Consider the following 144179-nt stretch of genomic DNA (forward strand, 5'->3'; position numbering starts at 1 on the left):
TGAGAATCTGAATTGCCACCCTTTTACTACCAAATGAATCCAGATCATGCCCAAGAACCTGTGCACATTGCTGCTGTGGTGGGTGGTAGAGTGAGGAAGGGGGTAGAATTCTATGTCCATTACCCCCAGAGCTGGATGGAAAGACATTTCAGTGGCAGTGTCTCCCCAACACACCCGTATTATCACTCCCTGTGTTTTCCAGTGTTCTTGACCTTTTTCTATCTCAGAAAGGCTCTATTTGCCTGAAGGCATTTCCCAAGGAATATGGGACTAGCTTTTGGGCCCCTCTTTCTATTTGAGATGCTTAATCCAGGGCCCTAATACAAAACATTGGTTTCATGCCATTATCAACATTTCTTCTGGAGCGCGTTCATGCCCACAGTTCTCCTGGAGGCTTGTCCTGATAAGCCAGAGGACCCAACTGTTTTCTGTAATCCCCTCTACATTTAAAATAATTGGTGATATAAATCCTGGTTTTAAGAGATTCAGAAATGATGTAATAAGAAATCTAGTAATGAATAAATACAGTCATTTGAAAACACGGGGAGGGTAAGTTAATGGTTAACCTCTTCTATGCTTATTGGTTTCTTTCCCTATAAGCCTAGACTTAATAATGGGATTCCAGACATTTTTCTGGACTTCACCTACCCCACCCCATGCCCAACCCCAACAAGATTACACTGGGTCCATCACCCTGGACTATTGTTATACAGAGCTTACTTTGTTTTAGTTATTTAGTTATTCAATTGCTTTTTAAAATGTCTGTATTTCCTACTGTACTTGAGATTCCATGTGGGCATACACTTTATAGGCTTATTCATCAATTGTGACTTTAGTGCTTAGCATAGTGCCTTGTGCATAGTCAGAGCTTTAAAAACATTTGTTGAATGAATGAATAAATTATTATTTTCTGAGCGCCTATTATGATGTTATCAACCTCACATTATTTAATCCTAATAGCAGCTGATAGGCTCTGAAAAATTAAAAACTTTGTGCAAATGTGCGTAAGTTTTAAAGGGGAGAACCTGAATCCAAACTCATTTAGAGAAAGAATAACCTGTAGTGGTTAAGAGCACAGGTTGTGAAGTCAGACTGCCTAGATTTGGCAGTTTTAGAGGCTGTCATGAGGAATGAATGTGTTAATGCAGAAAAAGCACTTGGAACAGAGCCTAGCACAGAGCCAGAACTTGGCAGCCATTAGGGATTAATATCATTTATGTCTCTCAACCTGTGTCTTTTCCACTCTACCATGTTGCTTCCTCTCATTAATCAACAAACTTTCTCATGTTCTTAACTGCCCTCCCATTAGCTAAAAAACTAATCAAAATCAATATACTGCTTGTGTACTGTGATTTTAGAAATATCAAAATCTAGAGGCAGAGCCAGAAGATGGAAGGAGCCTGGGTCCCTGAATCACTATGTGGAGGAAAGCCATTCATGAGGAGTATCTGCTTTAGACTGCAATATAAGTGAGAAACGAACTTATATTGGATTACATCTCTAAATTTGTGGGTGTGTTAGTGATACCTGGACTAATCTTTTTGCAGTAAACATTTGGGTGGGTAAACTAGACAACTGTTACTTTGTGGAATTTACAATCACAGCCTCTATTTTTCTTTCCCCTTCCCTATCTCCCTCTCTGTCTTTGTCTCAGTTCCTTTCTTCTGGAATCACACTCAAACAATATTTAAATATTGGAGGGAACAGAGAAAGAAAGCAGGAATTCCTACTTAAGCTTCCAAGTCCGAACAAGCCCTTTACTGGAGTATTAGGGAATTGCATAGATGTGAGTAAAGTGGGATTTTGGTTCCAATTTATCTGTTGTTTCTTATGAGTATGGTTTTCCCAGAAATTTTGTGATGAGGATGTGGTGTCAGGAAAGGATGTTACATTCCTGCATCTCTATTAGTGATATGATCATAAGAGCACCAAAACTCACTTCTCGTCTTTGCCAGAAGAGACTCTACTGTCTTTTCATCAAAAGAGTGAATTTCCCGTATAAAAATTTGTTGCTTTCTGTTTCAATTAACTGCACCTATAAGAATCCTGGTTGTTTGAAAAAATTGTGAGATAATCCTACTTGCAGGGTAAAAACCCTCATTAAAACCTTTGGAGTATAATACCTATTACCTCCAAGCAGTGAAACACAAACATTTTATTATTACCCTGCATTGCATTTATCATTAGAGGAAAAAACTGTTTTCATAAAAACAAAACAAAAGCAATAATAATAATAAAAGCCAGCTTATTTTTGGAATGCTTTTGTTGGACACTATAAAAACCACCCTCAATGCCTTTTTCTCCACCTGTCTAATTTGTTTAGGAATTAACTTGAAGCATTTCCTGTAGAGAAGGCAGGCTTGACCACCCTGCCCACCCTGGCTTAGGTCAGAATCAGATGCTTTTTCGTTGTGCTTCCACAGTACCTTCTGCACGCATGTATTCCACAGAATGCTAGCGAATTACCTGCTTTCCCTCCTATTCACTTGTTAATGCAGAGTCTTACTCATCTTTAAACTTGGAACATGGTAGAAACTCAATAAATATCTGTTACGTGAGTAAATGATCAATAATTTACATCTGCAACCGCCTTTGCTAGGTAGGACACTTTGAATTTGAAGGTACTGTTGTACAAGGACATCCCTCAGCTCCTTGGGAAGTAGCGTACACAGAACCTTCCCTTTAGAGAGGGAAAGCACGTTTCTGGGAGCTTTTCAAATGTTTTATTGAAATCCACTTTTGTTTCCCTTACAAACTCTTTTTTTTTTCATTACTCCATATGCCTCAGTGGACATTTTTCTGGTGGTTCAACATGTTCTTGGCTACAGAAGGCTGAAATACTGCTACAAATTGAGCCTTGTAGGAACTTAAAGGGAGATGTGTCTCATAGGAAACCTGTCCTTCAGCATGCTTTAAGTGAGCCTCAGGCATCTGAAGACATCAGACCTAGACACTAAAATGAAAATAACAAGAAGGAGCTCCTGAGACGGGGATAGGGTGCCTCAGATTTGAATGAGTAGTCAATCGAGTCAAATGAGGGTGCTGACGAGCTGTTTTACGTGGTTCTGGCAAATGTACCCTGCACCCATAATTTTCTCTCAAGGTATCATTAAAATCAAATGATTCCCTTATTTTGGGTATCCATTTACACTGTACTTATTTTGGTCTTTTGTAGTGACTTTTGTGGTTAAATTAAGCAATTCTACTCCAGCCTGTGTAGATAATGTAATGACTTTTTAATCATTTGTTTTCTACTAGCCAAATTGTTTCCATGATCCCATTAGAAATTCTTCTGTAGTGATTCCAATGGATTTATTGAACTACTGGTGACAGCCACACTGATGAACTGCAGGCTGCCTGCTGCTAGATTCAGCCAATAAGTATCAAATACCTTCCATTTTTCCCTGGAACTAAGAAAGAAGCTAATAATTCTGATCGATGGACATAGTTCCTGAGTTTTGCCATAGAAGTCATAAAGAATACCATGTGGGTATGGTAGTTTAAAAACTGCAGTTATTGTTTTGTTCTGATTATAAAGGTAATGCATTATTATAGAAAATTCAGAAATACACAAAATAAAAAAAAAACTATGAAAATTACCTATAATTTCACAACATAAAACCATTTCATATTTGATGGTATTTCCTTATAGTTTTTATCTAGTTATCTTTCTATTGTCTCTGTCTGTCTATCTATCTATCTATCTATCTATCTATCTATCTATCTATCTATCCATCTATCTATCTACCTACCTAGCTACCTTCATGTCTGTCTGTCTGTCTATCTATCATCTCTACTTACCTACCTCTCTATTCAAAATTTGGGCTGTAACTTACATGTGATTTTTTCCCCTTTAATATGTATGATGAGTATTTTTCCATGTCACTGAATATTCTTTGAGGTTATGAGTCTTAATGGTTGTATAGCAGTCCGTTATTTTAATTTGTTCTTTAAATATTTTCCAAACTCCTACTGTGAACCAGCACAGGATTTACTGTGATTTATTTAGCAATTTTCCTGTTGTTTTAACATTGGGGAGCCCTTATAGGCTTTTGAGAAGTGGAGAGACATGATATGGCTTATATTTTTTAAGGATCTCAACAACAGGGAAATTGCTACATAAATCACAGTGAATCCTGTGCTTGGCAACTTGGGGAGCCCTTATAGGCTTTGAAGCAGTGGGGAGACATGATGTGACTTTTATTTTTGAAGGATCTCATTTTGCCAAGTGTGAAAAAGCTTTAGTCCTGGTGATGGCCTTTGAGGTTTACTCTCAAACTTTACCTCTCCCGCTTCATCTCCTTCTCCTCCCCTGCTCAAGCCACTCCAACCACATGGGACTCCCCACTTTTCCTTTGGAAAAGGCCCCTGGGCCTTTTCACCAGCTGTTCTCGATGCCAGAATGCCCAAGAACTCACTGCTCAGTTAGCTCAATGCCTTCAAACCTTTGCTTGTATCACCTTCTTAATGAAGCAAACTGCTCCTCTCTATCTTACCTCTTGCTATTTCTGACCTCTCTCTCTCTGTCTCTTATTCTATTTTTTTGTTTTTATGTTTTTAGAGATAGAGTTTCACTGTATGACCCAGGCTGGAGTGTAATGGTGTAGTCATGGCTCACTGCAGCCTCAAACTCTTGGGCTCAAGGGATCCTCCACCTCAGTCTTCCAAATAGCTGGTACTACAGGCATGCACCACCACACCCAGCTAATTTTTATTTTTATTTTGTAGAGATGGGATCTAACTATGTTGCCGAGGCTAGTCTTGAACTCCTGGCCTCAAGTGATCCTCCTGCCTGGGCCTCCCAAAGTACTGGGATTACATGCATGAGCCACCGTGCCTAGCTGTCTCTCTTAACCTCGTATGCTTATTGTTTTTTTTTTTTTTATGGCGAGAACATTTAAAATTTATTCTTTTAGTGATTTTCGAGGACAACACATTAGCTATAGTCGCCATGTTGTACAATAGGTTACTTGAACTTATTCTTCTTGTGTAAATGAAATTTTCTTTCTCTGTATTTTTCACATCATCTATTACTTTCTCATGTACTATTTACTTTCTTTTTTCAACTTTTATTTTAGATTTGGGGGTACATGTGTAGGTTTGTTACATGGTACATTGCATGATGCTGAGGTTTACAGTATGATCGCACCATCATCCCAGGTACTGAGCATATTAGTTTTTCAACTTTGAGTATTCTTCAGTGTCTAGTGTTCCCATCTTTATCTCTATGTGTACCCAGTGTTAAGTGAGAACATGTGGTATTTGGTTTTCTGTTCTGCATTAGTTCACTTAGGATGATGGCCTCCAGCTGTACTTGTGTTGCTGCAAAGAACATGATTTCATATTTTTTATGGCTGTGTACTACTTCATGGTGTATATGTATCACATTTTCTTTATCCAATCCACCATTGTGGGCACCTAGGTTGATTTCATGTCTTTGCTATTGTAAATAATGCTGCAATGAACATACGTGTACCTGTGTCTTTTTGGTAGAACAATTTCTTTTCCTTTGGGTATATACCCAGTAATGGAATTGCTGGGTCAAATGGTAGTTATATTTTCAGTTCTTTGAGAAATCTCCAAACTGCTTTCCACAGTGGCTGAACTAATTTACATTCCCACAGTGTAACAGCCTTCTCTTTTCTCTGGAGTCCCACCGACATCTGTTATTTTTTGACTTTTTAATAAAAGCCATTCTGTCTGGTGTGAGATGGTATCTCATTGTGGTTTTGATTTGCATTTCTCTGATTATTAGTGATGCTGAGCAACAAACATTTTTCATATGTTTGTTGGCTACTTGTATGTCTTTTTTAAAGAAGCATTTGTTCAAAAGTCCTTTGCCCACTTTTTAATGGGGTTATTTGTTTTTTGTTTGTTGATTTGTTTAAGTTTCTTGTAGATCCTGGATATTGGACCTAAGTTTTCTTCTAGAATTTTTATAGTTTGAGGTCTTACATTTAAGTCTTTCTTCCATTTTGATTGTGTATTGTGATAGGGAAGGATTCAGTTTCATTTTTCTGCATATGGATAGACAGTTATCCCAACATCATTAATTGAATAGGGAGTCCTTTCCCTATTGCTTATTTTTGTTGACTTTGTTGAAGATTAGATGGTTGTAGATGTGTGGCTTCATTTGTAGGTTCTCTATTCTGTTCCATTGGTCTATGTGCTGTTTTTATCCCAGTATCATGCTGTTTTGGTTACTGTAGCCTTATAGTATAGTTTGAGGTTGGGTGGTGTGATGCCTTCAACTTTGTTCCTTTTGCTTAGGATTGCTTTGGCTATTCAGGCTCTTTTCTGAGTCCATATAAATTTAGAATAGTTTTATCTAATTCTGTGAAAAATGACGATAGTTTGAATAGTATTGAATCTGTAGATTGCTTTGGGCAGTCTGGCCATTTTAACAATATTGATTCTTCCAATTCATCAACATGGAATGTTCTCCCATTTGCTTGCATCATCTCTGATTTCTTTTTTTTTTTTTTTTTTTTTTGAGGCGGAGTCTTCACTCTGTCGCCCAGGCTGGAGTACAGTGGCGCGATCTCGGCTCACTGCAAGCTCCGCCTCCCGGGTTCACGACATTCTCCTGCCTCAGCCTCCCAAGTAGCTGGGACTACAGGCGCCCGCCACCACGCCCGGCTAATTTTTTGTATTTTAGTAGAGACGGGGTTTCACCGTGTAGGCCAGGATGGTCTCCATCTCCTGACCTCGTGATCCGCCTGCCTCGGCCTTCCAAAGTGCAGGGATTACAGGCGTGAGCCACCGCGCCGGGCCTCTGATTTCTTTTAGCAGTGTTTGGTAGTTCTCCTTGTAGAGATCATTCACCTCCTTGTATTGTTAGATGTATTCCTAAGTATTTGTGTTTTTTGTGTGTGTGTGTGTGTGTGTGTGTGTGTGTGTCTATTGTAAATGGGATTGCATTCTTAATTTGGCTCTCAGCTTGAACATCATTGGTATATAGAAATGTTTCAGATTTTTGTACACTGATTTTTGTATCCTGAAACTACTGAAGTTGTTTATAAGTTCTCAGATTTTTATGGCAGATTCTTTACTATTTTCTAGGTATAGAAAATCATATTGTCAGTGAAGACAGATAGTTTGACTTCTTTTACTATTTGGATGCCTTTTGTTTCTTTCTCTTGCCTGATTGCTCTAGTTAGCACTTGTAGTACTATGTTGAATAGGAGTGGTGAGAGTGGGCATCCTTCGTCTTGTCCCAGTTCTCAAGGTGAATGCTTCCAGCTTTTGACCATTCAGTATGATGTTGGCTATGAATTCATCATAGATGGCTCTTATCATTTTGAGGTGTATTCTTTTGATGCCTAGTGTGTTGAGGGTTTTTATCATGAAGGGATGTTGGATTTTATTAAAAGTTTTCTCTGCATCTATTGAGATGATCATACGGTTTTTTGTTTTTAATTCTGTTTATGTGGTGAATCACATTTATTGATTTGTGTATGTTGAGCTAAGCTTATATCCCAGGAAAAACGCCTATTTGATTGTGGTGAATTAACTTTTTGATGTGCTGCTGGATTCAGTTTGCTAGTATTTTGTTGAGGATTTGTTCATCTATATTCATCAGTGATGTTGGCCTGTAGTTTTCTTTTTTGTTGTGTTTGCCAGATTTTGATATCAGGATGATGCTGGCTTCATAGAATGAGTTAGGGAGGAGTCCCTTCTCTTCGATTCTTGGGAATAGTTTCAGTGGGATAGGTACCAGCTCTTTGTACATCTGGTTGAATTTGGCTGAGTCCATCCATCCAGGGATTTTTTTTTTTTTTTTTGGTTGGTAGATTTTTTTTATTACTGATTCAATTTTGGAACTCCTTATTGATCTGTTTAGGGTTTCAATTTCTTCCTAGTTCAATCTTGGGAGGTCGTGAATTTCTAGGATTTTATCCATTTCCTCTAGATTTCCTAGTTTGTGTGCATAGAGGTGTCATAAGGATGTTTTATATTTCTGTGGAATTGGTTGCAATGTCACCTTTGTCATTTCTGATTGTGCTTATTTGGAACTTTTCTTTTTTTCCTTGTTAATGTAGCTAGCAGTCTATCAATGTTGTTTATCTTTTCAAAGAACAAATTATTGGGTTTATTGATCCTTTGTATGCATTTCTGTGTCTCAATTTCATTCAGTTCTGCTCTTCTTTTCTTCTGCTAGCTTTGGGATCAGTTTGTTCTTGTATTTCTAGTTCTTCTAGGTGCAATATTAGATTGTTAATTTGAGATCTTTCTAACTTTTTGATGTAGGCATTTAGTGCTGTAAACTTTCCTTTTAACTCTGCTTTTCTGCATCCCAGAGATTTTGGTATTTGTGTTTGTTTTCATTATTTTCAAATAATTTTTTGATTTTTACTTTTATTTTGTTGTTTACCCAAAAGTCATTCAGGAGCAAGCTGCTTAATTTCCATGTAATTGGGTGGTTTTGAGTATTGATTTGTTATTGATTTCTGTTTTCATTCCGCTGTGGTCTGAGAGTACGTTTGGTATGATGTTGATTTTTAAAAAATTGATTAAGACTTACTTTGTGGCTGAGCATGTAGTCAATCTTAGAGTATGTTCCATGTGTGGATGAGAATAATGTATATTCTCTGGTTGTTGGGTGGAGTATTCTGTAGATATCTTTTAGGTCCAACTGGTCAAGTGTAAATATAAGTCCAGAATTTCTTTGTTAGTTTTCTGCCTTGATGATCTGTCTAACACTGTCAGTGGGGTGTTGCAATTCTCCACTATTATTGTGTGACTGTGTAAGTCTTTTCATAGGTCTAGAAGTACTTTCTTTATGAATCTGGGTGATCCATGCTGGGTGCATATATATTTAGGATAGATCAATGTTCTTGTTGAATTGAACCCCTTATCATTATGCAATGCCCTTCTTTGTCTTTTAAAACTTTTGTTGGGCCGGGCGCGGTGGCTCAAGCCTGTAATCCCAGCACTTTGGGAGGCCGAGACGGGCAGATCACAAGGTCAGGAGATCAAGACCATCCTTGCTAACACCGTGAAACCCCGTCTCTACTAAAAAATACAAAAAACTAGCCGGGCGAGGTGGCGGGCGTCTGTAGTCCCAGCTACTCGGGAGGCTGAGGCAGGAGAATGGTATAAACCCGGGAGGTGGAGCTTGCAGTGAGCTGAGATCTGGCCACTGCACTCCAGCCTGGGCGACAGAGCGAGACTCCTTCTCAAAAAAAAAAAAACAAAAATAAAAACAAAAAAAAACAAAAAAAAGAACTTTTGTTAGTGTCAAGTCGGTTTTATAAGAATAGTAACCCCTGTTCTTTTCTTTTTATTTTCTGTTTGCATGATAGATCTTTCTCTATCCCTTTACTTTGAGCCTGTGCGTATAGTTACATGTGAGGTGAGTCTCTTGAAGACAGAAGATGGTTGGCTCTCATTTTTTAAATCCAATTAGCCACTCTCTGTCTTTTAAGTGGAGTGTTTAGACCATTTACATCAAGGTTAATACTGATATGTGAGGTTTTGATCCTGTCATCATGTTATTAGCTGGTCGTTTCGTAGACTCAATTGTGTAGTTGCTTTATAGGGTCTGCAGGTTATGAACTTAAGTGTGTTTTTATGGTGCCAGGTATTGTTCTTTTCTTTCCGTGTTTAGAACTCCTTTAAGGATCTCTTCTAAGGCTGGTCTAGTGGCCATGAATTCCCTTTGCATTTGCTCATCTGTAAAGATTTTATTTCTCCTTCATTTATGAAGCTTTGTTTGGCAGAATATGAAATTATTGGTTGGAATTTCTTCTCTTAAATTTAAAGATGCTGAAAATAGGTCCCTAATCTTATCTGGCTTGTAAGTTTTCTGCTGAAAAGTCTGCTTTTAGCCTAATGGAGTCCCTTTGTAAGTGACCTGACCTCTTTCTCTAGCAGCCTTTAAGATTTTTTTCTTTCACATTGACCTTGGAAACTCTGATGACTATGTGTCTTGGGGATGGTCCTCTTGCACAGTATCTCACAGGGATTCTCTGAATTTCTTGAATTTGCATGTCAACTTCTTTAGTGAGGTTGGAGAAATTTGGGGGGACTAGGTCCACAAATACATTTTTCAAAGTTGCTTGATCTTTTTCCTTCTCTCTTAGGAATGCCAGTGGGTCATAGGTTTTATCTTTTTACATAATCCGATATTTTTCAGAGGTTTTGTTTATTTTTTAAAAATTCTTTTTTCTTTTTTTTTTTTTTTTTCTGACTGGGTTGATTTAAAAGACTGGTCTTTGAGCTCTGAGATTTTTTTCTCATCTTGCTGTAGTCTATTGTTAATGCTTCCAACTGTATTTTGAAATTCTTGTAGTGAATTTTTCAATGTCAGAAGTTCTGTTTCATTCTTTCGTAAAATAGGTATATCATCTTTCAACTCTTGTGTCATTTACTAGTTTCCTTGGATTGGGTTTCACCTCTTTCCTGAAGTTTGTTGAACTTCCTTGCCATCTAGATTGTGAATTCTATTTCTGTCATTCTAGCCACTTCAATCTTGTTAGGATCCATTGCTGGGGAGCTAGTGCAATCATTTGGAGACAAACACTTTGAATTTTTGAATTCCTAGAGTTCTTGTGCTGCTCTTTCTCATCTGAGAGGGCTGGTGTTTCTTTTTTTTTTTTTTTTTTTTTTTTTTGGAGACGGAGTCTTGCTCTGTGCCCCAGGCTGGAGTGCAGTGGCGCGATCTCGGCTCACTGCAAGCTCCGCGTGCCCCGGGTTCACACCATTCTCCTGCCTCAGCCTCCTGAGTAGCTGGGACTACAGGCACCCGCCACCTCGCCCGGCTAATTTTCTTGTATTTTTAGTAGAGACGGGGTTTCACCGTGTTAGCCAGGATGGTCTCGATCTCCTGACCTCGTGATCCGCCTGTCTCGGCCTCCCAAAGTGCTGGGATTACAGGCTTGAGCCACCGCGCCCGGCCAGGGCTGGTGTTTCTTTAGCTTTTGAAGTTGCTGTTGTTTTGGTGGAGTTTTTTGTTTTTATACATATTTTTTCCCTTGAGAATTTGTGGTGTATGTTTTATGTAGCCAACTGGCTTCATTTATGGGTGATTTCAGAGGTCCAGGGCTTGTATGGGTTATTTTGCTGTTCTATTCTTTTTTTTTTTTTTAATGGAGTCTCGCTCTGTCACCTAGGCTGGAGTGCAGTGGCACAATCTCAGCTCACTGCAGCCTCCACTTCCCAGGTTCAAGAGATTCTCCTGCCTTAGCCTCCCGAGTAACTGGGATTACAGGCTCATGCCACCACGCCCGACTAATTTCTGTATTTTTAGTAGAGATGTGGTTTCACCATGTTGGCCAGGATGGTCTCGAACTCTTGACCTCTGGTGATCTACCCACCTCGGCCTCCCAAAGTGTTGGGATTACAGGCGTGAGCCACCGTGCTCAGCCTAACATGGATTCTTTAGTTGTAGCTAGATTCCTGCATTGGGTTTCACATATGAAGTGTGCTGAAGAAATTTTTGTTTGGTGGTCTAATTCAGACTGAGATCCAGTAAATGGCACTTAAGAGTAAGGGCCAGCAGGTAGGCTCTTCCTCATCTTAGCACCTCTTTTGTATTCTCAGCAATGTTCTGGGGAGCACATTTGGGGAGATAGGAGGTCAAGAGATGACCCTCTTGTCAAGTTCATTCCAACAAGGCCTTGAAGAGCCCCCTCGAATGACTGGTGCCACACCCACATTTCCTTAGCCCCAAGGGTGTGGGGCTCTGGTAGGCTGTGTTGCCTCCTCCATTAGGGGCAACCCAAGCCAAAGGTTAGGTCACTAGCAGACCTGCAGTTCCCCAGGGAGCTGGTCCTCTGTGATTGGCATAGGCAGGGTGGGTAGCAGGGTATGTATGGGGGTTGTCTGTTGATGCAGTGCGTCAAGGGCAGAGGATCCCTAGACAAGGCAGTGTTGTCAGGGATATGCAGCTGGTGTGACACCCAAGGCCCTGGGTTTTGTGCTCAGCAGACAGCTATGGGGACAGTACAGCATGTGCTTCCCCAACCAAGTTTCTTCCTGGTGTCTGCCTCCGTAGCAGGCCTGACCAGTTAGTTTTGTCCTAAGCCTTCTGTGCCCAGATTGCTGGTATTCTGGGATGTGGGACTTCACTGGGCAGATGCTGCAGCTGGCAAACAGGGTACATCCTTCCTGGACTGCACTTGTGGAAGGAGGCATGCCCAGCTCCCATGCCAGCATATGAACCCATACTTTATTCTTTTCAGTGTTGTGAGAGTGGGGGCTCCTCCCTCACTTGATCTCAGATCTCAGCTCAATACCCTTGAGCTGTGTGCTCAAACTCTGGGGGGTTGGGTCTGGGCCCATGACTTTGTCCTCTGGCCCCACGGGGTGGTGTACTGTCTCCCAGGCTGCAGGCAAAGCACTCGGGCAAGGCAACGAAGGCTGTGCTGTTTGCACGCTCTTGAAGGGGCAGCCAGGCAGGGGCCTTGGGAAGGGCGAATGGACAGACACACCCCCGTCTTGTGGGAAAGACAGCCCTTCTCCATCCCAGCCCCAAAGTCAACAGAAGCTAGAGTCACTCAGAGCAAGATGGAGAGCTCTGGGGGATGGGCACCTAGGGTTGCCTTTTGCTACAGCTGCTTTTTGAAAACAGAATCATACTCTTTGGAGTCTTCTGCACTTCAGTACTGTGTTTCTGGAATTCACCCATGTGTGATTTCTACAGCTGTGATTTATTGGTTTTTGCTGTATGTTACTTATCCAGTGTCCTGTTGATTGGGTTGTACTTATCTCTGTTATTATAAATAACACTCCTACAAACATTTTGCTCGTGATTCCTAGGGCATTATATGCAAAATCTCTGTAGGGTATATACCTAGGAGTGGAATTGCTGGTTCATAGAGGATGTGTATATTCAGCTTTTCAAGATAATATGTAACTCCTCTTTAAATTGGTTGTATCAGTTTATATTCCTGCCAGCAGTGGATGAGTATTCCCATTGTTTCACATTTTTTTTTTCTTTTTTTTTTTTTTGAGACAGAGTCTCACTCTGTTGCCCAGGCTGGAGTGCAGTGGCGTGATCTCAGCTCACTGCAACCTCCATCTCAGGTTCAAGCCATTCTTGTGCCTCAGCCTCCCAAATATCTAGGATTACAGGTGAGTGCCACCATGGCTGGCTAATTTCTTTTTGTATTTCTAGTGGAGATAGGGTTTTGCCATGTTGGCCAGGCTGGTCTTGAACTCCTGGCCTCAAATGATCCTCCTGCCTCGGCCTCCCAAAGTGCTGGGATTACAGGCATGAGCCATGGTGCCCCGCCCACATTTTTCTAATATTTGGTACTATGGTAAGGTGGCTGGCAAGTGGTATTTCATAATGGTTTGAATTTGCATTTATCTTATTACTAACTTAGGAGGTTGAATATCCTTTCAAATGATTGTTGCTATTTATCTTTCCACTTTCTTTTTTTGGTGGGGACAGAGTCTCGCTATGTCAGCCAGGCTAGAGTGCAATGGTGTGATCTCAGCTCATTGCTACCTCTGCCTCCTGGGTTCAAGCAATTCTCCTGCCTCAGCCTCCCAAGTAGCTGGGATTACAGGCGCCTGCCACCACACCCAGCTAATTTTTGTATTTTTAGTAGAGACAAGGTTTTGCCATGTTGGCCAGGCTGGTCTCGAACTCCCGACCTCGAGGGGGGTGATCCACCCCTCCTCGGCCTCCTGAAGTGCTGGGATTATAGGCGTGAGCCATCGCGCCCGGCCTTCTCTTTCTTTATAAGGAGTAATAACCAGCACTAACACAATCATTTATTGGGTACTACTTTCTGTGTGCCAGTCTCTGCATATCACATGTTATTCCCTTATCAGTCTTATGAAATAGTTACCATGATATTTTGGGGCCCCAGAAAAATTATTATTAGAGTATACATTATAAACTGTATTTCTCCAAATCATGGCCTTCACATCTTTATGACATGTGACTTGAGAACCCAAGCCTAGCCTGTAATACTGCAATTTGACTGTAGGTATCTAATTTCTAAAGTCTATCTTAAGGCTTTTCAGAGATCCAAAAAAATCCCTAGTGGTTATATGAAAGAAACATTTCTAGACTTCATCTCCAAAGCCTTTTCTTTGTTACCTTAGCAGAAAGGCTAAGACCACTGGCATTTTTGCTTGTTTTTAGAGTGATATAAGAAATCACTTACATGTGAAAACACCAACCTAGAGCAAGGTATAAGCTTCTTTTCAGAAGGACTGTCTCTTAGAGGAACTATACATTTTTTTTTTCTCAATGAATGATTTTTTTTTTTTTTTTTTTCTGTTTGACTTCCAAAAAGGAGTTGGCTGGTGATATGAGTCTGGAATTTTAGAAAAGAGGAATGTACTTATTGGTTCTTTTGAATGAATCAATCCAATAAGCATTTATTTTGAGTCTACTTTCTACAACACCCTGAGATATAGAGAGAGATGACAGAACAAGGGGACGTCATGCCCATCTCCTCTATGTTTCCTATTTAGTTGAAAAGTTTCAAACTCTCAAAGATGGGGGGGGGGATTCATTCCTTTTTACTTGTTACAAGTAATTTTTTCCTCATTTGTGTGTACCCCTGGCATATGGGGGTTACACAAAGTTTAGGATAGGGTTCCTGGTTGATTCCCAAATACACAGAAAGTTATCATTTTTAAGAAACATTTTTGACAATGTTCATAGTATATCAGAGCAAAACAAACATCCCAGAGCTTCCTTTCAGCCTTCCTGAGAGAATACCCATAGGGAATATTGTGGGATGGCTCCAAAGAGATATGGAAAGGCGATATGATTCTGCTATGGGCAGCTGGAGCCTCCCTCACCCAATGGAGGAGACCCAGCAAGCCTGGCTGAGAGCTGCATCTTGGGCAGTGGAGAGGTGTAATGTGTTCTGATGCCACTGTTCTGTGTGATGTGTTGTGTTGGGCCAAGTTAGGCTCAGCGAGTCCACTGGGCCACAGGACCCCTAGGTGTCCAGGCTGCAGGTCAAGGGAGGATGAGCAGAAAGTTAATGAAAGGGATGCACAAAAGGATGACTTGTGAGCCACGGAGGTTGGAGCTAAAACTTACCTTTCTTTGTATACCCCTGGGCAGGTCCTCTCCTCAACTGTGCTTGTCTTCCAGCCCAAAACCATGCTATGTCTGATGATTTGCTTTATTAGTAGAATTGAAAATATAACAAAATTTTAGATTTGACTAAAGCACATACATACACACTGCACACTCGTATCCTCTCTTCAACCTTTGCATCACTCACTTACCCTTAGCATATATGGTCTTAGGCTATCATTCACTTAAAAAAAAACTTTATTGAGATATAATTTGCATACCATGAAAACCTCCCATGTTAGGTATAGATTTCAATGATTTTTAGTAAGTCTGCTGAATGATGAAATCATCACCATAATCTAATTCTGAAACATTTTCCATTATCCCCAGATAGATCTCTGATGCTCATTTGCAGTCATTCCCTGCTCCCTCTGCCCCTCCAGCCCCGGGCAACCACCAATCTACTTTCTGTCTCTATAGATTTGCCTTTTCTGCGCATTTTATAAAAATGGAATCATACAAAGTGTGGTCTTTGTGTCTGACTTCTTTCACTTAGCATGAAATTTATCCACGTTGTAGCATGTATCAGCATCTCATTCCTTTTTATTGCTGAACAGTGTTCCATTCCTTGGATATACCATACTGTGTTCATCCAGTCACCAGCTGATGGATATTTGGGTTGTTTCTGCCTTTTGGCTATTATGAATAATGCTGCTATGAACATTCATATGCAAGTCTTTGTGTGTACATATGCCTTGATTTCTCTTGAGTATAAACCTAGGAGTGGAATTGCTGGTTCTTATGGTAAATCTATCTTCTCAAGATCTTATTCACAAACATCCAGTTTCTTAACTTGTTAAGAAGCTGACAAGCTATTTTCCAAAGTGGCTGCATCAGTTTGTATTCCCTGTGATTGACTTAATGGTGTGAGTTCTGTCTCCCTCTGTATGTTGTAGGTTTCTTGAGGACAGCAATGCTACTCAAGTCCTAAATCACCGCATAGGTTTTGGGTCATTGATGATGATGACTGTAGTGGGCTGAATGTGGCTCCAAAGATACATTTGTCCTAATTACTAGGATGTGAGAATATTACATAGCAAAGGATGTAAGTGATTAAAGATCTTGAGAAGAGAGGCTCATCCCAGAATATCCAGGTGGGCCCTAAATGCCTATTGTGTATTTCTTGGACACCATGATATAATGTTTCCTTTATATAAACACAATAGTTGTAAATAACCTCACGTAACAGTAAAATAATTAGGAAGAAGTTCATTTTCAGTATTTTTATTCTTTTTAAAATAAGTAATATAATTTAATTTTTATTCATTTATTCATAATTTAATTTTTACTCATTTGTAATTTATTGATTTTATAATTTGTATTCACATAATTTAATTTTTAATAATTGCTGAGTTTAACAACTGGCTTATTAGTTTCTTAAAAATTTAACAAGATTCTCTCTCACGAACTGATATAAACTAATTCCAGCTCATTTAGATTTATGCATATAAAGAGCATTCAACAAAACCTTGCATACACAAATGGCATGTATTAGCTAATTACTACTGCTACTACTATTAATTATTTTCACTGGTGAGCTCTACAAAGGCTGAAAGTAGACCTATTCTCTTATTATCCTAGCACTAACACTGAGCTAGGGCCATCCTGTTTTGTGCCCAGGGAAGATTAATTACTGTTTGAAGAGACTCAAATTTAAGGGCATGGTCACCCAAGAACAGCACAGATTTGGTAGCAAAATGAAGGCAATGTTAGCTACTCCATCTCTATCAGAGTGCTTGATGTGTTCAGATCATGTTAAGAGCCAATTGTTAGGAATAAAGAGAGGGCCCAGAGAGGGGGCAGGTAAGGCAAATCTTGTTTAAGGTGCATCATTTTGGGGATCTAGAGTAAGAACCATCAGCTTGTGAGAGGAAGTGTTTATGGTTTGTCTCTTTATTCCCATCTGCTGTTCTTACTGGTATGTGTGCTCCCTGTTGTCTTTAGTTGGTGACCTTTTGTTCTCTGATCACCACGTCCATCCCTGATTTAAAAGTTGAGTAATATTTAAGAGGCAACCGGAGATCAGGAATTGACAAAATCACCATAAAAGCATACCAAAGGCAACTGACTTTTAAAAAGTACTTGCCAGGTAATTCACACATGGGCTCCTTAGATGTTGGATGTTACTTAAATGTCTCAAAAATAAAATCATTATAAGGATCCATTTATCCTTTTGTTTAATTCCATAAATTGTAAACTTATACCTAAGTTTGCAGAAATTGTGGTGTTTTCTAATACTCCTATGTGTAAGTAAAGCTAGAATAAAACAGATCAATTCATTTAGGGGAAAGATAAGCAAATTATGTAAAAACAGCTGATTTACTTTATACCAGAAATTCTTTGTGTTATAAGCGACAAGTTTCACTCATCCTTGAATTAGCTTCAAAGAGACAGTGTAAATTCTGGAGAGAAAAAAAGAGTGCATTAAAGACCCAACTTGAGGGACTTCAAACTACTTATCTAGGAGTGTGCTTCCCAAAGCATGCCGTATGGAATTTTATTTCTGGGAAATGCTTCAGGAATAAAATTTCCTAAATTATTCTTTTTAAAATAATTTATTTGTATTCATATAATTTAATTTTTAATAATTGCTGAGTTTAACAACTGGCTCATTAGTTTCCTGAAAATTTAACAAGATTCTCTCTCATGGGCTGATATAAATGAACTCCAGCTCATTTAAATTCATGCATATAAAGAGCATTCAAATAAAGTCAGGGTGAACAGTTTCTTTGATGAAGTAAATTTGAGGGTGCTGCAGACCAGTCCCCTCTGACAGATGATGGCACACAGTCACACAGTAAAGGCTCTAAGAAGTGCTGCTGTAAAGACACCCCTCAACTTAGTGTAATTCCTCATTTTCTAGACATATTTGATCCCAGATTCCTGTTTTCACCTAACTCCTATTAATATTCTGAGCAACTAGTGTTTCCAGGACACAATTTTGGAATCTTCACACGAGGATTGTTACTGCTTCTAAGTGGTTTTGTGATCTTCAGCAAACCCTAGCCCTCAGTTTCTCTGTAGATTTACTGAATCCTTTCACAGAGATGCTGTGAATCGAAATTTCCACAGAGAGTTTCTCTAAAAAGTTTCAAAAACTACTTTTGTGCTGGGCTAACATTCCTTAGCAGAAAGCCAGCTTATGAGTTCTCCTATTACTCCATTCTGCGGAGACTCTCAATAAGGCACATCTGTGGAATGTTGACCTCAGATTGACACACACTTAAAAGCATTGGTGGACACTTGGCAAAGCCAAGGAAGCTACAACTTGCTTCAGTTTTCACCCTGATGGTCTGTTTCAAAGGTCCTTTTCTTTCTCTTCCTCATCCTCTTCTTCTTCTTCTTTTTTTTTTTTTTTTGAGATGTAGTCTCTCTGTCACCCAGGCTGGAGTGCAATGGTGTGATCTCAGCTCCCTGCAAAATCTGCTTCCTGGGTACAAGCAATTCTCCTGCCTCAGCCTCCTGAGTAGCTGGGGTTACAGGCACACGCCACCACGCCCAGCTAATTTTTGTACTTGTAGTAGAGACAGGGTTTCATCATGTTGGTCAGGTTGGTCTCTAACTCCTGACCTCATAATCTGCCTGCCTTGGCCTCCCAAAGTGCTGGGATTACAGACGTGAGCCACTGCACCCATCCCTTCTTTTTCTTCTAAAGGCACAATTGCTGCAGTAATTTTCTGTAGTACATCCTTAGTTGCATCAGTGTAGGTTGTCATGGCATAACCTATGTTCACGTCCTCATTTCAAGGTTGGCTTAAATGTGGAGCCAGACGACTGCAACCTTAAGGCTCACCTCGGCTCATTAACCTGAAGCACCTCCTCGGCCTGGTTTTGGATTAGAAACAAGGTAGTACAGAATCCAAATAAACAAGCCTGGGTGGAATATCCAACCGACAGGAAAGCAAAAACTTGTTCTTTACAATTCCAGTAGAATACTTAGGTTTAGCTCGTGTGACACAGCCAAGGATTCATTTTTCGACAAGATGCCCAGTAGACTTGGTGCCATGGGTGGCTTTGCTTCTGCAGAGGACGCCTTTGTTCTTTCCTCAAAGCATGTTATGTTTTAGGCTCAAATGCAAACTTTGAGCAAATGGTCATCTTCACAGAGTAAAAAAAACAATCACAGATTTTCTTTTTGGTTTTGGGTGTTTTCTTGAAATGAGGCAAGACTAATTTAGGTCTTTGGGACATTTGTTTTGGGGGTTTTTGGAAAATGTCATATGGCTTCTCATTGAATTAAGCTTCCATGTTTGGGGATGAATTTATTTTTTGTCACAAGGCTTAACATCCCAACTCAGCCAGGTTTCTGTGTGTTTCTTCTAATAAAGAACAGCAACTATGACTTGGAATATCCCCAAATTATCTTTTGGATTAAAATAGCTTGTTCACAGAATTCTGAAAAATATCTTTCCCTTGTGAGCTATAAACTTAAAGCTACTAACTCCTTTCCTAAGCAGGAACTGATGTTCAAACAATTTGGACTAAAACATAAAGCAAATAAATACTTGTCCCCTCAATTTGCCATCTACTCTCTTCCCTAATTTTGTGTTTGCAATATTAATTCAGAAGAAATTCAGTAAATGGTCATTGACATAACCGATTCGTTGGCTAATAATTATTTCTTTCTTAAGGCTTGAGTTCTTACAGTCAGCCATGGGGCTGAAGCCAAGAGAAAGGCAAGGGAGGAGGCCAGTGTCTAAGGAGGGGAGGATGTTTTCTATTTTACCCAAACTTCCTCATGCATGGACCTAAGAACTTGCTCCCTGACAGGGCCAGCTTCATGGTGTGGTAACTGTGCAGCTGCACAGATCACTGCTTTGAGAAGGGCCTCATGCTTGTTGCGTGCTCTGTCACCATCTTGAAAATTTTAATACTTTTTGAACAAGGAGCTCTACATTTTCATTTTTACTCTTGGCCCCTCAAATTATGTAGCCTGTTCTTCTCCTGAGTTATAGACGGCTTGGGCTCTCTGCTTTCTTCTCACTCTTCTCTCCCAGTCATGCCCCTGATCCAGGCTCAGGACCTGGACTCTCCATTGCCATGTCGTCTGGAGCAGGAAGCTGAGTACTCACCCTACGGGGAGTCAACTTTCAGTGATCCTTCTGTGGATTTTGTGGATTATTTGTCATCTCATTAGTGTTTTTTTTTTTTTTTGCCATCCCATGGACCTCTAGCTGGTTTGGACTTTCAAGAAAAGTCAGGTAATTTCAAGTCATGCAAGCTGAACATGAGGAGAGAGGCAAATATGTTTCCCAGGAAAAATCCTGCAATGCCAAAGCTTGATGAAAATTACATTTCATTTGTAATTTTTATACTCATCAATGATAAACCAGTAAACAGGTGCAAAATCAATTTACATTTGGAGTTTACATTAGAATTCTAAAAAATCTTGCTGAACACCTGAATACTTTGGTTTATGATGTCTGTTTCCTGTATACAGTTTCTATTTTTTATGTTGAACCATATGGAGGCTCATTTATTCAGTGTGCTTATTAAATTTTTATATTTGCACCACTTGTATAAGCTGCCTAAGAATTTTTGCCACAAAACTCCTTTCTTTAAATAGTCATGTGTGTCTTTTTTAAAATTTTATTTCTTTATTTTTATTGCCTTAGGAAATTCTTTTGAAATGGCAATATTTCTTCTTTACCCGATTTAAACATTGCTCACCTTACTATATTCCCTTCTCTTCTGCTACCTTGGTAGAAATGCTTTTGTGAAACCATACTTTATAGTGAAGATTTGTGCCTTCTTGAAGAATATGAAAAGAAATAGTCCTCTCTGTTATTACTCTGTCCATAATACTGAAAGCATTGTGTATTACATGACACTCTGACTTCTTTACGAGAACCATAGAAGACATTTCTCTGTTCTCAGTGAGATCTGGCTTAAGGCCTACGTTATCTGGGGCCATAACAAGCATATAAATCTAAAATTGTGCCAAAGAGAATAAAATGGCAGATGCCAGAGACTGCGAAATGTGGGTGAGGGGAGAGGGGGAGTGAAGAGAGGTTGGTTATGGGTACAAACATACAGTTAGATAGAAGAAATAAATTCCAATGCTTGACAGCAGACTAGGGTGACTGTATTTAGCAACAATATTGTGTATATTTCAAAGCAACTAGAAGAGAAGACTTGAAATGGTACCAACACATAAAAATAATAAATAATCCAATTATCCTGACTTGATCATTACACATTCTTTGCATGTAACACACACTCACATGTGGCCCATAAATATGTAAATTTTGTGTCTGTCTATCAATCTATCTAGCTATATCTCAATATGGCAATAAGAACAGAAAGAATTTTAGGCCTGGAGACATATAGTCTGGAATAGTGGATGAGAAGCTGAACTCTGTCAGCATTTTCTTCCTCACCTCGTTTTCATGCAGTTCCTCTATAAATAAATTTGAAAGAAATATTTTAAAGATTATCAGCCTGAAGAGATGCCAAAAAAGTAGCATTCCCACAGACCTACACCTCTTGATCTAGCCCGAATAGAAGTACCTCATGCAGTCTAACTTCTCCTGACAACTAGTTTGTTTTCATATTTATGGTCTTCGGGCCTCCTAACCAACCATGGTTTCCTCTTTGAGGAATGAGGTTAGGACAAAAAGTGCATATGAGCTTCTGCACACTTGTGAGAGATAAGCATATGGTCCATCGCTCACAAGTGTGCAGGAACTCATGTATGCCTTTTGTCCAATCCTCCTCCTTCCACCAATTTTATTGTCTACACTATTTCCTTTTGCCTCATTTTTCCTACTTCTTTATCTTGCCAATGGTATACGTCTGACTTAACTCCTTACGACCTTAACTTTTAAATTCTTGTTTAGAGGCGTTTTATGCAGATGCTATCCTCCTTTTCATTCTTTGTCTTCTTCTTCCTTCCCCTCCACGTTCTGTTGTATGGTAACTTCACAACAGAAATGACAATGATTTCATATACCATAAAGTCACAATTATTGGCCTTTCTATTTTTCTATATTTTTCTATATAATATATATTTCTATATATATTTCTATTTTTCTATATTTCTAATTTTTTCTATTCCCTTTAACATTTCTGGCTTTATAATGCATATTTAGTGCAGTTATCCATGTTAATAAATAGTGGTCATATATAGGACAGTGTGCTCAAAAATGTCTAATGAAATGTGCAATTCAAATGGTTCAGAGATGACCAACCAAGATTACTGCAGTTAGCCCCTTTGTTTCAGACTAACTTCCCTACCATTCTATTATTAATCTGTTAGTTAATATAACTAAAGTGCTTAGAACAAAGTAAGTACTATATACCTTAGCTATGATTATTATCCTCTCGCCAAACTTGACTTTCTGCCACCATCTTAATCTTCATTATCACAGATTTGGATTTTTACTTACTTAATAGCTTTAGACAAATGATTTGTTCCCGTAGTGGGATCCCAATGTTGGTTCCCTGGTTCCTAGCCTGCTTTGCCAAGTCTATGTGATCACAGGCTGACAGGCCAGGCTCTCCCAGTTAGAGGAGAGGTTGCTGTGGTCCTGCACTGCATCAAAAGATGCATTCCCTCAGCCAAAGCCTTTCCCTTTATCCCTTCTGGTCATCAAGTCACCTCTCTACATCACACAACTGATAATGCCACACCCTAGTGGAAGAGAATCTGTAGACATTAGACTGTCTATGAAGTTAAGTCCACATTCCCTTGGGAGAATCAGAATAACATAGGCTGGAAAGCTGCTCTCTAGGATTTGTGGAGCTTTGTGTTCTATTGTGTCTGCTGAGAAAAAGGAAGGAGGGAGAGCAGCATAGTGTTACACTTTGGAGTCAGATGACACAGATTCAAACCCCGTCCCTGTCACGTGAGATCTTACTGTCTCCAAGCCTCAGTTTCTGATCTGTAAAAGGGCATAATGATAACTTGCCTCATAGAATTGTAAGATAACCCATGTACTATACTTGGGAACTAATAGGGCTGTTTGTTTTTTTGCTAGGTTCTCTCAAATCATGGTGCCAATAGGCTTTTTAATACATTGGAGCACTTTTCATTTATAACATTCTGACCCTTGAGAAAGTCTTCCACTCAAGGGATATTTAACACATTCTACTTAGTGAGAATGTGAAATATTCTTGAAAGAAATAACAAGCTGAGACCTGACATAAATAGCGTTGCAGGTGGTGACAACAGAGAGCAGTATGGCGTGGCTGGAGTACAGTTAGAGAGCTGGGAGGGAGGGCTGACACTGAAGAGCTAAGGCAGGGGTAGACAAAGGAATAGCTTTGTTTCTTTATGATACTGGAAATATTAACTACCACTAAATTGCAACCAACTTTATTTTCATAAGACAGCATGTGCAAAGATCACCTCCGTGCAACACTCAGAAAACTAAAGCAGCACCTTTATTTTATACATACAAACAGTATAAAATGTTTATTATGTAAGAGCTGTGTTTTGTTTACAATATATTACATTGCTTCAAGCCAATGCAAAAAGTTCATACATTATATTCCCTATTTCATTGTGTTTAGAATATATTATATTGTTTAAATGCCACTACTACAGTGTAATGTTTTTTTTTTTTAATACTGAATCTCTGGAATAATGGTAAGGTCAAAATATACTGTATTGAGAGTTTAAAAGTTAAGAGCGATTTTTTAAAAATGTGACAAACATCTAAATGTCTAAATATCTGACAATAAAATCTGAAATGCTGTAACTTCAACATTATTAATGGCTCCATCCAAATTCTTGTGACTTACACATTTTTGCCCAATTTAACCTTTCGAATGTTCCCCTGCCCCCAGACACCATAAATGCATTGTGATTTTGAAAATATCTGCCAACTACACACTGAAAATCTTAACCTGATCAAATGACATAATATAAAATCTGTCCCAAAGCACTGAAACAAGAAAATCTATACCATCATGCTACAGACGTACTTAGAAAACTTAAAAGGAAGAGTAAATATCAGCTCAGTGATTTATAATGAAGCTAATAAAATTCAGGCCAGTATTCTTAAGTGTAATGAACATTATTTGAACATTCAACACATGAAAGGTTAACAAAGGCTATGAACTTGGTGTAACTTAAAACGTTTCAGATGTCGGAGTTCACCAGATGTAATTGGATTCAGGTGGATCCCGCCGCTCCTCGGCCTTTTTAAGTGAAGGCGTGTGCTGCCTGAGCTGGGCGCCTGCTGGCCTCAGGGCATGTATGAGGCTGGCTCCATACCCTGCAAAATTATTCACAGCTTAAAAGGAAAGAAACTACAAAACCAGGCTCTTCAGATTCATTACTAACCATTCAAATGAAATCCATTTTTGCCTTTTCAACCCAGAGTGAAAAACCACAATGACCACAAAAAGCTACCTGACTGAAGAGATCTCTGTTAAGAGCAACCCATTTTACTAACTCCATGAAACCAGGTTTCTGTTGGATTTCTCATTCTCTATATATTCTCGCCATGCAGAAACTCTTGATGCAAGATCTGGGTGAATGTGACTGGAAGGATAGTCTCCATCCAAGGGCTGGTAAGGATCTAGCACTGAAATTTTGAATGCGGCTACAGATTTGGTCATTGATCCTTTTCACTGCACTGCAAGCCTAACCTAGCTGATATTGATCCAGTTCAATATGAAGACCCTACTCTTCATAAAGATCACATGATTGGGTGTGGCTATTGCACTTATAAGACAGGAATTTTGTAAAAATTAAGGACTTCCATTATACGTGTTAAGGAAAAGGTTAAGATTTGAACTGACTCTTCCTTATCAATGGAGATTTGTGTTTTGGTCAAGGTGGTCATCTATCTGTTTCCACCTGGGTTGTAAATGGAATGTACTGAGTTACACAACTTCAGACCTCCCTTCTTCCTACTTGGGGTGATGCTCGGGGGTAGTGACTCATTTCTCATTTCCTAAAACTGATCCAAGGCAGCAAATTACATTGTAAAAATCTGCCTCCATCTTCTTGTGCATCAAAGTTAAATCAGCATTTATTTGTTCCTTGTGTTTTTATATGCAAACATGCCGTTACGCAGCTACCGAGAACAGAATACTTTTTTCCTGAATGTGTTTCTTTGAATTGTCAATATGTAGTCTAGTAGCTCTTGGAGTGGTCAAAACCTGAGCCACCAATGAACTGGAGTAAATCCCTACCATGCTGCTTGGCCTGTGACCCATGAAGCCCAAACTTCCCTGTTGGTGAGGGTGAGCCTATGCAGGGACGTCTGTCTCCAGTATCCTCCTCCTCACCATGATGCCTGGGTCCCTGGACCTCCCAACGTGTCATCCCACTGGAAGTATGTTCTTAGCAGAACTCTATGCCTCAGAGCTTCCTTGTCACCTCCCTCTAATCAAAATAAACCCCCTTCTTTCAGTTCAATTATTTTAGCTAATGTACAAAATGGCTGGGTGACTTCTCCTGGAAAACACATTTGCATTTGAATCAAGCACCAGGTCATCTTTCTTGGCATGCAATGCTTGGATTTGAAGGAGGCACACTGATGGCAGAAGCTTTCAGCAGCATAATCTCCAAGTGGGGGTGCTATTTGGAGGCTGGCAGACCTGCCAGGAGGGCTCATCTACTACACGAGGGCCCCTAACTTGCCTTCCCTTTAGAAGAATGACTGGGTACATCAGAAGTAACAGTGCCCTTGTTCTCCCCTCTTCATCACTTGTGGGGATCACTGGGACCTGGAAGTGAGTCTTAGAAGACCTTTGTAACTAAGTCCTGGGATGTGTGGTCTGATCTAGGTGTGAGGATTTTTGAAAGTTATTTTGATTCTGAGACAAGCCTCAGGGTTTGTCTCCAGTTGAGGGTGGCATAAGGGCTTCGGTTTACTCTTTTCCAAAATGGCGCTAGAAATATTGAGTCTCCTACAGGTCTTTTAGTCCAAAGAAGATCTCCTTATCAGTATGTCCTAGCAGGGATACCATTCAACCATTCCCACTGTGTGAGAAGCGATTTTCCTGAGGAGCTGCACTGCTTATTAAACTGTGTCCACCTGAAGCCAATTTAATCAACCATCCAGTTAATTCAATGGAGAAAAAGCATCAAATCAATGGCTTAGTGTAGTGATATGGTTCAGCTGTGCCCCCACCCAAATCTCATCTTGAATTGTAATCCCCATAATCCCCATGTGTCAAGGGAGACACCAGGTGGAGGCAACTGAATCATGGGGATGGTTCCCCTATGCTGTTCTCCTGATAGTGAGTGAGTTTTCACGAGATCTGATAGTTTTATAAGTGTTTGGCAAGTTCCTTCTATGGTCATTCTCTCTCCTTCCACCTTATGAAGAAGGTACCTGTCTCCCTTTGCCTTCTGCTATGATTGTAAGTTTCCTGAGGCCTCCCTAGCCATATGGAAGTGTGAGTCAAACCTCTTTCCTTTATAGGTTACTCAGTGTCTGGAAGTTCTTCATAGCAGTGCAAGAACAGACTAATACATGTAACCTAGACCAGACACCAACCTACCTTAAAGTAAACAGATGTACAACTACATCTGTTATAGATACATTATCTATACATTATATTATAGCTACATTAAACTAATACAATATGAACATTGTAAAATATAAGCAAAACTTAGAAAGATGACCATAAGTATATTAAATGTATATTTATATATATAAATCAAATTTAAAATATAAAAAATATTTAAAAACTAGTATATTCTTTTAGCACCCCAGTGGATAATTTCAACACTCACTGGGTTGCATTCACCAACCTTTGGAGACTACTGGTCTAGGAAAACATCTGACATGTGAGTGATTTGTTCAACTTGTATCCATTACTTTGGTGACATAATATGGTAGACACAACCTGGAATTTTGTGAATTTGCTTTTTTTAATTAATTAATTAATTTATTTATTTAATTTTAGAGACAGGGTCTTGCTATGTTGCCCAGGCTGATCTCAAACTCCTGGATTCAAGAAATCCTTTTGCCTCAGTCTCCCAAGTAGCTGGGACTACAGGCATGCGCCACCACTCCCAGCTAGAAATCATGTTTTTGAAGAGTATGGTGTGTGACTGATGTCTTCCTTTTTTCAAACTAAAGTGGACAGTGGGCCCAAGCTTAGGAGACTGAGTTCTAGCTGCCAGAAATGCTGAAACTGTGTTGTTTTGGTAATTTGCTAATTGACTGTCCCTCCACTCCACAAGGCAGGGCCTTTTCTGTCTGTGTACTGGTGTGTCCCCAGTGCTCGGATTCATGCTTAGCACAGGAGAGACCACAATCAATACTGAACGCATTTAGCAAGTTTCATTGTGTGTCTAAAAGAGGCCAGCTGTTTATCTACATAGCTAGCTCATTTTTGGTAGTAAATTTTGAAAAAATGTAACTCCATTATAACATCTCTCCCACAGACAACTTTATAAACCTTTTCTTTCCCTCAAAAGAACTCATTTACTTACTATTACCAATACGATTTAAATATTTTAAGAAGCAAAATGCTTCATGTTTTATAATGATACTTGACAAATCATGAATTATAAAATCAGAGGCAAGGAGATACTGATTCCACATTTGATTTAAAAATCTTAATTTCATATGTCATTTCTTTCATAGTTAACATACTGTATTACCCCAAATCAATCTGTATTACTAATTTAGCCTAGAAAATATTTATGATATTTTACAGATGTGATATTTTACAAAGATGCATTACTCTTTACACACTAAAGCTTAGACTCTAAAGTTTAAAGAGGTGGAGAAGTGTGGAGGAGAAGAGGCAGAGAAGCTGCTTTTAATGAAATGGAAAGCAGGGCTGAGTTATACGTTGACTGTTAGCCTTTGAAGTCAAGAAACAGAAGTGAAAAGGCTGGCTCTTCTTCTGGTCTCCCACTCACTTTTATTTTTATTTTTTTCCTTGTTTACAACTTTTTATTTCTCCCACTCACTTTTATTGCAGTGTCTTCCATGCCAACCTTCTTGACACTGGCATTTGTTGGGTTCATGGCAGGTTCCATGTGCACCACAGCCAGGCTCGCAGACAGCTAGAATCAAAGGAAATAAAAAGAGTATTTCCTGAGCTTTCCTTTTTCAACAGAATTACATAGTTGCTTTCCTTGCAATTCTTTAGAACGTGTTAGTTTTGGCTTCATCCTCTAATTTTTTTTCCTAAGTCAATCTCCAGCCATAAGTTGGTTTTGGACTTTTTGTAAAGTCCTGAGAATGATCTTTAAGCATGATATTTTTCATTTGCAAAAGACGTTCAGTAGGATTTTGAAACTGCTGGATCATGGAAGTTTATTTTCCTTAAGAAAACACCTGGCTGGGCGCTGTGGCTCACGCCTGTAATCCTAACACTTCGGGAGGCCAAGGCAGGTGGATCACGAGGTCAGGAGTTCAGGACCAACCTGGCCAAGATGGTGAAACCCCATCTCTACTGAAAAAATACAAAGATTGGCTGGGTGTGGTGGCAGGCACCTGTAGTCCCAGCTATTCAGGAGGCTGAGGCAGGAGAATCAATTAAATCTGGGAGGCGGAGGTTGCAATGGTCCTAGATTGCGCCACTGCACTCCAGCCTGGGTGACAGAGTGAGACTCCGTCTCAAAAAACAAAACAAAACAAAGAAACCACCTTATAGTTAAAACATTCAGTTGCATGTGTGAGTATCCATTTTTTTACATGCACAGATTTCATACAACGCCTCTGGTCTACATAAGGAAGCATATATGTCAGTGAAGAAAGGTTAACTGTGATGCCCGGGCAACATGTAGTAGGCACAGAAGTATGCAGTGAGAGACTCCTGCTAGTTTAATGACCCCGTAGCCCAGATTGGCAATGTGTATGGGGTACTTACGCTTTGAACAGAGGTCTCCCTGGTAACCTTTGGAACACTTACATTTGCTTTTACCAATGCATTTACCTCCATTTCGACAGGGTTGTGGGCATTTGCCTGAAAAAGAGAAGAATGCAACTAAACAAGGAACCTGGTGCTTCATTCAGAGGTAATTACATTTTTCAGAGGAATTACAAGGCTTTGAGAGGATAAATGCTTTTAAATGGCAATTTTCATTTATTTCAGATCTACTCTGGCTTTTATTTTGTTTGAGTTTTGTTTTTGGAACAGATAGAATAATAGTTTTAACTTACGCTTTTGGATTATAAATGTGTTGCCAAAATGCTGTGTGTGTGTGTATATATATATATGTATATATATATATATTTAAGTAAAGACGGGGTTTCATCCTGTTGGTCAGGTTAGTCTCCATCTCCTGACCTCAAGTGATCTGCCTGCCTTGGCCTCCCAAAGTGCTGGGATTATAAGCACAAGCCACCATGCTCAATCCAATTACTTTTTAATAAACAGAATAATCTTTTAACTGACTCATAAATACTTGCTAAGATATACTTTACTAAAAGTTATGACATAAAGGGCCCTTTAAATAATCTTTTCTCTGGGTATTGGTTTTTGTTTTTTGGTTCTTTTTGAGATGGAATCTTGCTATTTTGCCCAGGCTGGAGTATAGTGGCGGGACCTTGGCTCACTGCATCCTCCGCCTCCTAGGTTCAAGTGATTCTCCTGCCTCATCCTCCAGGGTTGCTGGGAACACAGACATGTGGCACCATGCCCGGCTAATTTTTGTATTTTTAATAGAGACGGGGTTTCACCTTGTTGGCCAAGCTGGTCTCGAACTCCTGACCTCAAGTGATCCTCCTACCTCAACCTCCCAAAATGATGGGATTACAGGCATGAGCCACCATGCGTGGCCAAGTTTTGATTTTTGAATGTCACTTTTTTTGAAAGTGACTCTATACCTGTACCTGATGACAGTCTTTGCCTAGGATTCCCCAGAAAGCAGGACCTGCATGCAGCTAGTTTATTTGGGGAAGTGATTGTAGGAAACAGGAATGGGGGAATGGGAGGGGTGAAACGGGAGGAGGGAAAGGCAACACAAAAGTGTGTTTGTGGGTGGAAAGCAGGAGTATGGGGCCGCTAAGTCGAGGTGCAGTGGCAATGGCTGGCGTGCAAGGCTGGCCAAGAGGCTGTGAGATGTGACACAAAAGGTGCCCAATATCACAGCAGTGCATTTTCCTGGAACGTCCTAGGTCCATAATGATACTTCGTAATTTCCTTTTTCTCTTTGCCCAATGAGTATTACGAATGCTTTTCACAGATCTTTGAATCACAGAATTTTAGAGCTGGAGTAAGGCCCTAGGTGTAAAAATCATGTAATAAATTTCTCACTTCTTTCTCCAGAGGCTATTCTCCCTCTGCAATCTATTTTATTTTTTTTAATTTTTTATTTATTTTATTTATTATTATTATTATTATTATTGAATGCAATCTATTATTTGCTATCCTAAGTCCTAGCTTTTGAAGAAGTGGAAGATAAGGTACTTTTTACCTAGAGCTGAAACCACATCCTATGCCTGGCATAAGATGTTTTGAAGACAGCAAGTAGCCCATAGATTTTGGTAGTGGAGGAGTTTGGATTGCTTTTGTTGTTCTTTTTCTTTTCTTTTTATTCACTTCAGCAGAACACTCATTACAAAGGCTTCTGGGTACATAAGGAGAACTAATGAAAATTTATCCTAAACCAACCCGCCTTTCACTCTCTAAGCCCTTCTTTTTATTGCCAAAGAAAGCTGTGAAGGAAGTCAACCCCTATATATTTTACTGACAAGTACTATTCATGACAAGCAAGAAGTAAATTCTTTATGAAAATCATTCTACTAAAAACATTTTATCTTTTTATTTACCTAAAAGGACTTTCTTCATATATGAGTAGACCAAAGCAGTATTTAGTCATTGTAGAGACAATATAGACATAACAATATTGGGATGTTAGGGTCTCTCACAAACCTGGAGTGCTGTTAGACATTGAGGTTTTTCTGCATAGAGGTGTTCCAGAAACAGTTATTAAAACAAACTTAAAAACAGAATATCACCTCTTCATTGACCAAAAGAGGATCCTCTTTTTTTTTTTTTTTTTTGGCCAGGTTTGAATACAAGAATACCATTTACTGTTTAGTTAAGATCTCAACTCTCACCCAGAAGAAGGAATATCTAACTCCAAATTTCCATTTGCATCAAAGAAATACCTGACTCCAACATATACACAAAATTGGGTCATATCACAGTACTCTGCAATGCACCAGGTTTTTTCAAGCGAGCAAGGTATGGAATGATAATTATATGGCAGAAAACACAGAGTACTCATATGTGAACTACTTGGTGGGTCCGAATTTTCTCCTCCTCTATGAGGGGTGAAGTTGGTAACTGGGATAACACAGAAAATGATTGGTGGAGAGAATCCTTTCATTGACTTCAAGAGGTTTTTTGTTTTCATGGCAACAGGGAAGTGAGGACCCTTAGATTCACCGCAGTCAGGAAGGAGGACATTCTCTCCTGGCTATCACACAACAGAAACGTGACTGCAGGAGATGTTAGACATTTGAAAGCCATTACTAGTTCAAAGACTGTAAGAGCCAAAATTCATGAAGATCTGATTGTTTTAAAATTCAGAATACTGGAAACATCTTTAATATGAACTTCTTTTTCCTGAAAATATTTTGCAACCAAATTCTACCCATTAAATAGTGGAAAACTGATTCAGCCTGAGAGATGGCACATTTTTACTTAAGAGACTAAGCCCTAGCTGGGCATGGTGGCTCACGCCTGTAATCCCAGAACTTTGGAAGGCTGAGGTGAGCAGATCACTGGAGGCCAGGAGTTCAAGACCAGCCTGGCCAATGTGGTGAAATCCTATCTCTGCTAAAAACATAAAAAAATTAGTCAGGCGTGGTGGCAGGCACCTGTAATCCCAGCTACTCGGGAGGCTGTGGCAGGAGAATCGCTTGAACCTGGAAGGCGGAGGTTGCAGAGAGCCAAGATGGTGCCACTGCACTCCAGCCTGGGTGACAGAGCTAGACTCCATCAAGAGAGAGAGAGAGAGAGAGAGAGAGAGAGAGAGAAAGAGACAGAGAGAGAGAGAGAGAGAGAGACAGACTAAGCCCTGCCTGAAGACAAACAGATTTGACTAAGTTTAGGCTGTTGGCATTTTTACTGTAACCAATGGATGAGTCCTTGTAAGAACAATGAAATAAGGTATTGACAAAATAAAGACGTTAGATTTCCTCCACCTATGCAATTGTAGGATAACTTAAATTCATGACAGTTTAATGAAGAAAAAAGATAAAAGGGTTTTTAAGTGCCAACAATTGTTAACTCTGGGTTTTAGGATGGTAGGTGATTTTTAACTGTTTCCTCCAATATTCTAAAAATTTTTAACAGAGAACATTTTATATTGAGAACTTTTATAAGAAGAACCCACTTAGTTATTTTTAAAATCCTTTTCTAATCTTTGCATTAGAAAAGGATTATAAATAATTTGGGTACTCTTTTTAACTGAAGGTTCATTAAAGATTCTTGGGAAATCCATGAGTCTTAGATAACAAGATGAATGTGCATATCATCCATCCAGATACCTCTAACCATAGTTTTGTTAACCTACAAGCACCTCTCACAATCAACTCAGAATGAAGTTTGAAATGGTATCATTCTTCTTCTTTTTTTTTTTTTTTAAGATGGAGTTTTGCTCTTGTCTCCTAGGCTAGAGTGCAGTGGCTCAGCCTTGGCTCACTGCAACCTCTGCCTCCACGGTTCAAGCGATTCTTTTGCCTCAGTCTCCTGAGTAGCTAGGACTACAGGCGCCTGTCACCACACCTGGCTAATTGTTGTGTTCTTAGTAGAGATGGGGTTTTGTCATGTTGGCCAGACTGGTCTCTAACTCCTGACCTCAGGTGATCCGCCTGCCTCAGCCTCTCAAAGTGCTGAGATTATAGGCATGAGCCACTGTGCCCAGGTGAGATGGTATCATTCTTGATAGAGGTCAGGAGAAATGAAAATAAAAGATGACATCAGAATATACATTTCATTAAAAAACAAAACAAAACAAACAAACAAACAAAAAAATACAGCCAGCAATGAGTGCTGGTAAGGATGTGGAGAAACTGGAACCCTCATACACTGCTGGTGGGAATGTAAAATGACGCAACATTTTGGAAATGTTTGGAAAACAGTCTGGTAGTTCCTCAAAAAAGTTGTTACCATGTGACTCAGCAATTCCACCCCCAGGTAAATATTCCGAAGAAATGGAAACGTCCACACAAACATCTCACACACAGATTTTCATAGCAATATTATTCATAATAGCCCCAAAGTGGAAACAACCTAAATGTCCAACAACTGATAAATAAACAAAATGTAGTAAATTCATAAAATGGAATATTATTTGGCAATAAAAAGGAATAATGCACTGATATATGCTACACCATGAGTGAGCATTGAAAACATTAGAATGAACCGAGGTGAAAGAAGCCATACAAGAAATGCCACATCTTGTATGATTCCATTTATGTGAAATGTTAAGAATAAGCAAGTCTAGAGACAGAAAGTAGCTTATTGGTTGCCAGAGTCTGGTGGGAGAGGGGAGAGGGAGTGACTGCTAATAGGTACAGCCTTTCTTTTGGGGATGATAACATGTTCCGGAATTTGATAGAGGTGATGGCTACACAATCTTGTGAATAACCTGAATGGTACATTTTAAAATGTTGAATTTTATATGATTGTGACTTATATCTTAATTAAAAATAAGAATACAGGGATCGGGCGCGGTGGCTCAAGCCTATAATCCCAGCACTTTGGGAGGCCAAGGCGGGCGGATCACAAGGTCAGGAGATGGAGACCATCCTGGCTAACAAGGTGAAACCCCGTCTCTACTAAAAAATACAAAAAACTAGCCTGGCAAGGTGGCGGGCGCCTGTAGTCCCAGCTACTCAGGAGGCTAAGGCAGGAGAATGGTGCAAACCTGGGAGGTGGAGCTTGCAGTGAGCTGAGATCTGGCCACTGCACTCCAGCCTGGGCGACAGAGCAAGACTCTGTCTCAAAAAAAAAAAAAAAAAAAAAGAGAATACATAATTCAACTATACTTTTTTGTTTCTATACCTTTAGAGGCACTTTTCAACTCAAGACCCATTTCCATATTTTCCTGGTAATGTGGTTGCCATGATAGAAACAGGAAATTTCCGCAGAGGTTTTGGATAAAACTTGCAGTAGGGTGAATCAGGAGCTTTCAAAGACCCACATTTTTTGATGCAGTTAGAAAAAAACAAAACCAAAAACCAAGAATACAGAACATTGTCTCTGCCAACAGAAGATTCATAAACCTAAGGACATGAAAGGGCATATTTACATGAAGGAAAATGAGTTTATGAACAAAGATTCATAACCATGAACCAAGTAAGTGTGCAGAGTCTGAACTAAGTACAGGGGAAAATTGAGGGGAGTTAGTTCAGAGATATTTTTATCTGGGAAGGGTAATTAATAAGAATAGAAACCACACCCAGACAATTAATTGCATGCTCTATGGAAACTTTAGAGGTATTTCATTTGAACCCTATAAAAAATGGTTACTTCATCCACTACTCATTAAAGTACAAAAACCCACAAATAAATTAGAGGTTGAAAGTTCAAACAGGAACTTAGTCTTATTCAACTTTCAATCTACAATACACTACTATATACACTACTGTATACACTGTTTGGCTATACCAAACAGTGGTGATTTACAGATACAGCTGGAAATGAAACACAGACCAAGTTTCCCTCAACCAACACATCAAGAAAGGCAGAGACACAGGACCCTTAGTGGACAGGCTGACCTTCCTTTTGCTCTTTCTTGATCATGTGCTTTGGTGCTATCTGTTCTTCTGGATTGTAAGGCAATCTAGGAGGGAGTTATCTCATTTCTGGGTTAAAGAGAAGGCTACATGACTTGCTGAGAGCTACATGGCTGGTCAGTGGCAGAGCCTGGACAAGCAATTGGAATACTGGAATATTGATTCTGAGAACAATGATAAGCTACCACATTTCAACCCTTATGTTTTTAACTTTTGCGTATTGAAGTATGACAAATATGTAGTAAAGGCATAATGTGCACCAATCTTAAGTTTACAGTTCAGATATTTTTATTTACATAAACAGATGTGTGACACTTCACCAATCAAGATACTTAGCATTCCATAAAGTTCCTTTTGCTCCAGCTGTGATTCTTGTTTCCACCGTCATCCATTAGTTTCACCTATTAGCTTGAACTTCAAAAAGATGGGATCATGCAGGAGGTAATTTTTTGTGTCTGGTTACTTTCACTTAGTATCTGTGTGGTTCATTCATGTTGCCGTGTGTGCTATTATTTCATTCTTTTATTATTGCTATGCGCCTTTTTTTCCTCCTTTTTCTTGAGTCTACCTTTTTCTCTTAGATGGGTTGTTAGGCTCAGTCTAGGACATCTGGCAGTGAGCGGCAGGGGAAACAGGTAGGTAGGTAAACAGATCCCAGCTGTCCCAGAGCTCTGATCTACATTTCCAGTCTGAACCTCTGGGTTCCACATAATGAGGAGAGGACAAAATGACTAGCAGAGAACAATGCAACATGCTGAATAATCCAAACCCAGACATAACCGAGTCAGAGATCATTTCTTCTGAGTCCTGTGAGGTGAGCTGTGTCACTCTGCCCCACCTTCAGCCAAAATGCATGGCAGCTGAATCTAGCAAAAAGAAACCACTGGCCTAAGACCTTAGACAATCTATTCATTCTCTCTGGGCTTCCGACTCCTTCTTGATAAAATGAAGGGGTTATAAGCTCTCCCTAAGTCAAAAGAAGGTAGAAAGTTAATACTCACTTATTTCACATTGCTCTCCCTCTAGTCCTGGAGGGCAAATACATTTTCCAGGGTAGAAACAGGTCCCTCCGTTAAAGCAGGTGGTTGAGCAATTTGCTGTTAGAATGAGCAACAGGGGTGTTGCATTAGACGGTAGGTTAAGTCTAACACAAATTTCACTTAAAGTGAGGTACTATTTTTAGGCATCTGCTGCCTGTCCATTTCCTGACTTAAAGAAATAAGCTGCTTTACAAATATAAAAATTGTAACCAATTGCTTGCCTATGTGCAGACTCCAGAACATAATAGGAGACCACACACATCATATACTACCCACCCGTAGCAGTTTCCATCTCAGTGAAGAAAGGCACAGTAAAAAATTAGCTTTTTAAATTTTTTTATACACATCTATGCCCTTAAAAGAAGAAAAATGGTATAAACCTAAGGATGTTTTTTTGTAAACATCATATTGGAGGATAAAGGAAGAGTAAAAAGGAGAAGACTTACTTTGGAATAGATAAAAGAGAAGTCATAAATATCAGGACCTGACAAAGAAAAAAAGCTACTTTCTTTCAGGATAAGATGAACAAAGGTTTATCTTAATGGGATTGTTTAAAAAAATAGACTTTTATGACTTTTGGAGAAAAGAGTAACTGTATTCAGAAAAAGAATGTGGGCCCAGGTGAGATGCCATAGGTAGGAGTGTGGCCACAGCATGGACCAGACGACAATGAAGTTGGCTGTATCATAGTGGGAGCCCAATAACCAGATTATCCAGGTAGTAATCACACTTTGTGATTCATCCTAAACCTTCTCTCACAGTGTCAATTTCTGGAATTTCACTGCTCACTAGCACCTAAAATAGAGGGAGGATGGATAAATGGGGAGAGGAGGAGAGGAAATATCTAAAAATAGACAAGTTGGCTCATTCTATAAAGGAAATTAAAATGAGAGCTTGTATTTTTAGCAATTCCAGTTATATGACCTATTTGTTCTTGTCCCATATAAAATTGGCCAAAATTCGCTATAGATGGACAAAAGCTAAAGTAAGCTTCCAGTAGGAAAATCAGAAAAGAAATCCAAAAGTTCTAAGTGTATGTTTTCTTTGTGGAAAAAAAGTCCACAAAGTAAAATGTTCTATGAATATCATGCTTCTTAGATGATAAATTGTGTTTAAAATCACAAAGATCTCCCAGTTGAAGGCAGTGCTGTACTCACTTTGGAAAATCAAAACTCTTTTTTTTTTTTTTGGTTTGTTTGTTTTTTGAAAGAGACAGGGTCTTGCTCTGTCTCCCAGGCTGGAGTCCAGTGGCACAATCATAGCTCACTGCAGCCTTAAACCCCTGGGCTTAAGGGATCTTCCTGCCTTAGCCTCCCAGATGACTGGGAGTAAAGGTGTACACTACCATGCCTACTTAAGTTTTGAAATTTTTTTGTACAGATGGAGTCTCGCTACATTGCCCACACAGGTCACAAAAAAATCAAGCCTCTTAATGTGGAAGGGAGCTGTAGTATTTTGGTATGGGATTTAGGATTTAGGAGAACCAGCTCTTGGGGCCTCCTCTTTGCTGCAGTATTGCTAAGGCTGGACAGTTGTTTTTGTAAATGTGCCCTGTCTCCTCACTTCTGTTTCTCTTGGAGATAAAAGGGAACGATGAGATCAGTGCCCTGAAAAACTTTGGGATCAGTGCCCACTTGGCCCGTGTCCCATGGGCACTGCCCAATTACTGATGTGTAGAATGCAATGGTAGAATTCGGCAAAGTTGTTATATAACTTGGCCACACTCTTAGTACTTGTATGCTATTGTATTGTCATGAGCAAGTTTCTCTACATTTCTGTTGTTCAATGATTCTTGATTAGAAAAACAAGCAGCTAGAGACATGAAGTATGTTTCTCTGGGGCTCAGGCCCCACTGGCCAATGCTAAACTCCTTAGGTCCTAAAGGTTGTGATGTCCCGAGGGCCAATGAAAGTTATTCTTTAATATTTGTTCAAATAGATAGTACTGAGGTCTAGCTCCACAGTAGTAATTAAATCATTTTCCCAGAGCCTCCACACATTCCTTCCTGGAGAATAAAAGCACCTTTTGTTGAGGCAGAAAAAATTTTTTTTAGTATTCCCAGATCTCCAGTGAGACCAAGTGGAATTTCAACAGACTTTATAAAAGAATAAAGAAGTTACTGGAGTCTGATGAGTAGGAAAATCTTTCATTTGAAAGATAAAATATTATAAAATATAATATGTACTGGAATATAGATAGATATATTACTTTAACAGTGACCATGTGGTGTTTGTGACACCACAGCACTAGAAAAACACTGCAATTGACACTCCATTATGCAAACCACACCAACAATGGCCACACCTACGTAAGAAGGTCTCTTGTGAATATATGAGTTTTTCAACTAAATCTCTGCAGGATTTGTGTTATTTATTAATAGTTTTGAGGCCATAAGAGTTTAATTCTGCTCTAGAATGCCCAGTTTTAAAATAGCAGAGATACTGAATGCTAAATTTAGACAAAAAGATTCACGGTAATGAATTTTACTCACTGGCTGTTAATTCTTATTAGAGTAAATAGTGCTTAATCTTTATGAAAACACATTAAAAAAGGTTATTTAATCCAATACTATAGTTTTAAAAGACCACTTTAAAAAAGGCAGAAATGCTTTCACATATTATCTCAATATAGTTATTATATATAGCTCAGGGGTGAGGGACAGGACGGTCAGTGGCTTAATTCCAAGTCTAGAGATAGAAAAAGCACGGTCCACACAGAGATCAAGTTGCCTGCCCAGGTTCAGAGTCACTTGTGGAAGAATCGAGGGCTGAATTAGGTAGCCTGGGTGGCAACATGGTACAGTGCAGGATATGAATTTGGGTCAACCGACTCAAGTTCCATAAACCTCACTTTGCTTATCTAGGATGAGATGGATAATACTTTACATATCTCAAAAGATGTTCAGAGTAAAATCACATAACTGTATCATCATAAAAGAGTAAACAACCATAAGTTATTCTGACTCATACTGAAGGCTCTTTCCTTTAAAACAACAACAACAACAAAAAACTGCTCATGGCAATCTTATTTGGTACTAACTGAGTGATCACTAAAGAGACACTTTTCAAGAATACAATTTATTATTCCATCTTAACTTATATGTTTATTGACAAAAAACAATGCTCTATTCATACAATTAACATTTTTAACACAAAGATAACTTCATTAAATATACAAATTTCACAGCATAGTCTTTATCTTTTTCCACTTAAAAGATGTGAACTGGGCAAAATAAACAAGTATCTTGTAAAGAGTATGAATCATTCAGCAATTTTAGGGCCAAGTTTGAATATACTTACTAAGAGTAAAATCTGGCTGTGTGGCTGCAGTGTTGAGAAGGAAGAGCCCGATCTCTCTGGGATGTGATTTGTGAGCGGAGTATTGAATCAGGAGTCAGTAAACTTCTAGGTTAGGCAATGTATAGCAGGTTGTTTAATTTTAGCCTTGGAAGTTCACCCACAAAACCGATTTAGGACATACCAAAATTCCATGTGGCGCAGACCAGCTAATTGTTCACAAAAATTTGCACTCCGCTCACATAATATGAGATGTCAGTGAGAGACAGCTGTCCGGCCAGGGGCAACATTTCTTCTGCCTGAATCCAGGTAGGGCCATGAGGCTAATTCCTACCTATGGAATAGGTGTGGAAGTTTTGTGGGTAACTTCTGGGCCAGGGCTTTAAATTTTTTAATTAACTAATTTATTTTTAGCAGTGCTTACTTCAATCCTTCTCTGCCTATTGGCTGGATCTAGAGAGTTCCAAAGCTCTAGGCAGGACCACAGATAGATGGTGCCTGGGCTCCTGAGTCACTTCATGAAGAAGAGCTGCCCTGCCCACTGACCAGGCAAAATGCACTGGAGCATTCTGTGAATGAAAATAAACTTTTGCTATTACGCTACACTAAAATTGGGATTTCAGTTACTACAGCAGCCATCTTTACCCTAAGCCATACACTCTATTTACAGAGCTGCTATGAAGAGTGAGGACATATAAAGTAACTCATTCTAATCAAACATTTTTAAAGTAAAAATAACTTTGTTCTTACAAAGAAACTGTTACCTTTGTCACAGTTCACTCCATAGAATCCAGGTGGGCAGATGCAGAAACCAGGAGTCACACAAAGTCCACCATTCATACACCGTGGGGTGCAAAGGGCTTATAGGGAGAGAGAACCCTGATTAAGGCCAAATGGTATTTTGGAGCAGGACCATTTTGAAATGTCAATAATACAACAGGTCTACATTTTCAAGCTTTGTGGTTGACTCTAAAATGATTACTCTTCAGAGATACAAGTTTGCTATATTAATATTATTTTTGTGGTATAAATTAGGCTATTTTTCAATTTCTCAGCCAATTTCTTAGAGATGACTTTTGGATTGGTTCCATTTGAATACCTGAATAAATTTTCCCCAGAATCATTTTGACTAAGATGTAGTCTTCTTAAAACTGTTAAATATTTTCAGTCTGCCCCATTTCCTTAATCTTCTAGTTCCAAGATAAATGCAAAGAAGAAAAATAAGAAAATATTCTTCTTTCTTACTTATTTTAAAATTATTTTTTAACTATCTCTCACAGGATATTCTTATTTCTTGAAGATGAAAAATATTTTGCTTACTCTAGTCAGATAAGCTCTTAGTATTTAAACATCTTATGATTAATATTCATTTCCATGCTTATCTTTTTGCATATATTTTAAAAAATTAATTTCCCTGAAATTGATGTACTTACTACACAAATTCTTTTCCCCCACTTTTTTGCCTTGTAACATCATAAGTCAGATATATTATTCGTTGTGAATCAAGCTACTTTTAATTGGAATAATTTCAGATCAGTGGTGATACTAGCTTTTTAAACCCAACTTAAGTGGAGGAAAAAACCCTCAAAATTATCATAAGATTATGCCAAAGTACAGTGGCTGTATTTGTGAAGTGGTACGAGTTGGGGGAGATGGCCAGGAATGGCCACAAAAAGTGGAGGCATTGTGCCAAAGTTTTCTGCCCCTGTGACCCGAAAAATAATTTCAGGTGTTAAAAATCCACATGGGGCTCCTGCATGACATTCATGTTCATTAGGAAGGGAGCAAGGGAAGTCGGCTCTGTGTCTTACCTTTCTCACAGTGAGGTCCGTGGAACCCATCAGGACACTCGCAGATACGTCTTTCATTACAAAAGCCTCCATTTCGGCACCCGCCTGGGCACTCAGCTTCACCAGAGAGAAACAAAGCTTATATGGACACCCTTGAAATCATGTTGGGTGAATCACAGCCAGCATGAGACAGTAGTGTTCATTTCTGTTCTAGCCCACCAATTAATCATAATTGATCAAATACCAGTACTTCCAACTCATTCCCTCGATATCACTTGGATTTCACTAAAGCTGCTGCAGAGTAAGATTTTGCCTCTCTTACTTCCAATAGTAGGGGGCTCATGGAAGAAGGTAAAGCAAATTTTATTCTGCCTTCATCTCCTCCTATGGATCTACTGTACCTTGTTAAATTCACACTGCAATTGAATGAATGGTATTGCCTTTCCCCTTTCAGAGGGTAAGATGACTTATAGGCGCATCTTTAGAGCACTGAAAGGCTCCAGAGCTTAAATTCTGAGCTAGAAAAGCTTGTATGCAGATGCGAGAGAAGCCTGGGCCTTTATGTTTAAATGGGCTTCTGGGGTGTGGTGGGGAGGTACTGAGTGAAGCCTTGACCTGGTAGGGATCACTGGCATGAGGTGGCACCCTGTCCTCCATGGATGTGAGCAGCATCAGGCTTTCGTTAAGGGTTATATTACTGTTGCCTTTGACAAGTGGGAAGTGATGGTAATGACAAGCCACCTTGCTGTGAGCAAACAGAGCAAGAAAGGGGGGGAAATTCATGACGACAGGTAAGATATACTGGGACTCCCAACAACTGTGTTGGAGGAGTGGAGAGGGAGGAGGAAAAGGTGTTTTGAAAAGGTTCCTATTCCTAATATTAAAAGTGGGGTCAAAGTTAGAGAAAGTCTATCTTAGTACTGTTGCTAAATCCTGTGCTTATCATCTCCTCCTTCCGTTGCTGTAGTTACACAGCCATCATCCAAAAAACCATGTGTGTGTGTGTATGTGTGTATAGATATAAATATTTGGCCCAAGTCACACCTAAAGCCCTTACAACATGTCTTCTCTTGAATCACCATCAGTGCTTACCTTGCTGACATGTTTTAAAGAAGATAGCATTTTGAGGTGTCTGGAGAATGGTGTTGCCTTCAGAATTCATAACAATCACATTCACTTCAAATGCTGCCACCCCATCCTGTTTTCCAAGACATGGGAAACCAACTTGAACAACTAAAAGAAAAAAAGAGAAAGTATGGGGAAACAGTTAATCTAGTTGATTCTAGTTATACAGAAATCTTGGGAAAAGAGTCAAAGGACAAAGCAAAAATGTTCACATGTTGTGGATTTCCTTGTATCTCCACTGGAGTAGGAACTGTATTTTGAGCATCTGGGCTCCACAGAAGTTGGGCATCATGTGAGGTGAAGAAAGAGTGAATGACTCTCATTAATTTTTACCTCATTAATATGGAATTGGGGATATTCTGTTCATAGTCTAAACTTGTACTATCTTAAATATTTTCCCTGGAAATTAAAGATGGAAAGAAGAATCATAAAGTGGCTAATTATACATCAGTGTAGCATGGGAAGAACAAAAAGACAAACAAAAATAAATAAAAAGTGGTTGATTGGGGGAAGAAACTTTGTGGCATCTTCGTCAACCTCCATATAATCCAAAAAGGGCTAGAAATAAGCATTTCATAATCTCTTAAATAAAGCCCGATGAGCAATACCCCACTGGTTTATGTTTACTATGTGTATGTGACAGTGACAAAATATCTTCTTTGAAAATATTTTATGACTCAGACTAGAGGCCAATCATTGGACTGAGTTAATGAAGTTAATATTTTATCAGGCTGTTTGTTAATAAGAAGTGTCCATATCTCAGGCATCTAGAAGAGAGTTTGATGTGGTGAAATAATCTCATGAATAGGGTTATATCTAATAGTTTATGTTCCTAAAGAGAAGTTTCTCTTTCTTGTGAGTCTACACTCGGCTTGTGCAAGTGTTGACAATGAAGTCACAAAGCAGGGATTGGGAACTGAAGACATTGCTGTACAAAGAGGGAAGGAGGACACCCATTGTGGGATACCCACAAGTCACTGGGCGAAAATGGGGCAAATCAGACACAACCATTTGCTGAGAAGCTGATTATGTATATTTCCAACATCCACTAGGTTATGATAACATATCTACTGGGTAAGACTGATCTAGGAGATCCACCATACTTGTTCTTCCTTGTGAATATAAAGAAATATTGCTAATGGGTATATTTTTTGCTTCATTTTATTTCTGCATGGCAGGTTATGGTTTCTGCCAAGCTTGTGCAGAAACCATATCAAGCTAAGACGAATCTTTTCCTTTTAAGAGTGTCAATAAACTTTCTTCCTAGGTTTATAGGAATAAATGGGCTGGAAACTGGTCTGCCCTTTTCTGTAAAGCATTGCACACAAGCTGGTCATACAGTTTCCTAGTGTGCTTTTGGCAACCCAAAACTCTTCTTACAGCTCTGGCATTGTCAGTGTTCATTGCTATGCCATACTCAAAATTACATGGACTTCCATTTCCAGCTCCCCTGAAACTTGAGATTTTAACATTGCAAATCATTACGATGAAAAAGGAACACGGATATTTTAACAGAAATAAAAAGAAAAAACAAAAAATTTGTGTCTAAAGTTCTAAAGTAAAATTGTCCCTATTGAAAACCTTGGCTTAAGAAAATCCCATATATAAAAATGCCAATTTACAAAACATTTATGAATGGAGATTTCTACTTCAGAAAGTAGCAAAGGAATTGACAGGTAAGTTCCTTAAATTGTTTGTACTTATACTTTGTTCAATTATAAAACTTTACTCTTCTTATGACTCTTTTACATGGACAGGTAGGCCAATAATTGCTTTGAGGCATAAAAAGATAGAAAAACCTGAACGGAGACTTAAAGATAGAACTTTTAGAATCTTCCTCACTGCACGCCATCATCCAAACTTTATTCTTTTCCAGGTATATCTTTTATCTGAACCACATTCAGCCTCTCTTTGCAGCCCACCTGATTCTTTTAAAAAGGCCCTTCAGTTGTATTTTGGCTTCCAGAATCTTGGTATGGAAGAGAAGATGCTTACCAGTAAACTCATTTTCATTTCTGCTTGCCAGCATTATCAAATTTCAAAACATACCTTGGATATTAAATATCAAAAACTGTCTTATTAAGTTTGTAGGAAATTTAGTTAAGAACAATTATTAGTTCTTCCACATCTTCAGATGTGCTAAAAGACCGTTTACAAATCTGGTTAAATTATGACTACATGTTCACAAGCTCCCATTGTCAGTTGTCAGGGATGCTTCTAGAGGGTTTGGAGTGCTCATATAAAAGTGTGTGGTTTGCGGCTGGGTGCAGTGGCTTACCCCTGTAATCCCAGCACTTTGGGAGGCCAAGGTGGGGTGCATCACTTGAGATCAGGAGTTGGAGACCAGCCTGGCCAACATGGTGAAACCTGTGTCTACTAAAAATAAAAAAATCGCCGGTATGTTGGTATATATCCATAATCCCAGCTATTGGGAGGCTGAGGCATGAGAATCACTTGAACCCAGGAGACAGAGGTTGCAGCGAGCCAAGATAGAGCCACTGCACTTCAGCCTGGGCAACAGAGCAAGATTCCATAAAAAAAAAAAAAAAAAAAAGGAAAGAAAGAACAGTGTGTGGTTTGCTAACATAACCTTTAAGTCAATTAAAGTAAGGACATGTTCACAGAGTTCCCAGGCCTGTGGTGATGCTAGAAGATATGGCTTTCCACTATCGCAGGGAACAAAAACGAGGTTGCAAAAGCTAATGAAAGTTTTAAAATAGAAAAACTGCAAGCAATTTTGGCAGATAACTAAAGATGCAGTATCTTCATTTTCTTAGTAAACTAAAAGAAATGATATCCCTAAAAATTATTTTACTAAAGTTATATTCAATTACTGTTATAACTGATATGAAATATTTTCCTTCTTACATTTTTTTAAAGACCTAGTATACTCTAGGCTTACAATTTTTGCTAATTTTATTTGTGCATAATAATTCCAGCCCTCAAATTCAGCTTCAAGTTAAAAATGAACACATTAAAAATCCCATCAGCCCAGGTAGATAAGTTTTACCTGCACATTTCTACCTCTTTGGAAGTAGAAGGCATGTAAGCACAGTTATGATCTGAACCCTACGGCAGAATGATTTGTAAAGAACTAGGAAATAAAGTTTAGAAATTAGGAGGTGCCTAGCTTATAATTTCAATGAATTACTATTTTTTTCACTGAGGATATCTTGTGCCAGATCAGCAATTAACTTTTAATGTAAAAGAATAAATTACAGAAAGATGTGATAAACCAAACCATTACACTTGCCCACTCTTCAATTTTAAAATACAAAGTAAAAATTTTATTTCTTCTTGTGCAAACCCATTTGTCTTCCTTTCTGTTTATATAAACTTTACCTATAAGACCATTTAGGTAATAATATTTATAATTGAACACCTTTTTAAAGTTTTCAAAGAATTTTGCTTTAAAAAACCAAAATCTGACTGTAGTTAGCTGCATCTCCAGTAATTGCCTTTTGTCAACCCTGTGCTCTGCCCAAACTATTTCTCTCAGTTCCCCAAATGTGTGGTGCACGTCCACAATTTCCTGACTGCACACCCAGGTGCTTGGAATGTTCTTGTGTTTTCTGTCCTACTGTCCTCCCACTCAACTTTCAAGGCCAAAATTAAATAGTACTTGCTTTCTTTAGCCTTTCCTAACACCCCTTGCCTGTATAATTACATTTATATATTTTACAAACACCTATATATATTATTTCATTGTGGTGTAATGATTTAATTACAGTTTGCATTCTTTGCTAAGGATGAGAATTCTCAAAAACAAGAACTATATCTTGTTATTGTAATCTCGGCATCTAGCATATTATCTGTCACAAACTAGGTACCAACAGATGTGATATATGTTCTGGTAGACACAACCATATATCTCATGTGCACAGGCACACACTTGCACTTCCACACATGCACATACCTGTACAAATACACAGAAACAGAAATTCACCATATACGGTGGGAGTTGTAGAGAATAAAATACTAGCAACAGCACTCAGAAAAACAGATGCACAGAGAAAAAGAGACATCAAAGGCAGAAAAAGCAGAGACTCTTTGCTTCCAAGGAATAACAGGAATGTGAAAGTCATGTACTTTTGCAACAATAGGCATATGAGTAAAGAGCCACTGTTCCCAAACGCTAGATGAAGTTAGGCTGGTTGTGAATTCCAGTGCAGAATAGGTTGTATAATCTAAACGAGGTGAATTAAAACAACTCAGAAAAACTAAAGCAGATTGAATATAACTCACAGCATTGAAGTACAGACTGATATGCCATTGATTGCACATCAACTAACTCTTCCACAGAAGACAGCAGCAAATTTGTTCTGATTGCATACTGCTCCCACATACAGATGGGCATGGTGCTCAGATAGCCTCAGCCTCCAGTCAGTTGAGTCCCTGTCCTTACAACAAGGCAAGAGATGAGAAAGGCAGGCAAGAGCCCATCCTCCACACCATATGATCATGAACCGCTACATCACTAGAAATATACAACGTAAATATTCATCAGTCCTTCAAGCTGCCCTGCCAGCCATTCATTCTCTTACCAAATACTTAGCACAAACTCTGGGCTTCACATTCTGCTAAGAACTGGGGTCACCTATAAGAAGATGGTCTCTCCAGCATGGGCATCTATTTAATACAGTGTAGACATTGGATTCCTAAAAGTCCTAGTTGAGAAACACCACTGCCCTGTTGGTTTCATGGTCAGACAAAGAGAGTGTTCAAAGAGGCAAAGTCTTGGCTTCATGAAACTGTTTTTTGTTATACAACTCAGTAATTTTACTGAACCACCCTGCAGTTTGTATTTCCTGTTTTTGTTCTCTTCTGATGCCAGAAGGCAGGCACTTCATAACTGTTAAAGATCAAGAGTTTTCTTTTTTCATGTAGTGTTTAGGCATATAGGAGTCTGTGGGATAAAAGAACAGTTTAGCAGCTTGGGGGTATAAAATAGCCCTGTAGAATAATGAATGCTACCTGGATGCTTAAGAGCAAAGACACACTGATTTGGTTACTTTTTAATAATGCAAGGTACCTTCACTTCTCCTACTGGAGGGACTGAGCTAATGAGGCTAATGAGTAACTGCCCTGCAATGGTCTAAGGTTCCCATAAACTTCTTGCACCTGCATTTCTACAAACAAATCCTACATCTGCTTCTAAAAGACTGTGTGTGTAAGGGGGTGGTGGGGTGAGGGAGTTGTATATGCAGAGGATGTGTGTGTGTGTGCAAGTCCGTGTGCACACAGGGACACATGTGTACATATCTCCTGGTTCCCAAAGAAGGCTTGTTGTTTTTAGTTTCAGGTTGACCAAAGTGTTACCCACTTTTCCCTCTACATTTATTATTTATAAAGAACCCAAAGTATTAGAAAATTATGTTCTATCTAAACATGATCTATTAAAATATCCTCACATCATATGTTCAAAATCTTATGTGTCAATTTCCTAAGAAGTAGAATTTCAGTAAGATTTTTTTTTTTTTTAACTAGACACAAAAAGTGAAAAAAGCACTTAGGATACAAGCATTAAATTAGAAATTCAAAGACGCAAGATTTACCAGAAGCTGAGCAGGTAGGTATAACTGGTAATTAATGTATTTTTAATGGGCCATGATAAGCTTATATTCCTTTATTAATCAGAAAAAATATATAAAATAGAAATTGAGAGATGTTATGTACTTATTTTATTCTGACTGCTTCTAAAACAAAACAAAAGAGCAAGAAGAATTTTATAGAAAATTATCTTTAGCCAGCTGCTGGCTCATGCCTGTAATCCCAACACTTTGGGAGGCCAAGGCAGGCAGATCACTTGAGGTCAGGAGTTCGAGACAGACCCTGGCAACATGGTGAAACCCAGTCTCTACTAAAAATACAAAAATCAGCCAGGCATGGTGGCGTGTTCCTGTAATCCCAGCTACTCAGGAGGCTGAGGCAGAAGAATCACTTGAACTCAGGAGGTGGAGGTTGCGGTGAGCTGAGACCCACACCACTGCACTCAAGCCTGGGTGACAGAGGGGCACTCTGTCTCAAAAAAAAAAAAAAAAAAAAGAAAATTATTTTCGACTAAAAAGGAACACCATGTGACATGACATGAGATTGAGTGATGACCGTATGCCAAGAATTTGGTGGCTGGAGTGCCTTTGTTTTCTCCACAAAGTAATAAAGCCCTACCAATGCCATCTGAGTGGAATCAGCGTATCCAGATCTCTGGAATAGATACTCCTGTCCTTGGGGCTACACATCTCAGGTGAATAAATCTTCACCCAGAACCCAAACACATCTAGGTCAGAAACAGATCCTCTAGGGGGGCTGTTGGTCACACCTGCAGCACTGTGATGATCAAAGAGAAACTGAAGTTATACTCCTCCTGTCTACACCCATGATGGCACTTAGATTGGGAAATTAGAGAAACTCTGTTTATTTAGTCTCCCACTCTTATGGCAGTGGAATGCAACAAGGAAGATCCACTGGAAGTGGCAGATAACTGTAATCTGAAAATGCCCTTTGTAAAAGTACCTGATCTTCTGATTACTTTAGAGACTTAAATTAGTTCTGAAGGGGATTTGTATTAGTCATCTGACAAAATTTATTTTCATGTTCCTCTAGAAGAATAAGACTAAATTTTTTTTTAAAAAGAGAGAGTATGCCATTGATGATTTTAAAACACTATAAACTACAACTATCACAATAGTAAAATAAAGAGTAATCTCTAAACATACCCTATGTGTAGAAAAACTTAACGTGAAGTAAACAGTATATCTTGAATCAATTCAACTTCTCATGTCAGAAAAGTTAATGACTCAAAAATAATTCAGTTTAGACCCTTATTTCATAATCCAAAAATAAATTTTTATAAAATGCTAGATGCATATGTAAGTTATCACTTAACTGCTTTCTGAAATAGGAATTAGTACCAAAACATACATGCAGTGCAAAAAATTGCAAGGGAAAAGATAGGTTTGACCACATAGGATTTTAAAGCCTCTGCATATTCTCCTCCAAAATAACATAAAATATAAATGTTAAATTGAAAAATATGCAATAAGTGGTAAATATACCTAATATACAACAAGCTTTGCAGATCAGTAGGAAGAACACTATTATCTCAATATAAAAATGAGCATGGTACACATTTTTCATGCTTTAATAGATACAAGAAAATTTTTTTTTCCTTAATAGGAATAAAAAATACCAAAAGAAGACTGTGATAAATGACTTTTTACTTTTTCTTTCTTTTATCTTTTTTGAGACTGACTTTTTTTTTTTTTTTTTTGCTCTGTTGCCCGGGCTGGAGTGCCTTGGTATGATCATATCTCACTCCCCAGCTCAAACAACCCTCCTGCCTCAGCCTCTTGAGTGTCTGGGACTATGGGCATGTGCCATCATACCTGGCTAATTTTTAAAATTTTTTGTAGAGACAGAGTCTCACTATGTTGCCCAGGCTGGTCTTGAATTCCTGGGCACAAGCAAGCCTCCTCCCTCAGCCCCCGAAAGTGTTGGGATTATAGGTGTGAGTCACCACACCCGGCCCGACTTTTTACTTTATTAGCCACTGAAGTAGTTAATGTGATCAATAACCTATGTTGATGAGATTACAGTAAGCCAAGCATTCTCCCTATTGCTTAACCAAGGTAAAAACGGGTATGATAACCTTTATGGAAAGTAATTTGGCATTTTGGCAATTTGTTTTAAGAATCTTTAAAAAGCTCATAGTTCCTATCCTTTGACACAATAATTCAACTTTTAGGAATCAATTTTAACAAAATAATGAGATAAGCACCAGGATTTTGGTATGCACATTAACCCAACAATTACTTTCTGAATACCTGCTCTGTGCTGGGCCCTGGGGTGGAGCCACAGTGAACAAAAATTAGGGCTCCTATGTGCATGGAAGTTACCATCCATTAGTTTAAAAAAATTGTGATATTTCTATATTCAAACTCTAAAAACAATGTCATTAACAAGTAATAAGGGAATGGGTATACAAATTATGGTATATCCATAAAATAGAATATTGTAAGATCATTAAAAACAACTTTTGAAAAAAAAAATCCATAATGACATAGGAAATGGTTATGTTAAAAGGTTAAAAGCAAAAACAAAAAATCATGATGCAAAACCAAATATGTATTACCGCAAGTATGTAAAAATTCAGAGAAAAAAGATTAGAAGGAAATACATTAGGATGTTAACACAAGGTGACTTGTGATCTCTACATATTTCTAAAAGTCAGAAATTCTGGGCTCTAGTCTCAACTCTACTGCTTATTACTATCCTAATATTTGACTTTGGGCAAGCCAGTCAAATCTCCTAAGTCTTAATTTTTTAATTTAGAAAATGGAGCTGCAATTCTGGATTTGACTCACTGCTAGTATTCAAATTAGATAGCGCAAGAGTGGGTCTCCTGTAAGCTGAAAAGTTTGAAACAAATATCACATACTATTATTTTCTTAGCAAAGAAGGATGATTAGACTAGAAATGTTGAACCCCTTTCTCCCATTTTCCCACATCTCCTCTCTCCTTCAAATTCTAATTGAATACAATGCTAACTTTTGGGGAATTTTCTTGACTTACCCCATCTGCCCTCCAATCACTTACTTTGTATCTTTGCCACATTTTTGTGTATCTCATTAATCCATACATTGGCCAAATATATCTCACTAGATGTGTTTATTTCTTCTTTTTTTTTTCTTTAAAAATGTCTTGAATCATTTATGAACTTAGTGTGGGCTGGGCTGGGGCTAGTCTGAATTTTTAGAAAATTATATAACCATAATTTCTTCACTCCCATCTTAATCCTTTGCCCACAGAATAACAACTGAACTGTCCTAAAATCAACAGATCTCTTTAGGAAAACATCTCATAACCTCTCTGATGGTAGGACATTTGCATCTTAAATATTCTCATCATCATTACATTTTAAGTGTAAACCTTGCTTCAGGCAAAGACCACCCACCTGATGCCTTGTGAGGCACTGTTCCCAGCAGAGGGACATTGACGGTTGGATCTGCCATGATGCCTTTATCCAGGGAGCGCAAGGACAGGAATTCATAGAAGTATTCTGCCTACAGAAAAAGGCACTGACAGTTAGTAACATGGAAACCACAGAGAGGGAGAAGGCACCACTGAATTCATTGTCCATCTGATGGGGCAGAGATAATTTTCATTACAGGAACTCTGGAGCACACGGCATCCAAGATACTGGGTAGGCACAACGCACCCTTCTGTGTTAGACTCTGGAAAGAAGTGATCTTTAAAAACATTAAAAATAGTCACAATAGTCAGTCTGTTTTTTGGGGTTTCTGTTTGTTTGTTTTTTGAGACAGAGTCTTGCTCTGTTGCCCAGGCTGGAGTGCAGTGGTGCAGTCTCAGCTCACTGCAACCTCTGCCTCCCAGGTTCAAGCGAGTCTCCTGCCTCAGCCTCCTGAGTAGCTGGGATTACAGGCATACGCCACCACGCCCGGCTAATTTTTGCATTTTTAGTAGAGATTGGGTTTCACCATGTTGCCAGGGTCTGTCTCGAACTCCTGACCTCAAGTGATCTGCCTGCCTTGGCCTCCCAAAGTGCTGAGATTACAGGTGTTAGCTACTATGTCCGCCCAGTAAACTTTTAACTTAAATGATATTAATCGCTGTCTTTATAAAAGAATGAGAAAACAAATTATCTTAGGGAAATAAGTGATGTCAAACCAGTTATTGACTAAAATCCATCTCAGCTATTTTAGCCATTCTTTAATACTCCTAATTCTAAGTTCTAAAGTGAGTCTTTTGATCAGAATTTGGAGAGTTGTAATGAAGTCCCAAATTTCATGATCTTGCTGTTAACATTTATTTTTTACTCTCATTCCCTTTGAAAGATTTGTATTTAATGTCTCAATTTATTATGGAGAGAAAAGCCAAAAAACGCAAAAACCACCATCACAATAAGATAACAAGCCATAAACCTTTACATTGTAAACATGTTCATTTACCCACTAAATCTAGTTGAGAAAATGATTCCTGCTACTCAAATGGCCATGAATATTGAAAGTAATGATGCATAATCTCACTATAGAGCTTTAATGCTTAATGGATTCCCAACTGGATTATTAAAAGGGTTTGTGAAGGCCAGGCTTGGCAGCTCACGCCTATAATCCCAGCACTTTGGGAGGCTGAGGCAGGTGGATCACTTGAGGTCAGGAGTTCGAGATCAGCCTGGCCAACATGGTGAAACCCCATCTCTACTAAAAATACAAAAATTAGCTGGGCGTGGTGGTGGGTGCCTGTAGTCCCAGCTACTTGGGAGGCTGAGGCAGGAGAATTGCTTGAACCCAGGAGGTGGAGGCTGCAGTGGGCCAAGATAGCACCACTGCACTCCAGCCTGGGCAACAGAGCAAGACTCTGTCTCAAAAAAAAAAAAAAAAAAAAAAAAAAGTGAAAGAGAGGCATCACTAGAGATGTTATAGACATTTAAGCAAGAAAACATATTGCTGTCAATGTTACACCAATAAATTCAATGACTTTGATAAAATGAACTCCTTGAGAAACACAAATGAACAAATCTGACAAGAAATAGAAAGTTTGAATAGCCTTATGTCTGTTAAGGAAATTATATTCAAAATTGTAAACCCCTCCAACAAGAAAAATTCCAGGGTCAAATGGCTTCCCTGGTAAATTCTCACAAATGTTAAGGAAGAAATAATGCCAACATTACACAAATTTATAAGCATTAGAGATTGTTATTATTATTATCAATATTGTTTTCATAAGTCTCCTCCCTCAGTTATCAGCTTCCAGCTTGAACCTGGGAGGCAGAGGTTGTCACGAGCTGAGAACATGCCACTGCACTCCAGCCTGGGTGACAGAGTGAGACTCTGTCTCAAAAAAAAAGAGGGGGGTGGGTTGTGATGGTAACAATATGTTCTTGCTTGGAAATAAAGAACAATCAATAAATAGCACCAATGCTAACATGAGAGTTAGGTAAGTTGAATGGTTCTGCAGTTACTTGTAGAGACATCCAGAATTACATTAATTTAATGTAATGAATTTAATTAATTAATTAATTTTTTGCATTCTATCCATTCAGTTCCACACCCAGGACTACATTAATGTAATTAATTAAATATATTAATTAATTTTTGCATTCTACCCATTAATTAAAGAAATTACATTAACATGAACCAGAAGGAGGTTAAAAAAGAATATGACCCTATAAGCAATATAAAATTTACTTTACAACATGAAGATATTAAGAGATACATGGTAGACATTCAAACAATTTGCTCTTTTAAATCACAGTATCACATGCAGCAGGCATTAAGGACTTCATATGAGGATAATAATGCCAAGGGGCAGTCTCAGATCCTGTGGGAACTTGCCTATACTTGAAGTGAATTGAGAAATACTTCCTGGTTTCACTAGGCCGAAAGGAGCACCTTCATGGACCAAATTCCCACTGCATCCCCTCCTGTGAGTTGTGGTCAAGGTTCCAGAACACCACTGTGAACAGTTCCCTAGGTGGGTAACAACATTGTGTAAATTAATTTATAAAATTGATTCACTAGGATGGCCCGCAGAATAAAGGGTCATAAGGCAGAAAATTCTTCCCCTGTTTAAGGGAAGGCAGAGGTTTATAAGAAGTCTGATGAAAGGAGTGTTGTCACGAAAGGTGATTCAATTTGGAATGAATTCCTTTGAAAGAGAGAACAGTATGCCTCTCCCTGCAGGAAAAACCAATGACTATTAAAAGTGGATTCGTTTTCATGAATCCAGGTGTTTTAAATGACTTCTACCACCTGCACTTCCCTCTACACTTTACTAGATAATAAGTATCATTTAACACATTGTTCTAAAATGTATTTTATTTGGCACTATGAAAGGATTAGTGATAGATGCCTTTATAATGAATAACATTTGAATTATTTATATTACTAAGTACAGTAACAACAATCACACAATAAACATGGGTGTAACGCACACCATGTGCCAAAACATTCTAAACACTTTATTAACAGTACATATAATGTTGGAAAAGAACTGAATGGATAGAATGCAAAAACTTTGAAATGAAAAGGTCAAATACCATATAAGTTATCATTTACTACCCCATAATTATATCTTTGAGCTTTGTCACATTATAAATTAAATAAACCTTCCTATGTGTGATATATTTTAAAATTACATTTGTAAAACTATAATACTTTTAATAAATATAATTTAACTAAAAATAAACTTTTAATAGAAACTAGACACCCAGATTAAAACAATGATTGTGTAGAATTGATGGTTATTTTTTTCCTTTTCTCTCTTTTTCAGATTTTCTATATGTGGATTTATATCTTTTAGTGAAATAAGTGCATTTATTTTAAAAAACAGCATTAATCATGTACCCTCCTTTCAGTTATGTGGCTGATGATTCTTTTTCCATAATTCTCTGATCATAGATAAAATATTCTTCTTGAACATCTATTTAACATGGCTGTGTTTATACAACAATTTTATTTAAATCTCTTGCACGTCTCCTTGAAAGTGTGCTTCAAGGAAACAGCAATTCGCATAAAATAGCTTCTGAATGTCTCCTTCTTTCAAAAAATGTTGATGATGTTCAAAGAATATGGAACTGAAAAAATTTCATTCGGAGGCCAGAAACATAACTTTACAGAACCTTCAGGTATGGCCACAGAAGAAGGTAGGCTGAGAAGCATGGAATCTGTTATACGTAGCATCAGAGAGTTGATAATGAGCAGTGGCACGACTGCTCCACATGATGCAGCTAGGCTTAATAGATTTCCCTGGACACCCAATACTCTGATCTAATCAATAACAAACTTTACACAAAGGTGTCCCTTTTATTTCTTTGAGAATCAGTAAACATTTGTCTTATTCTAATAAGACTATCATAAGGCAGGAACTGGTTTCTTTCCTGGATCTTATCAGCAAAAGGCAGTTACTAGAGTAAATCGTTTTCTTTCTTGCTGATGATGATAACTAACGGTGCATGAATCTGTGAAACATGTAATTTCCTGGATACTTGGTACATTTCTTTTTTTTTTTTTTTTTTCAGACGGAGTCTCGCTCTGTCGCCCAGGCTGGAGTGCAGTGGCCGGATCTCAGCTCACTGCAAGCTCCGCCTCCCGGGTTCACGCCATTCTCCTGCCTCAGCCTCCCGAGTAGCTGGGACTACAGGCGCCCGCCACCTCGCCCGGCTAGTTTTTTGTATTTTTTTTTTAGTAGAGACGGGGTTTCACCGTGTCAGCCAGGATGGTCTCGATCTCCTGACCTCGTGATCCGCCCGTCTCGGCCTCCCAAAGTGCTGGGATTACAGGCTTGAGCCACCGCGCCCGGCCGGTACATTTCTTAAAAAAGATTTTGTCTGTGGTTTTCATTGCCTCTTTAAAAATTCTAACTTTACACTGGAAAGTTTTAAGATCAAAAAAAGAAAAGAAAAAAGAAAAATTTGAACTTGAAAACCATTTAGAAATTAACCTTTTATCTCTGATGTTGACACTAACTTCTTTCAAAGTTTTACTTTGCCATTGTAAAGAAATCTGAAACCATCAATACTGTAAAAATATTTCTACAAATATAGTATTATGAACTACACAGTAAATATATCCTTCATTTAACCTAAGGGCTTAAATTAAAAGCCACAATAAATGGCTGATGAACAATATATTTATGCCGTACTCTAAATTCTAGACAGGACTTTCTGTTTCTACTTTATTTATAATATAAATATTCTTAGACCCAAATCTCTGCACTGGAAAAACTTGAGAGCAAATAAAATCCAAATTCTATGCCAAAGAGAACAGAGAACTAGCTTTAAAGTTCGGGAACAATTTCCACAAATTGTAGATTTATTATTTAGGTAAAAGGAACTCAGAGCATGAACAGTAATAGAGAATTGGTATATGGGAGAGTCTAAAACCTCTATTAGGAAAAAATACATTTTGTTCTATTAAATGACACTAGAGTAAACTCAGGTAAAGGCAAACAGTGATTATCTGGGAAACACATGAAAAGGTTGCTTTGTATTCAAACAAAGAATGGGTCTATTCAGGAGAATAATTCACTGGCCTGGTTTGCCATGCAGTAAATTTTCTTTTCATGGAGAAGCATAAAAGACATCCAAATATTATCAAGAGAGGAGTGCTGGAGGTCATTTAACTTGCTTCCAATTGACTTGGCTGAATATTAGGATTGTTCCTTCCAGATGAGATGAAGACATCATTTAAACAGCAAAATGGGACAACTCATAAGGCCTTTGCTCTGGCACTTCTTTTGGGGTAGACATAGAGAAAGGAAGCAGAGAATTGCATTAACCATTGCGAGGAATGAAGAGAATCCAATATTTCTCTTCTACCTTTGAAGTTCTATGTTTATGGCATGTACTTAATCTAATAAGCACAATAATTGTAGGAGCCTCTGAGTTAAGAATCAAAGATCTTTCATAAAACATAGGTCTTCAAACCTCTTTTAACCCATATATCATGATGCTGGCCTAAGTGCTCATGGAAGAACATTAAAACAATGAAGTTATCATCTTTGTTCTAAAGAAGGCTTCAGGCATTTATAGATACAAAACACACAGAAGCCGTAAGGTTTGAAAATTTTCAAATAATTTTTGTTGAATGTTTATTATACTGCAGTTACTTTATTTAATTATCACAACAGCCTATTATTATTATAGCATACAAGTGAATTCAGATTAGCAGATTCACTGGGTATGAGAGGTACTAAAGAGATATAAAATAGATCCTACACTGTATGTGAAGGGCCAGAAAAAATCTAAAATCAGCATGGAAGGAAAACAGTTCAATGTTAAAGACCCAAACAAAACGAATAAGCATGCCCAATGATTAAAATAATCTGAACATCTAGAGCAAAAATTGCCAGATCTCACATTCTTCCTCAGAATTATTCTTGTTACCTCTGCAAAATTTCATCCTTCAAACTCAAAGTTCACTATCCTTGGACTCTGTGACACTCTTCTGATTCTCAAACCACTTCTTGATTTTCCTGTGTTTCCTCATTGACTCTCCTCTCAGCTCATAAGCATATACAATCACTAAGACTCTTTTTATATTGTTATGAAACTCAGGTATTTTCATAGATTGAACCATTTCCCTATAGACAGTGATGCTCAACATGAACCATTCACATCCTCCTTCCAAAGCGCAGACTCTTCTTGCCATCTGCCTCATGCCCATGCTCACGTTCTTGGAGCCTGGTTCATTATCTTCCAAAATCAGCTTCCCCACTTGATTTCTCTTTTCTTTTTCCTTTTTCCTTTTCCCTTTCCTCTTTTCCCTTTCCCCTTTTGCTTCTCCTCTCCTCTCCTTTCCTTTCCTTTTCTTTTTTTTTTTTTTTTTTTTTTTTGCATCTCACTCACTCTGTTGCCCAGGCTGGGATGCAGTAGCACAATCATGGCTCACTGTAGCCTCAACCTCCTGGGCTCAAGCCATCCTCCTACCTCACCCTTCCAAGTAGCTGGGATTACAGGCATGAGTCACTGTGCCCAGTGCCACTTGATTTCTTTCTAGCTGCCAACAGTCTTGTTATTGTTTCAATTAACAGATACTGAATCTCAGGGTTATTGCTGTTTCTTACCTCTATCTCATGTCCCCACAGAAATACACCAAAATCTTATCTTTTCTTCTTTTATATTTTATGATTCTGTACCTTCCTTTCATCCCCACCACTTCCACCTGAATCCAGCATTTATTTCCTCATATTGGCATTATTATAACATTCTTTGAAATATTCTTTTTGCCTTTCTATTTAAAAGTGGCCAATACATCAAATTAAACCACCACTTTTGCCATGTTACAATCCTTTCCTGTCCCTGCTTACGGCTGGGATAAGGCCTTCAGCCTGTTACGTGTCTCCACAGCCTGGTTCCTTTGTCTTTTTATCTCTCACTACTCCCCAACAGGGATCATCTTCTGGAGCTCACTGGCCTGAAGTGATACCATAGCCATGCCTATATTCCAGTGATTTAACCTCTACTGACCTTCAACAGGACTTAAACCAGCTTGGCCCTTAAACATCTACCACTATGCATTATTATTAAACTTTTCATATGTTTATATCTTGTATTCTCATCTAAATGTTGGATTCCTTGTGGCTAAGAATGGGACTACATATTTTTTCCAATGGTCTACTGGAGACTCACTCAACATTGTGAACAGCAAGGCATTTGAAAAATATTTGCTGAATAAGTGACTGAATGGCCTACTGAGAAGCATCCAGAAGTGTAAACCCGGTGCATTCCAGAACACATTGTTGTGGTAAAATGGCATTAGCCTCTGATTCTAGCAACAGGCAGCAGCTTTTCTGTTTTGGCAATTGCTTAGTTACTTTTATGGGCCAAAAACTTCTCTCTTACTTTTCTGTGTGGTCAGTCATTGCAGCCCACAATTGAGAATACAGAACACTTTTGAAAAAAGAATAATCAAACACTGACATTTGTTATCTACCTGATCTGTGTATACTTTATAACTGTTTTATGCTGGTTCTGGCACAAAGCTTTGGCAATGAGGCTCCCAGAAAGAACGTAAGGAGACAATGTAAATGAGGTCCTGTTCTGACACAAGACTTTGCCCAAGGCTCTTCTGGTTTATATTTCCCTCTTGGGTTTCCAGTCATTTTGCCTTCTATAAATTACAGGATGTAATTGCGCTATCACTGGGAAACTGTGAAATACAGATTGAATATCCCTTTTCCAAAATGCTTGGGACTGGAAGTGTTTTGGATTTTAGATTTTTTTTCAAATTTTGGAATATTTGAATATATATAATAAGATATCTTGGGGATGAGACCCAAGTCTAAACACAGAATTCATCAACTTTCATATACACCTTACAGGCTGAAGGTAGTTGTATATAATACTTTAAATAAATTTGCGATTAGTCACACAAAGTCAGGTGTGGAATTTTCCACTTGTGGTGTCATCATGGCCATCAAAAAGTTTCAGATTTTGGAGAATTTCAGATTTTGGATTAGGAATGCTCAACCTGTATCAACAATGACTATTTTTCCCTGCCTCCTTTTGAAACTAGCGCTTAGAAGAACTTGTTTCAGAAAGGAAAAGGGAAAGCGCCTTCTCATGCAGAGCTGCTATTTATTTTACCGATCGTGGCTTAAACAGGCAATGGAAGAAACATTGCTTAAAGAGAAAATCTCGGTTAGCCAACTTCTTCTGTTCTAGTCATTGTTTTTATATACACTAGACTAGACCCCAGCTAGTGGGCTGGACTGACGGAGTGAAGTTATTGGAATATAATGGTGATATTAAAACTTGAAGTTCAAATAAACATATCCAGGACTATGAGAGTTTTGTAAACTAAAACTGGCAGGAGATCACAGTTTGGCTTCACATGAATCTGAAATTTCTAAGACATTTTCCATTTTTTCCTCCTAGGGTTTGGAATCACCACTGCCCATGAAAACCACAAACAGACCTGGCTATCTGACAAATCGTTGGCTAGTCACTCTCTTTCAAGATGTCTAAAGATAGAGAAGCAACAGAGGGCTATACTGCTATTTTGTATTAAATAAAACCAACAGTTAAGGTTTTTTATTTATATTTTTTGAGGAAGGGATGACAGAAAAGTAGAAAAGCAGAGCATTGGGAAATGGAAAACACTTTTTTCAGCTCATCTAAAAGTTGAAAAAAAAAAAAGGTATTAGTATAAATATGAAGTAGAATTTAAACCAAATTTTGCCCTGTTCAGCACACTGCTTTCACTGGTTTGCCAAAATTTATAATGGAAAGGGTTGTGTAGGCAGCAGTGGGGCTTCTGAAAACTTCTGTTCCCCTGAAACTTCCAGGACAAGTGCCTCCTCCTCACAGTAAGCCTGCTCTAACTCAAGCAGTAGCAAAATCCTGGGTCGATGCCAACCTAAAAATTGGGCATGGGGAGGAAGGAAGCATTAGGCAACTAAGGGGGGCAAGATAAGGGACTGAGGAAAGAAAATGTCATTACAAGTGGTGTGGCTGACACAGTGGAGACCAGGGACAGTCTAAACAGGAGGTGTGGAAAAAGAAACAGTGTGGGCCGGGCGCGGTGGCTCAAGCCTGTAATCCCAGCACTCTGGGAGGCCGAGACGGGTGGATCACGAGGTCAGGAGATCGAGACCATCCTGGCTAACACGGTGAAACCCTGTCTCTACTAAGAAATAAAAAAAAAAAACTAGCCGGGCGAGGTGGCGGGCGCCTGTAGTCCCAGCTACTCGGGAGGCTGAGGCAGGAGAATGGCGTGAACCCGGGAGGCGGAGCTTGCAGTGAGCTGAGATCCGGCCACTGCACTCCAGCCTGGGCTACAGAGCGAGACTCCATCTCAAAAAAAAAAAAAAAAAAAAAAAAAAGAAACAGTGTGGAGAAACTTGAGAACAAAACGACACATTTCTGTTAGATGCTAAGGCAAGATGATGATTCCAGAGCATGGAGGTGCCCAGAAAGCAGCAGTGTGTGTGCAGGTACTTGGAAGAAGAAGGGAGAGGGAGACAGTTCTGGAAAGAGAAAAATAATCTCTTTCCTTGTGTTTTTTTTTTTTTTTCCATCTCATCTCAAGGCTTACATTTGAATATTTCTTTTCTTAAAGCTTCAGAAGCAGTCATTGGGTATTCATCTGTATGAAGGGAAAAGAGAACTGTGCTAAGAGCTATTTCTTTACTAATAATTTTTAAAAATCTGAGCAATTGTCTGGGCGTGGTGGCTCACACCTGTAATCCCAGTGCTTTAGGAGGCCAAGGTGGTGGATCATGAGGTCAAGAGTTCAAGACCAGCCTGCCCAACATAATGAAACCTCATCTCTACTAAAAATAATAATTTAAAAAAATTAGCTGGGCATGGTGGTGCACACCTGTAATCGCAGCTACTCTGGAGGCTGAGGCAGGAGAATTGCTTAAACCTGGGAGGCAGAGGTTTCTGTGAGCCAAAATTGTGCCACTGCACCCCAGCCTGGGTGACAGAGCGAGACTCCATCTTGGGGGGATAAAACAAAACAAAACAAAACAAAAAACCCTGAGCAATTACCTTCACACCTCATGCAGTACATTTATTCTTCATCAATATCTCATTCCCTTGTTCTCTCCTTCATGCATTTCACATGGTGATATATTTCAGCAAATCAAAATTTTTAGGACAGAATGATATTTACAAAGTGTACATAAAAACTTGAGTAGCACATATAAGTAGCTCAAAGAGGCAAAATTAATGTTCCATTTCTTTCACAGTTCTTTAAAATGCATAGTTACCTCAAGGGGTGTATATTTACTTCATTCTGTTGGTAAAAAGTAAAAGTCAAAATTTTAAAACTGAAATATCAGGAGATATATTCAGTGGTGACTTCCAAAATATTTAAAATTAGGTCATATTTTTCTTAGTTTAGCTCTAGGTAGTTTTCTTAAATTCTTTACTATTTTTTCATTGAATCCACATGGACAGTATTAACTTATTTGATTTTTAAAAAAGGAGGAAAAAAAACCACAGACTTTCCCCCTTAGCTTAATGTTTTGAAAAAATGCATTAGATATTTTCATAAAGGTTATGAGAAGTGCCTTAATTTGACATTTTTGTTCAAGTAATTGCAATTGCATATTTCAGAATACTATGTTACAAGATACCTTAATGAGTTCCTACCTAAGAGTCAAACAGAAAAAAAAAGTCTGTAACCTCTTGGTTACTGATTTTCAAGGTCCAAAACTAGTCTTATGAAAGAAGATTTTAAGAACAGTCATGTATTCGATAAATTTTATTTTACACTTTAGAAAAAGTCATTGCCTAGAAGGTAGAACATACTTGGCTCTTTTAATCTTCTTTTAAGCTCTTCTAGTCATTTGCTATTTAAAAGTTGTTACTCATACATGCATTATTCATTCTGTTTAAGAAAAAGAGAAACTAAGGCAGAATTGAAAATTTCCTGAGGAGTACTGATGATGACAAGCCATAATCCAAGGACTAACTAAATCTATGTGGCCAACTTCAATTGTCCTCCTAATCCCCAAGAAATTCTTGTAAACATCACTAGTCTTTCCCTTCTCATACACACGACAGTTTCATAGTTTCCCCTCAGGTATGCTGTCCCATTCCTGCTATCTTCTCTCAACTGATGTCAATATCCACAAAGAAAACAGAGATTACTATATACGAATCCTCTCAACATTCCCCCCATCTATTTACAAATAGTCTATCCATATCCAATCCTGGTTCCTTTCCATATCCTCTGGCCCCATTATTTATGCCATTTGTGCTCATGTAGGTGATGAAAAGATTAAAAACCGTGTCTCCACCATCATTATCATGCTTTTAAAAGTCAATAACCACGGCCTCAGTTTTCTTGCCCATCAGTCTTTACTACAGTATGGTTTTTGCCCCAGTCACTATTAAAATTTCTCATAAAAGGTTACTGATGACCTCCAAGCTGTTGTCCAATGAGCCCTTTCCCATCTTTCTCTCTCCTGTCATCTATGAAAATTTTTAATGACAATTAACTTCTCCTTCTCTTCTTTTTTGATGTATACATAACAACTCTCTCTGAGTTTTCCTTCTTCTCCAGTCACTTTCTCTAGTCACCTTCTCATGCTCTTCTCTCTATAATTGCACCTCAAAAAAAAGAAAGTTCTGAATGTGGGTCTATGCATCCTTCAAGAACCCATAGCTTTGATGTTCATATGCATATGAATATTTTTCTGGGGGGGGCCGACTGTAGCTTTCATCACATTCTCAAAAGAATCTATGACTCAAAAAAGTTAAGAACCATTGTCTTAAATGTTGACGTTCCCAGGAAACAACTACTTGTCTGCTCTTCTGGCTTATGCTCTCTTCTTGGGGGCATCTTATCTACTTCTATGACTTCAAATTACACCTACATTTCATTAGCCTCCAAGTTTTTATCTCCAGTTTTCACCCTTCTCCTAATCTCTAGATTCATACTGACAACTGTCTACCAGACATCTCCTTTCGGACTTAACATTGGAAAGATAATGGACTAACTCATTATCTTCCCAATGAGGCTGTTCATTAGTATTCCTTAAGAAGGCATAATATACCTATTACCCAAGACATAAACTTGGCGGTTTTTCTAGACTCCAAACTTCTTTCTTACCACCTACCTCCACAAATTTTCATTGATTTCTCAGCTTTATTCCTGTCTTTTCCTTTCCAATGTTACAACCAAAATTCAGACATTTCTCCCTCATGGTCCTGTGCCCTAACCTACCTCCCTGGTAACTCATGCTCTCCAGATTTATTCCCTCAATCCCCTCAATCGGCACCATCATCCAATTTTTCTTCTTAAATGCCAACTGGAATATATCACTGCTCCTACTTAACACCCTTAATGGTTTCTTATTACAATGAAGACTTTGGCTACAACTTTCTCTCCAGCTCTGCCCACCAGCCTCTTCTCCCACATCCTGCCTCACAAGTCTTTGATCTGGCCATAGCAAACTTCAAGTTAACTGAGCCACTAGCCTCTGTCACGAATCTTATTTCATACTCTATGCCTGGAGTGTCCACTCCCTGCACTTGTCCACAAAACAAATTTTGACTTACCTCTCCAAGCTGGAATGAGATGTCATCTCTTTGGTAAAACTTCCCTTGCTACAGATGCTTCTTTCCTGTCCCCTTTTCTTCATCTTTACTATTGTACTTATAGTAAAAATCTATTTTCTTGTCTCTTCTCCTTGGCCCCTATCCCAATTAAACTCTCCTCATTGGAAGGGAATTTTTCTCTTCTTATTTGAATCCACAGTGACTAATCTATTTTTTGTGGCTCAAAAACTGTTTCTAAAAAATGAATGCGAACATTGGGTTAAGTTAGTATAGTCTAAAAAATAGGTAAGTCACTTTTTACCATGTCCATTCAAGTCACGAAATTTCTGCCAAGGCATTGGGTCCCAGTCAGCAGTCAGCGAGAAATGGGAAAAGGAGTCAACAAGGGAGACTAAGTTGGTCCAGAGCTGACTCTTGAAGGGAGAAAGTCAACAGTCCAAATAACAATGGCCACGAGCCTGCGGAGAATGTGGGTGAAATCTGGGCTAGAGTGAGACCAGCTTGGCTTGAATTCTAACTCTACTATTTACTAGCTGGCCTTGCATACAGGCTTAGCCTCACATTCATTCAACACATATGTATGGCATGTGCCAGGCGTAAGGCATTATGTGTGCCTGAGATGCCAAGCTGAGTCAAAACAGACCTAGTATTTGTCCTTATGGAGCTTGCAGGCTGGAAGGGAGCTGATCATTAATCAAGTAAGTAAAAAATTAAGACTGTGATAAAGGGCTTCAGAGAAGTACACGGGGTTCTTTGAGAATGTGTACTTTGGCTTAACTTGGGGGTCAGGAACAGCTTGCTTGAGAAAGGATGGCAGAACCGAGATCTGCTCAGTGAGCAGATTTTAAACAGGTGAAGGAGGGGCAGCTTTTTAAGCAGAGGAAAGATCAGTTGCATAAGCTCTGGGAGGACTCTGGCAAGCTTGAGGAACCCAAGGAAACCAGTGGCTACTTTGCAGTGCTGTTGTGAGGATCAAATAATGCATGTAAAGTAGGTGCAAATGTTGGCACATTGTAAGCAGTCAACAAATGCTAGTTACTATACACAGGATCAATAGAAAGTCCCTTATTGGTGCAGTGTGGTAGCAGGAGTCCCTAGACAGTGGCAATACCCATAGGAAAAAGCAGCTTGGAGATTCCTGGGTGATGGGAGCTGGAGGGGTGTGATCAAGGGAGGGTCTCTGTAATGCATTGTGGGTATAGGGAGTAAGGTTCAGAATGAAAGAAGGGACGGTAAAAATAGTCCCAAACAACCTTCCTTTTCTAGTTCAAGTTAGCACATACAGGCAAAGTTGGAATTATCTTATTTCTTTAACTTTAAAATAAATTAGAAATGTCTTATCAAATTATTAATTTGCAGGAAATTTAAAGGGTAGAGAAACAAGTTAAACTACACCATAAAGATGTAATCAGTAAAATCCAGACTATGGAAAACTCTATGGGGCAAAAACCTAGTTTCTTTAATACAAATTTGAAGGAATGAAAAAAAGAAATACATGGAGAGGAAATCTCCATGTATTTTCCAGAATTATGCAAGACAAGTATTTTATATATTGTGTATATATTCCATATATAATATATATTATACATTACATATATTATTCCCAGTATTATACAAGGAAATCTCCATGTATTTCCCAGTATTATACAAGGCGAAACTACAGAAGAAGTCTTATTCCCTACCTTTGAGAATCTCTGATAATAATGCTATTTGCCTGAACTTAGCTAATAAGAGTATCTGCTTCTGTTTAAATTAAATTCAATATTGTATCCTATATAACCAATTTCCTGTATTACAGTTTGAATAAGGAGAAATCACAGACTAGGTAAAATGGTATTGTGATTAAATTCTACTGTGTTTATATTTCCAAAAGTAAGTTTGATTTTCATAAGTCTTGCCTTTTACCCTAGGAATCCATTTCAACCAATAGCTCTGATCAAAGGTTTAAAAGTAAATTAATTCCAATCAATTAAGAACAAAATCTTTTCCAAATTGAGATACACACAGAAGAGCAAATCATTATATCTGGCTGATCTTTCCATGTTCATGCCTTCTTTCATTCATTCACCCAGTAAATAGTTACTGAGTTTACACCACGCGCCAGGTTCTGCTCTAGGCACTGGGGATGCAGCAGTCAACAAAAGAAGTAAAAATCCTTGGCCCTCATGGAGCCTACTTCTGATGTGATAAAGAAGAGGAGACACATAATTTTTAAATAAATATTTAAATGAACATATAATATATCAAGTAATGACAGGCACTATGTGGAAGACTTCAGTAGAGAAAGATGATAGAGAATAAAATGTGGCACATATACACCATGGAATACTATGCAGCTATAAAAAAGAATGAGTTCATGTCCTTTGCAGGAACATGGATGAAGCTGGAAACCATCATTCTCAGCAAACTAACACAGGAACAGGAAACCAAACACCACATGTTCTCACTTATAAGTGGGAGTTGAACAACGAGAACACAGGGAGGGGAACATCACACACTGGGGCTTGTTGTGGGGTGGGGGGCTAGAGGAGGGATAGCATTAGGAGAAACCTAATGTAGACGACGGGTTGATGGGTGCAGCAAATCACCATGGCACGTGTATACCTATGTAACAAACCTGCAAGTTCTGCACGTGGATCCCAGAACATATATATACATGGTAGGGGATTGCTGTTTCAGAGAGGACAGACTCAGAAGACTGCTGGGCTGGGATGTTTTACTAGAGACTGGAATCAAGTGAGAAGGCAAGCTATGCAGATATTTGGGGGAAGAGCAGAGGGAATGCTTAGTGCCAAGTCCTTCAGGTAGCAGCGTACCTGGCACATTCATGAAAATAGCGAAGAGGCCAGTGTGACTGTACCAGAGCAGATGGGTACCATGGTTACGAGCATGCAGCTCAAGGGGAAGCAATGCCTTAACCCACGCAAAGCTGTCTGGAAATCCCAGAGGAGGAACCCAGGAAAGCGCCCATAATAACAAGATCAGTTTTAAACATCCTCTGGGGCCAGAGGAAACTCTGTAGGTGACGTCAACTCCTGTCTGCCTCTTACCTCTGATCTCTCTTGTCCATGATCCCGCTCCTGGAGGAACTAGACCCTACTGAGAAGGGTCTACCATGTTGCAAACAACCACGCTGCAGCTAAGGGAGAGGAGAATCTTAACTTTAAATAAAGGTCAGAATTTTAACTACCACACAGGAGATTTTAATTACTGCCATGAGAATAATCTTAGCACTAAAGTAATCAGAGGACATTTTATTATCTCAGGCTGACTACAGAAATCCCAGGATCTGCCTGAGCATCCATCCAAAGACCCAGAGAGAAAGTAGCCTAGTGATAGGTTTGCAGGAGCCGCTGTGAGAGAGAGTAAAGATCGCTCTGTCTGATTACACATGATGGCATTTTGCTGCTTTGGTGTAATAATTTATGTAAGGATGTTAAGAGTAAAAGAGGGGCAGCAGATCTGCCATTTGTAACGTTAGCCAAACTCACAGTCCGTTTTTTTTGTTTGTTTTTTGCCTGCTTAACACATGTCAGAATATTAGGACACACCTGAACCCTCCTTCATTGCTTTTTACCTATATTAAGTTACACCTTAGCTTTTCAACTTCTAAGAGTTGTTTTCTGCAAATTTTGAGTACTTGCAATTCCTGTTCCTAGATGCATACCTATTTAATGGTAATCACTCTCTTCTGAAAGCACAGCATATGACAGTATTTTACAGTCAAAATAAATGATTATATGACAAATGAGAGCAGACACTATAGTTAGTCAAGTTGATTCATTAAAAATATACATACACACACATAGACACATTAAAGTTGAATCAACTGTCATCTTTTAGTGATGACTGTTGATCTGATGTGATGAGAGTTCCCACACGTGGATAGGTGGATTCGGCTCCTGGATGGTCTGGAACATCGTTAACTCATACAGACTGATTCTGGCCCCGGTTCAAACTTCTAAGCCTTTGTTCTTGAGGCTCAGAGGATGGCTTTGAAGTTCAGGATAAAGCTCTTCTAACACACCATTACCAAAGAATAACCTTTTGATTATGATCTCATGAAAGTATAATCAATAACTTACATAAGTTAAAACCATGGCAAACAGTGATGGTTCTGTAATTGGACCTTTATGAATTCCATATGTTACAATCTCTGCATTAGCTAACAGTTCTGCATAATATACATATCTCTTTCCCAAACATAGTCGCTGAACTTTCTTAAAAGACTATGAAACTTTTCACAGCTACTGTCAGCCTTGAACTCTTCAAACCCCTAAGCGTGGGTGTAGTACCTAAAGGGCAGGATTTTTGGAAAGTCTGAAAGGACAAATATTTCTCCCAGATCCAATAAACAGTCATTTGCGGAAAGCAATTTAATCAAAGACAGTAACTTTTTAACCTAATCGCAAGGCTTGTGTGCTTTGAAAAATATATCGGGGGAAAAAGAAAGACTTTCCCGACAAATCATTGTTAAAATATAAGTGAAAATATATTCATTTAGCAAAGACATGCTCTCATGTGAAGATCCCAAATGCCTGGGAAGCCATTATGTCATTAATCACATTATCTAGGGTTTATATTTGCTTTCTCTTTCTCATTAAGTGAAATTGCATTATTAGCAAATTAGAAAGGTGGGTGTTTAGTGTAGCTTGATTGCCTTCACTTTGGGAGGAAGGGCAGTAAGCATGAAAAAAACAAAACCAACAGAATTTTCTGATCTATCTAAGGGGGCAACAAAGAAGTGTGAATTGAAGGAGCACTTAATGACAGAATAAAAGATATCCAAGGAAAGATTAGTCCCATCTTTTTGTACTAAACATGAGATCTTTAAAGAGAGATGAATATGTAAAGCCAAATGCAATAAATGAAGAGGGCACACATCAAAGGAGTTATTTTTGTGTCTTGGCTTCTTCCTTCTCAATAACTATTACTAACTTCCCTCCCATTCCCCACTCTATCATCACCTTAGTCAATTTTGTTACCTGTTATCATGGATTCTCCTCCTCCTCCTCCTCCTCCTTCTTCTTTTTTTTTTTTTTTGACAAGGTCTTTCTCTGTCACCTGGGCTAAAATGCAGTGGTGCAATTTTGACTCACTGCAGCCTCCATCTCCTGGGCTCAATCCATCCTCCCACCTCAACCTCTGCAGTAGCTGGGACTACAGGTGCATGCCACCACATCAGGCTAATTTTTGTATTTTTTTTTGTTTTGTTTTTTGGTAGAGACAGGGTCTTACTATGTTGCCTAGGCTGGTCTTGAACTCCTAGGCTAAAGCAATCCTCCTGCCTCGGGTCTCCCAAACTACTAGGATTACAGGTGTGAGCCATAGTGCCCAGCTTGAATTTTTCTTTATTTTGGAGCATATTTGAAAGTTGCCAAAGCCAGGTCTGAGCAAATTTGTAGGTCTCTAGATTCTCTAGTTCAAAATAGCATGCTCAAGCAATCCTTGTGGCTCTACTGCCACTATAGAGAACTTTTCCTCTTGTAACTATGTTAGTAGCTTTCAAATTAGAAATACTGACTCACAATGCATTCGTTGTACTCACTTGTATTAAAAATATGATATTTGGCCCCATATCTCCTCTATTTGATTATAATTCCTAGAGGCAGAGATGATAACGATCTATCAGTCTATTTTCAATAGTCCAGTTTATTTTGTAAAGGTAATTTCAAATGTCTTGCACACAAAAAAAGGATGATCAAAGACCAGTAACAGCAAAGGGGAAAGAGATCAGGTTTTTGAATATCTTCAGTATAACTAAAGAAAATATCAGTGAGCTTATTAGGACTCCAGTTGTAATAGAAGGAAATAGGCTACATAAAGAAGAAAAGAAAAGAAACAGATTTTGCTCACTTCGGCAGCACATATACTAAAATTGAAATGATACAGAGAAGGTTAGCAAGGCCCCTGTGCCAGGATGACACACAAATTCGTGAAACATTCCATATTTTTCAAAACTTAATTCAAGATGGATTAAATACTTAAATGTAAAACCCAAAATCATAAAAACCCTGGAAGAAAACCTAAGCATACCATTCAGGACATAGGCATGGGCAAAGACTTCATGACTAAAACACCAAAAGCAATTTCAACAAAAGCCAAAATTGACAAATGGGATCTAAATAAACTAAAGAGCTTCTGCACAGCAAAAGAATCTATCATCAGAATGAACAAGCGACCTACAGAATGGGAGAAAATGTTTGCAATCTACCCAACTGACAAAGGTCTAATATCCAGAATCTACAAGGAACTTAAACAAATTTACAAGAAACAAACAATCCCATCAAAAAGTGGGCAAAGGATATGAACAGACACTTCTCAAAAGAAGACATAAGTGCGGCCAACAAATACATAAAAATAAGCTCATTATCACTGATCATTAGAGAAATGCAAATCAAAACCACAAGGAGATACTATCTCATGCCAGTTAGAATGGCAATCATTAAAAAGTCTAGAAACAACAGATGCTGGTGAGGATGTGGAGAAATAGGAATGCTTTTACACTGTTGGTGGGAGTGTAAATTAGTTCAACCATTGTGGAAGACAGTGCGGCAATTTCTCAAGGATCTAGAACCAGAAATACCATTTGACCCAGCAATCCCATTACTGGGTATATATCCAAAGTATAATAAATCATTCTATTATAAAGACACACACACACACGTGTGTTTATTGCAGCACTGTTTACAATAGCAAAGACTTGTAGCCAACTCAAATGCCCATCAATGATAGACTGGATAAAGAAAATGTGGCATGTATACACCATAGAATGCTATGCAGCCATAAAAAAGAATGAGATCATGTCCTTTGCAGGGACATGGATGAAGCTGGAATCCATCATTCTTAGCAAACTAACACAGGAACAGAAACCCAAACAACGCATGTTCTCATTCATAAATGGCAGTTGAACAATGAGAACACAAGGACACAGGGAGGGGAACAACAGACACTGGGGCCTGTCAGTGGTGGAGGGCAAGGGGAGGGAGAACATTAGGAGAAACACCTAATGCATGTGGGACTTAAAACCTAGATGACAGGTTCATAGGTGCAGCAAACCACCATGGCACACATATACCTATGTAACAAACCTGCACATTCTGCACATGTATCCCAGAACTTAAAAAAAAAAAAAAAGAAAGAAAGAAATAGATCAATAGAAAAAAACTCGAGGTATCCAAATCAGCAAGGCTGATGTAATCTGATTCATGATTTGTGTGGATATATGGACACTAAGAGCTCTGAAAACTGGGCCTCTTTTATTCACCTTAAAAAAAAAAAAAAAAAAAGAACAGCTCTGAGAATTATACACCAGTCAGTATCAATATTTGTTTTCATGGCTTTATTAATGGCTAAATGAACAACCTAGATACCAACATAGAGTCACAAGATGCAAGCCATGCCATATTAAATTGATGTCTTTGCTCAAAAGGGAGGACAGGAAACAACAGAGATATCTACCTCCATAGTTACAAAATGGGAAATCTAGCCTCTACCATTCTAGGGGATGGCTAAACAATAGACTTAAGAGCCACACCCAAAGCAAAAACCTGTATCAGCCTGGTGGACACATTGCGTGGTATTTTATTCAGGTTAGTCTCAGAAACCAATCTATTAGATACTCTTGTTAGTGACTTTGACAAAAGATATGATAGAGACATATCTTTGCCTTTATCAATTCCTGATGTTTTCAAAATGTATAGAAATGTATACAAAATGTATACAAATATGAAGGTGCTCACGTTGCCTACTTCTTTTTCCTACTTTTCCCACTCCCAAGTCTTATCATTGATTCATACTAGTCTATGTTACTTTTCCTGATCCCTCCAAAATCACTTTGTTTCAAAAAATCAAGTCCTTCCTCAACATTTATTTCTAAATTATCTCCTGCCCAGAGAGTAAATCTTTCCACAGAACTCTTTCTGTTGCCATTTTTATAATTACCTTAGCATTGTCTTTTATGTATTTCTGTCTTTGGTGTTTTCCCTTAATTTTCTTTGATTGTATCATATCACTTGTGTGATATGATTAGAGGAAATTAAAATTCAAAATGTTATAGTATCATAGAGGAAAAACATGTTTACTAAATGGAAGAAGTGAGGAAGAGAGGAGTTGTAATTCTAGGACTGGCAGATTCTGGTGAAAAGAACTCATCTCCAAGAAGGAGCCAAAGTTATAAAACAAATTAAAGGAAGGACAACAGCACATCAGGGTTAGTACATGTTGTGCTAGCATAATGTCTTTCCTGCTCCAGAGGCAGTGGATAAAGTAAGTCAATTTATGGACACAGACTTTTAGAAATAGGTTAACATAGGGTCAGGCCAATTTTTCAAAGTCATGTAAAAATAGTACTTTTTAAAACATATATATTATCTGACTGTTAAACACTTTTCAACTCTGTTTGAAAAATCTGTATCTGTAGTTCCTTTTGATGCTGTTGGAATGTCCATAATAAGGAATCTCAGAGAGCTTTGTAAACAGGCCAGTCTTCACAAAGCCCTTCTAAGGGAAAATAGCAGATCACAACACTTATACTACTTTAGAGCTGGAAAAATTCTAAGAGATCATATGGGGAAGTGGAGGACCAGGTAGGTTAATTTACATTTCCAAAGCCCAACCAGTCAGGACTGGCTCAGCATGCTTTCCATGATACCATATGGCCCCCACACAAACTACTTCCATTTTGCTATTGTTCAATACCTACCATGTCCTGGGCACTGTGCTGGGCAAAATGGATCATGGCCAGAACTGAGTCACCAAGTAAGCCTGCAACTAGCCCTCTCAGCTACTGCCTCAGAATTGAACATTAAAGTCTGTGTGTGTGTGTGTGTGTGTGTGTGCTGGACAACACAAAAACAGATCGATGGCCTTCCCCATACTCAATTCCAGAGAAAAACTGTAGGCAACTTTTTCTCTGCACATTTTATAGGAGTGTGATATGGTGATATTGTATCCTAAGACTGAAGTACAGTGAAAAACTCTGCCCTGGTTGTCAAAAAACATGTGCCCTTTAGCTAGCTCTGTTGCTAACTCCTTCTGAGAAGTCGGTCATCATTTCTAGTCCTTGGTTTCCTCATCTGAAAAGTGAGGTGGTTGAACTAATCTTTAATATTCCCTCCCTTCTAAAAGTGCAGAATTCTAAGGAAGCCCTTAGCAATTTCTTCTAAGATTATATTAATATAGAGTCCTGAGCATTTGGGAAGAGAATATAGCTCATTCTGCGTACATACCTAGGTAGAGAATTGATGAGCTCAAAATAGACTTAGGTCTTAAAGTCCCAGCATAATTGTTCTGTGCTCTCAGTGACCTAAGATCTAATAAGCAATCTTCTCGGAAACACATGCAAACCTAGAAATTTGGTGCATACATCTCTTTGGAGACATATCTTTGCCTTTATCAATTCCTGATGTTTTCAAAATGTATAGACATCTTTTGATAGCCAATTTATGAGATTACTTAGAGTGAGCCAATGGGAATGGTTCAGAATGATTTCCCTCCATCAGATCTGCCCATTTCCCTCCATCAGATCTGCCCATTTCCCTCCTGTTTGCCGCATGTTCACCGCAGCAGATTTTGCTCAAATAAGCCACGTGATGCTCCTGCCTTTGAAGTGGCTACAGAAGATGCTCTGCAGCAGAGAGGCCAGCAGTCTATAAACAATAATTTGTGTATGACTACCAGGCTCCCCTTCTCCCCTACCCGCCACCTTGAACTGTTTTATTCCATAGAGAGCAAATTTAGCAGAAGTTAACAGACACTTCAAAGCCTGAAACAGAGTATTTACTCAGATATCAAGACTGCTGGTTCAAGTGAAGCCAGCTCTTTGGCTGCCTGGGTACTTTCTCCAAAGACTCTCCTGTATCTACTCTTTCCTCTTCTTCCACTTTGATATACAGCTCTGGGAGCACTGATTAGCAAGTTAATTTGCCTTTTCTTTTACAAGCACCCATAAGAATGTATTTGTTAGCTCAGTTTCCTCATTTTTATACAATGTAGTATACACATTCTTTCTCTTAAAAAGTCCTATTTTCCAGCCAGTAATGACAATAACTCTTTGTTTTGACGTTGATCCACTTGTTAATCCCACTCTATTTTGTCCTTAAGAAAATTGAGGAAATAACACCTCTGAGCATTGGGAGAATACATTGCTTAATATTAAAAAAAAATTTTAAAGCATTTCTACAAAAATAAATGTTCCAAACTCTGTCATTTTAAAATATTTATGAATAAACGCATGTGTACATGTATATGAAGCATACAAAGAAACTCATAAAAATATTTTACTCCTTCATTTAAAAGTAGTAGAAAATATGCTTCCTTATTATGTTCAAAAGGAATTACTTGGTTTATTTTTTAGGAATTACCTACTAGTTTTGTATTTGTAGGCTAGAAGTACAATTTATAATGTAGTATCCATCTGATGGGTCCTGTGTTCACAATTATAGTCATCCCCATGCAAAGCCTCTAAACTTGAGGGATCTTAACAGCCCTGATGAAAAGGGAGGAGGATCACTCACCTACCACTTACTGATCCCCCACTGCCCCCTACAGTATAAAATTCCCACTGAGAAAAACTCGTCCTAACTGAACAAAAATGTAGGCGCAAATCAACAATTATCATTACTACTTGGAAAGCTTCATTTGGAGGATTTTTAAAAAGCAACAAAAGCATGCTGAAAAAGAGATTCTTGAATAATTCTGCTGGAAGTATGGAGTAGTCATTACGAGCCATTCAGCAATAATGTATGTGCCAAGAGCCCATAGAATAATTGGCAATTTGACTCAGAAATTCCACTTCTGGAACTCAGTCTTATGGCAGACATCCTAAAACAGAAAAAGTTTTATGCATCAAGTTGTTCTTCACAGTGTTAATTGTAATAGTAAAATATATATACATATATATATATATATGTAAAATTTAAATAGAATGTTTAAATAAACCACAGAATAGGGCCAGGCATGGTGGCTCACACCTGTAATGCCAGCGCTTTGGGAGGCTGAGGTGGAAGGATCACTTGAGCCCAGGAGTTCAAGACTAGCTTGGGCAACATAGTGAGATCCCATCTCTACAAAAACGAAATAATAAAATACCACAAAATATTGTGTAGCCACTTAAAAAAACCATGTTTACAGAGTATGTAATAACATGGGAAACTACCCTACTGCCCTTAAGCAAAAAACAAACAAAAAGGACACAAATCTTCTTAGGCGAATTAACGATATATGAATGCTCTTTTCCCATTCTTCTTTCTCCTTTTCGGTATTTTCCAAATATTTTTAAGGGTGTGCTAATTTATGATGGAAAAATGTAATGAACTTAAAACTCAGTCAGGATTCATATAAAGAAATAGTTATATCCAGGAAATTAAGTACTACAAACTTTAATGAAGTCCAGTTTATGTTCTTGATGAGTAAAATGTTTTGCAAGTTATAATTACTACAAAGACAACTAGCAATATAAAAACCTCAATTTGTAACAGAGAGACTAAATCTCAGAGTCAATTTCTCAGTTGTTTGTAAAGAGCCAAGCCAGGAATAAATGTCATGAATATCTAGAAAGAAGCTACCATTTGAGGAGGTCTTACAGTATAAGCACTAGTAATACAGTAGTAGTAATTAGTAATTAATTCTGTCTACTGGCCTCAGAGTATAACTCCTAAAGTCTGTTTATTAGTCAAATTGAAGACACTGAAATCAAGCTAATAGAGAAACCGGACAAAAACTGCCTAAAATGAATTTAAGAAATTTTATTTTATTTTATTTTATTTTATTTTATTTATTTATTTTTTTTTTGAGACGGAGTCTTGCTCTGTCGCCCAGGCTGGAGTGCAGTGGCCGGATCTCAGCTCACTGCAAGCTCCGCCTCCCGGGTTCACGCCATTCTCCTGCCTCAGCCTCCTGAGTAGCTGGGACTACAGGCGTCCGCCACATCGCCCGGCTAGTTTTTTGTTATTTTTTTTAGTAGAGACGGGGTTTCACCATGTTAGCCAGGATGGTCTCGATCTCCTGACCTCGTGATCCACCCGTCTCGGCCTCCCAAAGTGCTGGGATTACAGGCTTGAGCCACCGCGCCCGGCCAAAATTTTATTAACATTAATCTGGCAAACAGTATTTTGAAAAGTTAATTCTCTCAAAATTTGCTCTATTTTTGTTACAAGTAATTGTATTGTCTATTTTTCTTACTGTGATTTAAATTCAAATGCAAAACTAAGAACAATGCAGAAATGATAGTGACCAATCATAAATCACAGACATTTTAGAACTGGAAAAAAAAAAAAACCCTATAATTTACCAATGAGGACAAAAGTGAAATACTTGTCTGAGGACTCAGATAGCTGGTGTGGGAGCTGGTCTGGGACAGGTCTCCTGAGGTCAGCTCAATGTGACACTCTGAGTCCAGAGAGTGGGACACCATTCACTTAGAGGGGCATTTGGGCATCTTGCCAGCATATCCCCCAGCTTGGGATCAGGCAGACCAGCTTTCTTTGACCAAAGTCATTCATTTGACCGAATGACTTTCACCTAGCACTAACAGCTCATTATTACAAAGGGAAGAAAAGACCCTACTTTTTCATTGTCTACCATGTGTCAAGAATTTTGTACACATTATGCAACTGCATTTTGCTGCCATTGTAACGAGTAATTTAATTATTTCCTTTAGTACTTGAAGAAACTGAGGCCCTTAAGAGTTTAGTTGATCAAGATTTAACCTGTGCTGCCTTTTGCTTCTCTTTGATAGTAACTTCTCTCACTGGTGGGCAGTTAAGACAGAATACATGGTATACTGGTCAAAGTTCTCCAGAGAAACAGAACCAATAGGAGTTATATACAGAGATTTCTTATAAGGAAATAGGCTCACATAACTATGGAGGCTGACAAGTCTCATGATCTTCATTTGGCAAGCTGGAGTCCCAGGAAAGCCCATGGTGTAGTGCCAGTCTGATGGTCCTTAAAAGTCAGTGTTTCAGCTGGAAGGCAGTCAAACAGGAGGAGTTCTCTCCCCACAGGAGGGGCAGCCTTTTAGTTCTACTCAGGCCTTCAACTGATTGTTGGAGGCCCACCCACATTAGGGAGGGCAATCTACTTTATTCAGTCTATGGATTCAAATGTTAACCTCATCCAGAAACAGAAACTCCCTCAAAGACACACACAGAATAATGTATGTGACCAAATTGGGCATCCCAAGGCCCAGTCAAGTTGACACATAAAATTAACATCACATGTGATGTTTTGCCAGTATGTTCAGTTCAGGGCCTTGGACTAGGCAGGCAAGGTCCCCAGGTGTGAATTTATGGAGGCACTCATTCCTAGGCTCATACAAGCACCCTGAGTGCCTTGCTTGCTGTGCCCTAGTCCTGGCCCTCTGTCCTACCCAAAAGGGTAGTTTCAATCACATCTCTTAGCTTGCAGTGTTTCATATTGGGTGGACAACTATCTACAACCAAGTAAATACCATTTGAGAAAAGCCTTGAATATATAGAGTTTCTGAAAGAATGGATGGCAAAAAATATCTAAAATATCGAGTACAAAAATAGATGATGGGTAAGTATGTCTATGCTTACTATGTAATGAAATGGAAATCCACTTATATTTTCCACTCAAAATGTTTCCTTATAATTCGAATAGTATTTATTGACTGGGCCCTTATATATTTCTATTGAAAGGCAAAAGCCTTTCTCTAAATCACAAACACACAAATCTTTTGTGCATTATAGAAAAATGCACAAATATTAAAGATCAGGTTTCAATTATTTTACTTTTGGCTAAAGGCCACTTACTGTAAATTATCAGTTATTCCTCATATTTAGTTATCTAAAGTTTCAGTAATGTATGATTTTTCCTGTTTTTAGGAGGACTGAATGAACTTAACGAGATAAAATAAATGAAAGCTTTTTTTTTTTTTTTTTTTTTTGAGACGGAGTCTCGCTCAGTTGCCCAGGCTGGAGTGCAGTGGTGCCATCTCTGCTTACTGCAAGCTCTGCTTCCTGGGTTCACACCATTCTCCTGCCTCGGCCTCCCGAGTAGCTGGGACTACAGGTGCCTGCCACCCCGCCTGGCTAATTTTTTGCATTTTTAGTAGAGACAGGGTTTCACCATGTTAGCCAGGATGGTCTTGATCTCCTGACCTCGTGATCCGCCTGCCTTGGCCTCCCAAAGTGCTGGGATTACAGGCGTGAGCCACCGTGTGTGGCCAAAAGCATGTTTTAAATGATTAAGTACATGAAAGGTATCATTACTGTTAGCAGAATAATAGAACAACGTCTTACTTCAATTCAGGAGAGCTGTACCAATTTACACTTCATCTCTCAGTTTATGAGTGAATGCTTCCTCAAATTCTAGACAATATTGGACATGCAATAAACTCTAAACTCAAGCCTGCAGATAACTGAGAAACCAGATAAATGTTCAAACTTTGGGAATAAAAAATATTCAGCCAGTCTGGATTTTGCTCTATTTGGCTTCTGAACTAGATCTTGGATATGATGATTTGATATATATAGGACTCTATAAATGAAACTATGTTTTTAAAAATTGATTTGAGTGGACAGGTAGGCCTACCCCTGTGTAATACAGAGGTAAAATAATATACACGTATGTACATGTATCTTGGCATTTGAGTGCTAGAGTTCAAACCCAGGCTCTGCAGGTGACTAAGGTGTGACCTTGGGAAAGTTGCTTAATTTCCTTGTGGCTCTAACTTCTCACGTGTTTAATGGAAATAAAAATAGTAGTAGCTTCAAGCCCGGGTGACTTGGTGGCACCCTGTCTCTACACAAAAGTTTTTAAAAACTGGGCATGGTGGTGCATACCTGTAGTCCCAGCTACCTGGGAGGCTGAGGTGGAAGGATTGCTTGAGCCCAGGAGGTTGAGGCTGCAGTAAGCCATGTTCATGCCACTGTAATCCAGCCTGGGTGACACAGCAAGACTCTACCCCACCACCAAAAAAATGAGTGCCTTTAGTTCATAGAATTGGTCCCAGTGATAAATGAGATAATCCATGTAAATTACCTTAGAAGAGTAGCTGACAGACAGTAAATGTCCAATATATGCCGGTTCTTATTATTAGGTTAAATCACACAAAATTCAAGCATTTTGACCTATTAAAAAAGACAATTTCAAGCAAGTGCAACCAATACTTACTAAAGTCACTCTATTTTAACTTCCTCTAAAAGTATAAACTCTTCTTGGTCAGGGTCTTTATTTAAACTCACCCTCCACAGCACACAGCAGGATACCCTTCATATGTACACAACAGAAGGTCTAAATAATACAGATGAAGATTCAGAAATATTCTGATTTCAAAGAGCTCAAATTGCAATTCATCATGGATTCTGCAGTCAGACTACCTGAGTGTACACCTCGGCTCTACTGCCTACTAGCTGTGTGACCTCAGGCAAGTTATTTAACCTTTTTGTGATCAAGTTGTCATTTTTGTAAAATGAGAATATCAGTAGTGCTTATCTCATAGGGCTGTGAGAATTAAATTAGATAATGATAAAAAGTAATAAGCACAATGACTGGCACATGAGCAATACCTAATAAGCATTAACCATTTTCCTCTATTTTCTTCTGCTACTCCTCCTCCTTCCACCCCACCACCCCTTCTTCTTGTTTGGTTCATAATACAAGGTTTACAGACCAAAATATGATTTTAACATTCTGTAAGTAAGTAAATTTCTCATTCTAGCGATCAACTCTTTTCTCATTAGAGCATAAAGAGTAAAAGACCAGTAAAGTCCATCTGTGACAATTTTATACTTTTGATAAGTATTCAGGAGTCAGGGCGTAAGAAACGCAAAGCTGAATATATGAAGTAGCTGAAGAAATTGGGGGTGTTTATCATAAAGAAAAGATGGTTTAAAGGGGATGGGAGTGGTCTCAAATGCCTATGGTCTGATTTCAAATAAGAAAGGGGTTAAAACATACTCCAGTGACTCCAGAGGACAAGGAGAGGACCAAGACCAGGAATTACTGATGTGACCAGGATAATAGAAGTAGAGCTCCAATTGGGATTTTGGGTTCAGCTGTGTCTCTGGTAGTCTGTGGCACCCACTGGCATGCATGAGATGCCAAGGACCCACTAATGGGGAGTTTGTTTATGCAGTTGCCTAGGAAATAAGGGGGAAGGAAGTTAGAGGTACACATTTGTACTAAAAGATTCTAAGGCCTGGCCCTAAGGACCAGGCCTGATTTCTACAGGGACATGGGCTGAAGAAAATTAACATTGGTGTATTTCACTGGGATCAGGGTATTAAGCCATGTTGCCTGTATTAGTCTGTTTTGTGTTGCTATAACAGAATAGGCTGGGTAATTTTAAAAGAGTTTATTTAGCTCCTGATTGTGGTAGCTGGAAAGTCCAAGAGCATGGCACTAGCATCTGCTTGACTTCTGGTGAAGGCCTTGTGTTGTGTCACAACATGGCGGAGAAGCAGAAAGCAAGCGGGTGCGTGCCGACTAAGGGAAATGAGGGATTTTGTGGGGGCTTGGACTAGTGCACCAGGGTGTAGCTGAGAACGCTTGACCCACTTTCTAAGAACCCACTTTCATGGAAACTAATCCAGTCTCACAAGAGCAAGCACTCACCCACTACTGTGACGCTGGTACCAATAGATTCATGAGGGATCTGCCCCCATGACCCAAACACCTCCCACCGGGCCCCACCTCCCAACACCACCTCCCAACACCACCACACTGGCAATTAAACTTCAAGAGGGGTTTTTGCAGGGACAAACTACACCTAAACCATTGCACTGCTTTAGGTAACAAGTGACAAAGTTCAATGCCAAATGAAGGAAAGGGGTAGACAGGACACCAAGCTGTTCTGAGGCCATAAGTCCTATAGAGAATACAGGCCAGCTTGACCCTTGCGTGTTTACAGCTTAAGAAGGATGGACAGACTGCACTCAGATCTGAGAAGCAGACTTCTCACCAGTGGCACCGTGGGTCAGGATATCTCCATTCAGGATGGTGTGTGTGGAACTCTTCCAAGGACTCACAGAATTAGCTGGTCTTTGCAAGGGAAAAAGTATGAGTAAATGAAACAGAACTCCTACACGAGCAATAAGGACAGGTCAGCACTTCAGAGTACAAATGCAAGGTAGGAATCTCCAAAAGTAAGCCCACAGACTGGTAGAGTCCAGGGATATTCAAGTTATACTGGGAAGACAGATTTGGACTCATTACAAAAACAACTTTCTAAGATTAACAGAATCATATATATACACATATATATGATTATATAACTCATGATTAGTTAACTCATGTGATTTAACATATATATTTTTAACTCATGTGATTTAACACACACACACACACACACATACACACACACACACACACATATATATATTATTTTTTTTTTTTTTGAGATGGAGTTTCACTCTTGTTACCCAGGCTGGAATGCAGTGATGTGCCTCGGCTCATTGCAACCTCTGCCCCCTAGTTTCACATGATTATCCTGCCTCAGTCTCCCAAGTAGCTGGGATTACAGGTGCTCGCTACCACGCCTGGCTAATTTTTGTATTTTTAGTAGAGATGGGGTTTCACCATGTTGTCCAGGCTGGTCTTGAACTCTTGACCTCAGGTGATCCACCTGTCTCGGCTTCCCAAAGTGTTGGGATTATAGGCATGAGCCATTGCGCCCATCCCAAAAATATTTTTTAAAGCCCACCTTAATGAGCTCCCTGCCACTGGGCATGTTCAACTAGAGGCTGAGAGACCACAATTCATTGATACTTTGGAGAAAGATTGAGCTCACTGAGTTAGATGAGCTCTGGAATCTCTTCCAATTCTGCTCTTCTATGTCTTCTAAAGATACAGCCAGAGAAGGCAAAGAAGAAATTGGATGAACATGGAGAGATAACTCAAAACTTGATTTCTGCCTAAATTTGAGCAATTACTTAAAAGAAAAAGAATATGTAATCAGTATGTAATGAATCATTCACATTTTTAATGAGGGTAAGTTCTAACTTTTGATGAGTTTTAAGTGTATCAGTGGCAATAAATTTGGGAAACTTTATTTTCCAACCTACTGAATATAGTAATGGTCTATTGAAATGAGTGAGATAAAGATCACAAATGGGCTTCTGTTATACAGAGAGCACCTGCGGGCTTAAAAAAAAAAGTTGAGATGAAAAATTCCATAAAGTAACTTTTACATTGCCATCTGCTGGTTACTGCTGTAAGTGACAGCAATATAAATACAACCTCAAATCCTAATTGAGTTCTAACTGCGAATAAAAATATTGATTGCTTCAACGTGCTTCAAACATGCAGGAATCAAAGTAATTCTACATGTCTATTGGGATCCATCTGGTTATTGTCTAAAGTAGGAGATGTCCTGGCCTGGCACAGTGGCTCATGCCTGTAATCCCAGCACTTTGGGAGGCCAAGGTGGACTAATTACTGAGGTCAGGAGTTCAAGACCAGCCTGGTCAACATGCTGAAACCCTGTCTCTACTAAAAATACAAAAATTAGCTGGGCATGGTGGCTCCTGTAAACCCAGCTACTCAGGAGGCTGAAGTGAAAGAATCGCTTGAACCCAGGAGACAGAGGTTGCACTGAGCTGAGACAGCGCCATTGCATCCCAGCTTGGGCAACAGAGCGAGACTCCATCTAAAAAATAAAAAAATAAAAAAATAAAGTAGGAGATTTCCTATCTGGACTTGGCTTCAGATGTGAATTCTCCCAGTGGTGCATCCATTATTGATACTGAAATAGCCCTTGGAAACAAGCATCCTAATAAGCCCTAAAATATACGTTTATTTGGGCCTGTCTTCAGCTCCCACAAACAAGTTTCCTCAAGGGTTGTTCCAGATGTTTCATGTGGAAGAGCTGACTTGCTCTGTCACCTGGTGGTATAGTGACATTTGTCATATTCATCTCCAAAGAATTAATGGCAAGTGGAAGACAGACTATATTAGGCCCAATTATCTCAAATACATAAAAGCCATGAAGTTAAGCAGAGCAAAAGTTGTTCCACTTGTTAGTATCTTAGTTTGACAGTCTCAGGGTATGCTCTGAAGAACACCAGGAAGCCTATGCAGATAATGCACTCCTCCCCCAGCTGAGTTAACGCTCCTTTCTCAGTACTTTCATTGCACCTTGTTCATACTGCAATTATAATACGTTTAATATTGTATTGTTAGATGGGTAATATCTGTTTCCACATTAGATTGTGATCCCTTTGAGGGCAAGCATCATATCCAATTTGCATTAGTCTTGTTCGTGTTCAACCTAAGCTTTGGTATTAGATAGGACCTGAATAAATATTTACTGAGTGGAGGTCAGAAGAAGGAAGGGTGATAGGGAGGATGAGAAGGAGAAGGAGGATTCACTCTTCAAAATCAATGTTTCTATTCTCCACTTCATGTCTTAGCTTCAGAGTCAATTTTTTTTCAATTGTCTACTACACTTTGCAATCTGAATGTTCAGTAGGAAATATGTATCCAGGAATTTCCAAATGGATCCCCGGGTGTTTGCAGCCCAAACTGTTCTGCCTTTGCTGTAGTAATTGATTTCTTAGTTACGACATCATTATCCATGCAACAGTCTCAGAGCCATCCTCTATTCCCTCATTTCCATTAACACCTATGCTCAATAAGTCCTGTTGATTGCACTTTCCCTCCCTCTCCACTGCCTGCCTTAGTTCAGGTGCTCCTCACCTTTCGTGGTATCTCACATAATTTCCTAATTGGCTCTTTGTCCTTAGTCAAGCATCCCATCATCTACCTCCATCTGTCACCAAAGTTACCACTCATAGACAGAACTGTTGAATATCCCTGGACTTTACCAGTCAATAGGCTTACATTTAGAGAGTCCTACCTTACATTTATACTCTGAAGTGCTAACTTGTCCCTTCTATTGCTCCTGTAGTAACTCTGTTTCATTTACTCTTACTTTTTCCCTTGCAAAGACCAGCTAATTCTGTGAATTCAGATACAACATTATTATCTACTTTTAAGCATTCAATGACTCTGATTATCTATAAGACAAAGTCAACTGTGGCATACCTAAGTTGTCATAATCTTTCCCAAACTTATTTCTTAGACCCATATTCCTCAGTTCTGTTCCATAAAACCTACTGTTCTAAATAACTGTCATTTTCCAATTACACCAATGATTCTCAGTTATATGTACTTCCCTATGGGTTATTCATTATACTTAAAGTGCTCACCTCAACCCCACCTGCCTTGGCCACTCTGCCTACTAAACATCTTTCACGACTCAGGTCTGCTGTTACCTCCTTGGTGATGTCTTCTCCAGCAGGTAAGTAATTGCAAATTTACCTAATCAGGAGCAAAATCCTCAGCTTTATATTCCCATAGCATCTTTCTTAGGACATTATGACCTATATGAAGTCTCTCTACAAATTAGGTGGAAGTTCCCCCTCTGGACAGAGGCAGCTCTGTATCCAAACTTGAGAAGTGAGGTGTGGGCTGGATTTCAGCTCCCACTTGCCCCTTTGGTTGGGTTCCCATATACATACATAATATCACAGTTACTATGATTGCCTTAATGATGCCACAGTCTTCTCTCCAGCTGGTGACTTCCTGAAGCCAGTTAGATCAGTTAAAACTCGTATTCTTAGGACCAAGGACATAGTAAGCACTGAAAAATGTTCTTTGAATTGTTGTTTTTTGGAATGAGAAGATATTCCAAAAGTTGTCAGAGCAGATCTGAGGAAAGTCTCTGAAATATATAAATATGTAGTGTATATAAATAGGTAAGTGTTCTTACCTATGTGATCTCGGGCAAGTAACTTAATTTCCTTCTTCTCTTGTTTCCTGGTCTACAAATTGGGGATAATAAGAAATGCCTGTCTCAGGTTACTATGAAGATTCACTGAGAGGTGATCTGTAAAGCACTCAGAAGAGTGCCTGGCCCAGAGTATATACCATGTAACTAATGACAGTAATAGGATACACAAAGGGTATTCGGAGGTGAATCTTTTAAAATTTGGCAACAAATAATACAATTTTGGAGAAGAGAATCTTTATGCTTCGATTTCTGAAAATCTGAAGACAGATCGTGCATTTGTAGAAATATATTACTATTAATGTTAAATGACTGCAGATGTTTTAGTTCAGAGATAGAATCATAACATTTTAGAATTTGAAAGTTTAGAGATAATCCAAATTGCTTTTCTTATACATAAAAGTGTTGGGGCCCAAATGGGTTAAGTGACCTTTCCACAGTGTTTCTCCATCTGGCCCTGACCACATGTCCAGCCTCATGTCATCATCTCTCCCCTACCCCCAGCCCCCAGTGTTCTCCTTTCCACACACCAAGTCCCAGCCTCATTAACATTTCCCAGAGTGCACTTTCACAACTCTGTTGCCCCTGCTTGTGATAGCCTTTCTCCCTGTGCCTTCCTCCCATCTCAGCTCATTAAACAACTTCACGAACATCCTTTGAGCTCCAGTTCCACTGTTACATGTCTCCTCGGTGAAGCCTTCCTCTACTCCCCCAGCCCAAACTAGGTGCATTAAACCCCCAGCCCAAACTAGGTGCATTAAACCTAAAACTAGAAGCTCTGTGTTCATACATTTATTTCGCACTTGTCAGAGCAAGGGCTCTGGATCCTGGCTGCCCAGGTTTAAATCCCAGCTCTGACACTTACTAGTTGTGTGACCCTGGTCCTCTGTGCCTCAGTTGCCTTATCTGTCCAATGGGAATCATAATGAGACCTACCACGCTTATTCATTCAGTCAACAAATAATTATCAGCTGCCTACTATGTGCCAGGAGCTGTTCCAGGACCTGGAGATATATGATGAACAGGACCAAGCCCTTGTCCTTACATTGAATGGATGAGTTAATCAATTAAAACCTATTATAATCAAGTATTACCATTATTCTAAGAGCCATGAAGAAATATACAGTAGAGTAGGAGACTCAGAGTGATGGAAGGAATGGTGGCTGTTTTATTAGAGAGGGGAGTCAGGGGAAGCCTCTCAGAGGAGTGACATTTAATCAGAGACATAGGGGAAGCCAGGGAGCAAGCCCTGCAGAAATCTGAAGGGAGTGCATTCTAGGCAGAGGAAACTTCACGTGCAAAGGCCCTGAGGCAGGAAAGGTGAGCTTGGGGTTGGGAGACAGGATAGCTAACAGGGCTATTGCCAAGTCAGTGAACCAGAGCAGAGGAAATGAGGCACTCCTTATTCCTGGCACCAAGATTTTCAGATTTTTATCTTCTAAATATTTCTCCAACCTGTTTTTTCCTCCTCTTCAACCCTGATCTCCTCTCAATCCCAGATTTCTCTCCTTACAGTTGAGCTGCCCTCAAAACTACCCTCCACTCTGTGACGGGATAATCTAAACATGTATCTCCAACCCCATTTTCCGCTGCTTTCTAATTTTTCATTATCTGACCTGCCACTGCTTATAGACTAAAGTCCCAGATGCCTTCACATGATGGACAAACCCCTCTAGAAGATAGCCCTGATTACCTCTCCACTTCCTACCTTGTACTGGACACTCCAACCACACCAAAGTACCAGTTCCCCCAGAAAACTCTATTTCTGGTCTTTATGCCTTGCCTCAAGCTGTTTCCTTTCCCTAAAAAGCATCCCCTCTTCCACATTTTTGCTTGGCTAACTCAATAGTGAGACTCAGCTCTGGAGTTACTTCTCCTCTATGCCCACATCATCCCCTGGGAGTACTTCAGTACTTCCACAACATCACTTTGCAGGAATCGTTAAGAGGATATGCTTATATATCTGTCTCTCCAGTTAGCTTCTAATTTTCTCAAGAGCAGAGAACTAATTCTTAATCATGTTTTACCCCCAAGGCATGATTTGTGTTCTGGCCCAGGGCAGCTAAGCAAACTACATTCATCTCCTTTCTCATGCTGCCAGCTTAGGAACTTACCCTCCTGCCACTGTCCCTTTGTCCCAGACCTACAACACACAGCTGCCCTGTGAGATTTTATTCAGGTGAATGGGTTTCAAAAGATGCCTAACAATTTCCAAGATTCTTTCATCACATTCATCTAAAAAATCCAAAAAGAAGAAAAAATGTACAGTTCAGAAGGACAGACATCCATATGTCTGGCTGAGAAAAACAGGGAAGGACAGTAATTGTCCTGTGACTTTAGAGTTTGTGCTAATAGTAAGTTTTAAAAGGAAATCAAATATTTGAAGATGCAGGCTTATTTTAAATAAATCCGTTTCCAGTGTTCAGCTTCTCATTTTGTAAACTTAAGGATCACTTGCCAACTTTAATTTCTATACTTCTCTTGTACTTTTCCTGGTACTTAAAAAGGTAGTGTAGAAGTTGAGAATAGATGCTAAGTCAATTCTTTTTCCAATTAACATATTATTTTCCTTATTTAAGCTCCCTTTTATGTTATGTTCAAAGTTCTAGACTCCATTAAAAAATGAAATTAGTTTTAGTTCTATGTACACACAAAAAGAATTTTTTTATAGTTCCAGGCTCTAATCTCACACACGCGCGCGCGCACACACACACACACACACACACACACACACCCCATCCTGGAGCTGAGAGGTGAGACTAATCATTGCAACTCTTTTGAAAGTTTATTAAGAAAGAAGAGCTAAATGAGGGTTGTGGAAAAACTGTTGCCGACCCAACACATACTCAACAATTTACTCAATACAAATTTGCAAGATGTTGCGTCTACTCTATCCATAGCCAAGAAGAGAGAAACTTCCCTGAGTTGTTTCTATCTTCTACTTCTCTTCCCCGAGACTCTCTCTCCATTATTTGGCCCTGACCTCCCTTCACTGGGCTTCCATTACTTTTCAGATGAGATACAAAGCCCCTTAGGATCACCTAGAATATGTTTTCCCCTCTAAGACCTCTAAGCATTAGGACAGCCTGAGATCTCCCCTGGGAAGGCATTTTCCTCCCTTGTTGATGGGACTCATCCTTTGGGATTAATTCAAACATCACCTGCTCAGTGAGCTCAGCGAAGTGGCCCCGGCTCCCTTCCTTCCCCTGGCAGGAAGAAGAGTGGCTTCCTTTGGCCCCCCAGCCAATCCTGTACTTCCTAACCTCATTTGGATGAGTGAGATTAATATTTGTTTTCTAGAGTACAAGCTCCTAGAGGGCAGGTACTGGGTTTATTTCTCTTTGTATGCTCTGCACCTAGCTCTGTATTTGTTGATTAAGTGCTTGAGTCGGAGAGAAAGGCTGCACGGGAGAACAACTTGCCATCCACCAAGGTTCTATAGGAATGTAAGCAAGTTACTCACATGTAACTTTACAGAATTGGCTAAATTACTGCAGTAAAAGAATCCCTGAACTGACAAGGCCTCCTCCAGAGGTCCGGCAACAGGATAAGGGATATTTTTGCTGAACTAAGTCCTCAGTTTTTCCCTAACCACACCCATCTTATTCATCAGGGACAATTAAGTTAAATCAGTTCGATCCAAAACAAAATGCTTTATTGGATATCATACCTTTCTGCTTCACCACAACAATTTCAAATATTTTATTTGTGCAAGCCATTTAGAATCAGGAATAAATAGGGAGGGTGCCAGCGGAGGGTTTGTTTACATGCTTTTACACCACCGTGAAAGGAAGACATAGCAGAGTTTACATATATGCCATGTAAATTGCCATCGAACCAGATGTGGCTTACAAGGTACCTTGTAACTCATCTCCTCTAAGCAATAAAGGCCTTTTTTCCTTCTGGCAAAAGTTTGAGAAACTTACTGCTGTTTTCTATCAGCAGATACAACAGATGGCTGGCACATGCCTGCTTTGCTAAATGAAATGGGCTTTCTGCAGAGTTACTCTTTGATCCCTAGTGGCATGTCTACAACACCACAATGCAAAATACCACAGCATAGCAGAATCTAAACATTAAAGGTTTAAAGTTGTGCTTTTGATATGAGTACCTCCTGAAAAAAATCATGCCCACAGTATGTAAACATATTTACATTCCCACTTTGAAACCATGGAACAGGGGTCAGAAAATGAGGCATTTCCTCCATTTGGTGACATAAAACCACTACTAAGGTATGACGGCAAACCCCTGGAGTGCAAAGGTATGAAACCACTTGGGTCGTAACTACCAAAACAATCATAACTCTATTAGGAAAAAATGTAGACAGTACACATTAAGGGAGTTCCGTAATAATAAGTGTTACCATAACTGCAGGGTTGGAAAGAAGTGTTTAAGGGTGTTTGACAGTTCCTTTGAAGTTGGAGGGGGAATTCTTGAATTAAAATTTACCCTATTTTTTAGGTTTATGTCAAAGGGAGAAAGAAAGAGGAAAAAAATACTTTTAATATAAGTCTCTAACTCCAGTCCAATGGGAAACTTGAGATTGCAAACTGTAGCCAATGTAATGGGACCAGTGTTACATCATATCAAACACTATATTACAGAAACAGATCAGTAGGATGATTCTGTTTTTTATAAAATTAGCAATTATGTGAGTCCATTGTCAGATAAATGGCCTGTTTCTGTTTTCCCTTTTTTCCAATGGTGCTTTTCTCACTTTAAAGCTGAATTTGGATGATACTGACTGGAATCATTCACAAAGATACCAGTATCCAGACAAAGTTCTTAAGCCTTTGTTGTATTTGATTTTTAAATTATTATTGTTGTTACTTCTGACAGTTTTCAATAATTCAAGAAGTTTTTTTAAATTGATAGGGAGCTAGGCTAGTGTCACTAACTCATTTGTAACAAACCTTACCTGTAGGAAAATGTTTCACTTGATACGCTGTCTCTTCAGCATATCTAATATTTTCTATTTTCAGTGGTTATGCATATAAACAAACACATTCCTGCAGTTTAACTCCATAAAGCCAGTTATTATACAATATACACATGACCTCCCACATCCCCAGGGCAGCAGACAAAATTCTCCTGTTCTTCTCCTGTATCCACAGCAACACTTCAGTTTTGTTTTTAAACATCTGTAGATTCAGAAAAATGAAGCTATCCCACTGACTTTTAGTGGTTATAAGAATTCTGCACACTATACACTAGAAAAAGCTCACTTTAAGATCTGGACCTGTTGGTACAGATGTCTAGAGCTTGCCTAGCAATCCAGGTGGTAGGTTTGAAATTAATATTGGTTGATTATCATCACTCAGAGAATTTCTATTCATAGACACCAATTTCACTCCAGCCCTTGCCATCCATCTTAGAAATCCAGGCCCTTGGTCACAAGGAGGTTGGAAAGCTAGTACAGATGGCTCAGCATAAATCCACTGTCACTGCTAAAACAAAATGAAACAAAAGAAAACAAAACAAAAGCAACATCAAAAGGGATGCCCTGTTGTTAACTAAGTACTAGATTCATAGTACCTTAGCATATTTAGGCAGGTGATAGAACATATTATAGTTATCAAGATCAAGTCTATGAGACCCTTGTAAGTAAAGATCTATTTATATAACCTACCTAAATAAAAACATTTTGGTCTTACACCAAATTGGTTCATATGGAAATCAGCAGTGGTATCCTAATGTTTGATTCTGATTTGTCTAACAAAACTTCTCATTAAATTTTTACTTGAAAGTCATTGGGCTTAGAAAGGGTTATTTTCCAAATAAAATGTTTAATTAGTGCCTTATTTATAAAAACTAAAATTATTGCTCATGGCCCCTGCCTGTCTCAAATTTAGAGAAAAAGAATAAAGCATGCCTCATTGAAAAATATCATCTATTGAAAAGCTTTATACAAGGATAAAGAGTATTTTCCCTTAATTACTAAAAATCCATTAAGGCTAAGCTTTTGCAGTAGAAATTCTTCTCTCATCTAAAAGCCTTGAGAAGAGGCATGTCAGAAAATGAGTATCAGGTTAAATGGAGACAAAGTTGTCCATGAAAAATGGGAATTGCAGGGAGAGGGAGAATTCAGGAAAAATGATTTCAGGCAAGAAAGATTTGGGCAGACCTCAAAAGAAATTGATGAGAATCTGATGAGCATTAATAAATTCTTTGGTCTCCATAGTTACGATGACCCATGACAGTCATTGGTGTTATCATTTTGTTGAGTGATAAGCAGTGTAAAAATGATACCAGATAATAAATTATTTATAATACAAAATATCATACAATTTTAAACTCACACACTTTTTATACACATTTGATGTAAAATAGTTTTTAAAATTATAAATGAATTCATTGTAGAAAAACCAAAACATAATAGATGAAGATGTAACTGGTATTTACATCTTGGAAGATCAGATGTTGAGCGAATGATTTTTTCTATGTCTGCCAACTTATTTTGTAATGGAATCAAACAGAATACACTATATTATAGACCAGGGGTCCCCAACCCTTGGGCCACATATCAATGCTGGTCCATGGCCTGTTAGGAACCAGGCCGCAAAGCAGGAGGTGAGCAGTGGGTGACTATTCCCCATCGCTTGCATTACCTCCTGAGCTCTGCCTCCTGTTAGATCGGCAGTGGCATTAGGTTCCCATAGAACTGTGAACCCTGTTGTGAACTGCACATGTAAGGGATCTAGGTTATGCACCTTTTATGAGAATCTAATGCCTGATCATCTGTCACTGTTTCTCATCACCCTCAGATGGAACCATCTAGTTGCAGGAAAACAACTCAGGGCTCCCACTGATCCCACATTATGGTGAGTTGTATAATTATTTCATTATATATTACAATGTAGTAATAATAGAAATAAAGTGCACTATCAATGTGATGCACTTGAATCATCCTGAAACCATCACCCTTCCCTGGTTCATAGAAAAATTGTCTTCTGCCAGGCGTGGTGGCTCACGCCTGTAATTCCAGCACTTTGGGAAGCCGAGGTGGGTGGATCACAAGGTCAGGAGTTCGAGACCAGCCTGGCCAACATGGTGAAACCCCGTTTCTACTAAAAATACAAAAATCAGCTGGGCGTGGTGGCACGTACCTGTAATCCCAGCTACTCAGGAGGCTGAGGCAGGAGAATCGCTTGAACCTGGGAGGCAGAGGTTGCAGTGAGCCAAGATCACCCCACTGCACTCCAGCCTGGGCGACACAGCGAGACTCTGTCTCAAAAAAAGAAATAAAAAAATAAAAAAATAAAATTGTCTTCCGTGAAACCAGACTTTGGTGCCAAAACGGTTGGGGACCACTTTTATAAACTACTTAATTTGCATGAGAATCTTCCCATGGCCCCAAATGGATGTCTAGAATATCCTTATAACTGCTTCATTTTATTCTTCTGCCACTATTGCTGGACCCTAAGTTGTATCTATTTTTTAATTTTTATAAACATCATGATGAGGAACACTCTTGGACCTAAATTTTTATTTATGTCTGTGCTTATTTCCTTGGCATGAATCTCTGGATGTAAAATTGTCCAGTGAAAAAGTCTATATCCTGCCTTTTGCCATCAGAGTCCAACAGCCCTGCAAAAAAGTTTACATGCACATCAGCAGCATATGATAATGCACTGTTATCCACATACTAAAACCACTTCTAAAAGATCTGACCAAGTTGATGTGGGGAAATGAATTTCACTGTAATTTTTATTTGCATTTGTTGGAAGTGGAACATGAGATGCATTTTAAGTGGCCCAAGAACACTTTGGGTCACTGTAATGGTCCCCCATCTTTTGGGCCCCAGGGGCTGGTTTTGCGGAAGACATTTTTTCCATGGACCAGGAGGTGGAGGAATAATTTCTGGATGCTTCAAGCACGTCATATTTATCATGCACTTTATTTCTTTTATTATTACATTGTAATATGTAATAAAATAAGCATACAACTCACCATCATGTATAATCAGTGGGAGCCCTAAGCTTGTTTTCCTGCAACTAGACGGTCCCATCTGGAGGTGATGGGAGACAGTGACAGATCATCAGGCATGAGATTCTTACAAGGAGTGTGCAGCCTAGATCCCTCGCATGTGCAGTTCACAATGGGGTTCACAATCCTTTGAGAATCTTATGCTGCTGCGGATCTGACAGGAGGCGGAGCTTAGTCAGTAAGGCGAGTGATGGGGATCATCTGTCAATACAGACAAAGCTTCAGTCACTCGCCTGCCACTCACCTCCTGCTGTGTAGCCCAGTTCCCACCAGGCCATGGACCAGCACTGGTCTGTGGCCCAGAGGTTGGAGACCCTTCGTTACTGGACCAATAATTTATTGGAAGTAAGTAACACCTTACTGCTTCTGTAAGGTCTTCAATCCTGAGGTTATTTTAATGTTGTCCACATGTTGCTAAAACACTTAAATATAAAATTTAAAACTTCATTAATCAGCTATGTGTTTTATTTATGTATTGCTGAAATGCCTAAACATTTGATATCATTTGGATGAAATAATCAGATAATGAAATGAAATTTTCATTTTCCATGTAAATGTTTTGATGTGGTTTGTCTTTAGCCATAGATGTTTCAAAATACTTAATTGGTATTGAAGTCATTTTTCCCATCTTCAGAATTTCTGTGCATTTCAAAAATGATGGTGCTGGGATCACATAACTTTAGTGAGCAAAATTAGCCATACTTAAATGATATTAAAAATAAAAAAATAATATTTTAAAGCATCTTGCTGCTTGGTATTGTGTAGATTATTCCCCCTTCCCACATTTTCCTCAGAAAGCAGATTTTATGTAGTAAGTTGTGGTAACCTATTCAAAGCCGAATGAGTAGAGAGAGAAAGGTAGCTTAATTGAGGTGCTAACATTGTCCTGCATCATAAGATCATCCACATAGGTGAGCAACACTCAAGCAGGAGAAAAAAATATTACAAACTTCATCTTCATGCCAGTTCCACTCTCCTCCCTAATCCCCTATAGGACATATTCCCAAGATTGTATGACATGTCAGTCCATTTTGTACTCACCAATATGCCAATATTTGCACACAAGCATTATACTATTAAGCAATAGGGGAGGCAACATGGAATTTAAGCCTTTGCTTCAAATTCTATTCCTCAGCAAACATAAGTGAGAAAGAGATAGAGAGAGGAGGGAGGGAGGGAGAGAGGGACAGGGGAGGAGAGAGAGAGAGAGAGAGAGCGAGAGAGAGCTATTGGCACTTTCTGCTTCTCCTACAGTTAACCAGTTACCAAATCCTTTCAGCTGGAGGGGTGCAGTTCAAGCTACCTTTTAGTAGTTCTTATGAACCCATAAAGGTATAGGTTAAAAAATGTCTTTTCAGAAATATAGAATTAATTGGCCATTTAGTTAATGACCATCTGATGAGTGGTCGGCCACAAGTAAACAGATTCAGCTGAAAAGGAGATAATGAAAGGCCATTCATTGGTTTATTACTGATTTCACAATATTCCCCACTTAATTGTTTATAAAGTATCTATGAAGAGGGACTTGTAGGGAGAAAAGGAATAATTTCCCTACAGAGCAATAAAAACCTCAATGACCCTATCTGCAAAATGGGGGTATTAACAGCAGATGACTTTCCTGTTATAAACCTCAATGAATCCAAAACCTCAATTTTTTTTTTTTAACCACATAGCAATGGAAGTGTTGAAGGGCCTAGATTTGATCTATTTCAGAAGAAGAAGAAAAAGAGAACAGACTCGAGGGGAAAAAGACAGCTAAAATGGTCATGTCTATACCATAACAGGTAATTAGAGGGAAACACAGTGGTTTCTCAATTCAAAATAGTTATTTTTTTATAAAGTGTTTTCTGTATCACATTCTTCTTGAAAATAATCATTTAAGGAACTTTAGAATAAAAAGACCTCAAAATGTGGTTTTAATTATAATTATAATGATTTTCATAGTAGACACATTTTACCAACTAATAAGCTAAAGAATTTATTACTTACCATTTGTCCTCTAAAGTAAATTCTCCAATTGTACAAAAGAAATTAAATTCACATAAGCATTTTATTCTTTCTTTCTAAAATTAGAAGCCATAAAATGAACAAAAGGTAACATATAAAAGATGCTAATGTGCTAAGGAATAAAAGGAATGCTTCTTCATAAAAAATAGATTGCAGTTTTCTTTTCCATATGAAAGCATTTAAAATGGTAACTTGAAAACATAGGCTGCAACATTTTACAACTTTCTTACATGACACCTTATGGATCTAACTTCTACCAGAAATATGCAACATTCATATTCCAGTGAATAACATTCAACATACTGGCTTTTTAAAAGTGCACAGTGTCAGAAATACTTATAGACTTTAAAATTTGTTGTAAAGTATAAAGAATGTCACAAATGATTAGAAACTACTATGGGAAAAGAGTCTTTTAAGTATGTTAAATTTTAATGTCAATGATTACAGAAACACAGTGATGTTGGTATTGGAGATCTTTATATTTCCAGCAGCCTCAGGACACTGAGTCTTATCAGAATAGTGGGCTTAGGCACATGGCTTACTCTTTTTTTTTTGAAAATCATTAATTTATATGGCAACTTGAAATAAATGGAAATTAATTCTTTATTTGCTTTGGCAATCAGATGAGAAATTTCTCTTAATAACTGTAAAATGTGCCAGGCTACATACTGTACAGTACTATTTCCACCTGCCATAAGGCAGTGGAAATATTAAAGGGTAATTTTCTCAGAACTTACCTGCCCTGCAGCTTGCCAGGTAAAATTCATGGAATGGATATTGACAGGAATAGCTGGCATTCTCTGTTGCGCTTTTCTGAAATCATGTGTAAAAGGTGCCATTTTCCCCTCTGAAACAATCAGGATATCTTCTTCAAATCCTGGTTTTTAAAAGAATACAACGATCAAACCAGGTAGACTTGAAATCATCTAAATCAGAAGTTTCAAGCAAAAAGAAAACTAAATAATTAGTATGGGTCATTTCTGTTCACAAGGCATCTGCCATCGGTACCATCAGCGCTACTAAGATTAATTGTCCTCCGTGGATGATGAGAATGATGTCAACAGACCCATGCTTTCAGGGAAAAGGGATGGACATGGAGTTAACCGATGCAAACAAATGCTGGGTGCATCTAAAAACGCAGGGCTATAAAAATTAACAACAGCACGATCAGAACACTAGATCAGCTTTGGTTTCTTAAAAGAGACGTTTATAAGCTTTCAAATGGAAAATCTCTAATTAAAAGGTGGGAACACTCTTTTATGGAAATTAAGTTTTAAAATACACGAAATGCAGGTATCCCTCCTTCTTGAAGAGTGGAGAGAGGAGGACACAGGCAGGGGAAGGCGCTGGACGCGGGGGCCTTACCTATGAGTACTCTCGCCTGGTGAGCATCGATCCACAGGTACAGGCTCTCCTCCCGCGGCTGCCCGGCCTCCGCCCGCAGTGCCAGCAGGCACAGGAGGATGCTCCAGAGCCAGAGAGCGGCGGCAGCGAAGGCGCTCCTCCGAGCCATGCTGCTCAGGACCTCCTTGCTGCGGGGGAAACTCCTTGTGCCGCACCTACGCAACCTGGGGCCGTCAGATCCTCAGCTGCGCTGCAGCTCCCTCAGCCAGAGCTGTTCCCGCTTAGACGGCTGGGAGCGTCGCTTCCCAGCCTGGGTGCCAAGGAGCCTGCGAGAGCAGGAGGAGGAGGGGGCAGGCAGGACGGGGGAGGCGGGGGGGAACCAGCGGGCGTGAGCCGTGCAAGAAGATGGGGCGCGGGCGGGAGTGGGGGTGGCAGAGACGTAAGACTGGCAAAGCTGGCGAGGCCAGCAGTCAGCGGGGCAAATAGAGCGAGAACAGAAGAGCGGGAAGGGCTGGCGCAAGCGAGGTGCGAGCGAGTGGTGCCTGCAAAGCCCGGGCGGCCGCCACTTGGGGGCGCTGTGGGGTCCCCCGGGGGCGGGGCCGCGCGGGACCCCAGAGTTAGCGTTCACAGCGCGGTGAGCCCAGTGGAGCGCACGCGAAGTGGGCGTGTAGGGCTGGCGAACCCGGAGAAGGGCACTCAGAGACCCCTGGGACGTCACTCGCCTCGGGCCAAGGGAGGCTTCGGGGGAGGGAAATGGGGAGAGCAGACAATGCTGGGCTTGACTGAGCGCTGATGATGGTGATGGTGAACAGGGTGATGACTCCTGTTCCTCCTCCGGCGCTGACTGAAGGCGCAAATTGCCCATCGTCTCCCTTTCAGCCGGCAGGATTCCTCTCTCCGCCAACCCTGTGCGCTCTGTTCTGTGATTGGCTGACACTTTGCGCGTTCCCAAGCAGCTAAAACTCGAGGCTCCACTGTCCCGTGGTCTGATCGCAGGCGCTGGCCTTGGCTCGAGGGGTAGGGCGTTCAGCTGCTACTTGCCCGACACCCAGCAGTTGGGGAGGCCCGTCTGTCTCCCTGATAACGCGGCAGTGCCCGGAAGAGTGCCCTGGGCCCTGGATGATAGCCGTACCCGACCCTCCGGGGTAGGGCTCCACTAACGTCGTGGATATCTTCACGTTTGCTGATATTTTTTAGAAGTTGCTGAATTCGGCCCGGCTCACGCCTGTAATCCCAGCACTTTGGGAGGCCAAGGCGGGCGGATCACCGGAGGTCAGGAGTTCGAGACCAGCCTGGCCAAAGTGGTGAAACCCCGTCTCTACTAAAAATGCAAAAATTAGGTGGGCGTGGTGGCGGTGACCTGTAATCCCAGCTACTCGGGAGGCTGAGGCAGGAGAATCGCTTGAACCAGGAGGTGGAGGTTGCAGTGAGCCAAGATCGTGCCCTGCACTCCAGCCTGGGCGACAGAGCTAGACTCCGTCTCAAAAAAAATATCAATCAATAAATAAAATAATATATTTTTTAAAAATTGCCGAATTCACAGGTGCATGGGGGCAAAACCAAGGCTCTGGCCTCGTCTGTGAGAAGCATGCTTGGCCGGCAGTGGTCTGCAGCATAACCTATCCACCTGGCCCAACAGAAAGAACTTATTTTTGCCTCCTGCCTAATTCCTTGGATGTGCAAAGAAAACGGAAGCAAAAGGGTTTTTTTTGTTTGTTTGTTTTGTTTTTAATTAAAAAAAACTTAGAAAGTCTTCGGACTCAGAAAAGGTTCATTTACTCGTCTTTGTTCTTTAGAACCCGATGCTGTGACAAATGCCTCAAGGATCAAATGTCTGGGGCTGGGCGTGGTGTTTCAATCAGTCCTTTGTAGAGTAGCAGATGCCTCAAGAGGGAAAAACAGAAACAACAGAAGAGAAGCTGGATATGTGCAGGCATCAAGTTAAATCAGTGTTAGGTTCTAAGAATATAGATTTCCAATCAGGAAATATTTACAGCTATACAACCAACTAATAGAAAAAAAAGGAAAAAGGAATTAGATAAGAAGTCTATGACTGATTTGAACTTGCAGTGTATTAATTTTTAAAGTACTTTTATTTTAAGTGCTTGCTTACTCCTCACAACTCTTAAGTAGGTACTACTATTATTCTCATTTTACTGATGAGGAAAGAGGGCTCAAAAAGTCCAGTAAGTTGACTGTGGATATCCAGCTGGTAAATGAGAGTAAGGGTTCAAATCCCAGACACTCTGACTTCAAAGCCCATTCTCTTAGTAACTTATACTTCATAATGATAAATAAATCATAATTAAGTCTGTTTGCATTCAAAGCTTTGCAGTCATTCTTCCTTTAAAATAAAAATATTTACCTGTTTTCCAACATTTCATTATTTTTTATTTCTGTGAATATTCATGTATATAATGTATGAACATTAGGCTACTTTTAAAACACTTTAACGTTGTAATGCCAGTGTCACCCAGGTAAAGATAATAATTTCACAGCACAATAGGCATTTTCTTTGACTTGGAGCGTGTGGTTTTAATTTAACATTTTTTTCCTAGTTCTGCGCAAACCTCTATGGCTCTTGGTGCAAGGACGCCCTCTACAGGTTTTCCTAATCAAATACTAATTGAGAAGTACTCATACGATTTATTTTTTGGTGCAAGAAAAAGAGGAACTCAATTCTCTCCTAATTTGGTTTCCTCTAAGTGAAATTCTTCTGCAGCAGTTGAATTTGGTGTTGATAACAATGGCAATCTATCTTGCTATAAGCACATTTTTTTCCTTCCAGAATGGTTATTTTCTGTTTACTTCCCTCCAGCAGAGGACACTTAGAAAAACAATATTCTATTAGAGATAGATAAAGAAAAATGTTATTTAAAAATTTTTTGATATAAGCTCATTTGGTTATTAAAGGAGAGGAAGGAACATATGTTGTGTTATACAACAGCAATTTTTAAGAGTAGCAGCATGGATCTTTTTGTCGGGAGGTCCATCTCTAAGAGATGAATCAGGCTTGACTCTCCTTTCTGTTGTTAAGGAGCAGTTAATATAGCTATTTCATTAAGAATTAAGTTTTTAAATTTCTTTAAACAAACACGTGACAATATTTACTAGCATATGATAAAAACTTGGAAATAATGTGCTTGGCAAGTCAACTTCATTTCATTTGAAAATTGTGCCATTTATTTTCCAGTTCATTATGCTTCCTTTCCTTGTGCGATTCCCTCTCACCAATTATGTGTGCAGGCAGCTTCATTTATTTGTTCGTTAACTCATTTGCTTATTCAACAAAGATTTATTAAACACCTATTATGTGTAAGACATTGACCTGGAAATTATAGTACAAATAAAACATGATCATAGCCTTCAAAGTGCAATAGAGCTACTAAAATAAGTAAGACAAGCACCTAAACAGATGTAATACAAGGCAGAATGTGGTGATTGTTGATAAGGCAGAAAGACTGGAAATTCATAGAAGAAATCTTGTATCTAGAATTCTGTACATTTGTTCATTCATTCATTCATTCAAAATATATTTACCCAGTGTCTGATGTATGCCCTATATAAGCACAGGGGATAGAAAGGTAAGTGAGAAGACAGTCCTGCTCTCAAAGAACTCTCAATCTAACAAGAGAGTGTGTTGAGAATAAACAATAGGGAGGAATGAATGTCATGGTGGGAAAATGCACAGGGTATTTTGGGACTGAGGAAAATCCCTCGAGGCAGACTGAGTTCTGGGAACACTTTCTAGAGTAGAGCATATTTGAGCAGTCTTGAAGGTCAAAGGGTCAAAGGGGAGTTGATCATGCAAGGGGGAAAGATAAGGAACACCCATGCATAGACAATGGCAATAGTGAGAGCAAGAGACATGAGAAAGAATGGCACCATGCAGGATCTGCAGGTGCTGACCCTGTAGTATGATGAGCCTGGAATGGGAGGGGGAGGGAGCACCTGGGGATAAAGCCCAAAATGTAGGTAGGACCTGGTTATGGAAGATTGTGCTGAGGACAATTCTAAATAATTTGTTTAGGGTTGCTGTCCTCAAAGAGGCGAGGCGTAACTCCTCACTCCTGAAGTGTGGGATGTGCAGAGTGACTTCCTTTTATAGCGTGCAGTGTGGAAAGTGGGGAAAGTAACAAAGCTGACAAACACTACTTCAACTAGGTGATCAAGAGCATCAACAGTGATGAGTCATGTGGATAGTATGTGCCCTTGATACAATGTGATGAGAATGGTACTTTATCTCTGTGATCTTGCTCCTGAAAACCCATAACCCCAGTCTAGTCACAACAAAAATATCAGAAAAACCCAACTGAGGGACATTCTACAAAATTCTGATCAGTATGCCTCAAAACTGTCAGTGAATAAAAAAGGGAAGTCTGAGAAACTCGTAGCTAAGAGGAACCTAAAGACACATGACTACCAAATGTAATGTGCTATCCTGTACAGGATCCAGGAATAGAAAAAGGACATTAGGTAAAGCTAAGGAAATGTCAGTCAACTACTACTAACACTGTATCAATATTGGCTCATTAATTGTGACAAATGTACCATTCTAATGTAGAATGTTAGTAACAGGGAAAGTTGGGTGTGGGGTATATGGAAACTCTCTGTACTATCTTTGCCATTTTTGCTGTAAATCTAAAACTGTTCTAAAATATAAAGCTTATTTTAAAAATTAAAAATCAAGACTTGAGTATGTTTAAAAAATCTTAGCTGCTGACATTTGAAAAGCAGATTTTTTAATTAAAAATTTGATTTCTGGCTTCTCTTGAAAATGTAGAGATCTGACAATATTCCCTTCTGACAAAGAATCAGATGGTGTGAGTAGTGGCTGCCCTTCAAACAGGGCTAGTGCACCCAGTCCTTACAGTTGCACTACTTTTCCACCTAGCATGCTTTGCTCTTTTACCTGACCATCTAGGCTTCTATAGGCTCCTGAGTTTGCCATGTGTGTCCTGGAGACCTGGAGGAACAGGGAAGACGATGGTATCTGAGGGGGCTGAAGCCAGTGCTCATCTTGGAAGTGCAGTTGTGTGGGAACCAGGGCAAACACTGCTCTAGGGGTAGGTCTTGTCAGTGTCCAGCCATTCACTCACCCAGGCAAGTTGCCAGAACTATCTTGGTGATTGCAGGCATTGGGACTGAGACTGGGGCATATCAGCTGCACCCTGAGCTGTGTCTTGGAGAAGGAAGGAGCAGATACCCCTCTACTACACTGCTGTGGAGAGGGAGACACAAGATAGTAAATGAAAAGGGCAAGTTGGCGAGGATTATGCTTTAAAAACTCTCTTCTTATACAACTATATATAATAGCTATACATAACTATGGATAGACTATAACTGTCTGTCTATTCTATAATGTCTGAAAGTTTATATAACAAATTATTTCCAGTGGTTACCTATAGGAAGTAGGAACACGGATAGGGAATGATTTTCCATTTATGCACAAATATTTTTCTGATTCATAATAAAATGAGCCAATGCTTTTGTAATTGAAAACCATTTTTAAGAAGAGAAAAAGGTTGTTTTATGCCTGTTTCAGTCGGTTTCTCCTGAAGTAGGCAACTGTCAACACCTAGGTTAGCACCTCTTGCTATGCGGCTTGCACACTTTACCACTTAAGAACTGCACATCACAACACATGACAGCTCATTACTGAAGCACAGCATGACTGGAGCATTCCTCATCATCCTATGTGACATTCTTGCCCTTCTTTCTTCACATGATGGCATTGCCAAGCAACCTAGTATATCTTGTCTTCCAAAAACCATATCCATTCTTTTTTGTTCATCCATGCTGTTTTATCCTTATGACATTTAATGAAGGTTTTTTTTTATATATGATAAGGAAGAAAGGGAAAACAATTTCATTGCCCAATAGTGGAGGAATGAGAAAGTAAATTAGAGTATCTTCATAGGAAGAAGTATTATTGAACTATTAAAATTGATGTTCTGACAGATATTCAACCATGAATCTATCACCACAATAAAGATGATACTACCTATCACTCCCAAAAGTTTAACAAAATATACACTTTAAATATGTGCAGTTTATTGGATGTCCACTATATTTAATTAAACCCGTTTCAAAGAAATTTTTTAAAATAGTGTTTCATCAGGAAGAAAAAATGGTAAATTGAACTGTATTAAAATTAAGAACCTGTTATCGAAAGACAGTATTGAGAGTGAAAAGACAAGCCATAGAATGGGAGAAGATATGTGGATGTATGAGACTCTTATCCAGATCATATAAAGAATTTCCACAAATCTACAAGAGAAAAGAGAGTCCAGTAGAAAAATGGTCAAAGGCTTGAACAAAGAACATACCTAAATACGAATTAATACATTAAAAATGGCAACTTCATTAGCCATCAGAGAAATGTGAATTAAAACTACAGTGAGAAACCTCTTCAGACCCATCAGAATGGTTAAAATGAAATAGAAAGAATATATGAGGTTAATGAGGATATGAAGGTTAGTGAGCATATGAAGCAAACAAAACTTATATACTGCTGGTAGTAATGTAAATTGGTACAACCATTTTGGAAAACTGAAAAGAAGTACTAAAGCTGAACCCAGCAATTATACTCTCAGGTATAAGCCCAACAAAAAAAGATGTCTCTCTCTCTCTCTCTCTCTATATATATATATAGTCATCCAAAGTCATACATAAATGTGTGTGTGTGTGTATATATATATATATAGTCATCCAAACACATGTTTATAAAATCCCTGTTTATAATGGCACCAAAATGGACACAATCCAAATATCTATTGACAGTGGAATGGATAAAGAAATTATTACATATTTATAAATGAAATATTACATAGCAATAAGAATAACAAATTGTATTAGTTTTTGTGATTAAAAGCAATGGTAAAAAGTCGCAATTACTTTTGCCCCATCCTAATAATTACAACATTAATGACTCTTGAAAACATCATGTTGAGTTAAAAAAGCCAAAATGTACATACTTTGGTTTTAAATATGATTCCATATTTTAAAAATTCAAAAATATGAGAAACTAACTTATGATATTAGAAATCAAGATAGTAATAACCTTTGAAGAGTGGTAATGATTGGAAAGGACATAAAGGAGGCTTCAGTGGTACTAATAATGTTTTGTTTCTTGATTTGAATCTTGGCTATATCAGAATGTTTCTTTTGTGAAAATTCAGTAAGTTGTCCACTTACGATTGATGTACTTTTCTATATGCATGTTATACTTTAATAAAACATTTATTAAAATTAGAAAAAATCATGAATGGGCTAGAAGAAAACATGGGCAAATGTACTTGTAAGTTTAGAATGTGGAAGGCCATTCTAAGGAAGACAAAAACTATTTTTTAAAGATATATAAATTTGGCCAGGCGCAGGGGCTCATGCCTGTAATCCCAGCACTTTAGGAGGCTGAAGTGGGAGTATTGCTTGAGCTCAGGAGTTTGGGAACAGCCTGGGCAACATAGTGAGACCCCCATCTCCACAAAAAAGTTTTAAAAGTAGCCAGCTGCGGTGGCATGGGCATGTAGTTCTAGCTCTTGGGAGGCTGGGGTGGGAGGATCTCTTGAGCCCAGAAATTTAAGGCTGCAGTGAGCTATGATCACTTGCTACACTCCAGCCTGGGCAACAGAGCAAGATTATGTCTTAAAAAAAAAAAAAAAAGATGTATAAATTTGACCTGAAAAAAGTTTTAAAAAGCTATGTAGGAAAACCCACCATAAACAAAATACTGGGGAAAATATCTGCAAAAACATGACAAAGGGAAAAGTATGCCATCCAGTAGAACAATGGACAAGGATATAGATGATTAACAGAAACAGAAAGACAAAAAGATACTTCATTCATAATGAAAGAGAAATGTTGTTTTGTTTTACTGATTGCCCAAATATAAAATACTGATAAATATAAAATTAAACAAATTAAAAAGTAAATACACATAAATATTATCAAGAATATAGGAATCAGATAATCTAATATATTATTGGTGAGAGTGTAAATTGATTCATCGTTTTTGGAGAACAATGCTCTATTTCCCAATATCCATAAAAATTCAACATCCATATATCCTTTGACTCAATAATTCCACCGCTAGGAATATGAATATACTTGAAATATACTGACTTCTTTCTATTCTAAGTTCTAGCCTTCTACGCATTCCTACAATCAGAAAGTTATCACAGACACAGACATCTTAGAACACAGACACTTGAAGCACTAAAAAATTCCATGAGTAATAGAAGTCCTCTATAAAGGAGCTTAATTCAGAATAAGCCTCAAATAATGAAATGAGACAATTCTGACATATTGCTTTGATGAGGCCATTTTGCCTGGAGTGGGAGTGGGCACACCATATTCACCCATCCTTTTGACAGAGTTGTTTTGGTGTCAATAGGAACGTGACTGCCACTGCCACAAAGGAACCCTCATTTCTTCTTTCCTGAGATTTTCTGTGTCTGATGAGGCTAAGGAATGGCAAAAAGCTGAGGGGTGTGGTGAAAACATCTAGTTCGTATATTATGTGGGAAAAAATATTGAAAATGTGGTCTATAAACATTCTAGAAACAAATTTAGGTAAGCATTTGGCAATCTTTCTAAACAAAAATATTAAAGCCAGAAGCCACATAAAAGATAGTCTGTCATCTATCTTTGCCTTTTATGTGGTTTCTGTATATGTGCATATCTATATATCTATATCTATTGACCTGGATATAGTACATATCTATATAGATACCTCTATTTACATAGATACAGTTATATAAATATAGTTATTGGTGTAGGTATAGATATACTCAGTGATTCCAGCAGGAAAACGTTAAAGGATTAATTAAACAACATTAAAGAATTAAAGAAACAACATAAATGGATACATGATGTCCTCAGGGGAAAATGTTGGGTTAAAATCCCTAATATAAGGCAATTCTTGCCAAATTTTTTAAAAAGAGATAATTTTTAAAGAAAATGATTATCTTTAAAAATCTTCAATATATAGGCACTTGCTTTATTTTAAAATTAAGCTTCAAAAGTAATTAACAGTAAATTATTAGTAGATGAAAAATGCTTTAAACTTTATCATATAATTTAGATAAGGTCTCATCAGATGAGTCTTTTGGTTACAGCTCTCTTGGTCCTGTGGGGACCTCAATGAGGAATGTTGTCTGACACTGGAAATAGGAGACTTGAGAATATTTTTTAACAAATTTTGACAAAAGAATTTTTTTTAAAAAGCTTTATTTATGAGACATTATTATCATCAAGAAAGGAGAAATTGTCTTTCTAATTGCCAGGAATTAAGATTTAAACCAAGTCCCTTGATTTAGCTCATAATAGAACAAACGACAAATAAACAAATTGCCTACCAAAGTACTCTTATACCCTGAGCAGCATTGGAAAATTAGCCCGATAAGGAAGGAAGGAAGATAGGTAGTATTCTTATCAAGATCTGGGCAGATCTTTCACGAATAAATCTAACTGCAAGGCCAAGCTGGATATTTCTTGATTCACTTTAGGAAGGTAGATATTAATATTTTGTAGTTAGCTGATGAATGTTTTGACCAACGTGAGTTACTAAGTTAGACTCCCCTCCCTAACTTCTCTTCCAAATTATCCAGATCCAAGTACAAATTATCTGGGTAATGTAGACAAAATAAGAGGTTTGGTCTTTCTTATACAACCAGCAAAATCAGACAGACCTTCCAGGAGGATCTCATCCGTCTACTCCTCCATTTTGACTATATCTTACTTCTCTAGTGCCTTTGTTAATAGCACATGTGCTTCATGATAAAGAACCATAGTTCTGGATAAAAGGTTGAATACTGCATATGATGAATTTTTTTTATTTGTATGTTGAGTACTTGAGTATGTAAAAATAAAACTGATCCATATGTGACTTTAAATAAATTTTTAAAATTTGTAAAAGAAACAATGTTCATCAAAATTAAGTAAGATATACAATGAAATGCAATATTGCAGGTTAAAATGGTGTTTAATTAAATTTGTTGACACACAGAAAACAATAGATGTTAGTGTGAATGCATGAAAAAGGAATGCTTATAACATTGTTGGTGACAACGTAAATTAGTGCAACCTCTACGGAAAACAGTGTGGAGATTTCTCAAAGAACTAAAAGTAGATCTACCATTTGATCCAGGAATCCCACTATTGGGTATTTACCCAAAGGAAAATAATTTTCTTTTAAAAATAGCTTTATTGAGAAATAATTGATATACAAAAAGCTGTACATATTTAATGTATACAATTTAAAGTGTTTGGACATATGGAAACACTTGTGATATTATCACCACAATTAAGGCAATGGACATATACAGCATCTCCCAAAGTTTCCTTCTGTTCCTTTGTTTTCGTTTCTGTTTTTGTTTTGTGTATGTATATGTGTGGTAAGGACACTTAATATAATTGTTAAGATACACCCTCAACAAATTTAGAAGCGCACAATACTGTACAGGCACTATGTTGTACAGCAGAGCTCTAGAACGTATTCATCTAGCATAACTGGAACTTTATACCCATTGAACAACTCCCCATTTTCCCCATTCCCCTGCCCCAGAAACCACTATTGTATTTTTTGCTTCTGTGAGTTTGACTATCATAGATACCTCATGTAAGTGGAATCACATGGTATTTGTCCTTCTGTGATTGGGTGATTTTACTTGGCATAAATGTCCTCCACGTTTATTCATGTTATCACAAATGATAGGATTTTCTTCCTTTTTAAGGCGGAATAATATTCTACTGTATATATTAAATATATACAACATTTTCTTTATCCATTCATCTGTTGATGGGCACTAGTGTTGTTTCCATATCTTGGCTATTGTGAATAATGCCACAAAGAACAAGGAAGTGCAGATATCTTTTAAAAACAACAACAGTAGGCCAGGCGCGGTGGCTCATACCTGAAATTCCAGCACTTAGGGAGGCTGAGGTGAGCGGATCACGAGGTCAGGAGATCGAGACCATCCTGGCTAACATGGTGAAACCCCGTCTCTACTAAAAATACAAAAAATCGTCCAGGCATGATGGCGGGTGCCTGTAGTCCCAGCTACTCGGGAGGCAGAGGCAGGAGAATGGCGTGAACCCGGGAGGCGGAGCTTGCAGTGAGCCGGGATCTCGCCACTGCACTCCAGCCTGGGCGACAGAGCGAGACTCTGCCTCAAAAAATTAATAAATAAAATAAAATAAAAACAACAACGGCAACAACAACAAACCCAGAAGTCCTGTTTTCAACTCTTTTAGATATATACTCAGAAGCAGAAGTGCTGAATCACATGGTAGTTCTATTTTTAATTTTTAAAGGAACTTTCGTACTGTTTTCCAGAATGACTGCACCATTTTACATTCCCACCTACAGTGTACATGGTTTCCAATTTCTCCACTTCCCTGACAATACTTGTTATCCTTTGTGTGTGTGTGTTTTTTAAATAACAGTCATTCTAAGAGGTATGAGGTTATATCTCATTGTGGTTTTGATTTGCATTTCCTTGATGATTAATGATGTTGAACATCTTTCATATACCTGCTGACCATTTGTATGTCTTCTTTGGAGAAATGTCTGTTCAAGTCCTTTGCTCATTTTTAAATTGGGTTATTGGTATTTTTGTTACTGAATTGTATGAGTTCCTTATGTATTTTAGATATTAACCTCTAATCAGATTTATGGTTTTCAAATATTTTCCCTCATTCCATAGGTTTTCTTTTCACTCTGTTGGTTGTTTCCTTCACTGTACAGAAGATTTTTAGTTTGATGAAATCCCACATGTCTATTTTTAATTTTGTTGTCTGTGCTTTTGGGGTCAGATCCAAGAAATCATTACCAAGACTAATATAAAGAAGGCTTTTTCTTATGTTTTCTTCTAGGAGTTTTACAGTTTCTCATCTTATGTTTAAGTCTATTTTCTATGTTTTACGTTTTTAGGTTTCATATTTAAGTTTTATATATATATATTATTTCATTTTATTTTTTATTTTTATTTATTTATTTTTTTGAGATGGAGTCTCGCTCTGTTGCCCGGGCTGGAGAGCAGTGGTGCGACCTCGGTTCACTGCAACCTCCACCTCCCAGGTTCAAGTGATTCTCCTGCCTCAGCCTCCTGAGTAGAAGTTTTATATTTAATCCATTTTGAGTTGATGTTTGTGTATAACATAAAGTAAGAGTCCAATTTCATTTTTTTAATGTGGACATACAGCTTTGCCAGCATCATTTGTTGAAGAGATTACTCTTTCCCCATAGTGTTTTCTTGACATTTTGTTGAAGATCATTGGCAGTATAGGCATGGGTTTATTTCTGGCCTCTATATTAAGTTCCATTGGTCAATATGTCTGTCCTTATGACAGTACCATACTGTTTTAATTACTGTAGCTTTAGCATATATTTTAAAATAAGAAAGTGTGATAACTCCAGCTTTGTTCTTCTTTCTCAAGATCTCTTTAACTGTTTGGGTTCCTTGTGGATGAGTATGAGTTTTATAATTTAAAACAATTTTTGTAAAAAAATGACAGCAAGATTTAGGTAGAAGTAGCATTGAATCTGTAGATCACTTTGGGTAGTATGTACATTTTTAACAAGATTATGTCTTTTAATCCATGAACATAGGATGTTCAATTATTTGTGTCTGCTTTAATTTCTTTCATCAATGCTTTGTAGTTTTCAGTGCACAAGTCTTTCATCCCCTTTATTAAGTGTATTTCTAAGTATTTTTTTCCATTTGATGCTATTGTCATTGGGATTGTCTTCTTGATTTCCTTTTTGGGTGGTTTGTGATTAATGTATAGAAATGGACCTGACTTTTGTTTGTTGAATTTGTATCCTGCAATTTTACAGCTTCATTTATTAGCTTCAAGAGTTTTTTTTGTTTGTTTGTTGTTTTTTATTTTTTCCATGTGTGGTGTCGTTAGGGTTTTTATGTATAAGATTATGTCATCTGTAAACAGGGAAATTTTATTCCTTTTTTTCCAATTTGGATTCTATTTATTTATTTTTGCCTAATTGCTCTGGCTAAGACTTCTATGTTAAATAAAAGTGGCAAGAGTGAGCATCCTTGTCATGTTTCTGATCTTAGAGGAAAAGCTTTCACTTTGTCACCCCTGTGTATGATGTTAGCTGTGGGCTTGTCATATATGGCCTTTACTGTGTTGAAGTATATGGCTTCTATTCATAGTTTGTCACTCATCTTTATGAAAGCATGTTGAATTTTATCAAATGCTTTCTCTAAATCAACTGAGTTAATCATGCAACTGTTATCCTTCATTCTGTGTATGTGGTGTATTACATGTATTGATTTGAATATGTTAAACCATCCTTGCATCCAGGGAAACAACTCATTTGATTATGGTATATGATCCTGTCAGTGTGCTATTACATTTTGTTTGTTAGTATTTTGTTGAGGAGTTTTGCATCTATATTCTTCAGAAACATTGGCATGTATTTTTTTTTCTTGTATGTCTTTGGCTTTGGAATCAAGAGAACACTGACCCCATAAAATAATTTTGGAAGTGTTTTCTTCAATTTTTTGAAAGGGTTTGAGAATGATTGGGATTAATGTTTCTTTAAAGGTTTGGGAGAATTCACTAGTGATGCCATCTGATTCCAGGCTTTTCTTCACTGGAAGGTTTTTAATTACCCATTTAATCCTCTTAGTCATTATTGGTCTGTTCAGATTTTCCAATCTTCACGATTACATTTTTATAGGTTGTACGTATCTAGGAATTTATTCATTTCTTCTAGGTTATCTAATTTGTTGACAAACAGTGATTAACTTTGAATAGTTACGTTACTTGAGATTTTCACTTGTTTCTTTATGTTGTTTAATTGTAATATCTAAATCTTTTACATTCAGCATGTATAAAGAAGAGAAAGGAAAACAACTTCACTTTGTTTAAAAAATATTTAATTTTTTTCAGAGAGAGGGAATCTAAATTTCATGTTTCCCCACAAATGATGATTGTTTTGGAGTCTGCCAGAGCATTATTAAAGGTCAGCTATCAATAAATTTGATAAAGTCAAGGCTTACAAAGGCCTCTCTCATTTTTCCAAGAATACCAAGGAACTGAATCCTCTCTGGAGCCTTGTTTACAACATATTATAGTCTACAGAATTTCACCTTCTCTTTGGGCTCTTAATACCATTTGGGAGTCAATGTAGTGTCATTGAAAGAACACAAACTGTGTAATCAAGACTTCTTCCACTTCCCCTCTCACCTCCTAACCTTCAGTTGAGTATGTATTTGAGGACTCATTATTTGATTATTTACTTCAGCTCAGATTCACTTCTGGCTTCAAAGTACCCTGAAATATAATACACGCTTCATGAGTGTCTGTTAAATATATATTGAGAAAGTTAATTCAGTGTTTGGTTGGTGCCGTCTTGAAAGTTACTAGTTTCTTTCAAATTACTATAGGCAGTCTGTGAAAATTTACTCTAACTCAGGTTGTTCTGATAATATAAATGCCTGCGACATTCATCACTCATTTGTATGGACCCACATAACTTATTCCCAAGAGGTGTTTGTTCTGCCTTTTGGAGATTGCAATAGAAAGTTTTGTATATTGCAAATAGAAAGGCATTTGCTCTGCCTTTGTGATAGACAATGGGGGTACAGGTCTAGGTTCATCAACCTTAGCAGCACCAACTAGAATCTTAAATAAAGCAATGTAACTCTAAAAACCCTTTCCATACGCTAAAAGAAAAATCTTTATAATTAAAAAACTTTTTACCAAAGACCTTATATATTGTGAAAGTTGCCTTATTGATTACTGACAATCCCACTTTATCATGGCATATGAGTCTTTTAATGTGCTGTCAAAATCAGTTTGCTAATATTTTGTCTAGGATTTTTGCATTTATACTATTCAGAGTATTGACCTGTAATTTTATTTTTAAATAAGAGTTGAATTCAGCCAGGTGTGGTGGCTCACTAATCCCAGCACTTTGGGAAACCAAGGCAGGCGGATCACTTGAGGTCGGGAGTTCGAGACCAGCCTGACCAACAAGGAAAACCCCCCTCTCTACTAAAAATACAAAATTAGCCAGGTATGGTGGCGCATGCCTGTAATCTCGGCTACTCGGGAGGCTGAGGCAGAAGAATTGCTTGAACCCGGGAGGCGGAGGTTGCAGTGAACCGAGATCACACCATTGCACTCCAGCCCTGGGCAAGAGTGAAACTCTGTCTCAAGAAAAGAAAAAAAAAAGGTGTTGAATTCTGTGTCTTGCACTCATTCTTGAGAATACTCAAGTTTGCTGAGGCATTTTGCCCTGGACCATCTGAACATGATACATTTCCTTTCCATGTATGGGAAATCAAACAATAACCAGATTGTGTGACTGGCTTCATTCAGATAAATACTGAAGAGCATTTGTGCCAGTGATAACCTTCTTCTTAGAAAATATGTAATTACAGAATTTTAAAAGGAAATCTTCAACATTTCAAGGGAGATCAGCTAATTATGAAAGGAAGACCTAATGAGGGGACAATACCTTGGCAGAGTTAACACTAAGAAGTTAGTTTTGTGCAGATGAATCTAGTCTTATTAACTTCCAAGTTGATCAGGACGACAGAGATTGTTTCAGGCTAAAAAATACTCAGAACTGGTATAAACAAAAATGATTATTTATTAATCTCTATTTTGTGTCTTTATGTGTGGTCAGTCAGTGGCAGTTACAAGATGAGACACAAGAGAAGCTCAGGAAAACAAAATTTATTGTACTCACAGGACTCAGAAACAGGAGGCTCAGCAAGCCACACAAGGTCACATGTGAGGGAGAGCCTAGGCTATGGCCTTTATTGGAGCTTCCATGGGAGAGGCAAGGCAGGGCAAACAGCCTAGGATTGGCTGTTTGAATAATTTCAGGAGGCTCCAAACTTTAAGGATAGTCCTTAGCTGCCTGGTACCTAGCCCTGCAATGATTAAAGGAAAAGAATATTTCTTCCTAGGATGTAAGGGTAACAAAGACGAGGTGTGGCTCTGAAATGGTTGGTTTGCATATCAAAGGCATGTTCTTTTTGCTATTTCTATGAATTATCTTGGCCCCAGGAGGAGCAGTCTCTCTACAATAAGAAACATTTTTAAGCTGTCAAAACATTATAGTTTAGAGAAAATAAATAAATATAAACAATACAATATGCAATATGGGAAATCTATTTCTAGAGACTAGAACACGAAAGTAGCACTTCAAGGTATTCCTTTCCTAGTGTGAACTTATCTGAGAAATTCAACTGGTAATCAGGAGATTGGCGAACATTAATCCAGGATGATTATCCGGCATGAGATTACTAGATGGCAAAAGAGATACTTCATCTTGGCCAGTGGGTCTCAACTGTAGCCCACCAGGAAGAATTTTAGAAATTTTTTGGTTGTTGAGACTAGAGAGTACTTTGGGCTCTTACAGGTATAAGCCAGGGATGGTAGATGTCCTGCTATGCTTGAGATAAGACCATACTGGAATTGTCCCAAGTCTACACATTTTTTGATTGCCCCAGTGGAGATTCGTGTAGATGAAAAACCTATTCATACATAGCCGAACGCTAGAAACCTAACTGCATTTTGCATTAAAAAACACACCTTTTTTTTTTTTTTTTTTCCTGAGACAGAGTTTCGCTATGATGCCCAAGCTGGAGTGCAATGGTGCCATCTCACCGCAACCTCCGCCTCCTGGATTCAAGCAATTCTCCTGCTTCAGCAAAGAAGCTGGGATTACAGACATGTACACTAAATTTTCCAGAACTACAACTCTTGTGGATAATAAGATTCTCTGAAAAGTAAGAAAGTAAAATCCTACTTGGTTTTGTTCTGATCCTTACCAAGAATTGTTCATATTTCATAAAAATCACATCATCACACCTCCGTTTGTTTCTTTTTATTTTCCTGTATTTTTTAATGCAGAACAGCTTCTGATCTTGTTACGTCCCTTAAAATGAAAACTTTTCCATCAAAGTAGATGTAAGCATTTCATTACTTCACTTGTGCTCAACCATTTTCATTGTGAATACCTGTTATTTTATTAATTGAATTTTTGCTTCTTTTATTTATGTTAGAGTAGTATATTGATTTTTTGTATTTATATTTGTCAAAGTAGATAAATATTATTTACGGATTCTATTTGAAGATTATAAAGAGATAAGAGCAGAATATCTGTTATAAAAAGGCAGCTTTGGCTCATCCTGTAAAGTCTATATACTCTATGATTCCATTTATGTGACATTCTAGAAAATCAACAGAATGGGGAAGACATCAATGGTTATCAGGGACTAAAGGTTTGGGGGAGGGTTTGATTACATAGGAGTAGCATGAAGGAATTTTTTGGGGGGAAGTCAATGTTAACTGCTGTGAATCTTGACTATTGTGGTAATTACATGACTACTTGCAGTTGTCAAACATTATAGACATATACACCAATAAAAAAGTGAGTTTTATTGTATATAAATTTTAAAATAAATTTAAATAATTTTAAAAACTGGAGGATAAACAAAAATAAAATCCAGAAAATAAAAAAACCAAAATGGTGGCATTGAGTCTCATGTTAAAAACCACTGAATTATGCCTTTGAAACCCATGATGACATTCCTGCCTCCAGAAACAGTTCACATCTCTAGTGAATGAACTACTTTATTCCCGTAAGGGCCAATTTCATTCTCCTGTGACTAGTGTCAGCTATGTGGAGAAAAAAATCTTTTTTTATTGAATTCATAGTAATGAATGAACTATATTTCAACCAAAGCCATCAACGTATTGGCAGTTAGAATGAAAAATTCTAGTGATCTTTTTATTATACTATATTGCCATACTAGTTTTGTGCTAAAGTGGAAGAATACTGTGAGTTCTTAAGTTTTTCCATTCATTGCCAGCATTACCCCTCTAAAGTAAAATAAAATACCATTACTCATATTATAGTGCCACCTGAGTTTACTAAGAAAGTAGGAAGAAAAAAAAAAAGAAAAAGCGATTTTCTTAATAACATTAGCATTCACATTCCTAGAAGAAAAGTGTACTGTAATGTCACTTCTATTGACAGAATATACAAGTCCCTTGTGTTTTTATCAGGTGTTTACAATAGGTCAGTGTTTTGGCTAGGGTGTTTAATGCTTTTTGCCATTTATAGTATATTCTGTAGCCTTCTAAAACTGCTTTGGGAAATTTTAACATGTAGAAATGTTTAGTTCACTTATTGCAGGCAATTAAAATAGTTAAGGGAGGAACATTAGCAAATAAAATGTCTTAATTTGGATAATATCCAAATAATAGGTGTCACAATGATGAATTAATAGCTCTTTAAATTGACTTGCCAAACAGCTATTCAACCAATTAAGCCACATGAGTAACTAGCAAGAATATAACATTTAGATGACTATTAATTGGTACCTATGCTAAGAACCTGTAATTCAAATTCAGTATGTTTGGCTTTCTAAAAGAAGAACCAAATAAATACTCGTTTAATAAATTTGCTTCATAGCAATATGACACTGGAATTGACTGTGAATTCAAATATTTTAGAAATAATAAACAAAATGTATCTTTATGGATGGTAAACTGAATCATGGATTTGAAGGCAGGATCAGAGTTCTTCATGCCCACATTGCACATTGCAGTATCTGTGGCACATAGCTTTCAAGAGGTATCCTACTTCAGCTACTCATGACTGAGTTTGCAATCATCCTGTCCACCATCAATTTAAAATTGGTAGTTTCCATCTAGCAGGGGGGTGAGTGGGGTAGAAGTATAGATGAAATAAGATTGTCCGTGAATACTCAATAAGATAAATATAAACTGAAACTTCTCCTGCTAGTTATGATGGAATAACTGGTACTGGACTTGTCCTCCTATTGCAAACAACTAGAAAATTGGACTATCTGAGGGGACAGGGAGTGGGGAGGCTGAGGCAATTGTAATTTGTAGAGCAAAGAACTTAGAGAATAGAGCTGTGGAAGGAAGGAATGAAGGAAGGAAGGAAAGAAAGAAAAGGAAAGAAAGAAAAGAAAGAGAGAAAGGAAGGAATGGAGAAGAAAGAAAGGAAGGGAGGAAGGGAATAAGGGAAGAAGGAAGGAAGGGAATAAGGAAGGAAGGGAAGAAAGAGAGAAAGAAGAAAAGATAGAAAAATAAAGGAAGGAAGGGAGGAAGGAAGCAAGAAGGGAGAAAGGAAGTAAGAAAGGATGAGAGGAAGGGAGGTAAGAAGGAAGAGAGGGAGGGAGGAAGGAAGGAAAAGAGGAGGGGAGGAAGGAAGGGAGGAAGGAAGATAGGAAGGGAGGAGAAAGACGGGGGAAGGAAGCGAGAGAGAAAGGGAGGAAGGAAAGGAAGGAAGCGAGGAAGGAAGGAAAGAAGAGCTCAAGGAGTCTGTGTAGGACTCACAGACTGCTGAACATTTTTAAGGGGAAACTTCACAATGCTTTTTAAAGAACCACTGGAAAGCTATAAACTGAAAAATTCCCAGAGCACCCACAGAAGTCGGAGACATTTGGGCTGGGCACGGTGGCTCAAGCCTGTAATCCCAGCACTTTGGGAGGCCAAGGCAAGCGGATTATGAGGTCAGGAGATCGGGACCATCCTGGCTAACACGGCAAAACCCCGTCTCAACTAAAAATACAAAAATTAGCTGGGTGTGGTGGCGGGCACCTGTAGTCTCAGCTACTTGGGAGGCTGAGGCAGGAGAATGGCGTGAACCCAGGGGGCGGAGCTTGCAGTGAGCCGAGATCGTGCCACTGCACTCCAGCCCGGGCAACAGAGCGAGACTCTGCCTCAGAAAAAAAAAAAAAAAAAAAAAAAAAAAAAAAAAAAAAAAAAAAAAAAGAACTAGGAGACATTTGAGTTCCAACCAATCAAAGTGAAAAAACCTTATTGAACACCTGGGGCACTTGTTAGAGACTCCAGAAGGATAATCCTTTAATGGTAGGGTTAAACTAGCTCTAGAGTAAAGGGTTCCCTAGACCCACCCTGACGAAGCTTTCCAAAAAGATTTAAAAGAATAAAGATAATCTACAGGTAAACTAACTCCCTTCAAAACAAAATTCAAACACTTTAAAGAAAAATTTTCTTCTGGAGCCATTGCTGCCAAAAACATGCCCAAGGTCAATTCAGAGGTCCATGGGGCCAGCTAGCCTGAGCTTGCTCACCTTCAAAGTCTATGCAGCTCCAAAAAAGGACTTACCTCCCAAAAATCCCATGAAGGCTGATGAGCTTTCATTCTACTTAGTTCCCAAGGGTCAATATAAATATGTGGAGGAGTTAAGAACTCAGCTGGAAGAAAGCATCTCTCAGCTCCGACATTATCGTGAGCCACATACAAGTTGGTGTCAGGAAACATACTCCCAGACTAAGCCCAAGATGCAAAGTTTGGTTTTGTGGGGATTAGACAGCTATGAATATCTCCAAAATGTATCCTCTGGGTTTTTTTCCAAGACTTGGTGCTATAATTTTGCTGGCCTTGTTGGACTCCTTTTGGCTACAGGTTCAAACATAAAGAAGCTGGTGTATCCACCTGGTTTCACAGCATTAGCTGCCTCTATCTATCATCCACAACAAGCCATTGTGTTTGCCCAGGTCAGCGGGGAGAGATTATATGATTGGGGTTTACAAAGATACATAGTCATAGAAGATACATGGAAGGAGCACTTTCAAAAGCTAGGAAATGAGAATTCACCTATAAATAAGAAGAAAATGCCATGCTTTGCCCATTTTAATCAGTTACAGGTAAGCATTGGAATCTCCTTACAATAAACCAGGGCTTCTACAGAAAAATGGCAGAGAAGTCAGTATTGAATGTATTAAATTTGCATTCTTCTTCAGGAAAATCTATATTAGGCCTCTGTTATCTTGAGTGATGCTGTCCTACAAGCAAACTAATCTGAAATCCTTTCACCTAGAGATAATGAACAAGCCTTAGAGCTCCTCATTCGCATGTTGCTATTTATTTACATAATTAAAATCTAAGTATAAGAAAAGAAAATTTTAAATGCAGACATTTAAAGCCTAAAATTTGCATACTAAAATCAATATACAAAAAAGTATTAATAGGCATGTGAAGAAGCAGGAAAAAGTACAGGACAAATGAATCAATAGAAAAACACCAAGAAATGACAGCAATAATGAAATTCACAGATAAGGACTTTAAAACACCTATTTAAAATATACTCAAAAATTTAAAGGAGGCCGGGCACGGTGGCTCACACCTGTAATCCCAGCACTTTGGGAGGCTGAGGCAGGCGGATCACCTGAGGTCAGGAGTTCAAGACCAGCCTGGTCAATATGGCAAAACCCCGTCTCCACTAAAAATACAAAAATTATCTGGGCATGGCGGTGCACACCTGTAATCCCAGCTACTTGGGAGGCTGAGAATCGCTTGAACCCAGGAGGCAGAGGTTGTAGTGAGCCGAGATTGCACCACTGCACTCCAGCCTGGGTGACAGAGCAAGACTCCATCTGAAAAAAAGAAAAAAAAATGTAAAGGAAAATATGAATATAATGAGGAGAGAGATGACACATATAAAAATAATACAATTGGAACTTTTACACTGAAAAATGCAATATCTGAAATGAAAAAATTAATCGGACGGGTTTAAGAGTAGATTAGATACTATAGAAGAAAAGATCAATAAACTTGAAGGCATAGCATTAGAAATTATCCAAACTGAAGCATATAGAAGGAAAAAAGAAAAAATAGGGCCTCAGCGATATGTGGAATAATATTATGCAGACTTTCACAAATGTATTTGAAATTCTGAGAAAAGGGAGGGCAGGAAGGCAGAAAAAGTATATTTGGAAAGATAATTTCTGAAATATCTCCAAATTAGATGAAAACTATAAACTCATAGATCCAAGAAGCTCAACAAATTGCAAGCAAGATAACTCCCCAAAAAACTATACCAAAGCACATCTTAAACTGCTAAAAACAAGTGATAAAAAGAGAAAAATCTCAAAAGCAGGCAGAGAATAAAAGACACATTACTTACAGGGAAATAAACTTAAAAATATCTGCTAGAAAAGAATGAATTTTACAGTGCCAAAAGAACAAAAAGAAGTCAATCTAGAATTCTACATTCAATGATAATGTCCTTTGATAAATTAATATGAAATAAAAAATTTTCAAACAGACATTGAAAAAAATTATCACCAGAAGAACTTCATTTCAAGAAATACAAAAGGACGTCTCAGGCTGAAGGAAAATTAAAACCAGAGAGAAATCAGAAGTGCTAAATATGTGGATAAATATAAAATAATATTTTCTCTTTTTAAAATTTCCTTGAAAAAGAATTGACTTTTTAAAGCAAAAATAATAACAATGTATTGTGAAATTCATAATACATAAAAATAAAGACTATGACAACAAGAGCACAAAGAATGAGAGGGTGGAAATAGAAATATCTATTGGAAGGTTATTATATTTGAAGTAGTACAATATTATTTGAAGGTGAATGTGTTAAGTTAAAGTTGAAGATTATAAATTCTAGAAAAGACCAGGCTTGGTGGCTCATACCTGTAATCCCAGTACTTTGGGAGGCCAAGGCAGGTGGATCACCTGAGGTTAGGAGTTCAAGACCAGCCTGGCCAACATGGTGAAAGCCCATCTCTACTAAAAATATAAAAAATTAGCTGGGCATGGGGGCGAGCACCTGTAATCCCAGCTACCCAGGAGGCTGAGGCAGGAGAATCGCTTGTACCCGGGAGGCAGAGATTGCAGTGAGCTGAGATCGCGCCATTGCACTCCAGGCTGGGCAACAGAGTGAAACTCCATTAAAAAAAAAATCCTAGGTAAAGTATCAAAAATAAATAAATAAATAAATAACCAAAGAAGTGTAGCCAATAAGCTACTCTTACAGATTAAATGGAATACTAAAACATAGTCAATTAGTCTAAAACAAGGAAAAACGGGACATAGAACAGATGTGGCAAACAGAAAACAAATAGCCAAATAGTAGATTTAAAAGGTAACCATGTTATTAATTACAGGAACTATAAATGTCCAAACACCCCCATTTAAAAAGCAGAGATTGTCAGGATTTTTAAAAGGAAGACTCAATGATGCTGTCTACAAAAAAACAGTATTTTAAATATGAAGACTAACATAAGTTAAAAGTAAAAGGATAGAAAAAAACATATAACAAGAAAACACTATTTATAAGAAAATTGGAGTGGATTTCTTAATATCAGACAAAATCAACTTCAGGACTACAAATATTAGTGGAAAAATTGTTGAAGCTGGGTGACTGATAAAGGACAGTTCATGATACTGTTCTATCTACTTTTGTTTATTGTTGAGATTTTTTATAATATAATAATAAAATTGAGAAGTGAGAAATGTGTTAAGACAATCAAACAAGACTCTTTTGTGCATGTGTGTGTGTGTGTGTGTGTATGTCTGTTTGCACTGAATATACTCATCACTTATTTTGGTCACCCATTTTGAGACAAAAATAGCTTTACTGTTTGTGCATTAGCAGCCTTATATTATAGAGACCAACCTTTTTTTCCTTTATTACTCTAATTTCTCTTATAATGATTAGAATACACACATTTTTGAAATAATGACACCTAGGGGTATTGGGGGGGTTAATAATTCTCCTGGTGAATGTGGGTATTAAGTTCTGGAAACCAGTGGTGGATTTTAGTTTTATAGAGTTCCTAGAATTACTACTTATTGAAACACTGTTTGGAACTCATATTTTATAGCTATTTTTTCAAATAATACAGAACAGAAAAGAATGCTTTTTGTTATTAACAGAATGTTTTTCTTTTTTCTTTTTTCACAAAAAAGAAAAGCAATTTGATAAAAAGGCATATAATTTGCATGACAATAAAACACATCACAAGTGTTATAAATAACATTTAGCCCAGTATTGAAAGGATTTTATCATTTAACTTCCTTTCTCTCTATTATTTTTTATTCTTACAATAATTTCATACAGTTTATCACAGATAGGTATTATTTTATTTTCAATCTCAGCAAGGTTTTGTAGATAAGCACCTAAGCTCTTTTCATATTCAGAAGTCAGAAACAAAATATGTCTATATGTATTTTCTTTTCTAATTCACTAGTTTTCACTCAAATTTCCATCAGAAACTGAAGGATAATATTAAACACAATTTTAGCAAATATACTGCCTCAGACACACAGCATTTTTTGTTACACAGTAATTTTAACATTGTATATTTTCATGAAACCATACAAAGCCCTTTGATATGGTAATTCATTAACATTTATTTAGCAAATATCATGTGCCAAGCACTTTCATGAACAGGAACATAGCTTTGTTTTAATTTATTCCCTGATTTGTTTTGACAAGGATTTTTTAAATGTTTTAAAAGATACATTGGATATAACTTGATTGCATACATTTTCCAGCCAGGGATCATCTTAATGTCTAAGTCAGAACACATCATTGCCACCTCTGCTCAAAACTTTCCAAGAGCTTCCTTTCCCTCCCAGGAAAGAGCCTGCCAGTTGCTTACATTACTCACATTCGTGGTTCTCAATCCTGGCTGCATATTAGAATTACCTAGGGCCCTTTTAAAACCTGCCGAAGTTTAGGTCCTATTTCAACCCAGTGAAGTCAGGATTGGTTGCATCAAGTTGGGGGTTCTCCAGGTGGATTCAAATGTGCAGTCAGGGTTCAGAACCTCTATCCTGTACCCATCAAGCTTTATCCAACACATACAATCTTACCCCATCCCTCCATCTCCCAAAACCTCTTCTCCTACAACTTTCCCCACACCCATTTCTCTCTAGCCACACTGGCTCCTCAAGGATCTTCCAATATGCTGGGCATACTCCCAGATCAAGGCCTTGGCCTCAACTAATCCCTCTACCTACAATTCTCCCAATCACAAGTCTTGCTCCCTCATTTCTTTCAGGTCTTTGCTCAAATTCATCTTTGCATTGAGGGTTCCCTGTCTCTGCTTTTTAAACCATACCCTCCTCCCACCATGCTCTGATACTCCCTAATCTCTCTGTCCTGTTTTATTTTGATTGGCAGCACTTGTCACCATCTGATTTATTATACCTTTTATTTATGCATTTGTTTACTATTTCTCTCTGTGTGTCTGTAATTGCCACATCTTCCCACTCCCCAAAACTAAGTGGTCTAAGCGGGGCTTTGTCTGTTCTGTTCACAACTATATTCTCAGGACCTAGGACAATGCCTGCCACTTATTTGGCACACAATTGCCTATTTGTTGAATGAATTTAGAGCAAACAAAAAAACACAACACCCTCTATAGGAAAATAGCATGAGCCATTTCACAGCAATCTTTACCACAACACTAGGAAGTAGATATTTGTAATTTTGTTCTCAGTCTCTGTCCTTCTCCAGTCACCTCCCGTTACTATAGAAGAGATACTTTTTTGGACCACCATGCATTTCGCTGCTCATTGCCATCTGCAGTTCCAAATCTATTGTTATTTTCATATGATGCTCTTGGCTCCACACAACCATCAGGAGGAAGTGAATGTGGGGTAGACCACACATTCAAGCTTGGATTCACCACTCACCCCCTTACATATGAGTACAGATGTATCACACTTTGGTGAAGTCTTGGGGAAGAAGAGAAAGATGTTTACATTAAGGAAGTGCAAAAATAGACTTGAATATTAGACTTCTTTTTCCTAAACGTTCTCTATTGGTTCACCTTAATTAAAACTGGCTTTCTTTTCACACAGGCTCCAGGCTTCAGTTGTGGTCATTTGCTTCTCGTTTCTTCTCTTCTCTCTCCCGTGTTCTCCCTTATCCCTAATTTCTGTTTACTTCTTCACTGAGTACAGTTTACCCTTCTCTTTAGTTAAAATTTTTCCTTCCGATACATACTGTTAGGCACTACTTGCACTTACAACTCTTTGTTAAGATAATTTCCTAAATAAAAATAGCTCTCCTCCACTTTAAGAAGAATTATGGTAGCCAAACATAGAATTAATTTTTCTCTGTTAAAAATGGTTATGCATAAAGGCTGGGTGCAGTGGATCACGCCTGCAATCCTCACACTTTGGGAGGCCAAGATAGGAGGATCACTTGAGCCTAGGAGTTCAAAACCAGCTTGGACAATATAGCAAGACCCCATGGCTCAAAAACACTGCCTTAAAAAAAATTAGCCAGGCGTAGTGGTGTGTGCCTTAGTCCTAGCTACTCAGGAGGCTGAGGCAGGAAAATCACTTGAACCAAAGGGTTCAAAGTTACAGTGCATGATTGTGCCACTACACTCTAGCCTGGGTAAAAAAGCAAGATCCTGTCTCTATTTTTTTAAACTATACACAAAGAAGAGAAAGAAAGAGGTTAAGTGACTTCCCCAAGGTAAAATATCTAGTAATTAGAGTTCAAACCTAGATAGTCTGTGATACCTGTATTTCTTAATTTGCTGATGATAAGAAAAAAAAAAAGTCCTGGGTTCGGTAGACATTAGTATTGCCATTTCACAGGAAAAGATACCAGCTCATCTTATTCAGCTTTGTTTATAAATAAAAAGACACTGATCTTTTCATTATATCACACTGTAACAGAAGCTGAAATGCCTTATGCTGAGAAATTGTAAGTTTGGTTTATATAACAAATATAACTGTAATGCTCTATTTTGAGGAACTATAAATTTAGGGAGATACATAATTATAGCCTACAGTTACATAGCATTTGCCAGGTGACAGGCACTCTTTTAAGCGTTCTACATGTGTTAAGTGTATAAGTCATATAACCTATATGACAACCCCATGAGGTGGGAGTTATTATTACTATTATTATCCTCATTTTATAGTCACACAGCTAGTAAATGGTAGAGCTGAGATTTTAAACCAGGTACTTTGATTCCAGAGTATGTGTTCTTTATCACTCTGTAATATGAAGAAACAACTCCTACTTTAAATTCCAACCCTGCCCACACATTTGAGGATTTACTATATGCCAGGCTATTCTAAGTGCTTTACATATTGTGTTAATCCATTTAATCTGCCATTACAAAATACCTGAGACTGGGTGATTTATAAAGAACAGGAATTTATTTCTCACAGTTCCGGAGACTGGCAATTCTAAGGTCAAGGTGCCAGCGGATTTGGTGTCTGGTGAGGGCAGCTCCCTGCTTCCAAGTAGGTGCCCTGAACACTGTGTCTTATGGTAGAGAACAAAATGGACAAAAGGGAGCTAGCTAGTTCCCTCGGGCCCTTTCATAAGGGCACTAATCCATTCATGAAGGCAGTGCTATCAGGACCTAATCACCTCCTAAAAGTCCCACCACTTAATGCTATCACACTGGCAATTCAGTTTCAACCCATGAATTTTAAGGGGCATTCGGACATATGTTGTGTCATTTAATTCTTACAAAGTCCTGGTGAGGTAGGCATTATCACCCACATTTTACAAATATGGAAACTAAGGCTCAAAGAGCTAAATTACTCATATATGCTGATGGAGCAAATAGATGGTGAGCCAACACCTGAATCCATGTCTTACTATATTATAATATATTCTCTTTTCAGAATACATAGTGCATCTAGAAACGTACACATACAAATACATACAAAATACTTGGAATCCAAGTTCTCAGTGAACTTACATATTAAAAAAGAAATGTGTGAACTTTTGATTTTGTTTTCAATTTTTAAAAATACAATAAAAATGATTGGAACCCTGTTTTTCTCTTGACCTTAAGGGAAAAGATGATGTCCTGTTTTTTGTATCTCAATACTAAGCACAGTGCTGGTGAATGAAAGAGCAAATATTCATTCCCATGAATAGGGATTTACTTCTTAAATCCTGAATTTTGGATACGATGGACTCCTAAAAATGAGGTTTGTGCTTTAAATGTAATAGATATTGGAAGTTATCATATAAGCAGAAGAGATACTGTAATATTTGGAAGGTATTTAGCTTCACAAATAAATTAGCTGTAGACATTTGGCTAAATGAGATCTAGCCGAATAATATGTCTGAAATAAAATGGGCTATTAATATGGTGAATTTGGTCAAAGAAACTGCTTTTTGGGCTAGGGAGAAAATGATCATAGTCAACAAGAGAGTTTAAGATTGTGTGCGTATTTTTAAAAAGAAAGGGGATGATAAAAGGGTTCTGAACACAGGGTGATGTCAACCTGGAAAGAGTGCTTGGAAAATAGGACCTGATGGAGAGTAAGAGTAGTGTTTCTATGTGGGTTTCTACAATGAACTATGCTGGGCAGGAGGCTAGGATGGGGTTGTGGGAGCTGTGGTCCCCAAATATGTCAACATCCTAATCTGAAACCTGTGGATGTGTTACTTCATATGGCAAAAGGGTCTGCAGATGTGATTAAGTTAAGTATATTGATGGTGAGATTATCCTTGTGTGCCCAATATCATTACAAGGGTACTTGTAACTGGAAAATGGCAGCAACAGAGTTAGAGAAGGAGATGTGACATCAGAAGCAGAGATTGAGGTGATGAACTTTAAAGATAAAGGAAAGGATCACAAGCCAGGGAATGCAGACAGCCTCTAGAAACTGGAAAGGGCAAGGAAACAGTTTCTTCTCTAGAGCCTCCAGATGGAATGCAGTTCTGCCTACACTTTAATTATGGACCTATTTAATTTAATTTAATTGTGAGACCCATTTTGGACTTCTGAGTTCCAGAACCATAAAACAATAAATGTGTTATTTTAAGACACCAATTGTGTGGCAATTTGTTACAAGAGCAATAGGAAACTAATTCAGAAGCCAAGTTATCAATCATCATTATAGTCAAAGAAGCGGTTTTTAAAGAAGACAAGGCTGAGCAAGCAAAAGAATATATCACTAAGAATAAAATTAATAAGTAGCACTAGGTAAAATTTCCATATATTCAAAATAAAAGACAAATGATGACATACTGTGAAAAATGCCTGCAATAAACATGGCAGAAAAGAAATGCCATTATTATTGATAAAGAGCTTTTCCAAATTTAAAAAAAAAGGCATCCTTATGGCAAAATAAGCAAAGGACAACAATACATAATACCCAGGAAGAGTACAAATGGTAATAAGTATATGTTTAAAAAGTAATCTCATTTCTTTTTTTTTTTTTTTATTATACTTTAAGTTCTAGGGTACATGTGCACAATGTGCAAGTTTGTTACATATGTATACATGTGCCATGTTGGTGTGCTGCACCCATTAACTTGTCATTTACATTAGGTATATCTCCTAATGCTATCCCTCCCCACTCCCCCCTCCCCACAATAGGCCCCAGTGTGTGATGTTCTCCTTTCTGTGTCCAAGTGATCTCATTGTTCAATTCCCACCTATAAGTGAGAACATGTGGTGTTTAGTTTTCGTTCTTGTGATAGTTTGCTGAGAGTGATGGTTTCCATCTGCATCCATGTCCCTACAAAGGACACGAACTCATCCTTTTTTATGGCTGCATACTATTCCACGGTGCATATGTGCCACATTTTCTTAATCCAGTCTGTCACTGATGGACATTTGGGTTGATTCCAATTCTTCGCTATTGTGAATAGTGCTGCAATAAACATATGTTGCATGTGTTTTTATAGCAGCATGATTTATAATCCTTTGGGTATATCCCCAGTGATGGGATGGCTGGGTCAAATGGTATTTCTAGTTCTAGATCCTTGAGGAATCACCACACTGTTTTCCACAATGGTTGAACTAGTTTACAGTCCCACCAACAGTGTAAAAGTGTTCCTATTTCTCCACATCCTCTCCAGTACGTGTTGCTTCCTGATTTTTTAATGATTGCCATCCTCACTGGTGTGAGATGGTATCTCATTGTGGTTTTGATTTGCATTTCTCTGATGGCGAGTAATGATGAGCATTTTTTCATGTGTCTGTTGGCTGTATGAATGTCTTCTTTTGAGAAGTGTCTGTTCATATCCTTTGCCCACTTTTTGATGGTGTTGTTTGTTTTTTTCTTGTAAATTTGTTTGAGTTCTTTGTAGGATCTGGATATTAGTCCCTTGTCAGATGAGTAGATTGCAAAAATTTTCTCCCATTCTGTAGGTTGCTTGTTCACTCTGATGGTAGTTTCTTTTGCTGTGCAGAAGCTCTTTAGTTTAATTAGATTCCATTTGTCAATTTTGGCTTTTGTTGCCATTGCTTTTGGTGTTTTAGACATGAAGTCCTTGCCCATGCCTATGTCCTGAATGGTATTACCTAGGTTTTCTTCTAGGGTTTTTATGGTTTTAGGGCTAACATTTAAGTCTCTGGTCCATCTTGAATTAATTTTTGTATAAGGAGTAAGGAAAGGATCCAGTTTCAGCTTTCTACTTATGGCTAGCCAATTTTCCCAGCACCATTTATTAAATAGGGAATCCTTTCCCCATTTCTTGTTTTTGTCAGGTTTGTCAAAGATCAGATGGCTGTAGATGTGTGGTATTATTTTCTGAGGGCTCTGTTCTGTTCCATTGGTCTATATCTCTGTTTTGGTACTAGTACCATGCTGTTTTGGTTACTGTAGCCTTGTAGTATAGTTTGAAGTCAGGTAGCGTGATGCCTCCAGCTTTGTTCTTTTGGCTTAGGATTGTCTTGGCATTGTGGGCTCTTTTTTGGTTCCATGTGAACTTTAAAGCAGTTTTTTCCAATTCTGTGAAGAAACTCATTGGTAGCTTAATGGGAATGGCATTGAATCTATAAATTACCTTGGGCAGTATGGCCATTTTCACAGTATTGATTCTTCCTATCCATGAGCATGGTATGTTCTTCCATTTGTTGTGTCCTCTTTTATTTCACTGAGCAGTGGTTTGTAGTTCTCCTTGAAGAGGTCCTTTACATCCATTGTAAACTGGATTCCAAGGTATTTTATTCTCTTTGAAGCTATTGTGAATGGGAGTTCATTCATGATTTGACTCTTGGTCTGTTACTGGTGTATAAGAATGCTTGTGATTTTTGCACATTGATTTTGTATCCTGAGACTTCGCTGAAGTTGCTTATCAGCTTAAGGAGATTTTGGGCTGAGACGATGGGGTTTTCTAAATATACAATCATGTCATCTGCATACAGGCACAATCTGACTTCTTCTTTTCCTAACTGAATACCCTTTATTTCTTTCTCTTGCCTGACTGCCCTAGCCAGAACTTCCAATGATATGTTGAATAGGAGTGGTGAGAGAGGGCATCCCTGTCTTGTGCCAGTTTTCAAAGGGAATGCTTCCAGTTTTTGCCCATTCAGTATGATATTGGCTGTGAGTTTGTCATAAATAGCTCTTATTATTTTGAGATACATTCCATCAGTACCAAATTTGTTGAGAGTTTTTAGCATGAAGGGCTGTTGAATTTCATAAAAGGCCTTTTCTGCATCTATTGAGATAATCATGTGGTTTTTGTCTTTGGTTGTGTTTATTTGCTAGATTACATTTATTGCTTTGCATATGTTGAACCAGCCTTGCATCCCAGGGATGAAGCCCATTTGATCATGGTGGATGAGCTCTTTGATGTGCTGCTGGATTTGGTTTGCCAGTATTTTATCGAGGATTTTTGCATCGATGTTCATTAGGGACATTGGTCTAAAATTCTCTTTTTTTGTTGTATCTCTGTCAGGCTTTGGTATCAGGATGATGTTGGCCTCGTAAAATGGGTTAGGGAGGATTTCCTCTTTTTCTATTGATTGGAATAGTTTCAGAAGGAATGGTACCAGCTCCTCCTTGTACCTCTGGTAGAATTCGGCTGTGAATTCGTGTGGTCCTGGACTTTTTTTTGGTTGGTAGGCTATTAATTATTGCCTCAATTTCAGAGCCTGCTATTGGTCTATTCAGGGATTCAATTTCTTCCTGGTTTAGTCTTGGGAGAGTGTAAATGTCCAGGAAATTATCCTTCTCTTCTAGGTTTTCTAGTTTATTTGTGTAGCGGTGTTTATAGTATTCTCTGATGGTAGTTTGTATTTCTGTGGGGTCGGTGGTGATATCCCATTTATCATTTTTTATTGCATCTATTTGATTCTTCTCTCTTTTCTTCTTCATTAGTGTTGCTAGCAGTCTATCAATTTTGTTGATCTTTTCAAAAAACCAGCTCCTGGATTCATTGATTTTTTAGAGGGTTTTTTGTGTCTCTATCTCCTTCAATTCTGCTCTGGTCTTAGTTATTTCTTGCCTTCTGCTAGCTTTTGAATGTGTTTGCTCTTGCTTCTCTAGTTCTTTTAATTGTGATGTTAGGGTGTCAATTTTAGATCTTTCTGGTTTTCTCTTGTGGGCATTTAGTGCTATAAATTTCCCTCTACACACTGCTTTAAATGTGTCCCAGAGATTCTGGTACGTCGTACCTTTGTTCTCATTGGTTTCAAAGAACATCTTTATTTCTGCCTTCATTTTGTTATGTACCCAGTAGCCATTCAGGAGCAGGTTGTTCAGTTTCCATGTAGTTGAGTGGTTTTGATTAAGTTTCTTAGTCCTGAGTTCTAGTTTGATTGCACTGTGGTCTGAGAGACAGTTTGTTATAATTTCTGTTCTTTTACATTTGCTGAGGAGTGTTTTACTTCCAATTATGTGGTCAATTTTGGAATAAGTGTGATGTGGTGCTGAGAAGAATGTATATTCTGTTGATTTGGGGTGGAGAGTTCTGTAGATGTCTATTAGGTCCTCTTGGTGCAGAGTTGAGTTCAATTCCTGGATATCCTTGCTAACTTTCTGTCTCTTTGATCTGTCAAATGTTGACAGTGGGGTGTTAAAGTCTCCCATTATTATTGTATGGGAGTCTAAGTCTCTTTGTAGGTCTCTAAGGACTTGCTTTATGAATCTGGGTGCTCCTGTATTGCGTGCATACATATTTAGGATAGTTAGCTCTTCCTGATGAATTGATCCCTTTACCATTATGTAATGGCCTTCTTTGTCTCTTTTGATCTTTGATGGTTTAAAGTCTGTTTTATCAGAGACTAGGATTGCAATCCCTGCTTTTTTTTGTTTTCCATTTGCTTGGTAGATCTTCCTCCATTGCTTTATTTTGAGCCTGTGTGTGTCTCTTCATGTGAGATGGGTCTCCTGAATGCAGCAAACTGATGGGTCTTGACTCTTTATCCAATTTGCCAGTCTGTGTCTTTTAATTGGAGCATTTAGTCCATTTACATTTAAGGTTAATATTGTTATATGTGAACTTGATCCTGTCATTATGATATTAGCTGGTTATTTTGCTCATTAGTTGATGCAGTTTCTTCCCAGCATCGATGGACTTTACATTTTGGCATGCTTTTGCAATGGCTGGTACTGGTTATTCCTTTCCATATTTAGTGCTTCCTTCAGGATCTCTTGTAGGGCAGGCCTGGTGGTGACAAAATCTCTAAGCATTTGCTTATCTGTAAAGGATTTTATTTCTCCTTCACTTATGAAATTTAGTTTGGCTGGATATGAAATTCTGGGTTGAAAATTCTTTTCTTTGAGTATATTGAATATTGGCCCCCACTCTCTTCTGGCTTGTAGAGTTTCTGCCGAGAGATCTGCTGTTAGTCTGATGGGCTTCCCTTTGTGAGTAACCCAACCTTTCTCTCTGGCTGCCCTTAACATTTTTTCCTTCCTTTCAACTTTGGTAAACCTGACAATTATGTGTCTTGGAGTTGCTCTTCTCGAGGAGCCTCTTTGTGGCATTCTCTGTATTTCCTGGATTTGAATGTTGTCCTGCCTTACTTGGTGGGGGATGTTCTCCTGGACGATATCCTGCAGAGTGTTTTCCATCTTGGTTCCATTTTCCTTGTCACTTTCAGGCACACCAGTCAGACGTTGATTTGGTCTTTTCACACAATCCCATATTTCTTGGGGGCTTTGTTCATTTCTTTTTACTCTTTCTTCTCTACACTTCTCTTCTCACTTCATTTCATTCATTTGATCTTCAATCACTGATAGTCTTTCTTCCAGTTGATCAAGTCAGTTACTGAAGCTTGTGCATTTGTCACGTAGTTCTTGTGTCATGATTTTCATCTCTATCAGTTCTTTTAAGGTCTTCTCTGCATTGATTATTCTAGTTATCCATTCAGCCATTCTTTTTTCAAGGTTTTTAGTTTCTTTACACTGGGTCCGTAGTTCCTCCTTTAGCTCTGAGAAGTTTAATCGACTGAAGCCTTCTTCTCTCAACTCATCAAAGTAATTCTCCGTCCAGCTTTGTTCCATTGCTGGCGATGAGCTGCATTCCTTTGGAGGGGGATATGTGCTCTGATTTTTTGAATTTCCAGCTTTTCTGCACTGCTTTTTCCCCATCTTTGTGGTTTTATCTGCCTTTGGTCTTTGATGATGGCGACGTACTGATAAGGTTTGGTGTGGGTGTCCTTTCTGTTTGTTAGTTTTCCTTCTAACAGATAGGACCCTCGGCTGCAGGTCTGTTGGAGTTTGCTTGAGGTCCACTCCAGACCCTGTTTGCCTGAGTATCAGTAGCGGAGGTTGCAGAAGATAGAATATTGCTGAACAGTGAGTGTTGCTGTCTGATTCTTGCTCTGGAAGCTTCGTCTCAGGGGTGTACCCAGCTGTGTGAGGTGTGAGGTGTTGGTCTGCACCTAGTGGGGATGTCTTCCAGTTAGGCTACTCAGGGGTCAGGCAGTCTGTCCGTTCTCAGATCTCAACCTCCGTGCTGGGAGAACCACTTCTCTCTTCAAAGCTGTCAGACAGGGACTTTTACATCTGCAGAAGTTTCTGCTGGTTTTTGTTTAGCTATGCCCGTCCCCAGAGGTGGAGTCTACAGAGGCAGGCAGGCCTCCTTGAGCTGTGCTGGGCTCCACCCAATTCGAGCTTCCCGGTGGCTTTGTTTACCTACTTAAGCCTCAGCAATGGCGGGCGCCCCTCTCCTAGCTTTGCTGCCACCTTGCAGTTAGATCTCAGACTGCTGTGCTAGCAATGAGGGAGGCTCTGTGGGCGTGGAACCCTCTGGGCCAGGTGTGGGATATAATCTCCTGGTGTGCCGTTTGCTAAGACCCTTGGTAAAGAGCAGTATTAGGGTGGGAATTACCCGATTTTCTAGGTGTTGTGTGTCTCAATTTCCCTTGGCTAGGAAAAGGAATTCCCTTCCCCCTTGCGCTTCCCAGGTGAGGTGATGCCTCGCCCTGCTTCAGCTCTAGCTGGTTGGGCTGCACCAGCTGACCAGCACTGATTGTCTGGCACTCCCCAGTGAGATGAACCCAGTACCTCAGTTGAAAATGCAGGAATCACCTGTCTTCTGTGTCACTCACGCTGGGAGCTGGAAGCTGGAGCTGTTCCTATTCAGCCATCTTGGGCGCCGCCCCCCCCCCCGAAAAGTAATCTCATTTCAAATGAAGAAATGCAAATTGAAACAAGACTGTGATATCATTTTTAATTTACAAAACTGGAGCAGGCTTTTAAAAAAAATCATATTCAAAGTTAGCAAGAATTCCAATAGATTGGTAGTCTTAGCCACTGCTGATGAAAGTGTTTAGTCATGAGCTCTTTTTGAAAAATGATTTACTAATATTTATTAAAAGGTTTTAAAATGTTTACATTGTTTGATCCAGTAATTCTGCATTTAGGGATTGGGCTGGTAATTGTTTTGCCTCATCCATGTCTCTATTCCACCACCTCTTTGTCCTACTCTATGTCTTGTATAGATTAGCTTCACAAGCTTCCTTGCTCTCTAGCTTCTAGTAGGGTTTAGCCAATAAAAACACTTAAAGGAGCTCAGAGGGAAGAAAGAAGATTTGGGAGTATTTATTCCCCCCAACTGCTCCCTCCTTGCAGCTGTAGTTTTGTGAGTGGCATCATTCCTCTAAGCCAGGCCTTCTCAAACTTGAGTGCATCGGAATCATCTTGGGGCTTTTTTCCTAACTCAGTAGGATGGAGACAGGGCCCAGGAATTTGCATTTTCAACAGGTTCCAGATATTTCTGATGCTGCTGATCACAACACTACATTTGGAGAAGCACAGCAGTAAAGCCACAGTTCTCCTGGGACAGTCTCTATTCCTCAGCTGAGATTTTCTCTGTGTTCCAGTGACCCTATAGCCTCCCCTTTCTCCTTCAGATCTAGGTGCAGATAAGGACTTCTTTGACAATCCCTGAATGTTTCACCATTCTTTGTTGATTCCCTTATAATCCTGTCCACACCTCTTGCAATCAGTCCCTTCATTTAATTCTCTTGAATTGAACACTTTGAACATTGCCATTAGTTTCCTGCTAAAACCCTGGCTTTCATAGAAATTTGTCCTGGGGAAATAATCAAAGATGAAGACACAGACTTAAGTGTAAGGATTTTTTTTTCAGCATAATTTGCAATAGCAAAAATATTAGAAACAAGGTGTACGTTCAACAACAGGGGAAACTTAGAATATTATACACTTATGAGTGACTAATTACATAACCACACTGACTAACGTGTGGAATACTCATGATGAAATGTTTAAATGAGAATAAGATATAAAACTACACTTAGAGAACATTCCCAATTTTGTAATTATGTGTGGATATGCTTGTATAAGGTTTAAATTGAGGTGAAATTGGAAAGAAAGTGTAGTTTATTTGACAATGACTACAGACACAGTTTATTGAAGGAAGATTTGCTTTGCTGCTATATTTGTATTTTTCTGATTGAATATTTTGAACCAAAAGTGTAATTCCTACTTAAATTTTTTTATCTTTTATTTCCAACTGGTATCAGCATGAATACCACATTTTACATAAACTATAAATATGCTTAAATAGAAAAGAGTCAGAATTCTATTCTAGCAATGGAATTAATTCCTTATGTCACAACCATTTTCTATATGACCCTTTTTAACACATGGATTCAGACAAATGTAATCCACAAATATTTACTGAGAGCCTGCCCTCAAAAAATTGACACTCTAGGAAGAAACATAAGACACAAGGATGCAACGTGGAATAGTAGGAAAAATGCAACTTGGAATGAAAACACCAGAGTTGGAGTCTGGGCTATGTCATAATAACAATTAAGCAGTTCATAAAATCTTTTGCAGAGGATATAGTAGAATGTAAATTATAAAGCTCAATTATGTAATCAAGGAATCATGAAAAGCTTTTTAATTAGAGTCTAAATCTCTGTGGCATGCATAATGGCAAGTATGTGTTTACTAAGTCAGAGTTAACATTAGTCTGTCCTTTAAATTCTTCTCCAATTCAGAACAGATATACACATTGTTCTCACTGCATAGGCATAATTACAAAAGTTTTGGAATATTGGTTACATTGAAAATGAATATTCAAAAACCAGAGCTGATGGTTAAAACAGAGGTGGCATTATTCTTAGAAGGGAAACTCAGAATACCCTGACTCTTAATTATGGTGAGTTTTCATAAAGAAGACTGGAAAGGCTGCTTAGGAATCTAGCTTATGAAAAGAAAATGTGCAGTACAACATTGGTGTGGGCCAGAGATAAAATGATAAAGAAAAATTGTACAGCAGAAAGATGATACAATAGTGGACTAATGGCATCAAGCTGATATTGGACTGAAGGGTTCAGATAAAATTTGAATGTAGGAAAAAATGGAATATCAAATTGAGGGATATGAGCAACTAAAATGTGACGATAGTTCCAATTCTGATATTTTCTGTCTTCATTACAGCATCCTGATATTCTAATTATCCCATTCTTTCATGCCCACCAAACCTACTATTTGTATAAATAATAAACTCCAATTCTCTACTTTTCTCTGTTCTTTCAGAACACCTACCTACCCACTGCAACCCATTTGCCTTCCTACCCAGTATGACCCTATGGCAAGCCTTGCTAGTAGAACACTTGTTTGAACATTGACTTGGACTCTGTGGCATAGCCTGTTTGCCAGTCTTCAAGCATAGGAAATCTCCACTGAATATTTTCTTTGCTCATACTCAAAAGCTGCCAGGCCTGGCTATAGAATCACAGAACTTTTGCCTAAAATGGTGATAAATGGTGATAAATTCTCTTCTGAATTCCCACCAAACTAACCAGGAGAGAGAAATTGTCTATGAACATAAGGCAAAATAAAAGATAGAGTAAGATTCTGTTAAGAAACAAAATTATCCTTCTTACCTACCTGTGAAGTAGGATTGAAATATGACAACCTTTCTTCCTGAACATTACTCATGGCCACAGTGACCATGACTCAGTAACTAAAGTTATCAAAGTTCTACTTATTCTTAGTTACCTAGGTCATTTATTATCACACAGGGAAGTAATAGGGTGGCATTTTCAGGTATCCAAGGACTCAGAAACCAGATTGTCTTCCCAAATAAATATCCTGAATGCCTACTGTAAGACCCCAAGATATTAATCAAAATTTAGATTTAAGAAAAAAAAAGTGGCCTAAATGAATTGGAGTGATCAATAAGATTAGGTAAATATACAGAGATAAATTGAATTTATACAAATGGTCTATAAATGTGAAATAAAGCTACTTGGAACATATTATTTATACTATTTAGTACAAAGACAATTATGCAGTTTATGCCTACATTTTAAATGAAAGAGAAAAACAAAAACACAGGAGAGAAAGGAGGAACTTCACAAAGGGAGACAAAGCTCTGGGTGAAATGTTTCTCAGAAAACTCAAGTTCTTACATTGTCCTTGATTTTAATGATTAGATGCTAATGGCCTAAGAATGGTTTAATGGAAAGAGGATGCTTCTTTCTCAATTATTGCAGAGAAAAAGAGCAAATTAATAGTCCATACCTAAGAAGAGGAAAGAGATTAAAACTTAAGAAGTATAAAATAAGACATTTTATTTCTGTAACAATTAAAATGGCCATTTACTGATTTTTCTGCCCTGCACCTCTGCATTTTTCTGGGAAAGGCACTCCATTCCCCCATTCCCACTGGAATCATAGACTCCAAATGGAGATAATGTGGTTTTTAGATGATCTTATTTCCCCAGTCTAGATAATCTAGAAGTGACCCTCTAACTTAAGCTGAGTCAATCATAGAACCTCATCTTCCTCACCCACTCGCCATCTGGCCCTATAAACTGGTACAGCACAGAGGCATATAGACACCTGGCACAAACTGTGACCATCACTCTCCTTCTTCAGGGTTTGTTCAACTGGGTCTGCGGGGAGGCAGGAGATAAAGCCGAGAGATGTCTGACGTAGTGTATGTGGAGAAAACTAATCAGAGAGAAGCAAAGAAGGGAGGCCGAGTAAGAGAATACTGGTGGTATTAAGTGTCTGGTTCAATGGGTCTCTAGCTGCACTCGTGTAGGAGCCAGTGAATTTCCATTTTGCCTAAGCTAATTTGAGATAAGTGTCTACATCTTGCAACCACATACTACGCAAATGGAAGAATTATGATTGTAAATGTAAATGAGCTTAATTCTTTTAGCAAAAAGTCAAAGACTCAGATTGGAATGGAAAATGAAATCTAGTTATTTAAAGAAAGGCATCTAAAATAAAAGATTACAAAAAGATTAAAATAAAATAATTTGTAAATACAAACCAGATATAGAAGGCAAATATAATTCAAAGCTGAAAGCATTCAATAGAAAAAGTATTGTCCCTTGGTATGAATTAATAGCGCGCTCCATGCAAAAGACATAGTAGGGCTGATGTAGCAGCTTAAGAATGTCTTCAGGGTACTTTTCTATTTCTGTTTCACCATCCTTGGCATGTGGCTCTCATTCTGGTTACAAGATGGATGCTTTAGCTTCAGACATCACTTCTGTGTTCCAGGCAAAAAAAAGAAGGGAGAAACAAAGCAGAAGGGATGGCATCTTAATTAAGAAAGTAAAACTTTCTAGGAATCACTGGCAGGCTTCTGTTTTACATTTCATTGTTAAGAAGTACATCATACAGCCACCCATAGTCGCAGTGGAGGCCAAGCAGAGCACACTGACACCCCCAGGTTATAATTCTGTTACCAAAAAAAAAGGAGAGAATGGAAACTGCAAAGGCAACTTGTAGTGGCTGGCACATCTGTCAATGGTAACATAAAGTATACACTCTTGCATCTTCTACAGTCCTCTGGTTTTTATGAGAAAGATTTTTCCTAAACACTCCTCAGCCTGTTTGTACAGCTCCTGGCCTCAAACTTCCCCAGGGAAGATGGAGTGACTTCTCTGCTTAGTGAGTTTAGGGTAAGAAACAGAAGAAACAGGCATACGCAGTTCAGTTGTCTCTTTTTTTCTTTTTACAGGAAATACATTTTGGTCTGCTGCATTATGACATTGGCATTTTATAGCACCAGGATCGTTGTGAGGAGAACTTGGTTTTCCAGATGTGCCTGGGATGCTGGGGGTGGGTGGGTAAGCACGCCTTGTTCTGAGTCTCAGTTACCGTACACGTAAGCCACTTCCTTCAACCTGGCCTTTATCAATACTTAAAAGGATATTTAGAATTAGCTTGTCAAGTTCTTTTTTATTTTTCTGTTCTTTTCTTTTTTTGAGAAGGAGTCTTGCTTAGTCACCCAGGCTGGAGTACAGTTGTGCGATCTCCGCTCACTGCAACCTCCGCCTCCTGGGTTCAAGCGATTCTCTCACCTCAGCCTCCCGAGTAGCTGGGATTACAGGCGTCCACCACCACGCCCGGCTAATTTTTATGTTTTAATAGAGACAGGGTTTCACCATGTTGGCCAGGCTGGTCTGGAACTCCTGACCTCAAGTGATCCACCCTCCTCAGCCTCCCAAAGTGCTGTGATTACAGGCATGAGCCCCCGCGCCCGACCGGTTTGTCAAGTTCTATAAATAAATGTTGTGATTTTGAGTGATTGCACTGGTATCCTATGTTTAATTTTCTGAAGACTTGCCAAACTATTTTCAAAAACGACTCTACCATTTTCCATTTCCACAAGCATTATGTGTGTGCGTACATACACAGTATGTGCATATATATGTGTATATGTATATATATCATATATGTATTCTCATCAGACATATAATTTGCAGATATTTTCTCTCATTCTGTGGGTTTTTTTTACTTCCTTGGTAGTATCCTTCAAAACACAAAGATTTTAATTTTTATTAAGTCCAATTTATTTCTTTCTCTTATTTGTGTTTTTGATGTAATGTATAAGGACATACTGTCTAAAGTCATGAAGATTTATACTTTTGGTTTTGTACAGGAGTTTTACAGTTTTAGATCTTACGTTTAGGTCTTTGATCCATTTGGAGTTAACTTTTTTTGTATATATTGTGCAACAGGAATTCAACTTCATTCTCTTGCATGTGGATATTCAGTCATCCAAACCCCATTCATTGAAGAGATTATTTTTTCCTCACAGAATGATTTTGGCACCGTGTCGAAGATTAATTGGCCATACAACTTTAGGTTTATTTCTGGGCTCGTGATTCCACTGCATTGGCCTATGTGTCTATCCTTATGCCAGCACTGCAGTCTTGATTACTGTAGCATTGTAGTGAGCTTTGAAATTGGGAAGTGTGAGTCCTCCACTTTTGGCTTTTTCAATGTTGTTTTAGCTATTCTGAGTCCCTTGCATTTCCATAGGGTTAGCTTGTCAATTTTTGCACAAAAGCCACTGGAATTTTCACAAAGATTGCAATAAATCTATAGAGCAATTTGGGCAGTGTTACCTATAATTTCAGCTTAAATTCCCTCTTTAATCAAGAGTTATTTAAAAATTTTGTCTATCCTTTTGTTGCATTCTTTTTATTACATGATTAGAAAATGTGACATTGTGAGTTCTGTTGCTTAGATTTTGTTGAAATCATCTTAGTTAGTTCTTCTAATCCAAAATCCATTTATTTGATAATGTCCCATAGACATTTGAAAACAATACTCATCTATAATCATCTATGTGTTTGTGTCTATATATGTTCACACTTTTAAATCATGTTATTTAAATCCTTGTTTATTTTTATTTACTTGATATATAAGTTTATAAGAGGGTTTATTGATAGTTTCCACCGTGATTGTGGATTTGTGATTATTTCTGTATTTCTAACAGTTAAAAAACCTGTTAGACCATAAAGAATGCTAACTATTACATCTTCATGGTCACTTATTTTTTTACTCCATTTTTTTGCAGTGATTAGAGGACAAAGTATATCCCCTCCAAATTTTTGATACATATTGAATTTCTATTTTAATAATCAATAGTTGAAGTGAATGAACATGCTCTAAAGAAGACATTACACTTTAGTGCTCTTTCCATATTCCTTCTATAGCCCCCTCCTCAGTACTTCTCATCTTGAAATCATTTAGGCTTTTGTTTCTACAAAATTTATCTTTTACGTTCTATATTAGTAATGAATTAGTCATAATGATAACTTCCAATGTATTTATGGCAATAATTAATGCATTTAAACTGTTTGGTATGGTGCCCGGCACATACTAATCACTCAGTAATGTCTGCAATGATGATGAAAAGTATCAATATTACTGTCATTCTGCACAGCGCCATTCTTCTCTCTCGACAAGGTCTCTTAGAGTGACCTAAGCTTCAGCTTTTACTATCACTACTGCCTGGATGAAAAATCTACCTTGACTCTGCTCAGGAGCTCCCTTGTTTTATTTTCCATTTCCACTACAGATTACTACTTAAATGTTCCACCAGAACATCAAGATCAACATATCCAAACTAGACTATCTCCTAACTTCCCAATTTCCATTCACAAAACAAGCATTCTTTCCTTTTACTCATCTGAAATGTTGGAGACATCTTTGCTGCCCCTTTCAACTTGCCCTCAGCATGGCAGTTGAGCCCAGTGTCTATATTAAGCAGTTGCTGATTTAATGTTTGCCTTCTTCCCTCTCCTTCAATATATTGCTAAGCCCTGCAAAAACTTACAAAAATGCCACTTCTATTCATCTTCCCCTTTATGGCTGCCTCCTCTCAATGTATTTTTTTAGTCTAATATCAAGTAAGACTCCCAAATTTCCTCCTTATTTTTTGATTTCTTCTCCCTTTTACTATTTTTGCATGTTAATCCTCCTCAAACATAGTGCTAATCATACATTTGCTATATACTACCAAACTGGCTCCTTGCTTTGAATGTAAGTCCAAACCACTCAGGCCACCACTCCAGGCTTTTTACTGACATGGGTCTAAACTACATCATCCACTTCCTGCTTTATGGACAACATGCATCAGTCAAAATGACACGCTGCTGCTTTCCTGAAAACACCAAACACTTTCTTAATGGCATGATATTTATCCTTGATGTTCCTTCTGCCCAGAAAGCTTTCTTGAAGCATCTTTGCCTATTAAAATCCTACCCACCCTTCCAGGACCTTCTGAAAAACCACTCTTGTCAAAAAGCCTTGGTTCACACACCACATATGATTTGCCTCTTCTATGAGTCACTATAGCATTTTGTGTGTCTCTTGTAGTGATGAAAATATTTTTGCTTTAAATTACAATTTTCAGGATTTTTGAAAATCTTAATCATGTATCTAATTATAAGATTTATAAAGGGCTTTGCCCTACCTATACTTTAAATTTTTGTAGGCCATTCTTAGAGTAGCATATTTCACAAATTAGCACTCAATAAATATTTGTCGAGTCTAACAGAGACTGTATCATTTAAGGCAAAGCAAAGATAAATGATTGTCTCTCCAATACACGGTGTGGGAAAAACTAGATATCCATATGCAGAAGAATGAAATTGGACCCTTATCTCATACTGTGAACAAAAATCAACTCAAAATGAATTACATATTTAAACATAAGACCTGAAACTACACAACTGCTAAATAAAACATACGGGAAAATCTTCTTGATAATGGTCTGGGCAATTATTTTTTGGATATAACACCAAAAATACAGGCAGCACAAGCAACAATAGACAAGATTGCATCAAACAAAAAGCTTCTGCACTGCAAAAGAAACAATCAAAACAGTAAAAAGACAATCTATGAAATGGGAGAAAATATTTGCAAACCATATATCTGATAAAAGGCCAATATCTAAAATATAGAATGAACTCAAAGAACTTAATAGCAAAAGCAACAAATAACCTGATTTTAAAATGGGCAAAAGACTTGAATAGACATTCCTCACAAGAAGACACAAAAATGGCAAACATGTATATGAAAAAATACTCAACATCATTAATTATCAAAGAAATACAAATCAAAACCACAATGAGATATCACCTTACACCTGTTAGAATGACTATTACCAGAAAGACAAAAGATATGTGTGGGCAAGAATGTGGAGAAAAGGAAACCCTCGTATGCTGTTGGTGGAAAGTAAATTGGTACAACAATTACTGAAAACAGTATGGTGACATTTTTGCTGATATATATATATTCAGCAAAATATATATACATATCATATTACAGATATATATATATATATATAATCACATAAACGCAAAATGGGGGTATTATTTAGCCTTTTAAAAAAGGAAATGCTGCTATTTTAGAAAATGTGAATAAACCTGGAGGAGATTATGCTAAGTGAAATAAGCCAGGTACAGCAAGACTAATAGTTCATGATCTCACTCATGTGAAATCTAGAAAATCTGAACTCATAGAAGCAGAGAGTAGAGTGGTGGTTACCATGGGCTGGAAAATGGGAGAAATGGGGAGATGCCTGTCAAATGGTACAAAGGTTCAATTATGCAAGATGAATAAGTTCTGGAGACCTAATTCACAACAATGTGACTCCAGTTAACAGTACCACATTGTATAATTGAATTTTCTGAGGGTAGATCTTACGTGTTCTCAATCCACAGAAAAAAAAGGAAAGAAAATGATAACTATGTGAGGTGATGGATATGTTAATTTGCTTGATTGTGGTAATCATTTCACTGCATATCTCTCTTTCAAAACCTCAAGTTTTATATCCTAAATATGTACAACTTTTACTTGTCAAGGATACCTCAATAAATCTGAAAAAAGGAATGATTCTGAAAGCATAAACAAGGTCTCTGAAACAGACTATATAAAATACAGACTTGTTTAAGTAAAGAAAGGCTATTTCTATAAGTGAATCTTTGCTTGGAGAATGAACTAGCTAAATATGTCTCTGAATAACACAAGAGAAGCATACACCATTTTTATGGTGGTAGACCTGAAGGAAACATGTACTTTGCAAGAAAACCAGACCACAGAAACAGCTGTGGCATATGAATAGAAGTCTTTCTGAACATTTGATGAAGTGCCAGAGGTTGCCTGTTGCATACAGTTATTTAGAAATACTTTGCTATTGCATATGGTTACTTAGAAATGTTGCCTTTGGAAAAAAAAGAGAAATGTTGCCTTTATTAATACAGACACAATAATAACAACTGTCAACTACCATACCGTACAGTCTGAGTAGATATAAGAAAATAATGGAATATAAATCTAGGAAAGCAGATTGCATCTTAATTTTAAAGTACTTTGAATACTGGTATGCTTTCAGTCTCTTTCCTGTCTCTGCATCAAAACTTTCGGAGCTATTTTTGGTATCTCCTTTATTTTGACCATCATAATCGTTTACGGATCCTTTAATAGTTTTTTCATCAGCATCATTTCCCTCCTTTCCATTACTTATGCCACGTTAGTTCATTTGATCTCTTCCTACTCTAAGTAGGCTAGCTAAGTCATTACCACTAGGGTCTCTTTCCAATCTATCCTACTCCCTGCTGCATGGTTAATTTTCTCTATGATGGTGTTCACAGGATCAAAACCAAACAAACAAGAAACAACAACAACATATTACAATGAACTACTTACTAAATAAAATCCCAATACTGTAAGGCTAGAGAGAGAGAGAGACAAAGAGAAGAAGACCCAAGAGGAGTTAGAAAGGTTACTCCCTTTACTCCTGTGGGTACCTCTCTTGTTGTTCCTTGTTAGTCTAATGTATCAGATTCTCTTCGTTTGCTTCCTCCTTTAAAAGTTAGTACTTCAGGCAATTCACTGATATTTAGGTAATGTGTCCATTACAAAACTCTTTTTGCATACCAAATGGAAAAAATATCTAAATGATTTATCATCTCCAGGGTTGTTACTCCTTTGGCCCTTCTATGATTTCATTGAACTTTAAAACAACCCTATTCAATAGTAGATGCAAGTTATCAACATTCTTATTTTATACAGGTGATGAAAATGATAAATAGAGTTTAATTTACTTCTGCAACATCACAAAGCTGGTAGATGGGATAGTGCTCAGACATTCTGAATCCTATTTATGTTCTCTTTCCACACTTAATTATATTAGGAGAAATATTTAAGTGATCTATCAAATAACCTGGCCAGCCATGGTGGTTCATGACTGTAAATCCAGCACTTTGGGAGGCCAAGCAATTGTTATCAGTGTAGAAAAAACAAGATATGGTTATATGCTCCTGGGGAAAATATAAAATGGAATTGGTTTCATGATCAGAGGCACATGTACTATGGAGTTTGAGTTTTACAGTTTAAATAAACTTTATTAGAATGTCATTTACATATAAGATACAGCCACTGAAGTGTACTGTTAGGTGATTATTTTTCAAAAGCATGTAAACACTACCCCGATTAAGATAAATTTCATCAACCCAAAGAGTTCACTCACATCCCTTTACTGTCAATTTCTCCACCCTTCACCAAAGGCAACATTCTGCCTTCTTTTGCTATGGATTAATTTTTTCTGTTTCAAAATTTTATGTGAATAGAGTCATATAGTGTGTATTCTTTTGTTTTGAGCTTCTTTACCTAAACAATGCTTCTGAAATGTGTCCAGATTGGTATGTATCAGTACTTTATTCCTTATCATTACTGAGTAGTTCATATGTAGTTCCACTAAAATTTGTTTATACATGCACTTGTTGATATTTTTTCAATTTTTGCTATTATGAATAAAGCTGCTATTAAAATTCATATGTAAGTCTTTGTGTGGACATGTGGTTTCATTTGTCTTGGGCAAATACCCAGGAGTGGAATTGCTAGGTTTATAAGGTAAGTATATGTTTAGCTTTATAAGAAACTTCCAAAATGTTATCCAAAGGGGATGTACCATTTTACAATCCTACCAGTGATGGATGAAAGTACTGACTTCTCCACATCTTGGCCAACACTGGATATCATCACTTCTTAAAATTTTAGACATTTTTGTAGGTGTGTAGTTTTATTGTGTTTTAATTTGCTTTATTCTAATAACTAGTGGTTAAGCATACTACCATATGCTTATTGACCATTTGTATATCTTCTCATGAGAAAAGTCTGTCCAAATACTACAAATTAAAATTTTTAATTTTTTGCCTGCCTATTATTTAGTTATAAGAGTGTAATATATTAGTTCTTTATCAGTTGTGTTACAAATATTTTCTCCATCTGTGGTTTGCTTTTTCATTTTATTAAAGATGGTTTTCCAAGAGCAGAAGTTTTTAGCTTTACATGTAACTTAAAGAGCAGGCATCATCTGAAGCAAAAGAACAGAGGTGATGCCAATTTCGAAGAGCAGAAGTTTTTAGTTTTACATACAAATTACATGCAACTTCTCACTTTTTCTTTGATGACCAAAGTTTTAAGGACTCCAGCCTTAAGAAAATGCAAGCCTCAGCTTTAGCTTTCTACCTATCCATTATTCACTTGGGATGCTAGAAAATTGTAAAATTGGGCTAGAATCCAGGAAAATCTTACCAAAGTCCAAGAATGTGACAGCCATTTTTGTTTATATTAATAGCTATATTTAGTGGGTATATAATATGCAATGAGTAGTGTGCTAAACACTGTACATATAATATTTCATTTAATCTTTACAAAAAGCCTTACTAAAGAAACTGGGTATGTTAGTCTCTTCTAGCACTGCTATAAAGAAATACCTGGCTGGGCACGGTGGCTCACTCAGGTAACCCCAACACTTTGGGAGACCGAGGTGGATGGATCACCTGAAGTCAGGAGTTCGAGACCAGTCTGACCAACATGGCCAAACCTTTTCTCTACTAAAAATACAAAAAAATTAGCCAGTCGTGGTTTCATGTGCCTGTAGTCCCAGCTACTTGGGAGGCTGATTCAGGAGAATTGCTTGAACCTGGGAGACGGAGGTTGCAGTGAGCCAAGATCACATCACTGCACTCCAGCTTGGGCAACAGAGTGAGACTCCATCAAAACAAAATCAAAAACAAAACAAACAAACAAAACCTGAGACTGGGTAATTTATAAAGAAAAGTGGTTTAATTGGCTCATGGTTCTGCTGTCTGTACAAGCAGCATGGTGGCTTCTGCTTTTGAGGAGGTCTCAGGAAACTCACAATCATGTGGAAGATGAAGGCAAAGTCAGCACGTTTTACATAGTTGGAGCAGGAGCAAGACAGTGAGCAGGGAAGTGCCACACACTTTAAAACAACCAGATCTCATGAGAACTCACTCACTAGAGCAGCACCAAGGAGGATGGTGCTAAACTATTCCTGAGAAATCCCCCTCATGATCCAATCACTTCCCACTAGGCCACACCTCTAACAGTGGGGATTACATTTCCACATGAGATTTGGGCAGGAACACAGATCCAAACCGTTTATCACTGTGATTTAGAGTAAAAAAGTTATTATACTAAAAGCATACACATCATCAGTGGCAGAGATAAAGTCTACCTGACTCCAAAGCCCTTAGAATCTTTGAAAATATGCAGGATCTAAGAAATCTTTTGCTAGGCACAGTGGCTTAGGCCTATAATCCCAGCACATTGGGAGGCCAAGGCAGGAGGATCACTTGAGCTCAGACTAACCTGGGTAGCGTAGTGAGACCTCATCCCTGTAAGAGATTAAAAATAAAAATTAGCTGTGTGTGGTGGTGAGCACCTCTGGTCCCAGTCACTTATGAGGTTGAGATGGGAGGATTGCTT

General features: G+C 38.3%; 1 protein-coding gene, 1 non-coding gene and 1 pseudogene across 3 annotated transcripts; 2 read left to right on the plus strand and 1 right to left on the minus strand.

Moving 5' to 3' along the window:
* Positions 1 to 23418: 23418 nt before the first annotated feature.
* On the minus strand, positions 23419 to 96156 carry WIF1 (WNT inhibitory factor 1). 2 transcript variants are annotated; one of them, XM_025401808.1, is made up of 10 exons: positions 95637 to 96156; positions 95009 to 95148; positions 50939 to 51047; positions 41953 to 42093; positions 40882 to 40977; positions 39835 to 39930; positions 35736 to 35831; positions 28892 to 28945; positions 27945 to 28040; positions 23419 to 24276 (listed from the first exon to the last, which is right to left on the minus strand). In XM_025401808.1, exons 1-10 carry the CDS (start codon positions 95782 to 95784, stop codon positions 24155 to 24157), a joined length of 1098 nt encoding a protein of 365 aa, XP_025257593.1. In that variant the 5' UTR covers positions 95785 to 96156; the 3' UTR covers positions 23419 to 24154. The 2 variants fall into 2 exon arrangements, with proteins under 2 accessions (XP_025257593.1, XP_025257592.1); XM_025401807.1 differs by having other exon boundaries at positions 28850 to 28945.
* LOC112635763 lies at positions 69369 to 69475 on the plus strand. The gene has a single exon (XR_003122081.1). It is a non-coding gene; the product is annotated as a U6 spliceosomal RNA (small nuclear RNA).
* Positions 96157 to 114165: 18009 nt separating the features above from the next.
* LOC112634265 lies at positions 114166 to 116339 on the plus strand (annotated as a pseudogene).
* Positions 116340 to 144179: the final 27840 nt, after the last annotated feature.

The sequence above is a fragment of the Theropithecus gelada genome, chromosome 11 (genome assembly GCF_003255815.1).
Source record: "Theropithecus gelada isolate Dixy chromosome 11, Tgel_1.0, whole genome shotgun sequence".
NCBI lineage: Eukaryota > Metazoa > Chordata > Mammalia > Primates > Cercopithecidae > Theropithecus > Theropithecus gelada.

Excerpts from the sequence above, each read along its gene's own strand:
- WIF1 (XM_025401807.1), bottom strand. The coding sequence starts at position 95,784 with ATGGCTCGGAGGAGCGCCTTCGCTGCCGCCGCTCTCTGGCTCTGGAGC. Across the intron at positions 95,149-95,636 it reads CCAGGCGAGAGTACTCATAG|GATTTGAAGAAGATATCCTG; the intron begins GTAAGGCCCCCG and ends TTTAAAAACCAG. Across the intron at positions 42,094-50,938 it reads AGTGCCTCACAAGGCATCAG|TTGTTCAAGTTGGTTTCCCA; the intron begins GTGGGTGGTCTT and ends TTTTTCTTTTAG.